Genomic DNA, 129,028 nt, shown 5'->3' with positions numbered 1-129,028 from the left:
TTCCTCTTCTTCCTCTTCTTCTTCCCTCTTTTTATAAAGCAGGCAGGTTTTGTTTTTGTTTTGTTTTGCATAACATCATCTAAATTTGTCTATCATGACCTTTCAACAAACCAATACGTGTGAGTCAAGGAATATTTTTTCATTGGTTTACATGAGACCTCCGGTAGAAAAACCAATGAAATTAACACTTAGGTGGTAGCTCTTGATAGCATTTTCTTTGTGCATAGATAATTAGGCCATTTTTTAAATTTAAAATTTTTTTCAGAATCTTCAACTATGAACTCATTTTGCCAATAATCAAATTTACTGGATTCCGCTGTGTGAATGGCACTGTTGTTTGTGTGGAGTCATAAATTCTTAGGCAGATTCAATATCTCATTTGATTTAACTACAAAAACTTCAAAATTTATTACATGTGTGAACACTGCAATCATGTAAGGCTCTTCGGGAGATAAAACATAATAAATAAAACTTAGAAGGTAGATCATAACAATAGATAAGAAGATGTGATGAAAAGAACAGAAAATGAGCAAGGGTCATTTATCATAATAAATTAATCTCCACTAAATATCCCTAAGGTGTTTGACACTGTGATAAATGCTCAAAAGAACATAAAGTCAGTGTGGTGGCTGATTTCCTGCATAACTGAATAAAGAAGATTAAAAATGATGGAGCATGTAAGAGCTTTATGTCTGAAAATGTGCTCTGAAATGCAATTCAACAGGTATTTATTGAGAGTCTTTTTGACAAGGCCTCTTTGCCAGGAACTGTGCCAGATTGATGAACAAGAAGGCTCTCTGCTCTTAGGGAGTTTGCAATCTGATAGGAACAGCAATACACAGTGAGTGAATTGGGAAAAAGTGTCCCTGGGTTCACAGTCTGGTGAACAGTGCTTGGGCAAGATTTCAGCCTCCGTCTGTGTGCATTTCACAACGTGCACACTCACATGGGGAAGCCCTAGCCATAACTGAAACAATACGTTAAAATATATAATGCATCTATAAATAAAGTCCTGAGTGTATAGAGAAGTAGGTTCAGGCAGGACATGACGTTTGAGTCTCAGATGACTGGAAAGATGTTGTTCCAGTGAGGAAAAAAAGGCCCTGCTGGGGCACATGCCTAATGCAATGGCCAAGACTCAACTAAGTACTGACAGCCCATTAGAGACACTGCTGAGAAGAGACTGGTGGAAGGCAAAAGTAACCTGGGGATTCTGAGAGCTGAAGAAGGTGGTCACAAACATCATGGAAGATCCTAAATGCCATGCAAAGAAATCAGGCACTTTGGGGCTGGTGGCTCAGTTGGTTAAGCATCTGACTTCGGCTCAGGTCATGATCTCACAGTTCAGGAGTTGGAGCCCCATGTCAGGCTCTGTGCTGACAGCTCAGAACCTGCAGCCTGCTTTGGATTCGTGTTTCCCTCTCTCTCTGCCCCTCCCCCACTAATACTCTCTCTCTCTCTCTCTCTCTCTTTCTCTCTATCTCTCTCAAAATAAGTAAACATTAAAAAAAAAGGGAAATCAGGCACTTTAGGGTAGTTAGCGGAGGCATAGAAATAAATTTTGTTCTTCAAATTTGCCTTATAAAATGTTTCATGATAGTTTTGGAAAATTCCAACACTACTTAAATTTAGAGGTAATAAATGGAAATTTTATCTTAAAACTTCACAGACTGCATACAATCTCAGTCCCCAGAAAGTAACCACAACAAATAATTTGGAGTGTAAGAGTTGTTTAGCTATTCATTAATCTCCAGGGGAGTGGTCTCCAAATTGTTCTGACCTGGTGCTTATTTAAGAAAGCACTAAGCTAGGGAGTGCTTGGGTGGCTCAGTTGGTTAAACGTCCAACTCCTTCTCAGATCATGATCTCACAGTTTGTGCGTTCAAGCCCTGCGTCAGGTTTTGTGCTAACAGTGCAGATCCTAGAGCCTGCTATGAGTTCTGTGTCTCCCTCTCTCTCTCTCCCGCTCTGCTGCTCATGCTCTGTCTCTCAAAAATAAACAAACATTAAAAAAAAACCCACTAAGATATATTGATTAATTTATTTATGAATTGAACACATGTCCTCCTATTACTGGCTAACATCCCAAGACGTCATAAACAAGGCAACATTCATCATTAAGGATGGTGATTGTAAACCCATATTTCAAGTATCTTTTTTTTTTTTTTAATTTTTTTTAATGTTTATTTATTTTTGAGACAGAGAGAGACAGAGTATGAGCAGGGAAGGGGCAGAGAGAGAGGGAGACACAGAATGTGAAGCAGGCTCCAGGCTCTGAGCTGTCAGCACAGATCCCGACGTGGGGCTCGAACTCACGAACTGTGAGATCATGACCTGAGCCAAAGTCGGACGCCTAACCGACTGAGCCACCCAGGCGTCCCTCAAGTATCTTCTTGATAGTTTCATAAACATTTGTCTGACCATCACACTAGTCAAAACTTTTTCCTGAGATATGTGAGTGAGGTGTTGTACCAAGAGGAGAAGTGTTGACTCTGCTATTTTCTTGTTTCCTTGTGCTTACAAGGAGTATCGTATTGTACTTAAGAGCACTGACCGGAGACAGGTTGCCTGCTCTGGGTTAAGAACTAGCAACTTAAACTCTTGGTGCCCCAGTCTCCTCATGTTTAAAATGGAGTAAATAAGTCCTATCTTCACTGGGTTTTTTGTGCAGGTTAAATGAATTAATAGAGACAAAGCACTTAGGATAGTGGCTGGTGTGTAGTAAATGCTATGTAAGTATTTGATATATCGTTGGCATTATATTCCAGCTGTCGTTTTTTGTTTGTTGTTGTTTTGTTCTTGTTTTTTGTTGTTTGTTTGTTTGTTTTCGTAAGAATCTTTTAAAGCCACCTTTCTACTTTGTGAGGGCAAGTTAGTTAAAACCAGATAACGTAATCTGTAAATCTACCTCACTGAACCCTCAGTGACCCTGTCTTTACTGTGGAAACTCCCCTTACCCCTTTCCCTTAAAGTGACCAGGGTACCATATGCACTGAGAGGCCATCAGACATGCATACCGAGTGAGGGTGCCGATGTCAATCCACACATGAAATGTAAGTAAATCTTAATTTTTCCTTTTTTTTTTTTTTGATAAAAAGTAAATGTGTATGTGTGTGTATTCGAATATTTTCTTCTCACACCTCAGTGGATTTCTAGGGTATTCCCTGTGATGTGCCCTCCCCACTTGGGAGGCCCATGTGCTGGAATGCACCCCTGAGAATAGAACCATGGTCTGCCGTGGAGAGCTGACAGCTGCGGAAGCAGGACCTGAGCAAGCCTGAGCTTTGGGCAGGGGAACAAACCTGGGGGCGAGAAAGGGCAGGCAGAGCAAAGGAAACCTGGCAAGAGCCCATGAGTGGGATTCCAGCTTTTTTCTTTTCTTTTTCAGTGTCCATGTTCACCTTTACTATGGGTTGGTTTTTTAAAAGGGGAAAATCCAGGGGCACCTGGGTGGCTCAGTCTGTTGAGCGTCTGACTTCTGCTCAGGTTATGATTTCATGGCTGTGGGTTTGAGCCCACGCTGGGCTCTGTGCTGACAGCTCAGAGCCTGGAGCCTGCTTCGGATTCTGTCTCCCTCTCTCTGCCCCTCCCCTCCCCTGCTCGTGCTCTGTCTCTCTCTATCAAAATAAATAGACATTAAATTTAAAAAATAATAATAAAAGGGGGGAAAGCTGTAGGGCAATGTGAATTGCCCGGCTTTCACTGCCACTGGAGTAGCTAGGTTTGAGTTGTATTTTGATAACCTCTGGAGAATATCTTCTGGAATGGAAGTTACTTCTGGAGGTGTAGATGTTCTCAGCAGATTCTCGTAAGAAGAAATTACAGGAGAGGAGGGATCTGCAAAACTCTCAAAACACTTCTCTGAATTAAAACGAGCGATGTACAATCTTTCATTTCCAAATCATTTGATGAACTGTTTGTTTCTGATAATGGATAATTTGTGGATCCCAAAGCTGTACTGTTCTTCGTAGAAGGAATTTTCAAACCAGGAGTGCAGAATGTGGGTGCCAAGGGAGAATCTGTATAGTCGCCGTCCTTTTTTTTCAACTGCTGGATTATGAGGCCAGGAGTAGCAAAGAAACGATCACTGGTCAGTGGTTCTGATTCTATGGGCTTCTCATTTTTATTCTCCTTAGGTGTAATCCTGCTCTGAGGGCTCTTCCCGGACAGGTCAGTGAGGGCAGGGGGTATCCGCTCCAACACGTTCCCATAGCACAGAGCTGTTCAGCAAGTGTGCACTGGGCACCTATCGGGGCCCAGCACTTCACCAACTGTCTGAGAGTAAGTGGTCACTTCTGCAAGGAATTTATAGTCTGACTGAGATGACCAATGCCAATATCGACTTTCAATAGGAATGGTTATTTGTGTCTATTAATATGTAAATATACATACAATTTATGAATAAATCTCCTAGCACAGAACGCTATAACTTACAGATGAAGGGACTACTCTGCCCTTTCTGAGTCTTCAGAGGGATGGCCTTCTTAAGGAAGAAGATGCTGCCTGAGACAAGTATTGAAAGAACAAACTTTTTCTGACTAGTGTTAAAAAACAAACAAAACCCCAAAACATCTTCTTTTAACCGTATATTAAAAATGCCAGAGTTTGAATAGAGCCACTGTCAACACTAGAATGTAAACCCCACGAGGATGTTTGTCTATGTTCACTGCTATGTGCCTCATACCAACGGTCATACTTGGTACACAGTGGTTCTCGTTTGTCAAACGAATTAACGAATGACTAGAGAGACACTGTCTGTGAAGTATTAGGTAGGAGACTTTGTATTGTCCCTTTGAATCACAGAACAAGTACTGTGGGAATCCCGGATGTAGTCGAGTTCAAACTCTCCTGCTCAAAAACTAAGGCTCAGGGAGTCAAGTAATCCACTCAAGGCAATCCAGGAAGCCAGGTCTAAAACAGGGGGTAAGGCTCCTATTTCCTAACTCCTTACCCAGTTGTTCTCTTCACGACCCGATGGCACTTCCCCAGAAGTACCAGATGGCCACAACTCATCTTTCACTCATCAGACCTTCTCAAGTGCCAGGAATGAATCCGATTCCAGAAGGTTAAGGGAAACAGAGACACAGGAGAGATTTTTCTCTCCAACTGCTGTATCTGTGTCTGGCTTCCCTATATTGGCTATAAACCAATAGCTTTAGTTGTTATAGGTCCTTCTCCAAGGAATGAAGAAGAAATAAAGTAACAATAAATATGCAGATATAAATTGTGTAACATAAACACATTCTCTAAGTAGTTACTTCTATTATTTCCCAAGCATGCCAACCATGTTGAGTAGCCCAATTGGTCTTCAACAGGAATTTGCCCTGAACATCTCAAGAGTTCCTTATTTTCTTATGGGTGCATTTTGAACACACAGATATTCATAAATATAACATGAATATGTATTCATACAATATATGAATGTTTATGAAATGGATGTATAATTTATAAATTATTATTTTATGAAACATAAAAGATATAGACAGATAGATAGATCCAACAACCCAGAATTTTAAGTTTTAGGAATAAAATATGACTTTCCCATAACACCGTCTAGTCTTTGCATAATGCTATTATCTCAAAGTAAACTCTGCCACCCTTTCTTTTTAAAAAAAATTGTTTTAATGTTTATTTATTTTTGAAGGACAGAGAGACAGACTGTGAGCAGGGGAGGGGCAGAGAGAGAGGGAGACATAGAGTCCGAAATGAGCTCCAGGCTCTGAGCTGTCAGCACAGAGCCTGACACAGGGCTCGAACTCACAAACTGCAAGATCATGAGCTGAGCTGAAGTCAGATGCTTAACGGACTGAGCCACTCAGGCGCCCCTGCCACCCTTTCTAAGTAGGGACTTTCCTCAACTTTACTAGGTTTTTTCCCTTTTTAAACTTAAATTCATGTCTACTAGTTTGAATTTTCAGGCCTTAGTTGTTTGTGAATTCTACCTCCTAAATATATCTCAAAACTGCCCAGTTTTGTCCATCTCTAGTCACAAGCTAGGTCAATCCACTATCACCTCTCAGTTAAGACTAATGAAATAACTTCCCAATTCTATTTCCTCCCTCCATGCTTTTCCCACATAGTAGTTAGAACCATCTCTTAAAAAAAAGAATCATATAACTCTTTTGTTTACACTCACTAATTCTTGCCACAGCTCATAAGGTAAAGACCAGAGTCTTTGGTGTGGTGAACAGGCCCTTCAGGATCTGTCTTCTGCCTTTTGCCTTCTCACCAGCTTCCTCTTGGGCATGCTCCTCCTGGATCTTTGCATTTCAGTCACTTTCTTTCAGCTCCTGAGAGCAGTCAGTGTCCTTTGCACATGTTGTTTCAACTTCCTGCAATGCTCTCTAGTATGGTGCTTTCCTCCACCCCATACACATCCTTTGCCCAGTTATTTTCTACCTATCCCTCAGAGTTCAGCTCAATCAGCACCCCTTCTAGAAAGCCTTTCTCCCTCTTTGGATAAGTCAGGTGACTTGTCATATCCTCTCTTAGCAATTCGTTTTCCTCCTTTTTAGCACTTACCTTAATTGTAATTTAAAAATTATGGTATTAGTTCTTCAACATTTGTCTAACCCAATAGAATGTAAGTTCTGTTAGAGCCAGATTATTCATCACTGTCACGACTTCGGCAGAAATAAATACCTCTGGAATGAATACAGAAAATAAGAATAATTTTTTAAACCAAAGGTGTTTATTACAAAAGGGAAAAGTCAGTCAGGAAAGCGAGTTCACAGTTTTAAGTAAACATAAATCTACACTGAGAAACAGTACTAGACACTGCCCTAAATGAAAATCCACACAGACACACACACTCGCACTTACACTGGGTACCTCTCAGAAAAAGGATAAAAGGAAAACATTTGCACCTCCCGTTAGAGAAATCTCGCTAAGCAGGAAGGAAGCAGGCAGGGTCTTAGATCAGGTGACTGGTAGTTGAGGGCTTGGCCACCAACTGAGGGAGACACAACCTCACCCTAGCTAGGCAACTGGGGCTCACCTTCTCTGGAGGGTCTTCCAAGCTGCCTCCCCATGAACTTGGCTGATGCCAGAGAAGCACCGAGACGGATAAAACTTGCTGGGACACACCAGGTTCCTGGAGCTAGAGACAGGTAGAAGCCTGAGGTTCTCTCCAGATCAGGTACCTGGGTGGGGAAGGAGTGATTTCAGCAGCTGAGCCTCACCCAGAGGCCCAGCATTCTGCCTCAGAGCAGCACTGTGCAGTGGGGAGGTGACTGTGGATGTCAAGGAAAAAGCAACACGCGGTGTCTTTGGCGGCTGTCAGTGCCTAGGGGCAGAATAAGTGAAGTGTATGACACACTCCTCCCTCAACTCCTAGCTGTTCATCAAGAAGCTGAATGGACTAGTGAGGCAGAACCTCTAGTCCCAAGATCCTCTGATACTGTTGCTTTTCTGGTACAATTGTACTCAGGCTGGTGGCTTGGGAAGACCTAATCTAATCCCATCGAAAAATATTTCAATAAGGTTATTAATTTATAGCTATGTTATAAACTATGACTCTATTGTTTGTAGGATCTTAGGGATTCTACAAAAGAAGTATATGGGTAATTATTTATTAGGAACTTGCATCAAAAAAAAATACCAACTGTCTATCTTTTTATGGTATTTGATGTCATTTTTTTTTAAACTTGTGACAGAAGAGGGGTCATCTGGTTGGGTAGATTTTTAAAAAAATTTTTTTAATGTTTATTTATTTTTGAGAGAGAAAGAGACAGAGAGAGAGAATGAGCAGGGGAGGAGCAGAGAGACAGGGAGACACAGAATCTGAAGCAGGCTCCAGGCTCCAAGCTGTCAGCACAGAGCCCTATGTGGGGCTCGAACTCACAGGCTGTGAGATCATGACCTGAGCCGAAGTCGGACACCCAACTGTCTGAGCCATCCAGGTGCCCCTGGTTGGGTAGATTTGTAACTCGACTTTTGGCTAACAGTGAATACTCATCTCGATTGTGCTAACCCACACAGCTACACGAAATAAAAGATTGGTTACAGAGAAGATTCTTGACCAAAGATAAGTGAATATTCATAGGAATGTGATGTACAGCTTGAGAACTTGTGAATTGAAAGTTAATTAAAGGATGTCCACAATAGCTGATTTACCACAGAGCATCCTGTCTTTCCCTGTGTGAACCATTTTATGCATTTCAGTGAGGGGGCAGTGGAGCTGGTGGGAGCTGAAGGGCCCTCTCTAGGGGTTCATTGCAGGAAGATGAGCAAAGAGGAAGCCTGGATCTTGGAGAAACCACAGGATGCCCCTTGGAAACTTGCAAAATGATTGGGAAGAATCTAAGTGGGGTTGGATTTTGGAGAGAGTAGGGGGGAGTGGGCGGTGGGGGAAGGCTAGGTCAAGGCATATGTAGGATTTGGGATTATGTAGTGTTTTTTTTTTTCTGTCTTATTTTTCATGTTATGCTTTACTTGATATGACCTGAAAAAGAAAAGCCAGCTAAATTTATATTCCCCAGTGACTACGGATAGGCACATAGGCACTCTATGCATGTTTACTGATTTGAAATGAATAGAACAGGGAAAGTTTCTGTCTAGAGTGTTTAAGAATATATTCAAAATAATGGCTTCTATCAATTGAACTGCACGTTGCTCATTATGCTACCTGTTTCACATTTCATCCTAACTAATCTCAGGTGAATGTTTTTAAGTTCCTGTTTTACAGGGAAGGATATCGAGGCTCAGAGAGGTTAAGTCACTCGTCTAAGTTACAGTAAGTGGCAAAGCCAAGGGTCAAATTAAGAATTGACTGATTCCACAGCCTGTGTTCCACTTTCCCATGCTGTTCTGTTTATCTGCGTTACTAAGACTACTCAGAAGTAAGATCACTTTCCCGAGTGATATTAATCAGATTTCCTGTGGAATCATTACTTATATATATTTATTCTCTAATGTGTGAACTCCTAGGGTAGAGAGAGCTGTCTAATTCATCTTTTGTCCCTACTGCTTAGCACGATGACTGGTACATAATAATAATAGCTTTCATTGAGTATTAGTGTTAAACACAGTTCAAAGTGCTTTATGTACATTAACTTAATCCTCACAATAACTTTATAAGCTATACACTATTATTATCTTCATTCTACAGATAAAGAAATGGAGCCACAAAGAGGCTAAGTAATTTGCTCAATTTATCATAGAGGCTTTTAGTGTTCACCCTTCCCTGGGTCTCCTCTCTAAGCATGTGGGAGGATGATTTTCTTACCCTCTTGGAGTTAGGTGGTCTTGTGACAATAAGCAATGAGTAGAATTGATATGCGTCACTTCTGTGCTATGAGTCACTTCTTCGCTGAAGCATTTCTTTTAATTTGAGAGAGAGAGAGAGAGAGAGAGCGCGCAAGCATGAGCAGGGGAGGAGCAGAGGGAGAGGGAGATAGAGCCTTAAGCAGGCTCCATGTCCAGTAGGGAGCCTGACTCCAGGCTTAGTCTCACAACCATGAAATCACAACCCGAGCTGAAATCAAGAGTTGGATGCTCAGCTGACTGAGCCACCCAGACACCCCTGAAGCATTGGGTTGCTGGTATGAGACCCTCCAGTACTCAAGATGCTGACATGTATATACATAGCTAAAGATGCTAGAGTCTCTATCACCCTGGATCGCTGAGTGATTATGTAGGGCACAGCTCTCTCCCTCACATGGGAAATGTAGCTTGAGTAGGAATATATCAAGGTGTTTTAAAAAAAATTTTTTTAACAAGGTGTTTTAAGTAACAGAGATTTCAGTTGTCATCTGTTACACATGGTACAGACTTAAATATATAGCCCCTCCCCCAAACTCAATTAGTTGAAAATCTAATCCCCAATGTGATGGTATTTCGAGGTGGTAGGGACTTTGGTGGTGACTAGATCATGAGGGCAGATCCCTTTCATGAGTGGTATTAGCACCCTTATAAAAGAGACCCCAGCGAGCTCCCTAGCCTCTTCTGCCGTGGATGACACAGTGAGAAGATAGCTGTTTATTAACCATGAAATGGGCTCTCACCAGATAGTGAATCTGTTAGTGCCTTGATCTCAGACTTTCCAGCTTCCAGAACTGTGGGAGAAAAATGTTTTTTATAGGCTGCCAAATCTATGGTATTTTTGTTACAGCAGCCCAAACTGACTGAGACACCATAGGACATCTAACTTATCTTGACTGTTACATGGGATCAGAACTCTGGTAAGTGATAAAGATTTAAATCCAGGCAGTTGGCTTTGAAGTCCATGCCTTAAATCACTGCCCCATACTAAGTAGTAAGTGTCAACTGAATGAATGACAACTAAGTGAATAAATAAATACAAGGCCTCTGTTATTCACTCATGCTTAGTGATCAGAATCTAGCTTTGGTGGGGGTTGAATGCTTTCCTTTTTCTAAGAGTATGCTCTCATTTCATCTTGACACATGGGACAAGTGAGATGAAGAGATCCGATCACGCCAACATTTATCTCGACCTTGTCTTTTGAAGACATTTAGCTAAGTTAGCTTTCAGATCTCATTAAAATTGAAACACTTGGTTATTTCAATTTAGTCATTTTTGACTCTGTGTATTTGAAATGACAACACTATAAATCAAATGTAACTTTAATCACAATTGGACTCTTCAATAACTAACAAAAGGCACAGTCAATTTGGTAATAAAAAGACAGTTCTCCATAGGTGCTTTTGAATTTATTTTGAAAATTGTAAATAATAAAAAAAAATCTAGCAACATTTCAGAGACTAACATGCAGGCAAAAGTAACTCATATTTCAAACTACCTATTGCTGCTTTCATTTTTACATTATCTTTATAGTTTCTTTTATGTGATTGTAATCAGATTATGTCTTTATGTATTATTTTACTTAATATTATAAATATTTTTCAAAATTTCTTAAAAAAAATTTTTTTTAACGTTTATTTATTTTTGAGAGAGACAGAGACAGAGTGCGAGTGGGGGAGGGGCAGAGAGAGAGAGAGAGGGAGACACAGAATCCTAAGCAGGCTTCAGGCTCTGGGCTGTCAGCACAGAGCAACGCGGGGCTCGAACTCACGAACCGCGAGATCTTGACCTGAGCTGAAGTCGACGCTTCTGATAGCCATCCAGGCGCCTCTATTTTTCAAAATTTCTTAAAACAAGAGTTCATACGGGGTGCCTGGGTGGCTCAGTCAGTTAAGGGGCCGACTTCAGCTCAGGTCATGATCTCACAGTTTGTGGGTTTGATCCCTGCATCAGGCCCTGTGCTGATAGCTCAAGGATTCTTTGTCTCCCTCTCTCTGCCCCACCCTCCCCAGCTCATGCTCTCTCTCTTTCAAAAATAAATAAACGTTAAGAAAAACCAACAAAACCAAGAGTGCATAGTTATGGCGTCAAAGCACCATTATTTATTTATTTATTTATTGTTTTTTTTTTTTTAAAGTTTATTTATTTATTTTGAGAGAGAGAGAGAGAGAGAGAGAGAGCGAGCTGGGGAGGGACAGAGAGAGAAGGAGAGAGGGAATCCCAAGTAGGCTCCATGCTGACAGCCCAGAGCCTGACTTGAGGCTTACAAACCGCAAGATCATTACCTGAGCTGAAATCAAGAGTTGGATGCTTAACTGACTGAGTCACCCAGATGCCCCCACCATAATTTAATTAATCAGTCTCACAGTTTGGGACATCTATGTAGACACCTTGCTTTGTTTTTTAACTTATTAAAAACAGACTGACGTGAATAGGTTTACTGTATAGTTTGTTAAAGAGCACATATGACTTTGGTGTGTGACATTGAAGAAGAGTCAACTTTATCTATTTGCAGTTTATAGGACAGGTAAAAATATCTAATTAGAATCTACTGTCTTCTACATTGACAAGTCATGGAAGGAGATATAGGGCCAGGATCAGACCCAGTTTTCTTGACATTTGATTGCATTCTGTGTTCTCATGTCTTATGGGTGACAGCATTTGTTATGTCAAAGTGTGTATTAGTCAGCTTGGGCTGCCATAACAAAATACTATTGACTGGGTGGCTTAAATAATAGGAATTAATTTTTTCACAGTTCTGGAGGCTGGAAGGTCAAAATCAGGGTGTCAGCATGGTCAGGTTCTGGTGAGGGCTTTCTTTGTAGCTTGCCTTCTTTCTGTGTCCTCAGATAGCAGAGAGAGAGAGAGAGAGAGAGAGAGAGAGACAGAGAGAGAGAGAGAGATCTCTTCATACAAGGCCACAGTTCTTTGGAATTAGGTCCTACCTTTATTACCTCATTCAACTTTAATTACTTCCTAAAGACCCTACCTAGATACAGTCACACTGGGGGGGGGGGTTAGGGCTTCAACATATTAATGTGTGTGGAGGGGGGAGGACACACAGTTCAGCTCATAGCAGTGTCACTAAAGAACCACAGTTTAATGGTCAAAGAGAATGGGACCTGATTCAATTTTAACAGGTTTCTAAAATTTACTAGTTTTCTGGGACACCCCACACACATTTTTTCTTTTCTTCTGACACTTATGTCAGGTTTACCAAGTTTTCCCTTGGGCCTTACTTAGCACCAGGGAGCCCAGATCTCTGACCCCATCCCAGTGACTAAAGTGGCATCTATTTCTGGAATAGTTGTAGTCTGCCCTTTCCCCTTGATTATTTCCCCGCTACTGCATTTGTCTTATTGTTAGCTAATTCATATTTTCTTTCCAGGAAGATATAAAGTAGAAATTAACGAAATAGACAATGATTCCAGAAGTGGTGAGCATTTGGTTTCCTTTTTTTATGTACTATCAGTTTATAGTGGTATGTCTATTTTTTACTGGAACATATTGTACTTAACAACAAAGAAACAGTGGCTGATTTTCTTCCTACAGGGGCTTAATATTTTCTCCATATAATATGTATTAGTCTGTGTCTGAGGCTTTTATCTTTTCTAACATGTAAATAACCTTAAGGACTGATTAAATTTTATCAAACGTAAAACATTCATATCCTCTGAGTAAGAAGCCAACATGAATATAATCAATTTGCTAAAAATGTGTGCACCCTGAACTAAGTTGCAAGGTCCTGAATGTACCAGATTATAATGAAAATATCTCCTTAACCATGACTGCAGTGGTTAAAATTTAATGCAACATTAACAGTGAAGTATGGCTCTTCTAATGGTCTCTGCTCCTACTTTCTAAAAGCTAAGGGAGGATTTATGCTACAAACAGGACTCTATATTCATGGAAATATGCAGCTTAGTTTTTAAATATCTCCAGTACATAAAAAGGCCATTTGCTCTGTTTTATGTTTTCATGTATTTATTAGTTTGTAATAACAACCATGACCCCTGGAGGCTGGACATTTTCTAGGAGCTAATGATCTGTCAGGGTTAAAGGCCCAAAGCTTCATGCTGAGAACATTAATCAGTCCACCAGCCCTTAACAGGCAATACCCTCTTCCATCAGTCATTGTGACTCAGGTCCTGCAAGTCAGAGCATGAGGTTTGGAAAGCCTCGACTGTGGGCTGGCTTTGCTGAATACCATAGCACACTGCTAATCATACATGTGTAAACCACTGTCAGAAAACTTGCACTGCAGGGGACATATCTTCTGTGATTGTCACTCTTCTAAAGCCTTGAACCTGTATTTCAAAAATTCAGAATATGGGACAGATCATCATTAACTACCTTTTCAAGCCAATGGTCAAGCAGCATTAAAAATACTGCAAAATGTTTTCATAGGATTGAACCCTATTTAAAAAAAGCATTTTTTGACAATTTTAAAGCTATGATGGATTTTGTAAACAGGAAAATCACAATGAGCCCAATATTCCATTGGTTTTGTTTACAACCGTATTACCATTAACTGAACCGGACGTAGGGCAGGTGATCTGCCCACGCATACCATACTCCTACATCTCTCTCCTTGGAATCTTTCAGAACACGGACACAGAAAAAGCGGGCGACTTTTCGTCTTCAGGCTGCTCTCCCTGATTCTAGCTCAACCTTCCAGGGCTTCTTTAGAGTTCTCATCCTCTACAATCTCTCTGTGGCACGTTGACCACTTCCTCCCTCTAGACACTGCATATTTATTCATTCAACAAGAATTTATTTGGCATCTACAATGCGCCACACACTAGTCTCTCCACCTGGTTTTGGTGCTATCTCTATTTCTTACTTCTTACACCTCTCTGACTCCTCTTTACCTTTCCTGTTTCTTCTCCATTCAGCCTTGGTGTTACCCAGAGTTCTCTTTTTGTCCTCCCCCCCCTTTTTTTTTTGCAGTTTTTTGAGGGACATTTAACATACCACAAAAATCACCCATTTTAAGCATACAGCTTGATACATTTGGGTAAGGGTGCACAGTTGTGCAACCACCATCACAATAAAGTTTTGGAATACTTTCATCACCCCCAAAATTTCCTTCCTGCCCCATCTCCGGCCTCAGGCAACCACTGATCTGCTTCTTGTCGCTATTGATTTGCCATTTCTAGAATTTCATATAAATGGCATTATTAAGTATGTTTTCTTTTGTGTCTGGCTTTTTTCTCTTAGCATGACGTTTTTGAGATTCATCCAAGTTATGGAATGTATCAGCAGCGGTTGGCTCCTTTTTATTGCTCAGTAATATTCCGTTGTATGGATATACCACTTTCCTTTTTATCCATCAGTCTTAAACTTTTTAATCACCTTGGCCTCAGTCTTCCAATTTGTTAAAAGGGCACAATACTGGTAACTTACTTGGAACAGAGCCTGGCACCAGTAGGTTTTCTGTCAGCTCATGTTATTACACTGAATTGCTCACTTTTGGGTGGTACGAATGCTTTAACCACACGGAGCTCAAACCAAGAACATGCAGGGCCGACCGGCGGAGTCACCACGTCCGTCCTGGCGAGGCCTGGAAGCTGGAATGGAGGACGGGGTGGAGCCGGGAAGGAGGGGCGCTCGGCGCGGGAGTAAGGGGGGGAGGGGCGGAAAGGTGGAAGAGCTGGAGCGCAGGGTGAAGAAAGAACCGGGAAGGCGCGCAAGGGAGAGCACGGCCTGGGGCGTGGCTTGGGTCGGGGGCGTGGTGCAGGACGCGGCGCGGGTACGTCTGGCCCCGCAGCTTCCGCTCAGCCCCTTTCTGGCGCTGGGGGCTGCCGGACCCCGTTTCCTACGCGGGGCACGCGGCCGGAAGGCCGGACCGCTTTTCTGTCTCGGGGCTCCTGCGGTGGAGTCCGCACCCCGAGGGTCGCTCGGGTGCGAGTGCACGCCCGTCTCTCGAGGCTGGCCGGGCCGGGTAAGCGGGGGCGGGGCCCAGCCGCCGGTGTAGCCTCAGGTTTGCCCCCTGCCCCTCGGCCTGGTAACAGGGCTGGCGAGCCCGGGCCGTGGGAGGGCCCTGAGGAGCGAAAATCGAGAACCGCCAAATTCTGCGCTTCGAATCCTCGCCCTCTGCCGGAGGGACTGTGGGAGAACGGCGCTCTGGCCAGCTCTGTGATAGGCAGTTAGCGATGAGGGGGCGTGTCTTCTATACTAAGTGTGGTGGGCGTTGAGGTTTATAGACTTCTTTCTTAAAATGTGAAGCCGGTCCCAGGCTGATTCTGTAAATGCATAGGAAGTGTTTAGATTTTAAAAACCTCCTCCCGCGTTAGGAGAACTGAGCCGGAAAATCAAGACAGCATACACACTATCACCAGGGTCCCTCTGTTACCTCAAAAGGGTCAGTTGACTTTCTGGGCTTCCCTTGTCAGCTGTAGAATGGAAGATCCCCAGGGCTTTCAGTTCTGGATTCTGTAAAAGCCTCACCATGTGTATCCTTACTGGTGGTGGCTGCTAACAGTGACCGGGGCAAAGAGAATGCAAGGTGCTCGCGACTCTGGTGGGGAGACAAGCCCTGTGCTCAGGAGCTGCCAGTCAGCAGAAACTGGGCGAGTCCATCTCAGGGTCAGGGGTAATATAGATTATAGATGTATACCATCAGGGGATCTGGGCCGACGAAGGAGGAGAGGGCTGTATTTTGAGAAGAGGGGAGAGCTCTCAGACTGGGAAGAAGGGGGTACGGTGTACAAGAGTCAGGATGGCGTGATGAGTCAGTGGGGCCACTGTCACAAGCATATAGAAGACTTCCATGACCTTTTCTGGGGTCAGGTCAAGCTCATCATCCTGAGGCTGAGTGGGTGGGTGGCTGGGGTCTCTAGCCCCAGCCAGGGGTTTTAACATGGATGAGTAATTCAAATCTGCCTCATCAGAAAGACCTGTGTGATTGTGATTTGCCTGAAGAGGAGGGGATAAGGGATAGACGATGGTTTGTGGGATTCTTTCAGGGCTGTATTTTACTGATTTGTTTTTCCAAAAGTGCCTCGCAGAGAACGCTGCACACAGTGGGTTCTCATTTGTGTTTTTAAAATCTAATTCCAAGGGGCGCCTAGGTGGCTCAGTCGGTTAGGCGTCCGACTTTGGCTCACGTCATGATCTCATCGCTTGTGACTTCGAGGCTCCCCCCACCCTGTGCTGACAGCTCAGCCTGGAGCCTGCTTCAGATTCCGTGTCTCCTTCTCTCTGTGCCCCTCCCCCATTCATGCTCTGTCTGTCTCTCTCAAAAGTAAATAAACATGAAAAAAAAATTTAAATCTAATGCCAAAATCACAGAATGCAAAGCATGGTGAACTCTCTTTCACACCTTCCCCCGCCCCCCCCATCTCCCCACCTCCCAGTCTGATAGTAACAATAGAAATCCTTCTCTTGTTCATTCCATCCTTGGTGCCTATAATTCTTTTGATGGTAGACAAAGGCTTTTTTATTCCATATTTAGGCCATTCCTGCAATATTGTCCTTAATTCTGGGCAAGAGGGACTTCCTGCAATATTGTCTTCCATACTTTGGAAGAGGGACTTAACTGCAACATGTTCAAGAGAGGATGAGCAACATGATTAGGGGCCTATAAATCATGTCATATGAGGAACAGTTGGGCATATTTGAACTGCAGGGACGTGGTACTCAGTGGGGGAGGTGACAGATGTATTTAAATAAAGTGAAAGGCTGCCAGGAGGAGAAGAACTTGTTTCATATTTCTCAAGTGAGGAGAAACCATAGGGGGCTAATTTTGTTTAGCATGACTGAGAACCTTTTAATGATCAGAACAGTCCAGAAATGGAATGGGCTGCCCCAGGAAGCCTTGATTTACAATCAGGGGAGGTGTTTACTCAGACTGGATTCCATGTGTGGCGATTATTTTAGGAGAATTGATGCAGCGGGTGAAAAATTAGGGGAAAAGCTCAGCATGAAGTCTGCTTAAGATATTCTCTCTCTCTCTCTCTCTCTCTCTCTCTCTCTGTCTCTCTCTCTGTCTCTCCCTCTTCCCTGCTTGCATGTGTGCTTTATCTCTCTGTCTCAAATTAAAAAAAAAAAGGCATATCTGACCTCAGCTGATTTACACTGAAGCTTCTTTCTTGAGAGTGGAGGGTTGGGGAGTAGGAATGTCAGGTGAGGGGACTAATAAATTGTAAATAGGGAGGTAGTAGACAAGGTGAGAAGGAGCCCAAGAAAGAGGGCAGTCCTAAAGGAAGGCTGCCCTAGCCACCTCACAGTTTGGTGTTTTGTATTCTGGGGTCATTCTGTTTAGCTTTGGAAATGTGCCATGTGGCTTAGTGAGTATATTGGTGCATAGCTTTCTCTCTCTTTCCTTCCTACTAGGTCCTTTCTGTAAAGCACACTCTATTTCCTTGTTGCTACTAACCCCGATCAGTTGGAGTGGCAGATTTAAAGATGAAATGACAAGCAGTTTAAATTAACCAGTGGAATCTAACTTGTGTTGTATTTTTATTCCTTCCCTGTTATTGTGTAGGTCAGTAGGTAGACATTTGATTCACATACCCAATGTGCTTCTCTTGCCTTGGGTTTTAGTTGGTTTTGTCAGCCTTATTTGATTTTGTTTTGATTGGAGCCCAGCTTCATTGTCTGGAGTTTATCTTCACGTAATACAATGTACTAAAGGCAAAGCTATCCTGCCTGCAACCACTGCCTGATGGTCGGCATTTCCCCTCTCAGTTTACATTACAGCCGCATCTGGCACATCACATAACATCCTTTTTTTTATTATTATTGATATGGGATGTGAAAACATTTTGAAAGTGGAAACACCATACAAGTGTAAATTACTATTATAGGTAATATGCAGGTCTTAGGAGGGGGACTTTACATAGATATTTGTTAGTACCTCATAGCAGGACATGACTTTGTTGGCTTTGTGATATGTTATTAGATGGCCACAGCTGTTATTGTAAATTGGCATCTTTAGTTTTTGGTGATTTGATGGGTCTATAGTTTTAAAATGATGTTTCTTCTAGGTGCATGATCCCCAGGTGAAGTTTCATCTTTGATCCTCTGCTTTCTTACTTAAAACATCACATACCTCTGATATACTCTATGAAACAGAAATATTCTCTTCTTTAAACTTCACTAAATTGGCAAGTTGGAAACAAACCTTTTTTTTTTTTTCTGCTTAAAAATCAAATCACAGGCTGCACTTTGTTTAGGGAGCTCATGCTTAGGAAAGTGATCATTTCTACCTAAAGTACATCAAGTCACTACCAGTTACAGCTTAATTATCTTACAGTGTTGCTAGACATATCCGGAACTACTTGTATTGAAATCAGAGTATTGTAATGTGCACTATCTGTAATATTACTAAAAGAATATTGCATAGTTACTCTGATAAAATCATCTTCATCTGACGACCTGTTATGTACTTGCTCATATAGTAGTTTAATTTTTTTCTTTTCAAGGCTTATAGCTCCCTTCTCCAATGAACCTTTTTTGAGGTATGACCAAAAATAGCACCTACTGTAGGTTTGTACGCATATGGTGATGACTTAAACGTTTATAATGCGGTGAATGGAGCTTACTTTTGTCTGTCTTAAGTATCATCAGTTGTAACCAGGTGAGCACCAGTTTGAAAACTCTGATGGCTGTAAAGGAAAATTTAGAACAAGTCGTCATCAAAGAAAGCATAAAGCTGGACAATCAAATAAGAAGTGGAAGTCTCCCTTAATCATCAGAATATACCTCAGCTATATCAGGAAAGTGAAAATATGATATTTTATTCAGAAAACTAGAATATTTTGAAAAATATCTCAAACATTTTCATGGCCTTGTCTTGCAAAAAGAATAAAACTCCTAAAAACAAAAATTCTAAACATGACAAAAAGAGTGTAGGCAATATCAAACCAACCAAAGATGACATTTATCAGTATCAAGCTTTTTCTTTCATCTTTATTCTTTTTAAGTTTGTTTTGAGAGAGAGAGAGCATGCATAGTGGGAGAGGGGCAGAGAGAGAGAGGGAGAGAGAGAGAATCCCAAGCAGGCTCCAGGCTCATTGCAGAGCTCTTGAGGGGCTTGATCCCATGACCCTGGGATTATGACCTGAGCCGAAATCAAGAGTCAGACAGTCAACCTACTGAGCCACCCAGGCACTCCAAGAAAAACACATTTAAAAAGTCTTAGGTAAGGGGCACCTGGGTGGCTCAGTTGGTTAAACATCTGACTCTCGATTTTGGCTCAGGTCATGATCTCAGGGGTTCATGGGATCAAACCCCTCATATGGCTCTGTGCTGTCAGTGGAGCCTGGTTGGGATTGTCTCTCTCCTTCTTTCTCTGCCCCTCCCCTGCTCGCACGCGCACACTCCCTCTCTCTCTCTCTCTCTCTCAATGTAAATAAAGAAACTTAAAAAAAAAGTCTTAGGCAAGACCTCTTGTCAGACATAACTTACGAGGTTTTACAGAAACCTCATCTCTCCCCAGGAAAGTAAAACAAGACACGACCAAAAGAGCTATGTAAGTATTTATATATGTTTGCCTGTCAGGATGAACACTGCAAACATCAGGTAGCCAGTACTTCTAGATAATTGCAGTGAAGCTCTTAAAACTGCTTCTTGCTGTTTTGTTGATAGGATCCTAGCAGATTCCAGAAAACAGAAAAGGGCACACAAAGGAAATCATTGTTGGCCTTGTATTAGGAGTTGCCATCCCTGAAATAAACAGCTGGCCTCAGAGCATAGAGCTTCCTTTGTCGTCCTGCCCATCTGTGCTGGAATTGAAAACATGTAACTCAGATGAATTTTGGGTGGAGAGTCTGAAAGATAAGCAGGTTTCTCAAACAGGCACATCAAGCCCTAGAAAAATAGGCAGTAGTTTTGATCACAGTCAGGAGATGTTTCTAACTCAGAGGATTTTATTTTTCCTGATTGAGGCTTTCCCCCAGTTGTCATTGTAGTCAATGCAGTTAATTTGTCTTTAGCAACTCCCAAACATTTTAGGGACAGAAGTAGGAAAGGGAATCACCATTCTGTGATTCTGCAGAAATTTAGCAAGTCTTTAGGTGGAGAAACAGTTCAAGCCACCTCACTCAGGGCAACTTAAGATCCTCTAAGAGAATCAGAAGTCATGTGGGCACCTAAGAGGGGGCCAGTCAGATGTCTTGAGTTCTTCAGCCATAGCTACCTCCTTGTTCTTCAGAAAGAAAGTAGATTTGGATGAAAGTAGATCTGTGGATTTGAGTTGGACTGGAGGAAGCAGAGCTTGGTTAAGAGGGGCTGGGTGTCTTTTCTAACCTGCTGGATGCTAGTGATGGAATACATAGGACTTCTAAAAATGTTTTGGAGACCGTGAGCCTTTTAGAAGATAATGATGAAGACTCTGGTATGATGACTGCAATCCTTAGTAATTATAGCCAGAGGGGAAAATGTGTTTGCATCAGGTTACTGATTAGATAAAATATATTCAACAAAATGGAATTAATGATTTTTCTTAAAAAGTTACCTTGATAACAAATATTCTTAGAAAGATGTTAGTGAAAATAACTAAGACAAAGAACATTTCAAGCCTAGAAATTATGCAGGAATGTGAGCAAATCCAAATTTAAAGCAGAGTTTTTTAGCTTTTATGTTTCACTGGGTTTTTTTATTAAGAAAATAAAAAATCTTGGCATGATACACGCTTGTGAATTTTAACATTTTGTTGTAAAATGAAGAAAATGGGCTGGGGAAATGTGGCAACAGTAATTTCTTGGGATTTTAATATCAAGTTACCAACAAATATAGATAAGACAATGTTAGCTGACCTCAATTTTGAATGAGAATAGAAAATACTGTTGTCCACCTTTTTAGAAAAAAAGTTTTAAAAATACATAGTTATCTCAGTGTGATCATATCTATGAAACAGCTGAATAGTAAAAAAAAAAATTGTTCATGACGGTTTACAAAGAGGGATTTTTGGCAAATGTAAAAATGACCATATTTTAATTTTTCCCCCAAAAGTTTTGATGTCTTGTAAACAACCTGTGCCTAGGTTTCCTTAACACATGAGAAATATTTATTTAAATAAAACCTAGAGTTTGATCCTTAGCTATTAAATTATAACTGTGCTTATTCTAAAACATTATCCAATTTAGACATATGAGTACTTTTGTTTAAATAGATGATTGCTTAAATTCTCGATTACATCACCTAGTCTTTTTTGCTGTGGTTTAAGCAGTAAAATTTATGTTATTCCAAATACTATTTTTTTAATTTAACTTTATTATTTATTTATTATTTAAAATAAATTTTTTTTAATGTTTATTTATTTTTGAGACAGAGACAGAGCATGAACGGGGGAGGGTCAGAGAGAGGGAGACACAGAATCTGAAATAGGCTGCAGGCTCTGAGCTGTCAGCACAGAGCCCGACACAGGGCTCGAACTCACGGACCGCGAGATCACGACCTGAGCCGAAGTCAGACGCCCAACTGACTAAGCCACCCAGGCGCCCCTTATTATTCATTTTTTTAAAATTTACATCCAAATTAGTTAGCATCTAGTACACCAATGATTTCAGGAGTAGATGCCTTAGTGTCCCTTACCTAATTTAGCCCATTCACCCTCCCACAACCCCTCCAGTAACCCTCAGTTTGTTCTCCATATTTATGAGTCTCTTCTGTTTTGTGCCCCTCCCTGTTTTTATATTATTTTTGTTTCCCTTCCCTTATGTTCGTCTGTTTTATCTCTTAAAGTCCTCATATGAGTGAAGTCATATGATTTTTGTCTTTCTCTGACTAATTTTACTTAGCATAGTACCCTCCAGTTCCTTCCACATAGTTGCAAATGGCAAGATTTCATTCTTTTTGATTGCTGAGTTATACTCCATTATATATATATATATATATATGTATATATATATATATGTGTATGTGTGTGTGTATATATACATACATACGTATGTATATATGTGTGTGTGTGTGTGTGCATTTTAGATGGGGGTACTTGGTTATGTTTGTTGGTGGATAAACATTGAACAGTAGCACTGTATATATATGTGTGTGTGTGTATACATACATATATATACATACATATATATACATACACACACACACATATATATACACACATATATATATATATATACACATATAAATTATATATATATATATATATATATATATATATATATATATATATACACACCACATCTTCTTTATCCATTCATCTGTCGACGGACATTTAGGCTCTTTCTATACTTTGGCTATTGTTGATAGTGCTGCTATAAACATGGGGGTGCATGTGTCTCTTCAAAACAGCACACCTGTATCCCTTGGATAAATGCCTAGTAGAGCAATTGCTGGGTCATAGGGTAGTTCTATTTTTAGTTTTTCGAGGAACCTTCATACTGTTTTCCAGAGTGGCTGCACCAACTTGCATTCCCAACTTCAAATACTGTTTTTAAGGCTCAAAGCTCACTGTTTGTGAATTCAGGGTCTTAAATATTATTTGTACATTGTTCCTGTGTTATAATAATATCATGCTATATAATATTTTATAGCTACTTTTGACCAATGTGAGAATAGATGTGATATCATAGTATATGGTGTAACTGTTGTTGCAAAGTTATTTGTTCTTTTAAATTGCTGTTTTTATGTTTCCCATAATATACAGTATTTTTCTCAAATTGCATTTGTAAATACTAAGCCAGTTTAGAGCTGTGCATAAATGATCCTTGTCTGAGCTTACTGAAAAACCGACTTAAGTGTTTTTAATTGTAGAATATATTACTTGCCAGATGTTTTTGGTTCTTCATATAGTTTCAAAGCAGCTCTCCTATTATGCTAAATATTAATTTCCAAAAATTTGTGAATGACTTTAGTTGTCATACCTCATTTGAAATCAAGCTTGTGAGAGGCACCTGGGTGGCTCAGTTGGTTAAACGCCTGACTTTGGCTCAAGTCATGATCTCACAGTTCGTGAGTTCGAGCCCCACATTGGGCTCTGTGCTGACAGCTCGGAGCCAGGAACCTGCTTCAGATTCTGTGTCTCCCTCTCTCTTTGCCCCTGCTCATGCCCTCCCTCCCCCCCTCTCTCCGCCCCCCCCCCAAATAAATAAATATTAAAGAAAAGTTTATGAAATCAAGCTTCTGAAAGAAATAAAGTTGGTGATCTTGCTTTTTTTACTACAGTCATTCCAAGATAGAAATGCTTAATATGTTTAGATTTCTACTTTTACACAGAAACTTTGATCCCTTTAATATATGTAAAAAGTAAAAGGTTGCGATCAGTGAAGAGCATTTTAGATGGGGGTACTTGGTTATGTTTGTTGGTGGATAAACATTGAACAATAGCACTGAGATACTTTTTCTATGCTGCATACTTAATTGACCACTGCCAAAAAAAAAAAAAAAAGTAATGCTATACTCTCCAAAGCCCCTCTTCCCTTCTTGAAGTGATTAGGTCTTATCCTTCTCTTTTAGTTTGCAGGCACGGACCATCCACTTAACTGCCACATCAGGAATCTCAAATATGCAGGGACAAGAGAAATACTTGTTTCTCATCAGGCCCTTGGACACCCTCTGGCTATATACTCAGGTGAGTGGTCATTGGGATTGCCCTGCATTCTCTGGTCTGGAGATTGGAATCAAGACTTTGAAGTTTTTCTATAATCTTTCCCAGAGACTTGCTGAACAGCCTGGCTTCAGGGACATGCTGGAGCCTCCTAGTGGTGGCCTCTGGGCATGGGAATGTTCATAACAACAGGGTTAATGGGACCTACTGAGTTCAAAGTACTTTGGCATGAGTTATTATCACTGCACAGGGGTTTAGGCACATACCTAGCATCTCATAGATTGAAACATGAAGAAGGATAATGATGTGTTCTGACCTTCCAGGGTGTGGTGGGAATGAGCAGAGAAGGGCTTTGGTGTCAATGGATAGTTTAGCTTGGAGTGTTCCACAGAAACACAAAAGCAGAATCGCTGTGCATAATGACAACCTTTGGCTGGATCAGAGTGGGACCCAGGTGAGTCAAATCTCTTGGTGATTTGAATCTGCTTTTAAGGTTTTGCTGCGCTGCACTCTGTGAATTTCAAATGGTCTCAGTCAATTTGGCTGATACATTCATTTACTTAGAGACTTTACAAATTAAGCTAGTCAATACCTACTGAATACCTACCCTATGCTGCATACTGTGTTAAGTGCTGTGGCAAATTCCGAGATGAATCTCCATTCTTGCCCTCTAGGAGCTCATAGTCTGGTGGGGGATATAAGATATGTAGACTAAGAACTGGAATAGAGGGTGGATAGTGGTAATGATTCAAGACAAATACGAATAGCATATACAGTGAGTTCAGAGGAGGGAGAGATAGTCAACAGCTGGTGAAAGATCTGGGGTAAATTTTCAGAACAAGAAGTATTTGCACTGAACTTTAAGGATTAGAGACGCAGAGGGCATGCTGGAAGAACCACAGCAGGAAAATCTGAGTGTTTATACAAAGTGAGAAGTTTGGTTTGGTTAGCAAGGGAGATTGGAAAAGATAGGTTGAAGCTAGATCCTAGAGGATCCTCATCTTCTGTTCAAGGAGTTTGGCCCTTATTCTTTAGGCAGTGAACATTGCAGAAGAGTGCAACCTCATGGATGAATGTTTTAGGAGGAGCTGGCGGTAGGAAGTAGGATGGACGGGAGAAGGAAAAGATGGAATGTGGAGAAATACGAGGCAATTTGGGGGATGGTATAGGCAGGTGGAATGGAGTCGAGTGGGTAACTTAGTTGTTCAGGAGTAGAATTAACACAACTTGGAAACATTATAAAAAGGGGCAGAGGACAGATATGAATGAAAAATGCTATGACAGTTCCAAGCATGGGTGGCAGAGGAGATTGGTGGAACCAACAGGGGGTAAAAAAGGCAAAGCATATTTGGAGGGAAATGGAAGGGGTTCAGTTTTGGACAAGAGGGGTTTGAGGTGGAGATCCCAACTTGGAGTATGGGAAGGAAATGGCTCTGGAGATACAGGATACAGTCTCATTTGCATTGAGGAGAAAACAAAGCCGCATATTTCTGTAAGATTTCAAAGGACAGATGGAGAGAGATCTGTTCTCTGTGGAGAAAGAGTGAGAAACAGTATAGAAGTGAGTCGGTGCTCAGGAGTCAGATCTGTTTGAATTTCAGCTCTGCCACATACTCTTTGTGGCTGTGGCAAGTTACTTAACCTCTCTGGGCTCAGTTTAATCATCTACAAAATGGGATAGAAAATAGCATTTTTCTCAGAGTGGATGTGAGAGTTCAGTTAGATGATGTATGTCAGATAGTTAGAATGACTCCTGGCATGTGCTCAATAAAAGCTAATTATCTTAAAAAATTTACTACCACTAATAATGGAAATGATTGTGGACAGAAACTTGGGGGCACTGACATTTTTGGGGTTTGGGGGAGGAGAAATTAGAGAAATAAGAAGTAAGAAGTAAGAAATTAGAAAAGTAAGAAAAAACAACAGAAGAGGATCAATGAACTATAGTTTTGCAGTGTTAGGAAAGAATTTTACAAGGACTTGGTGACCACTGTTAATCAGTTGAAGTGAGAAGTTAATGTGGATGAGTGTAGAGAAAATATACTATTAAATTTGGAAGGGGAATATGTTAATTTGCTAGGGCTTCCATATCAAAGTACCACAAATTGGGTGGTTTGAACAACAGATAGGTATTGTCTCACTTCTGGAGGCGAGGGGTCTGAGATCAAGGCGTTAGCAGAGTTGGTTCCTTCAGAGAGTGTGAGGGAAGAATCTGTTCCATGCCTTTCCCCTCACTTATGATGGTTTAGTGGCAATCTTGGCATTCCTTGGTATGTAGATATAGTGCCCCAATCTCTGCCTTTGTCATCACATGGCATTTTCCCTGTGTGTATGTCTGTGTCCAAATTTCCTCTTTGTAATAACACCAGTCATATTGGATTAGGGGCCCTCCCTACTCATTATGACTTCATTTTAACTAATTATATCTGCAACAACCCTATTTCCAAATAATGTCACATACTGAGGCTCTGGAGGTTAGGACCTCAACATATGAATTTTGTTGGGACAGAATTAAACTCATAACAGGGAAGGTGGACTTCGGAAGAACAGTTTAGGCAGAGATCAGATTATACATAGAGCAAGAAAGGAAGAAAGTGGAACTCTAAGATGGAAGTAAAACTGAAGAACATGGGACAAAGGGAAGTATATTGTCCATGAGGGCAAAGAAGATGTTTAAAATGAGCAGAAAGCAAGATGGATGGATGAGCCATAGTCTGTGTCTATACCTAAGTCGAGAGGATGGCCTTTGCTATACCGTTCTCCTAGGCCCCGTGTTCTTTTCTTTTGTTTTTACTTGAATTGTATGGAGAATTGGTTTATCTCTCCAGTTTGCTCATGAAAAAATAGTTGTTAAGAAATTGTTACCAAGAGAGAAAGAAAGGGAGCACATGCGGATAGCTCTGATTGATATTTTACTGTAGAAATATAATGAGGGAGAACAGAAGGGAGTCATCCTTTGCATACAACTGGAGTATATCTACTTGTAGAATTTCAGGATTTCTTAAAAAATTTTCATAAATATATATATATATATTTTTTTTTTTTACAAAAGAAGATATGTAGCTTAGAATGAAGAACATTTCCTTTGAGAAAAAGCTTTAAGGATAGTAATAAGCTTAATTAAATAGTGTTTCATATTCAGAAGGGAACAAAATTATAAATGTACATACAACTTTCTCAACCATATGTTCTTTTTAATGATATTAATATATCCCTAGAGATAATAGTAAAGCTTCTTCCTAATTAGGTAGTATTTTATTAAACTGAAAGAAATCTCATGTTAGTTTGAATACTATTTTCAAGAATTAAATAACACTTATAGTCTCAGATAAAGAGGATTTTGCTTTCTTCCATGGAAATTATTGGTGCTAGTCAAAAACCAATTTTAGAATGAGGGAAACAAGGAGGCTGCTTGCTAATTGAAGACAATTCAAATTCTCCAAGATTTTGCCAAGCATGATTATATTATTGCTAATGCTATTTATGCCAAGATAGCTATTTTAAGTAAAAATTAGGATAATTTAAACTTTATAAAAATGTAATTTCTGCAGTTGACTAATTTTTTCAGTCAAATCAGTCAAAATGATTTTCATTTATAGATTCAGCCTAAATTAACTTTAAGAGTATAGTATAGAGCAAGGTCATGAGGACAGGGACTGGAAAAAGAAAGACTAGAGTTCAAACCCTGGTTCTGTGATTAAAGGTAAAACAGGGAAAGCAAAAAGGATGTAAAATTGAAAATGATACAGATCAAAATAATTATAAGGAGGACTACATGTACCTCTATGACAATATGTTGAAAACTAAATGTACTTCTATGACAATATGTTTGATTTCCAACTCCCCCCAACCAACTATAAATCCCCCAAAGGAATAAGCTGAAGCAGAAAATATGAATGTACCAATTACTATACAACATGTCAGAAAGGTGATTATAAAGCTGTGGTTGAAGAAGACAACAGGCCTAGACAGATTCACAAAATTGTTTTTCTCATTTTTAAAGGATAATAAAAATGTTTTATAAGCTAGGTCATAGACAGTGATCATATATGAATATAGGTGCAACATTTATAAATAAAATATTAACAAATAGATTTAATAATGTATTTAGGAGTAGTAAAACAAGTACACTTTGTTTCAAAAATATAAATACTGGAAACCTATTAGCATCCATTTATCAACAAATTAAGGGAAAAAAACCCAACCTCTCCATTTGACAGACACTTGATTAAATTCAGCAACTATCCCTAAGAAAAACTATCCCCCCTACAATAAAGATCACTTACCAAAAAGAACAGCAAATATTATCCTAGATGGTAAAATAGTAAAACCATTTTAATTCAAACCAAGAACTAGACAGAAATGCCTACCCTTGTCATTATTATTTAACATTGTCTTGGAGATTTGTGCAAGTGTAACAAATAAGTAAAATAATTGGTAGAGAAAATACTGGGGAAGAGGAGAAAAACAAGCTCACTTTTTGACTATTTGACTATATACATGGAAAATCCAGGATACCGTAGTAAAACTTCTTAGAGTTAATAAGGTAATTTGGCTAGGTGTCTAGATGCAAGATAAATACATTAAAATCAGCAATTTTTATGTACTACAAAAATAAATAGCTACAAATGGAAATGTTCACAACTACTTAATAACAACAGAGCTATAAAATAGGAAGAAATTTAACAAGAACAAGACTTAATATGAAGCAAATAAATCATTAGGAGTTATATGTCTTCTAGAAGGACATAAAACAAGATATGAACAAATAAAAACACCATGTTTTCAGATGGGAAGACAATGTTAAAATTGTCAATTCTTCTAAAATTAATATGTAAAATTAATGCAGTGCTTACTAGTATCCCAGGGGCTTTGAGTGGGAAGGATTTGATAAAATGGTATTAAAGTTTGTGTAGAAGAATAAATGTCCAAAGATGGCTCAGAAAAATATGATAAAAAGATTAGTGAGAGAGGGTTTATAGGATGTCAGAGCATACTATAAATTAAGTATTACACTGGTACAAGAATAGGTAACTAGATCAGTAAAATAGAATAAAGACTCTGGAAATAAACCCTGGATTATATAAGCATCGTCTACATTAGGAAGTTGGAAGTATAGCTCAGTGGGAAAAGAATATATTCTGTAATGAATGGTCCTGGCAAAACTGGCTATCCACTTGGAAGAAAAACTTGGATCCTTATCTTATGTTTATTCCAAAAAAAATAAAGATATATATAAAGACTAAATATAAAAAAATATACAATAATGTCTTGCAAGATAATCTGAGAGACTACATTCCCACATTTTCTAAGAATTGGGAATGATGGGGAAAGACCCCTTTAACCAGAAGTTTAATCGTCTTTATATAAAAATTCATCCTTTTGTATGGCAAAGATCATCAGCAGAGTCAATAGACAGATGACTGATTTGGAAAAAAAAACTAATTGTCATGCAGGTGATAGGTATATAATTTGTAATGAAAATATACCAAGAACTCTTACAAATGGCGAGCAAAAGACAAACTACCCAGTAAAAATGGCCAAGTCTTATAAACAGGCATTTTGTGGAAGAGCAAATCTTGTTGCCAGCAAACGTGACAAGGTGCCCAAATTCATTAGAAGTTAGAGAAATGCAAATTAAAGTAATAATGAGATTAATCCTTACCTCTACCAGACCAGTGGAAAGAAGCAGTGATGCAGACTGCTGGTAGGATATAGAGAAAGAGGTATGCGCGTCCTTTGCCAAAGGAAAGGTGAACTATTTCAGTCCTTCTGAAAGTAATCTGGCAATTCCTTTTAAAAATAAAAATATATCTTTCCCGCCACTTGGCAGTCCCTCTCATGGACTTTCTTTTATACAAATAAGCCCATTCTAATTTGAAAAGATTTCTTTAAGATATTGTTAAATGAGAAAAACAAGATGCCAGGAAATGTATGATTCAGTTTTTATAAGACAAACAATGAAAAGCCTTTGCCAATATGAATATGAGTATGTGAGATTATAGTATGGAGAAGTATCCAGAAGGACATATACTAAGCTATCAGCATGAGTTTTCTGTGGTATTAGAAGGAGAACAGATAGTAAAACCAATATCATTTTTCAACAATTTCCTATACAACACATTTGCTTATTTTTTCAGATTAAAATTTTTGTCTTACTGAAAATTTTCTATTAAGGTTAGTTTTTCCATAAACATTTCTTGACAAAGACTCAATAATTAGCGTTTTCTTCCTATCTAGCTGGACTGACTGTAACTTACGTTATTAGGAATTTTCTTTTGGACCATTATTTTTAACAAGTATGATTCTCCTGGGTACCTTATCAAAGTTTTGTGAAGAAGATTCTATTTTTTACATATAATTTTCGGCTCAAATTTTGCTGTTTTCAGTATTACCTGAAAGATAGGATTCTTCTTATGATTTTTCAATCAATATAAATGTTACTGTTCAAAGCTTTTGCCATTGCAAGTTTTACTTTGTATGGATTATTTATGCAAGTCATGTTTATTATGGATTGGATGTGGTGGTGATTTTATATTTTTTGCCCAGAGAACAAAAGCAAATTCATAGAGCAGAGATGTGAGATCTGAATACACAATGTATGAAAATATCTTTGAGGTCAGCACTTGAGGTTAAAATGCTCTTCTTTGTACCTGACATAGACTAGGTGCTTGGTAGTTACTATTATATTTCTTGAAGGTATAAATCAATCCTACCTTGTTTAGCCATCTTACGCTCTGCAAGCCTTTGTGATTGGGATTTAGGGAGACAATAATCTGAAAATCCACATGTTAAGGTGAAATCTGACATTTAAGCATTGGTGGCTAATTTGAATTTTATGAACCACAGTGTGGGCTAACATGTAGTTTCCGTGAAGTGTGTCCACAGGCTGCATACTACTTTTTGACTTCTGGTGCAGCACAACTCTTGGCTGTCCTAATGTTCCTAATGCTGGAAATGTGGCCTACTAGGAAAATGTCATCCTCTGTCTGAGAAGTCCCTCCTGCCACAGAAATTTGACTGGAACCCCAGGACCAGATAAGTCAGGTATGCCTTTGTTTCAGATCGGAACGATGGAAGAGAAGTGTGCTAGAGAGGGGTCATCTAGGTGCATCTCATATGGTCTCTCATGTATTTCCCTTCATCCCCATGAACTAGCTGCATGGGATGCTGGCTCTCCAGCAGCAGGTGGCAGCATTAGCCCAAAGATTGGCCACGTTAGGGCCTGTAATACTCCCAATTCCTTCCTTATTCGTATGTGTGTGTATATGTAAGAGAAGGAACAGATTACTCCCCATCAGTTTTAGGGGGAAGAAAATGATTTTCCATATACTTAAAAATTTTAAAAAATATTTAAGCCCCTACTATGTGCCAGCCACTGTGCTGTGCATTTTATTTTTAACTGATTTTTATTTAGTTTATTTTTTTTGAGTATAGTTGACACACGATGTTACATTAGCTTCAGGTGTCCGACTCAGTGGTTTGTCGAGTTTACGCGTGGTGCCATATTCACCGCAAGTGGTGTGCTGTGCATCTTAACGGTCGTGTTGTTTAATTTTCACAACCTGTGAGGCAGGCTACTATTTCTCTCATTTCAAAGGTGAAGAAATTGACTTTTTGAGGCTAAAGGAATCTGCCTGAGGCTGTACTGTTTCTAAGAGGCAGAGCTGGGTCTGCAGTTACTAGATCTTTGACTGTTTTCCTGGAATCATACCTGTCATTCAGATCTGGAGTCGACTTTTTGTCTCAGTTCTCCTGACATTTGCCTGATTAATGTTGTTGAGAAACTTGGGCTGGATTTGGGGACAGAGAAAGCTGTCATGGCAGAGGATATTTGCCCCAGATGCTGGCCAGGTGGTGCGCCCCAAAGCTGGTGATTGAAGGAAGATGGATGCTATTATGGAGGAACACCATGCTTTCAGTCTGGAGAATGGATGTGGAGATTTGATGTGTTTTTTCTTTCTTATATAACAATTCCTATGACAAGAACAGATTACCTTTTTCCTGATTTCTTACTATTCAAAGTATTGGCATAGAAAAGAAGTTATATGAGAAGTTTAATGCTTCTTGTGATAAATGTGAGGGGCTGGCTTTTTGGTAATTAAAGCTGCAGTATGTTTGCGTGACAGATCTGTCCTTGGCTGTTTCATACTGTGTCAGACTGTATTTGATTAAAAATGGCTAATCTCATGATTTTATATAAATGGCTCAAAAATGCTAGATAGTCTGCTAAGTAAATTAGATCAGCCAGCAAAGTTCACAATTTCTTCTGGTAAGGCAGTGTTGGGTAGAGAACAGCTTCAAAACTAATTCTCCCTTGCCTGTGTGATCTTGTGTAGTAAGCAACTCATTCTTCATCTCTAAAGGAGGGGATGGACTGGATGACACCAGAAGTTTCTTCCTGCTTTGCAAGCCCGTGATTTTCTGGAGTCCCCGTGGATCTATATGTGAACAGAACTAGCCCCCTTCCAGGCAGAGGAGCTCCAGAAGTGGGCACAGAGATTAGATAAGGCCTTGTATCTTTACAGGAATGGTCCCAAGTCACTGGCAAGTTAGGAACCGACTAAAAAGGACACTATTATATCACATTTAAAGAGCATGGCTTTGGAGTCAGACAGTCCTTATCCAAATCTTGGCTCCACTGATGACTAGTTATATAATCTTAGGCAAGTCACTATAACTCCCTGAATCTCAATTTTCTTAGTAGATACCTTAGATTTGCTGTGGGTTTTAAGAGTCACGGTAAAACACGTGATAGTTGCCCAATAAATGGTAACTCTTCTCACTAGTGATTGTTATGGGTTGAATTGTGTCACCTGAAAATTTGTATGTTGAAATCCTGGCTCTCAGCACCTCCGAACGTGATCTTATTTGGAGATATGTTTTTTTCCAGAGGTAATCAAGTTAAAATGGGGCCATTAAGGTGGGACTTAATCAAATATGGTGTCCTTATAAAAAGAGGGATTTAGACACAGAGATATGCATAGAGGGGAGATGATGTGAATAGATGCAGGGAGAAGACAGCCATCTGTGCCAAGAAGAGAGCCCTGGAACAAATGCATCCCTCACGGTTCTCAGAAGAAACCAAACCTGCTGACACTTTGATCTTGGACTCCAGCCTCCAGACTGAGAGAGAACACGTTTCTGTGTTTAACCTACCCAGTCGGTGGTGCTTTATTACCACAGCCCCAGCAAACTACTACACCTGTTTTCACTCAGGTTGCTATTCTACTGCCATCTTGTTCCCCTCTGAGTGCACCTTGTGTAGCACCTATACAAGGACAAGTTGTGGCTTTATGTTCACTGCCTCAGCTGTTCCAAAGTGGTCGGCCAGCCTTTGAGATGGTATTAAAATAGATCACATTTATTGCTACCATTTCATATTCCAGGACATTGAGGCACAGGTATGTTTAATAACTCATCTCAAGGTCACACACCTATGAAGTAGTAGAGCCAAGATCTAGATGGACCCAGACATTCTGCCCCCAGAATCCTTGCCCTTAATTCTCACAGTGACATGATAACCACCATGCAGAGAAGCTTGGAGATGACGGGTTGAAAGAAGAGTAAGTCTGAGTGGCCGCCTCTTATCAGCAGGACAGAACTGACAGCTCTGTGTGTTCAGCACTGGCCTCCGTGTATCTCTCTCATCATATCACTGGAACATGCTAATCAATGGTGCCCACTGCCTGCAGATCACTGAGCCTGCTAAGAAGTTCCATTGGCCAGAGTCCAGAGCTATTGCTCTCATTTTAGGTCCTGGACCCTTCATCTTTCAGGATTTCCCCAGGCTGCCGTTGATGAATTTTTGGGCCTCTGCCCAAGGATCTGATGTAGAAAAGCACTATGGAGGGGCGGAATGCCATAGTGGTTAAGGGTGCAGGCTCTGATGTCAGATGCTTGGGTTTGGATACTGGCTCTGTTGGTAATTTAGTTAGCCTCAGATACTCACCTATGAAATGGGGATGATAGTAGTATTTATTTCATATGGTTGTCTTGATGAGGATTATTAATGCATGCTCACTTCTTAGATCAACACTTGGTGGGTACTTAATGCATGTTGGCTATTATAACATGTCCGTGGGATGGGATATAGTACTATAATGGTAACTATATAGGAGTGCATCTCTTCCAGGAAAAAGACTGAACTATACCCAGTCTGTAGTAATAAATTCATAAAATTTCAATAACCTGCCATCCATATTGCCATAGAAATACACAGCTTGATGTATATGCAAGAATTATTATTTCAGGAATTGTGCAATTCAGTAGAAAATGTTCATAGCGTATAATAAATATTTGTTGAATGAATGAATGAAATGAGAGGTGAGGCCCTGGTGCTGCAGGAGGGAGGGGAATGCAGGCTGGCCGAGAGATGCCTGGGCCACTATGACAAAAGAGTAGTAAATTATCCAGAGACCCAGCTCTAGAGGATGGGGTGAACTCTGAACCAAGACAACAGGTGGAGATGTGGATGGCAGCAGGCATCTCAGGACCCTCACTGTGGCCATCAGTGGGGGAGATGCTGGGGCCAAGGCTGGGCTGGCCTGGGATCAGGGGCAAGGAGAAGCTGCATTCCAGGTTAGGGGATTGATGGGAAATTCAGGGAGGACAGAAGCCTGTCAGACAGGCAGAAGGACTATTCTGTGGGAATTAGAGATGGCCTCTGGCTCTGTGCTCACTCACCAGATCTCTGGGAGCAGCGGGAGACTGCAGACCCTGGTGGCCACGTGAGTTAGCCTGCCTCCTGAACACTGAGGACAGGTCTTTATTACTGGCAGCTGGGAGGTGCCGGACACCTGGACTGAGAGAGAGTGCCAAGGACTGGATGCCAGCCTACATGTTGCAAGGCACGGGAATGATGCCGAAGCCCAGCGAAAATGAGCCCTCCCATTCTGAACCCGAAACTTGTGATATGACCTGGAACTTTTAAAGTGGAGTCAATTAAAGGCTTTCCAGAAGCAATGGAAAGATTTCTATTACGTTTGTCAGTAAGAAGTGTAAATTATTATAATCTTTTTGGAGAGTTATTTTGCGATATTATCACAATTTAAAGGATGTTAATTGCAGTGGTGTTTGTGACTGTACAAAGTGGAAATGATCTAAATGCCATCAACAGAAGATTGGTTAAATAAGTAATAGTACTACTGTGTATTTCAAAGATGATGAAGTAAACATACATGTACACTCATGGAAAGGTTACCACATTACATTATATTTTATGAAAAAAGCATGCTTCAGAAGAATGAATCATTAATGCCCTGTGTATATAAAAAAAGAATTATGTGCATATAATACACGTTTGAGTAATGCATGGAACATATCTGGAAGGACACAAACCAAATGAGCAGTGGCTAATTCCAGAAAGAGGGCTTGATGGGAGATGGGAGGGTGAGGAAAGGGAAGAGGGTATTTTACTTTGTACTTCATAGATTTCTGTACTATGTGCTTATATTGTTTTGTTTTACAAGTATTTATTGAGTGCTATTTTTTTAAAACAGTGTAAAAAAAGAATCTCAAAATAAAACTAAAGTTTGTTACCTTGGTATTTGAGGTTTTAGATTTTCTTGGCTGTCTTCAGCTTTGGAACAAATTGTTTTTTTTGTTTTTTTTTTAAATGATATGTGGCTTTTTAAAGACCAGAGGGGCCTGTGGAGAGGCTGGCAGTGGGGTTGGGGTCATCAGGAGGCCAGAGGGGCAGTCATAGGGGACTGCCGCGGGTGGTTGTGGGCAGGGGAGAAGCTTCCTAGGTGCGTCACTCTCTGAAAATCATTCATTAGGTACCATGCAGGCCATCAAATGGGCACTTGTTGGGCACTAGGCATTATACTCAACACCATATTGGACATGTCACTGGGCACAGCTCAGAGCACTTCAAGGGGAATTTTGCTGAGCATGACAGCTGTTTGACAGATACCACATTTGGGATGGCTGAGGTCATCTCATTGGCTTTGCCTTGGCTGTAACACATTATATACCTCCCTGGGCCCAGGGCAGTCACGAGGCACTGCGTGGAATTCTGTGTGTGCCACTCCACTGGACACTCCATAGAACTCTTACTGGACTCCGCACAGAATGTGACTTTCAGCATCATGGTTGGCATCGTGCAGAACTCTGCGAGGAACTCCCCAGGAACTCCCCACGAACTACATCTTTCTGGGCACCCCAATAATGGGTATGGATGAGCAGCTGAAGAGTTTGATTCCTGCTTTCAGAATAGAGCGTGTACTTGGAAGAGACTGAGTTATAGGCCCACCAGGGCAACCATGTCCCCTCTCCCAGGACTCTGGGAATTGACTGTGGCAAAGAGGAAAGTAGACCAGAGACTGGAGAAGGGCAAGGGAACAGGTGAGTCGACTTGCTACCTCCTTTTTGCTACCGGAAAGCCTGTGAGGGTTTGAAAGGGTCAGTTTGGTGTGTGAAACTCCAAATAAACAGAAGCCACCATCACTGATACAGATCCTTCTGAGAATAGTGCAAAGTGAAGGCACACATTTCCCGAAGAACCTGAAAGGATATTGAGACTCCAAGATAAGTCCCGTTTCCAGGCTCACTGCTGCTTGGATGGCAGACCTTTGTCTGCCTTCATAAGTCCCCGTTTTCATGTGGCCTATAGTTTCCCACATAAAAGGCAGTACAACCAAATTAAATGTCTCCTGTGACTCCCTCAGGTCCTTCACGAGAGTTTCTATACCCTCGATGCTGCTAACAAAGCCCAGTTGAGATGGGATGCTGGGTGGCTGACTAGGCATCTTCATTAGCTAAGAGATTATTCTGTATATTTTAAATTCACAGAGATTCAAAGTTGCTCCTAAGCAACCAAGAAATGACCACATGTAGAGTTATTTGAGAATGATCAAAAGACTTTTGCGTCTTCCTGATTTAGGAAGACCCACAGCAATGACGACCTTCACCCCTAGTAAATGCTCTCGGGGGCATTTTGGATAATCTTGGGCAGCTCCTTCTATCGTGATTAAGAAGCACAGATGTTTGTGCCTGGGAACTCTCATTCTCAGCGAAAGAGTGATCCTCACACCTTCATTGAAAATCTTCCCTTGAATCGAGAAGAGAATGTTGGCTCATCATGCTGCTTGACTTGATTCAGGCACCTCACTATCCCCCAAATATACTGAGGGGAAACCTCTTGATATTTCTTTCTGTCCCCAAGCTCTAGCAACCATTAGGTCTGTATCACTAGATTTGCCTGTTCTGGATGTTTCATATAAATGGAGTCATAAATATGTGACTCCTTTTGTGCCTGGCTTCTTTTCACTTAGCTTAGTGTTTTTTAGATTCATCCACATTGTACTAATAGCTTTTTAGGGACACTGTGGTGTGAAAGGAATTTAGTCTTTGGAGGCAGGTAGACGTGGGTTCTGGTTCTGGTTCTGGTTCAGGAACTTAGTAGCCATGTCCTAGGAAATTTATTTGCTCTTTCTGAGCTTTAGTCCTCATCCATAAAATGAAGATAATAACCCTTACCTCAAAGGTAGTTGTGACGATTAACAAATAATATATACAAAATTACTTGGTGGCTTAGCTGGCACATAGTAGATGCTCCCTCATTGTTAGAAAAAAAGAAATTAAGTTAAATGCATGAATATGTGGTGCAGATATGTTAATTCCTTGCCGTTGCCCCTCTTTCATGGCCTTCTTTTATGAACTTCATTACACAGTGGCAGTTTTTTTCTCTGAATTCCTACAGCCCTTCCCTTCATTTGAAAAATTTACCTTGCACTGAGCATACACTTCTCTGTCCTTTTGTTAAGTAGGTTCTTTTTTCTTTTTTTCTATGTGTGTATCTTCACCCCCATCGCCCCAACTGGACTGCATCTTTTCTGGATGTCAGAGGCTATTTTTTTTTCTGCTAGGGAACATATGTTCCAAGTTCTCTGGGCCAGTCCCACTTGGAAACATTCTGTTCCGTAGTCTTTATAAACCACTGGGCTATCACGGAACATCTCATAGTTGGCATCCAAGCCACATCTCCCAGACTGTTCTGGCATGCAGAAGCAGCACCGACTCCTTCTTCAGCCTGGGTTTGGACAACAGTATCCCTTTCAATGTTTGGTGAATGTGTCTGTTGCCCAGAAGTACCACATCCGCACCCCCACAGCCCCCATGCAGAAACGGAACTGGCAGCAGGCGAGCCCCCATCCTAATTATCTAGCTGTAATTGAAAGATGCAAGCTGGCATTCTCGGGAAGGTGCTTCTTCAAAGGCACTTGCTGCAGAAGCTGAACTCCAAATTAGAATTGATTCACATCCTCATAGATGCATCAGCTATTAGAGAGTAGGTTCTGGAATGGAGTGTGTTACCGGAGAATGAGGTCAGATGCGGGCAGGGAAAATGTCTTTCAGAGTTTCAGCATATTAGACTCAGCTGAATTTATATGTTAGGTTTTTACTACAAATAAAATATAATAACGTTCATAGTACCCATTTAATGTGTTTGACCCTGTCTTTTTTTTTTTTTTTTATAGGAAGTTAGTACTTAGAGAAGGAATAAAAACAGAAACCAAGAGTCAGAAACATTTATGAAGGTGACATATTTCTAGAGCAGTTCTTAACCATCTTTTGGGTCACAGGGCCCCTTAAGGATGTGATAAAAGCTGTAGGCCCTTTCTAACAGAAAGGCGCAGACAAAAAATTGTGCATATAATTTTGGGGAGACTTGAAGACCCCCTTGTAACTCACCTAAGGCCACCAGGTTAAGACATCTACTATAATGAGAGTCACTTGTGTTAACCACTAAGGCCACAAAGGTGAATAAGATATGGTTCCTGCCCTCAGGGGATCTGTACTCTGGTGAGGGCGATCAAACATATGTCAGCCAGTGATACCTCAGCTAGTCAGTTGGAGAAGCCTATGGATTCTTTCTGTACCGTCACTCCTTTGCTTCCTACTACCCTTACCCTTGTTCTGTCTCCCACTCCTGGGGCAGAAGCAATAGCTTACATGTTGGTGGCATGTTGTTAATTTCTCCCTCCATGTAGATGAGCAGTAATCCTCCTACATCTTATTCATCTGAATAAGAGAATTCAGATCACTCCTATCTCGAGAATCCTGCCATGGTGTTTTTCCATCCCCTCCAGGATAAAGACCCGATTCCTTATGGGAATCAGGCATCGTGGTTGGATGCCATTATACATTTCAGCTTCATGTCCTATACAGCCTGGTGTGAATCCTGTCTTTTTTTTTTTTTAATGTTCATTTATTTATTTTGAGAGAGAGAGAGCAAGCACATGCATGCACGTGAGCAGGGGAGAGGCAGAGAGAGAGGGGGAGAGAGAATCTCAAACAGGATCCACACATCAGCACAGAGCCCAGTCTCAAGAATCCGTGAGGTTGTGACGGCCAAAATCAAGAGTTGGACGCTTAACGGACTGAGCCACCCAGGCACCCCTGAATCCTGCTCTTTATCAGTACCAGACCCCTCAGTTTTCCCTAAGTGAAGCATTTTCAAGCTTCCCTGGCTGGCTTATTCTGCACCCCCATCCTGGAATACTATTTCCCTTATTATCTATCTGTTAAATCCTTCTTATCCTCAAAGAACCAGATCAAATACCTCCTCTGCAAAACTGGCCTCAATTCACAAAGTCAGAATGAATGAGGGCTTTTTTGAATGTATATTTAGCACTTATTCTATCCTACCTTCTAAGAATGTAATGTCCCATGTCTGATTTCTTCAAAAGACCATGATTTTTTGAGGCAGAGGTGGCATCAAATTTATCTCTGGGGTTTGGAGTCCCTGGCAGAAGGGTGGCGCTTGGAATCACTAAAGATAGATTTTGTTAAAAGAAGAGGTGTAGTGTGATTGAGGTAAAGGGGCATAACAAAATCCCCTGTATGAGAGTTCAAAATGGCTCAGCTCTTGAAGACAAGCTCCAGGAGAGAAGAGGATGTGATTCTGGGTCCAAGAGGTGGGGGACTCCAGAACTGATCTCATTCCCATATTGTTGCTGAGAACTCAAAAGCACTTTTGTGGTTTGAAAGCAACTCCCCAGCAGGAACCTTTGCTCAGCCACCAGTGCCCCTCCCTAAAGTTAGAACAGTGAGCCAGAGCCAAGGTGGTCTAGACTTCTAAGCTGTAAGTGCTGCTAGGGACATTACCAGAAGGATATCGTTATGGAATTTAAGTTACTGTTGTCAGAGAGTGACCTAGGGCATCCTAGTTGGACCTCAAACAGGACGGAAGTGACATCTGTATCTGCACCATCTGTATCTCCAGCATGCAGGGCCTTGACCACAGGTTGCGGGGCAACGGGGGAGGGGGGGGCATAATAAATACTCACAGAAATGAACTCCAAGGGCTTCTTAGCTGGCTCTGAATGTTGATTCTGCTATGCAAATGTTTCTTCCTGTCCTCCACCATACCAAACGCCACTGTTTTGGTCCCTCTCCAAGGTCTCTGTCTCTAAGCTCTTAATTAGAAAAGGGAAGCAGTAATTATTAAAGTTATTAAAATATGGAATATTGCAAAGGAGCGGATTAGAAGTCTTCATGCTAATCCAAACAAATCGTGCTAATATTACTTTGATTCTAGCAGACTCAAACCCACAGAGGAAGATAAAAGCTAGGGCTTGTTTTCTAAGTGGTGAGTTTAGCCTATTCGCTAAGCCGGGATTCATCGGGCATTCACTGGGAGCTGCAAAGGAGAAGCAGGAGGAGATGAAAGGAAGAAAGATGTGAACACGATAGAAAAGATGAGGTGGGTAGGGAGGAGAGCTGTGTCAAGAGAGTCAACCATGTAGCTGTGATTTATCAAGCTCTTGCCACGAGTTCTTCCCTCTGCGGGGAGCTATGGGGTGCAAGGAGTGCCTTTTCTACCCTATGGCTTCCGTGATTGCATTTATGAAGATGACTGCTCAAATCCTCTGTCCAGTCCAGACACATCTGCCAGTCTGGTTCTACTTATCAGAGAGAAAAACATACGCTTCAGCCAGCACGGTGCCCAGAGCTCCAACAGATTACATGTTGGATGTGTCTTTGGGCACCTACCTTGGCTTGTCATGCATCCCACGTGCATCTCAAATTCAACACATGCCAGGTTGAGCTGAAGACCTACTCCCTTACCTGTTCTTCCTACTAGGACTCCATCTCCGTCAGTGGAGCCACCACCGATTCAGTCCTCCAGTCGAACCTGAGAGCCCTCCTGGGTGCCCCTCCTCAGCCTTCTGCCAATGTCCTTTGGTTGTTAAGAACTGATGATTCACCCCCAAAAATGTCTCTTATACTCTTTTCTTCTTTACCTTCAGCACCGCTACTGTAGTTCGGATCTTTAGCATCTTTTTTCTGTACCGCTTCTCCAGTCTCTTCTCCTACCACTTTTTCAACCTACTATGTTTCAGGCAACCCAAACTGGAGACGCCATTCCTGTCTCCATGCCTTTGTCCATATCATTCCTCTCTTTCCTTTGACCACCTCTCAAACCCTTCCCTGTCCTCAAAGGCCCAGCCTAAAGGTCGCCTTGTCTGGCTGTCCAATGTTGGTCCTCACTGGGCTTTGGGCACTGTGCCATGAGATACTGTCACTGTGGACAGGTGTCTCCCTTGAGGGTCAGGGTCTGTGCATCTCACAGTTTCCTATCTGGGATGCCGGCAGAGTGCTTTCTTGCACTTGGTAGCACTCCGTACCCCTTTCCTGACAGAACATTAGTTCTGGAGAGTGATCAGTCCTGTAGATGCATGCTGCTATGAAAGACAAGACCACTGGTTTGAAAGCAAGAATCTTGGGAGAGGTGATTTGATGAATTATATCGTGATGTCTGAGGAAACAAGAAGCATGGTCTGAAGGGAAGGAGAGGATAATGAAGAAGTTGCATTTGAGTCTGGCAGCTGGTTAGGACTTTATCGTCTTTCATAAAAAGATCTTGGTAGTGCTAAAAAAATAATTATCATAGGACTTGGAATAAACATTTCAATTTGGAATAACTGCCACTTAATTGAATACCGTATCTGTCCAGACACTGTATTTTACCTCTTTTGTATTTCAACCTTATGAGTCTACTTATTTGGTGTATTTACTCCTATTAGTTGAAAAAATTGAGGCTCAGAGATTTTAAGTAATTCACTCTTGGTCACACAAGTATAATGGATAGAATAAGGATTTTTTAAGAGTTAGAATATATTTCTGATTCTAACACTTGTTTTTTTTTTTAAATGTTTATTTTAAGAGCAGTGGGGAAGGGTAGGGCAGAGAGAGAGAGAGAGAGAGAGAGAGAGAGAGAGAGAATTCCAAGTAGGCTTCATGCTGTCAACACAGAGCCCCATGTGGGGCTCAGTCTCATGAACTGTGAGATCATGACCTGAGCCGAAATCAAGAGTCAGAACCTTAACCGACTGAGCCACCCAGGTGCCCCTGATTCTAACACCGGATCTCCTTATACAAACCTATATTTACCCTGGAAAGTGGAAATATACTCGTGCTCCAGGATCTGTGTATGAATTAAACACATCTTCAACTTTTTCTGTCATCAGAAATATTATAGGATTATCAATTGCTGATACAGTGGACTGGGTTTGTGTCACTCTGCCCTCCTTCACTTCCCTTGCTTCTGGTTGGTACCAAAATGGGAAAGAGAATAGGTACAAAAGGAGTGGACTGAATGAGAAAAGGAAGAGAGGCAAAATGCCCAAGGAAGCCACAAATGACTAACTGTATCTCCTTCAACATGCTTTTCAAAGACAGTATTCTATTTATTCCTCATAACAATACTGCGGATATATACTAGTACTCCCATTTGCTAAGTGTGGAAGCTGAATCTCAAGAAGTTTAAAAGACTTGACTAAGTTGGAACAACTAATAAAGGGCAGAGCCAGAATTGAAACTCGGGTGTTCATTCTCCCAAGTTGACTCTTGTTCCATCAGGCCAGGTATGTCCAAACCTCAGCTCACAGTGCAGTACATGCCAACCAATTATGTTTGAATATGTGAATAGTAATAACCAATTTTTGTTGCATTCACAATGTGACAGGTGCTCTACAAAATGCTTTGCATAAATTGTCTCTTTTAATTCTTGTTGCAACCCTATGATGCCAGAACTGTTATCAGTCCTATTTTACAGAGAAAGAAACTGAGGCACAGAGAGATTTAAGTCACTTGCTTAAGTGGCAGACCCAAGATTTAAGCCTCGTTCTGATGAATGCTGAAGCTTTGCTCTTGAAAGTGGATGACACACTCTTCTGTGTCTTCTAATCATGGAGCATCTTGGCTGGGCTCCATTGGGGTACAGTCTTACATGGCAGGCCCCTTCAAAAGTCTTTTCTCCAGATTTAGAAAGGAAGTGAAAACAGCCCACTTGGAAGGTGGAAGACAAAGGTAGTTGGTGGCTGGCTTTTCTTTAGTCAGAACTGATTAATATCAACTTTTGCAAGTCTTGGGGCTACATGATGGATATTTCCCTGTATTTTCTTTGAGTTGTTCACTGAGCAGAATTCTGCGATGAGACCATATACGAGCAGTGACCCATGTGGAAACTGCAGGTTCTGTTTTCATTCTGTTCGTGGGTTTTACTAGCTCAGGAGAAATCACCATTTTAGGGTTTTTATTTCTCTGTTTTCAGAAAAATTCCTGAAAGGGAATTTGGAGACATGGTGGTAAATGTGGTGGTGACTATGCCCCAGACTCCCCAGGTCATGGGCCCTCTAGGTTTTTGCTCTCACCCCCTACCCCTACTTTCATTTTTTAGTTCTTCATGGCCCACAGCGTTTTGAACTTTGAATCTCCTTGTCTGCCTAGGTCTTACTGGATAGTTCTCTTCATTTGCCAAATTGGGCTGGGGTCCGGGATGATAACAACAAATAGTAATAAAGATAATAGCAACACAACAACTGCTCTGACCCTGACGTGTTAGGTTTCTTACCCTTAAGATTGTCTCCAACCCCGTTCCATCTCAGAAGCTATCCAATAGACTCCCCAAAATTTGCGTGCATTCCTTGGGTGGGGTGGGGGCTGTCTGTCTTATGGCCCCTGTGTTCTAAGCTGCTGTGTTTGCAGAATTGGTTTACTTTCGCCTGACTCTGGCTGCTTCTGAGACAGTAGTCATTTTACTTAATTATGTCTGGTAGCAGCACTGGTATCTGTCTTTTTATGTAAATCTGCCGGCTAAAGTAGTTAAATCAGTCAAAATTGATCTACCAAAGAGTGTCTAACCTCATGTTGCCTTTTATCTACCTGAATCTTGAGCCTGATGCTCCTGCCTTCACAATAACAAATCGTATAATTTCTTGAGGCCTTATGATATGTCAGACACTGGGCTGATCGCTTACCTATATGATCACATTTAACCCTTAAAGCGGTCTACCAAGATGAGAGTTTCAATTCCCATTTTGCAGATGAGGAAACAGCAACTGAAATCACATGGCAAGGAAGAGTAGGAACTAGTATTGGAAAGACTGCCTGAGTCTAAAGTCTTAGCCCTTGCCCGCCCCATACTGCTGTGAAGGCTGTTTGCCGTACCCTGGCTTAGCTCCTGGGGCAGGGGAGGAGTGGAGGCAGATGTTCTGTTTGATTCCATCTCTTGTTGTGTCTGAGTATTCTGATAGGTGCCAGGGCATGGTTGTCAATGGAATCTGAGGACTTTGTTCTTTAGAGAGAAAACAGAGCCCTTTGTCCCTTTCTTCTGAGTCAGTCTCCCAACCTCTTCCTGAGTTCTGTCCACCAGAAGGTGCCCTTCTAGAAGCCCACCAGTCTCTTCAGCACCCTCTCCTTAGGCATGACTGTTGCCATAGATGATTATTGTGAGGGTAATGTAACCTTCATATCATCTCCAAACCATGCTCTTAGTCTATTGGTGTATTTTACTGTATTTAGTGTATTTTATACCAATTAATACAGTCTCTACCTCATACTCTGGACAATATATGCCTAACATATCTGAAAAGGTGTATCTCAGTCAAATAGAAGTCTTTCTCAAGAAGGCCTTCTTCCACCACCCAAAATAAAGGTGAATGCTTCTCTTGCCTAGTTACTCTTGTCTAGTTAGGTGATTCATTTAACTCATATATTTATCCCAAATTGAAGTTATTGGTGTGATTCCATTTATATGAAATGTCTAGAAAAGGCAAATTTATGCAGACGGAAAATAGATTTGTGTTGGCCTGGGGCTGGGGGTGAGAACTGGGATTAACTGTAAATGGACATGCGGGATCTTATTGTGGGGATGAAAATGTTCTAAAACTGATTTATGGTGATTGTTGTACCATTCAGTAAATCTACTAAAAGTCATTGAATTGCACACTTAAAGTAGGTGAATTTTATGATATGTAAAATATACCTCAATAAAGCTGTTAGGAAAAAGAAATTACCTTGTTCAATTTGTTCACCTTATTACTTTATGGCACTCTTTAATCAGGGTATAAGCCTCTGAGGGCAGGGCCCTTGCCTGTCTTGTTCACCACTCTGTCCCCAGCAGCTAGACTAGCATCTGGCACCTAGTAAGAGCTCAGCACATATTCAGGGAATGAGTGAATAAACAAGCTAGCAATCTCTACCATATTTCTTTTTTTTTTTTAAGTTTATTTATTTATTTTGAGAGAGAGAGAGAGGAGAGAGAGAATTCCAAGCAGGCTCTGTACTCAGCATGGAACCTGATGCAGGGCTTGAACTCATGAACCATGAGATCATGACCTGAGCCAAAGTTGATGCTTAACCAACTGAGCCACCCAGGTGCCCCATCTCTACCACATTTCAAATACTCAAATACCATTGTTCAAGCCTGTGGAAGGAGATAGACTCAAAACAGAATCACCCACAAACTGTAAGTCATATGCCAAGGATAAGAAAGTGGAACTGGTAAATCCTTCATTCTCAATGGGTATGTCAGATTGTGTGCTGTTAACTCCGCATCTATTCTGTCTGCTTCTACATTATCTTCATCATTGCATCATTACTACAGAGAAGTCTGCAAGTACATTTCCCAGAATTCCTCACCATGATCATTCTGGGTTAGATTCCGTACACCCATGTGCAGATTGAAGGGTGGCAGGGTGGAAGTCATTATTCTCTGACGCAATTGTAGGCAGATGGGAAAGAGGCAAAAGTAAGGTTTACAGAAACTTCCAAGTTAGTTCTTGAGAACCACCTGCCACAGGGAGCTGAGACTGTCGTTTCTCTGCAGTTCCTGAGTTCTCTGCAGTTCCAGCACATCTGGGCATTCTCCCATGTCACTTGATTTGAGCTGTGGACGGCAGATATTGGTAGCAGCCACATCCTTGGTAACCTCTTGATTTCATGAATTGTGCAGCTGCCATCCCAATCTTTGCTCCTCAGGTCCTTTTGTTGGTTAGATGAGTCAATTCCGTATATTAAAATCTTTCCTATTTGGAAACCCTGGAGGAGTCTCTTTTTCTGGTTGAACTTTTTCTGATACAATGGGTACAGAATATAATCTTTAAAAACTCAGAAGTGGATGAAGGTGTAAGGAGAGAAGGATAGAGATTCTGGGTCCTTTTTAAGATTCCAGTTGGCCATAAGAGGCACATCCATCATTCATCCCTGGACATCTTGAATGTTGGATGAAAAAGTATCCCTTCCTCTTCCCATCATGACCTCTCTGATGTCCATCTGTCCTCTCTTTCTCCTTACCCTCTGTGGCATGGTTTTTGTGAGTGGTTTCTTTCCTTCTTCCTCTCCTCACCAACTCCCAGAAGCCATAAACATACCTTTCCTCAGACCACTGATTTATGGAACTTGGCCAGCTCTTCTGCCTTTGCAGTCTTGATAAAATCATCCAGTTGCCTGGTTACACTGAAGAAGCATAGCTGATGCCAAGCAAGATTCCCCAAAGCAGGACACATTCAGCCTACTCACCAAACTTCCCAAATCTTGTGCCAGATTCTTAAGGAGTCAAGAACTTAGATTTGCTGCCTAGAAAAAAGATACTGTACAACCTGTTCTTTTCCTTCAAACAACAACAACAACAACAACAATAACAACAACAACAACAACAACAAAATTAGGCCAAGGTCATCTTTTAATACGTATTCTGCCAGAATGTATTGTTTCAGTTTAATTCAAGCCTTAACTTTGTCATTTCCAAACGCTCAGTAGAAAGTGGTCAGGGAGGGACTGTAGGTGTTTCACTGCTTGTGTCTTGGCCTCACTCAGGTCCTCTTACCTGCAATCTAGGACCTCATAAAGCCCCTACCCATTTCTGACTAGGACATAGCTTACAGTAGTAGCCTGATACCCATCACTGGGGGGCCTGGAGTTAAGTCACACTTCCAGACTTGGTGTTTGAATGTCAAGGATAAGCTCTGCCTTTTTGAGGGGCTGCTCAGTCCTGGTACTTCCTCACTCAGTATTAGACTTTGCCAGACAGGGCATTTGCCTCAACCTCTACCCTGTAGTCACCTGGCTATCATGCCTTGTATTAGCATCTCTCTTCATGACTGGACCCAACTTAAACTCTGTCTCTGTGGTTGGGATTATATCCAGTTCAGTTTCTCCCCTCCCTGTTGGGGATGGTGATGGAGAGGTGGTGAAATCTTCTTGAACCACCCCTTCCCAAGTTACTGGCTAAAGTCCTGCCATAAATACATGGATCACCAGAATTGCCATCACCTCTATATGCATGTCCCTCAATACCAAGTTCTTTTATATCAGTCATCCATCACCCCTTGTCCTCTCTCCCCCACCATCACACCCCACCAATGGCCTTGCTTTGCCTGATTCAGTGCAGAACCTGTCAGACCCTGGGTCTTAGACCATCTGGCTCTTGCCACAATTGGCCTCTTCATTTGAACTAGCTGAGATTCAGCAAGCACTCAAAGATCCTTTCCTAGGTGCTGGAAGATAGGAAACCAGTAAGTCACAGTTCCTACCTCTAGGAGCTCACAGTATTACCCACAACAGTACTTTTCCCCGGCTGGCTGGCCCACATTACTGAGAGTCTACCATGCATTGCATCCAAGTTTCCATTCCAGTAGGGTAGAATTTCTTATAGCTGGAGGGAAGATCAAAGGAAATGAAGAACAGAATCTTTTTGTTAGTTCAGGCAAAAGCAACGGTGGGGTCTGAATTCTCCAGGTAATACTGTTTTCATTTGCCTGGGAGAGATCTATGGAGCCTTGGAATGCCTTCCTGTTCACAAAGGTAGGGGGAGTTTTCAGATCTCTGGAGAGTCTTAGTCTGATGGAAATAAAAATGCAACAATGATAATATAAGATCCATTATAGGTATACGAATAATTTAGGGAGAGCCTTGAAAGCTGAGTTTTTGAGGTTTGTTGCTTTAGGCAAAACTAGTGCCTAACCTAACAGTGATGGTAATAATAATGATAATGCTGGAGAGGAATCCAGAAGAAAAGCATTCACTATGCTACTGAGATGTGTCAGTCACTGTGGAAATGAAAACATCAAATACTAGAAGGATTCCCTGCTGCAAATCTCAAATACCCTGGGCATGGATAGGATAGTTTGTTTCTTGTGAGGGATATGGGAGATATTTTTTAACCACCTCTGGCTTCAATTTTTCTTTTTTTCTCTGAAAAGCTCTAAGCTTTTCATGCTATAAGCTGCCTTTCTTTATAGAACTATGAAAATCTCTTCCGACACAGTCAAATTTTATTGCCAAAGGCAGTGGATAAATTGGGGGTAAACACATCTCTGTATTCATTAAAACCTGCATCCATAAAACGGATTCTACTCCTTTTAACGATTTATTCCATCAGTACTGGAAATGGGTGAAAGTGTAGGGGTGTGTTTCAGGAGATGCTGTCACATGGAAATAAGGGAGGGGATATGTCCAGTCTGTGTTCTCTGGTGTTGAGCTCCCTCAGTTTCCCCATGGGGACTGGTTAGCCTGGTGATGTGTGGGATTGCCACTGGTGGGCATATGCACAAAGTGTCCTGGAAACCTCAGAAGGAAGACATACTAATTTGGGCTAATCTTCATCTCATTAAGCTTAAAAAATGGCAGAAAATACTGGGCTCAGTGGACTCATAGTTATTTTAAACCAACAGTATGTCATCAACATATCTTTGCGAACAGTGACTTTCAGTTCCACAGATCCCCACAGGACTTGCTAGGGTGGTTCATTGGTAGAAATCTTCTGATCTCCTCTCCACTCTGAATACAAGTTTCATACCTACAGTTTGTAAGCAGTTGAAGAGGAGCTTCCTCCATGGAGGGTCTTGTATGTACCTAATAACCCAAGACTGTCAATGAGCAATACAGTTTTCAGAACAGAGATGTGATGGGCTAGAACTTGCTCAGATAGTATTTTAAGGACCCGAGAAAAGGGAATCCATTCATTTATTCTAAGGAAAGCTGTTACTTTGAAAGAATAACTGATATTTTTCTAATCACATATCCTCATTGCCAAGTAGCTAGCAGAACTCCTTGGATACAACAGAGTCGTGTTCTTCAGAGAAACTCGATTGCTATTTGGAATTCTATGGTTATTCTGTCCAGTCTCTCATCATTTATTGATGAATGCTTTTGGCAGTAGGAACATTCCTTATAATGTAAGAATTTAGGTTTCAATAAAAAGAACACATATAAATCTGGAAGACTACTTGGGAGTCTTTTTCCTTGGGAAAATTTATTCACCGTGAGCCCCTGAGAAAGTGCAATTCTGTCTTGAGGAGGTCTAGAGCCAGAAAAGCTCATGGTGAAGCAGAACGGTGGCTTGGCTAACTGACCAATGTCATTTGCCTAGGAACTTCCTTTCACTGCAGACCATCTGGTAGCTGTTTAGGAATTTCAAAGCTCCAGGCTCCCTCTAGCACTGCCATGTTCATTTAGCAGTTTTGGAGTTCTCTCCACCCAGAGGGAGGACCCAGGCTGTTCTTGATCTCGTATGCACTCTGACCACCAGCTCCTGCACTGGAGTTAGCAACAATAGCAATAATGACAATGATAGTAATTGCTAACATTTATGCAGCACCTACTGTGTGTCAGATGTTGGGAGAGGTGCTTTTCAAACTTATCCCATTCAGTGCTCACAACGATAATGTGAATTAGGTATTCTGTACAAAAGGGGAAATGGAGGCACAGAGGGATAAAACAATTAACAATTAACCTTAGGATTCAAACAAATCTATGTCAACTTGAGCCTCAACCACTAAACACTATTTTCTCTAAAAGTTTGGCATGGTTTGGAAAGGCAATGTTTAAAAAGTTTATGTTTTTTTCTGTTCTAAAATTTATATTCATTATAAAAAAATTGAAAACCAGAGAAACAGAAAGTAGAGGAAAAATATGGGCTACTATAACAGAAATATCATAGACTGCATGGCTTAAACAGGAAACATTTATTTCTCACAGTTCTGGAGGCAGGAAAGTCTAAGATCAAGGCGTTTGCTGATTTAGTGTCTGGTGAGAGCCTGCTTCCTGGTTTAGAGACGGCTGTCTTCTCATTGTGTCCTCACATGACAGAAGGGGTGAGAGAGCTCTCTGGGCTCTCTCTTTCTCTTTTTTAAAAAATATTTAATTCTTTCTTTCTTTCTTTCTTTCTTTCTTTCTTTCTTTCTTTCTTTCTTTCTTTCTTTTTTTTTGAGACAGAGAAAATAAATGAGCAGGGAAGGGGCAGAGGGAGAGGGAGAGAATCTCAAGCAGGCTCCAGGCTGTCAGCATGAAGCCCAATGTGGGGCTCGAACTCATGAACTGTGAGATCGTGACCTGAGCTGAAATCAAGAGTTAGATGCTTAATTGACTGAGCCACCCAGGCGCCCAGGGCTTTCTTTCATAAGGGCACGAATCCCATTCCTGGGGACTCTGCCCTGTGACCTGGTCACCTCCCAAAGGCCCCACCTCCTAATAGCATCACCTGGGGGGTTAGGATCGCAACATATGAATTTGTGTGGGGGGACATGAACATTCAGCCCCTGACAGTGTCTCATAGTCTTACCACTCCAATAATCCATGGTTAGTATTTAGGTACATTTCTATCCAGCCTTTTCCCTACACAGAATTCTATCTCTAGTTCTCACATAGTTGTGATCATTCCTTCCTGAAGACTGTGCAGACTGCATTTTCCCATGTGATAGACAGCATAAATGTCACTTATAATGGCTACATATTATCCTACTTCATGAATACCACATGATTTTCTTGACTCTTCCCCTCCGTTCAGACATTTAGAACCCTTTCTTTCTTTTGCTTTTTATAGTATTATAGATTATTTCCTTTAGGAAAGACAGCCTTAGCTGTCTAGAGTCAAATGGGGATACCCATGGAAGGGACAAGGAGAGAAAAAGAAGCTATCTTCATGGTACTTTCCGTTTTCTTTAGGAGACAATCTCACAAGGAGTGCAGGGAAGGGCTGGGAAGCCATGAGGTGTGTGGCACCTTCATTCATTCACCTTGACCTGCTGCTCTCTAGCACTGCCTGCTTTCTCTCATTCCTCCTTAGACTTATATGTGTGAAGGTTGTATAGAGGTCCTCTAGACAATGATTTCAAGGGGCATCATGACACTGACAACAATCTCAAAAAGTCAAGTTTAATTGATTAGAAAACATTGCCACTTGGGAAGGCAGGACTGCCATGGGAGCAGTTTGGGGGAAGCTTGGGGGGAAGAGCACTGGAATGGGAGTATGACAGCTAGAGTTAAATAAGGAGACTTCTGGCACTGGTCACCAGCTATGTCATTTTTGGTAAACCAGCCTTTCTAGGCCTCAGTTTCCTCATTTAAATATGGTAGGGCAAGAGCTAATATCCCAGCACCTACCTCTTTTGGAGACTCTCCCTGTTAGGGTCACATGAAGCATACCAGAGACCTCAAGATGCCATTTGTTGTGTGGAACAGGGAGTTCTTTTAGAGCCTCCTAGAACCCACTTGTGCTTGGACTTCCTTGAATGGTGCCCCTGTTGGCTTGCTCTTAAGACTCAGAACAAAGATTGGTATGAGGTAGACATTCTAAAAAGACACTAAACCCATCCCATAGAAAAGAGGAATGTTCTAAGTGCAAACGTGTTCCAGAGTCAGTAATAGAAATCCCCATACCTCCTGTCCATCTCCCTGCTTAGGATGGGTCCTGCATGTCTATGTGTCTTCTATATCCTCCCTCAGGAATAAGAAGCTGGTCACACACAGGTCTCATTCTGCCCCTTCCATTTGGCTCCTGCTTTTGGTTTTGACATTATGACTCTATCTCCTGCAACTACCTTATAGCTTCTTTCTCTGATTTCCTGCCCTTAACAGCACATGATCATCTGGAGTTTTCAGTATTACAAGCACTTAAAAGCCCTTTTATTTATGTCAGGTGCCTGGAGCCCACAGCGTGTTAGGGAGAGCACTGGGCTGGGAGTCAGAAGATCTGTGGTCTACTCTTGGCTCTGCTGTTTAGTGGTGAGTTGCTCAACCTTTCTGGGCCTTGGTCCCCCTACATAAGACTTTAAGGAAGTAGGACTGAGTGACTGGATACCCTGGTCCCAGAATTCTGGTATTTGGTGAGCAGGGGCAAATTCTAAGCTTATTAGAGAAAGAGAGTCTTATAAGAAATCATAAGGCATGGAGAGAAGGTGAGGATGGCCCAGTGTGAGACTGTACCTCCACCACACCCCAGCCCTGGAGAAGTTTGCAGCAACATGGGAGAGTGGAGAGTCTTATATAAACCCCCCTTCATGAGCAGTCTCCTTCGTGACATCCCACACAGGGCTGTAACTCACTCAAAATTGTATTGAGGCTATAAACTGCAAAGAGCTCCTCTTGAAGAATTTATGAGGGGTCTGAAAGCTGTATATTTACTCTAGAGACATCTATTGTTTGTTTATAATGTGTGCATGTTTAATTTGCAATAAAACTGGGAGGCACTACTGTACAGCTCATCTACCCTCGAGTGCTGGCTTTGAAGAAAGAGGATGGGAGAGGGGAAATTCCGGGAAAATCGATCGCCTTGGCTTGTCAGTGGAAAGATTTTGAGTTGTTGCTTCATAGCTAAGGGACTATCCTGTTGTGCTTGTAGGACAGACCACCTTCTTTCTGGGGGTTTCTGAATGTCTGCTTATTCTTAATATTCCCTTCCTAGGCAGGTTCCACACCCCCAAATGCTCCCCTAGGTGATTCCTCCCTAGATGTGGAGTCTACAGGTAAGTGGTGGGGACTCATCACGGACCTGTGATCCGATGGATACCTCAGGCCCTCCTGGTTATCTGAGGACAGAAACAAAGAAAATAGGAGTTTGGGAGAACTGGAACCACCCTGGGAGGGGAAGAAAGCGTAGATGGGGTGCTCTGGAGGACCATATGGAGTCCAGGTCAGGGGGTGAGGGAAAGGAAAGGCAGCCCAGGGGAGGAGGGGAAGCCACGAAAATTTGCCAAGTCTCATATGCCAGGTTTGGTGCAAGTCCTTTAAATATAGGACCTCTTTTGATGTACTTAGAAACTCTGGGAGGTTGGGATTATTATTTTCATTTTAAACATGGTAAAGCTGAGGCACAGAGAGGGTCAGGTTCATATAGTTAGTAAGTGGTGGAATCAAGCTGTCTGACTCTAAAAGTCATTGCTTTGAGCAAATGTGACATATGGCCTTATTGTGATTGGTCTTGTAAGACCAGCTTCTTTGTGCACCAGGATGAGAAACTCAGCTTTCCTCCCTAGGAAGTGCTTGTGGATGCTGTATTGGAAAGCTAGACCCTTGGGAAAGGGTGTAGAATCTTCATGTCTTCTTACCAGGAATGCTTGATGTTTCTCAGATCATGGTCCTACCATAACCCTTTTATAAAAGGGCCCAGTACTCAGCTTCAGTTTTATTTGTCAAAGACCTGAAGGGGACTGTGAGCCCCTTGTGCCATGGTGTTGGGCATCAGTGTCCTACATCCAGTTATACTTCAGTGGGAAAATGTGTTTCCCACCTTAGAATATAAGCTCCATGATATCAAGGACCTACTCTACTTTTCACCCTTGGTTTCCTAGCATCTAGCACATGTGCCACATACTTACTCCAGTAATATTGCAGAAGGAAGGAAGAAAGGCTGAGGACATAGTTCTTTGGGAAGCTGCAGACTTTCTATGCCATGCGTGGCTCAGCGGTTTCTTCCTTAGGTTTCAGTGCTGGGGCTGGAGATGCCACACTTTATAAATCAATTGCCACACTGGGAATTCTTTTGATTTTTTAAAAATGTTTCTATTTATTTTTGAGACAGAGAGAGACAGAGAATGAGCAGGGGAGGGGCAGAGAGGGGGAGACCCAGAATCTGAAGCAGGCCCCAGGTTCTGAGCTGTCAGCACAGAGCCCGACGTGGGGTTTGAACTCACCGAGTGTGAGATCATGACCTGAGCTGAAGTCGGACACTCAACCGACTGAGCCACCTAGGTGCCCCCACACTGGGAATTCTTATTTAAAAATTACATTATAGACCTTCAGGCTTTCTCTGAGTCCAGCTGGAATAATCTCCTTTGTAGTAGATGGGCAGAAACTCCCAAGACACATCCCTTCCCAACAGGACCTGTGTCCTTTACTGGTTCATTCTGACAGCAAACTTGTATAGATCTCATGCTTATTGTCTCTGCACCTGGGAGGGCCTGACAAGACCAGATGCAGTTGAATTAGAACATTTGGAAGCACTGGAGTCTCCAGGAAGGAGTGGCTCTTGCTTATGGGAGTGTCCCAGGAAGACTGAGCAGAGGAGAAATTAGCCTCCTTAGTTTCTATAGGGATCCTCCTGCCTAGGGTTCAGTGGGACTGATGGGTGATGACTTATCCCACTGGCTGCCCACTGTCATGAGTCTGAATGACAGTCCTTACCAAGGAGGCATTTCCTTCCTGACTATCCACTTTCCTTATAGGTTACTCTTTCAAGCCACCAAAATTTATCTCCTTGATATATAGCAATGGTAGCATCTGCCTCAATACCCTGCAATCTCAGTAGTCTCCAACACTAACAGTGTCAAAGTTCTCTTATCTGTGTATTCTCTGCTCTGCAGCCCCAATTCCTGTGGTCACTCTGGTGACAGAAATAGCCCATGCCCACAAGGCTGATGGAGAGGATTAAGTACTCTTTTCAGTTGCCTTTGTATCATGGCTTTCCCAGATAGCCCTAGATGGTACAATAGATTGGCAAGAATGGACACAGAAATGTGCTGTGCAAATGCCTTGGAGGTTTTCCAGGGAAACAATGTCCAAAAGAAACTGCCCAGGCGAAGTACCTCGCCTCAAACTCTGAACTGGCAGTTGTTTGTCTTATGCAATGAGCTATTCACAAAAAGCTATCTGCTCTCTGAGCAAGTGTTGGTTGTCTACTTTCTCTAGCTTTGGTAGGTTGGTGACACTCTCAGCCATTTCAGTTGGTTTTTAAAAAAATTGTGGTAAAATGCACATAACATAAAATGTACTGTCTTAACCACTTTAAGTGTATAGTTCAGTACTGTTAATTACATTCACATTGTTGTGCAACCAATCTCCAGAATCTCTTTTCATCTTGCAAAACTGAAACTTTATCCCTTAAACAACTCTTGATTATCCCCCCTCCTACTTCTGACAACCACTATTTACTTTCTGTTTTATGAATTTGACTATCCTAGGTGCGTTAGGGAAGAGGAATCATACAACATTTGTCTTTGTTTGTGATTGGTTTAGCATAATGTCCTCAAGGTTCATTCATATTGTAGTATGTATCAGAATTTTACTCCTTTTTAAGGTGGAGTCATATTTCAGTGTGTGTATATGCCACATTTGTTTATTATTTCATCTGCTGATAGACATTCGGCTTGTTTCTACCTTTTGGCTATTGTGAATGACGCTACGATGAATATGGGTGTATAAATATCTCTTTGAGAACTTGCCTTCAGTTCTTTTGGGTATATACCCAGAGGTGGGATTGCTGGATTATATGGTATTTCTATTCTTAATTTTGTTTTAGGTGCCACCAGGCTGTTTTCCATAGCAGTAGCACCATGTTACATTCCCACTGACAGTTGTAAGAGTACCAATTTCTCTACATCCCCACCAACACTTATTTTTTCCTATTTCTTTAAATAGTAGTTACTCTAATGGATGTGAGGTGGTGTCTCATTGTAGTTTTGAATTACATTTCTCTAATGATTACCGATGTTGAGCACCTTTTCATTCGTCAGCCCTTGTGGTTTTGACTTCACTTATTTGGTGCCACAATCAGTAGCCCTCTCACTTAGTGATGCAGAGCCTGCCTGGTTACAGCTAGAATCAGTCTTTGCACCAGACTCATCTGCTTGTCTTTTAGTCCAGGGACCTTTAGTGCTTCTCTTTTCTGATGTCATGTAGGACCTCAGCCTGGCCCTCTTACAATGTGCCCTTTGCCTGTTAGAACAGCATGCCATCCTAGTGTGCCCAGAGGAGAGCTGGGAGAGCTCTTCTTGAATCCCGTCTGTTGCAGATCCATACTGAGGAGGAATCTTAGCTCATCCTGGTTGACTCTGAGGGAGCTGGGAACTGGGAACTGCCTTGTGATATGAATGTGTGAGAATTGGGAACCTCTCTGAAATGCGTTAGGGGCAGCAGTTGTGGTGGAGTGAATACTTTGATTATCTGCAGGTCAGCTGGAACCCTATTATCCCAGGCTGAGCTCATCTTGAAAGACTCAGTGGTGAGAATTAGAATCCCAGGGGACTGGATTCTTGTCAACACTCTATCAGGTTTTATTACTGCACATCTCACTCTACCACCAAACTCTTTCTCTCCCAGTGTCTGGATCAGCCCCTGCTTCTAGGCAGGACTGGGCATGGGCTACAGGCATGAGCCATTTTTCCATTCCAGTGGACCCCAGGTGGCTGGTGGTACTGATGCCACTCTTTTGCAGAGACTTGCTGCTCTTACCACCTCTTGTTTTGGGCTGCTGGCCCATTCATTAATTGATCAAGTAATTAAGCAAAATTTGTTGTGCATTTGCAGCATCCTCCATTCCAACACCACACACACACACACACACACACACACACACACACCAGCCTCTTCCTGTATGAAAAGTCATTACCTGTTCTCATTCCAGAGCACAGGGGTCTGGAAGAGGGCTGCATGGGGGAATGCAGCTATTCTCAGCCCTGCCTGCTTGTTAGAGTGCCCAGGAAACTGTGGGCATGCCCAACATACACCTGGTGCCAAGCCCCAGTCCCATAACTCTTGGTCTAATTGGTGATGGTTTTTATTTGGCAGTGCAAGAAGCCTGGGATATGTACTCAGGAGGACTGGTTAGGGTTAGACCGTCCATAGAGTTCTTTGACTTTAGCAAGACCCTTCTCCTCACCAGGCCTTCACTTTCAGATCTGGGAAGTGGGAAAACATCAGCCTCCTAAGAATGTTTACAGGCTTCAAGGAGGTAGTGAATGTGAAAGTTGTCTACAAACCTAAAGCTCTAGAAAGGTATTACCACTACTATTAGAGCTTGCTCTTGACCGCACACTTTCAAGGTTTTCATTATGTGCAAGAGATGATAGCCTGGAAACTGGATGACTCACCCCAGAGGATGGTGTGCTGCTAACTGTGAGCACATTTAAGAAGGAGGAGAGAGCCCACGTCCCAGGATTTTAATTAGGTAGGGACTCCACAGTCACAGAGCTATAACACTTTCCCCCTTTAAATGCAAACGACTTATTTCTAGGGGAAAAACTAAGGAGAATGTTCAGGAAAGGAATCTCTTAAGTAGAATGTGAATGAGGGAAGTGGCAGAGACCTTGGAAATGAATGAAATCCAAGGGGTTCTGTTTTTTAAAGCACACAGGACCATGACTGCATTTCGTCAACAAAATAGTGCTGCTTAAGGGCCAGGACCCCACAGGCAGGGTGAAGGCTCATGCTTTCCCTTGGGAAATGTCTGTCGGAAGTGTTCACTTTCTTCCACAGATATGTCTTCAGAAGTAAAAGAGGATTTCACAGGAAATAAAGTGTATTTCTGACAGACAGGTAAATGCCCCTCTGCGAAGGCAGTAATAACATATTTGTCAGGGAGGCCATGAATATCAAACTTATTTTTGATACAGATTCAATTGCTCCTTTAATCCCAAATAACCGCTCCATAACTTTATGAAACAGAGCAGCCTAAGTATAATTGCCAAAATGGGGAAGAGGCGAACCCACTGTTTTCTATCTTGAAAGGATTTAGTTTGCCTTTCGAAAGTGGTACATGTAAGAACAGCTCACAGCTAGTGTAAGCCCCCTCAGCTTCTCCCTGCTGCAGATCTTCTCGGAAACTGGCCATCTATCACACCCCCCAGGAGAATGGAAAGTACTTTTTTGTAATCACCACTATTCTCCCCAAAGTACACAGATTGAAACATCAAAAATTCATAGAATAATATATGTCAAAGATGGAAAAGATGCATTGGGGTCATGGATCCTGTCTCCAGTGGTCCAGACAGCAGAGGTAATGATCGTCCTTGACCCAGACAGCACCTCACACTTGCCTTAGAGTGTGTTGCACATCCATTTTTAGATGGAGGATGTTTATTCTTCCACATCTTGTCTCTGGTGTTCAAGGCTGTACTTACTCTAATAATTCCCTTTTCCTCCTCTCCAGATATTTCTTCTAGGGCTTTGAGACTCATGGATGCGCAGAAATAAGTCCATGTCAACTAGAGCCATGTGACCCATGTGTGGAGATTTAATTCATGGTCAGGGTATTGGGTGAAGGCCAACAGTAGGAAATCATTAGGAGATTCTAACAGCTGTGCCAGGGAGATCCTCATGGTCAAGATATTTGGATTAGGATAAGCAACACTGCAATTACTTTCAAATGTTCTTTGACCACTACTATATATTCCTGAAGTCTAATCTGTTGCCTTTCAGTGTGTCCTACACTCCTGCCTCAACATGGGCCTTTCTATTGATATTCTCTTCCTTGGCTATTTTTCTTGACATCTACGATGGCTTGGAGTTTCTACCAATAGCTTTACCCTACTTTGGTGTCCATGACTTGATACTCTTCTTGAGTTCCTGTTTTTGGCTTGACACTTCAGATGACTTATCTATTCACCTGAACCTGTCTCTAATCTGCACTTATTTATTTGGTATACAAATGAACAAATGAAGTAGTGACTGATTTCTACTGGAGTTATTGCTGTCGCTACTCAATTCCCTTGTTTGTTCTGTTGCCCTTCTCAGCATTCAGACTAGACCTTGGCCTTCAGGGAAAGGAGGTCATAGCTGAAATGGAAAGAAAAAAACCCACAGTGAATTATCTTGACATAAGAAGGTGGTTTGGAAAAGAGTCAAAAGACCTATACTCTGAAAACTGTAAAACGCTGATGAAAGAAATTGAAAATAGCACAAAGAAATGGAAAAACATTCCATGCTCATGGATTGGAACAACAAATATCGTTAAAATGTCTCTGCTATCCAAAGCAATCTACACATTTAATACATCCCTATCAAAAATACCACCAATATTTTTCACAGAGCTAGAATAAATCATTATAAAATCTGTATGGAACCACAAAAGACCTCAAATAGCCAAAGCAATCTTGAAAAAGAAAAGCAAAGCTGGGGGCATCAAAGTTATGGTATAACTTCAAGTTATGGGGACTTCAAGTTATGGTATAAAGCTGTAGTAATCCAAACAGCATGGTTCTGATACAAAAACAGACACATAGACCAATGGAACAGAATGGAAAACCCAGAAATAAACCCACAACTATATGGTCAATCGGTCTTTGGCAAAGCAGGAAAGAATATGCAATGGTAAAAAGACAGTCTCTTCAACAAATGGTGTTGAGAAAATTAGACAGCAACACGCAAAAGAAAGAAACTGGATCACTTTCTTATGCCATAAACAAAAATAAATTCAAAGTGGATTAAGGACCTAAATGTGAGACCTGGAACCATAAAAATTGTAGGAGAGAACACAGGCAGTAAACCTCTTTGACATCAGCCATAGCAACCTTTTTCTAGATATGTCTCCTGAGGCAAAGGAAAAATAGCAAACATTAACTATTCAGATTATATCAAAATAAAAGACTTCTACACAGCAAAGGAAATAATAAACAAAACTAAAAAGCAATCTACAGAATGGGGGAAGATATTTGCAAATGCCATATCTGATAAAGGATTAGTAACCAAAATATATAAAGAACTTATGCAACCCAACTCCCCAAAACCAAATAACAATAACAAAATGGACAAAGACACTAACAAACAGTTCTCCAAAGAAGACATCCAGATGGCCAACAGACACGTCAAAAAATGTTCATCATCACTTACCATCAAGTGAATGTAAATCAAAACTACAATAAGATATCACCTTGCACATGTCAGAATGGCTAAAATCAACAACAGAAGAAACAATAGGTGTTGTTGAGGGTGTGAAGCAAAAGGAACTCTCATGCACTTCTGGTGGGAATGCAAACTGGTGCAGCCAGTGTGGAAGACAGAATGGAGGGTCCTCAAAAAGTTAAAAATAGAACTACCCTATAATCTAGCAATCTCACTTCTGGGTATTTATCCAAAGAATACAAAAAGACTAATTCAAAGGGATACATGCATCCCTATGTTTCTAGCAGCATTATTTACAATTGCCAAACTAAGAAAGCAGCCCAAATGTCCATTGAATGATGAATGGATAAAGAAGTTGTGGCATGTATGTATGTGTACACACACACACACACACACACACACACACACACACCGGAATATTATTCAACCACAAAAATGAAAATGACATAGGTGGAGCTGGAGAGTATAATGCTAAGTCAGAGCCAGTCAGCAAAAGACAAATATATGATTTCACTTATATGTGGAATTTAAGAAACAAATGAGCAGGGGGAAAAGGAGAGAGAGAGGCAGAGAGCAATCAAGAAACAGACTATTTTTTTAAAAAATGTTTATTTTTGAGTGAGAGAGTGCACACACGTGCACACAAGCAGGGGAAGGACAAGAGAGAGAGAGAGAGAGAGAGAGAGAGAGAGAGAGAGAGAGAGACAGAGGATCTGAAGCAGGCTCCATGCTGACAGCAGAGAACCCAATGTGGAATTCCCGAACCATATGACAGGAGCTGAAGTCGGAGGCTTAACTGACTGAGCCACCCAGGTACCCTTAATTATAGAGAAAAAACTAATGGTTGCCAGAGGGGAGGTGGGTAGGGGGATGGGTGAAACAGGTGATGGGGATTAAGGAGGGCACTTGTGATGGGCACCAGGTGTTGTATGGAAGTGCTGAATTACTATATTGTACACTTGATACTAATATAACACTGTATGTTAACTAACGAATTAAAAAAAAAAAACTTAAAAAGCATCCCCTGCCCCCCCCAAGAAGAGAAATTGGATTGGAAGAATACTTGACTAGCCTGTTACCTTTTCTTCCTATTTCTACTAATAGAACAAAAGAAAAAAGAAAAAAGAAAAATCTCTCTACCTGAAGAGAGAGAAAAGTTGGGAATGAAGGAAGAGAATGTGTGCAGGTGAGGGCCATTGGGAAAAGCTCCTCAGGGTTAGCTCCAAGTTGATTATGAAGGGACAATAATCTCTAGAAGGTATGGGTGTTCTAAGAATTAATGGAATGCTAGCAGATGACAGTTTTTAGTAACTCCCATGATGCCATGGGGTGGGAATAGGAAGCTCAAATATGGGTATTAGGGGCAGAGAGGACCTTAGACAACCCTGCTGAGTTCCTGCTGCCCCAAGAAATGTGGGGGAGCAATTGTATTTTCTTATCGTTCTAAGATGGAGGTGGGAGTAGGCTGAGAGCATGTCAGAGATGCAGAAGATCCAGAAGATGCCTCTTAGTCAGGACCAGAAAAAGCACTTTTCAAACATTTGTTCTCTCATGCCTACTCACATTCACTTTGATAAAACAAGTCACATGACAGAATCCAAGTTGGGGACCGAGTGGAGGTGGGCTGGGAATATTTTTTGACTTTTTAGTGGGAGAAATTGAAATGTCACAATGAAAGGGAATGGGTCCAGGGAGGATGAAGAATTGGAGCTATTAATAGAATCTACTGGAGCAGGTAAGTGAGAAGAGGGTCAGGATGGAGCTTTGGGTAAGCCATTTTAAAGTGACTGCTATCTCAATTATGTTGGACCACTTTGAAGCCAGGCTTAGAGCTCAGTGTGGTGCAAAATGTTTCAGGAAAAGAACAGAATAGAATAACAGGATGATGATGAATGTACACAGGGCCAAGCATCTGGCTTACTCTTGCATTTCTTAATACCTCGGGATAATTGCAAGCATGATGCCCCCAGTTTAAATGTTGCATAAAAGTTGCTTAAAAAGTGAACTCATGTTTACCACCCTAGGGAATTTAAGATATTGGCTGTCATTGAGTTTTCCAAATCCATTGCTCTTGTATGGTTGAGCACGGTCAGTCATTCTACTGAAAACCACATTAAGGTACTTTTGGGTACTTAAAGATATACAGGCTATTGATATTTATATGCTATTCTATTGGTTAAATTTCTTGCTGGGAAATACCGTGTTTGGATCAACATACTAAGTAGAATCAATGTGGTGGTCAGCATAAATTGGGAGCCTGGAGTTCTGTAGTAGCCTTCTGTCAAGCCTCGTTCCTTTCATCCTTCTGTGGCCTTAGGCTCACTGCAATTTATTAGCCAGTCCTGACAGCAGGAATGAAATTTGTATTGTATTCCCCACTCTGGATGGAGCTTATTAGTTACCTATTGCAGAGCTGCTATTCCAGGGAGATTGTTTGCTGGTGAACATCTATGCCATAGCATTTCCTATCCCAGCCCTCTTAATACTTGTCTAATGAGAGCCTTTAGTTTATAGACCTTTTCACTGTCTGGGCAGTTGGGTGGCAAGTAGCAAGTAAAGGGATTTAGCAGTTGTATTTTCAAGATTTGTTTCTAAACTGCCCCACTCCATATCCCCACATCCTCTATCTTTTGCCTGTTTGTAGTCCAACCTCTTATATCCCTGCAATGTCTTTTCCTTCCACCCCATTTCTTTCAGCATTTGACCAAGCATGTCTTCTCTTGGCTCTCAGCTAGTCTTCTTCTGATTGCTTCAGGCATGGCCTGGATGGACTTGACATATTGGCATTTTTTTTTCCCAGAACGCTCACTCATGAAATACTGCATGAGCTTCTGCATATGGATGAGCCCTTGTGTATGTATATGTGTGTGTTGCTTCTCTGATTCCAGCCATGGAAAGACCATGGTCAGAAGACACTGAGGCTTCCAACTCAATCTGGAGCTCTGTTGAGCACGAGTCCAGTCAGAAAAAACAATGAAAACATCTTTAGTTCTTGTCAGTTTCTTTTTCCTGAGGAGTGGATAGACCTTTTTCTTGAGTCCTCCTGTAATTGGCTGGGGTCCTACTGTGAAAGATCTGATTGGCCACAACTTGATGCTGCTTCTACCTGTGTGTCAAGTGTCATCTACCATCAGAATTTCCTCATTTCAATTTTCTAAATTCCCCAACCACAGTCTCTTTGAATTCTAAGCTTTAGGTAATCCAGATATATCATCTAGACCAACCACTATAGCCAGGTTACTCCCCCAATGTCCAGCGAAATTAGTTCCAGCTTTATCTTTCTCTACTCTGTTTGTGTTGCTAATGTTCCTCACTCTGCCCCTCCTGGAGAGATGACACTTGGTAGAGGGATGATCAAGCTGGGACCATGACATTACCCCTTTCCTGATTTATACTCATGATTCTATCAATAACAGTAGTGCAAAGCTTGAGCAGATGCCTTTGGGAAAGAATCAGAGCTGCAGGTGGAGAGGAAATCTGAAAATAAAAGATTGCAAAATATTTTCTTAAAAACCCCAATCTACAGAGATGATCACTCTGTAACATTTACTGAAATGTCAGTGTTCTCTAAAGCTTTCAAATACCCATCCTGGTGATTAAGAAATCAATAATTAACATGCAAATCTGAAAGCTCTAGGCAAATTGAATATTAATTACTGACTTCATAAGTGGAGGCTGCTCAGCAGTATGAAAATAGTTCAGGATAATTAGGATTTAACAACCTTCAGACATAAAGAAAATAAATACAGGGTTCTTGATGAATGACTTTATTTTTATTTCATTATTGTATTGTAAACATTCTTGGGTTTTCAAAGACCAAGGAGAGACAGGGAAAGGCTGGTTTTGAATATTTAGTATATATCAGAGTGACAATTCCCTTCCCCCTCCTCCACTGAAATCCTTTGGGAATTGTCAAAGAGAAGTTAAGTTCTAAAGTCTAAGATTGCAAAGTGACCTGTGTTAGTTGGGAACCAAGACTTAAAAAATGACTGGGGTAGATGGTTAAAACATGTCACGAACTCAGATCATCTCATTGCTCCAAAATTCCTGTCCTGAATGCTTACCTGGCTGCTACTGCCTTCATTTCAAAATACTTTTCAGCTTCTGCTCTCATATTTCAGCCACTGTATTTCCGGGATCTTCTTGCTTCATCTCTCATTGGTCTGGGATCTTGCCTTTCCTGGCTCCACCTGCTCTTAGTTCCTGGCACTCACTCTTTTTTTTTTTTTTTTTTTTTTAGTGTTTATTTTTGAGAGAGACAGAGAGACAGAGTGTGAGCAAGGGAGGGGTACAGAGAGAGAAACAGAACCCAAAGCAGGCTCCAGACTCTAAGCTGTCAGCACAGAGCCTGACGCAGGGCTCAAAATCACAAACCGCGAGATCATGACCTGAGCCGAAGTTGGACGCTTGACCGATTGAGCCACCCAGGCGCCCCGGCCTGGCACTCACTCTTGATCAGTTCTTCATTTCCAGGCATCTGGCCCTCTGCATGGTTGGTATTTCCCGGCATCATTCCTGGGGCAATTTTTTTCTAAAAGTTTCTGTCTCTTTTGTGTCCAGTATTTGCTCATCATCACCACTTCAAATTTAACTTTTTAATAAAATTTTTGTTGAAAGGTCTTTCATACAAAAAAACACATAAATTTTAAGTAAGTTCAGTGAATTTAACCAAGGGAACATGCCCATGTAACCACTAACCAAATTAAGAAATAGAACATTAGCAGCACCCCTGAAGACACCCAAATCCACCTTCCAGTCATTCTTCCTACTCTCCTTAAAGATAAATATAACTTTGAATTTAACATTATATTCTTTTTTTAAAATTTTTAATCTTTATTTATTTTTGAGAGAGAGACAGAGTGTGAGCAGGAGAGGAGCAGAGAGAGAGGGAGACACAGAATCCCAAGCAGGGTCCAGGCCCTGAGCTGTCAGCACAGAGCCTGATGCGGGGCTTGAACTCACGAACCACGAAATCATGACTTGAGCCGAAGTCGGACACTCAACTGACTGAGCCACACAGGCACCCCTAATATCATAGATTCTTAAACTTGTTTTTGCTCCCTAACTGTATAAATAGAATCATCCAATATTCTTTGTGCCTTGCTTCTTTCATTCAGTTTTATGTCATGAGATTCAACAATGATGTAGCATATAGCAGGATTTCACTCATTGTCATTGCTGTATTCTGTTGTAGGATACACTGCAGTTTATTTGTCTGTTGTATTATTGATGGGCATTTAGATTGTTTCTACCTTTTGATGTGGTACAACAAGAAATATCATCCATTGACAATGGGAATACAAATGGTACAATCTCTTGAGAAGACATCTTGCCAGATTCTTGTGAAGCTGAGTATAGTGTCATCATATGGTTTGGCAATTGGCCCCTATGTATTTACCTAATGTGTGGTGTGAAAACATATGTCCACATAAAAACCACTAAGAACATATATAAAGCATATTTATTAACAAAAAAATATTCCAGGCAAAAATCTGGAAGGAACCAAGATGTCTTCTAATAGGTAAATGACCACCAAGTGAGACACAGTATGTGAAGACACTTGAGGTACAGGTGGGCTGGAGGCACAGGGTAAGGAAACACACACATTTAGACAGAGGCTAGAGAGAAAGTCAATGAAGACACTGGTTTTCTAGATGGAGTAGAGGCACACAGAATGTAGACAAGCATGAGCTGGTATAGGCCAACCAGCTAACAGGGGTTAGACACACTTGCGGGATGGAATGGAGATCAACAGAGTGAGGCGTTTGAAGTCCAGTATCATATATAAGAACAGGAAATAGGCACTGATGGAGAGATAAGTGCTACAGACACAGGGGAGAGTGACGGAAGTTGCTTAACATGGATTTTACAGACAGGAGATGGAGACTCATGTGGGTTGGGATGTGCTGCAGGAACAAAGGAAAAACAAAAAACATGGTAATGCTGCATCCTAGGAGGATGGGCGGATCTACTCCCCATCTTCCTCCCTGGGCCAGGTTGATAGGTTAAAACCTGGTGGGTGTACGTGACAGGAGTTTTCCTAAATTTTGCCATTCTTGCTCTTTTCTTCCTGTAGAGAACCTGGCCTGTCTAATAGCAATAAAGACTGAATTACTAGTGCCATGTATTATGCAGTGCATGTTATATAGAGAACCTGGCCTGTCTAATAGCAATAAGGACTGAATTACTAGTGCCATGTATTATGCAGTGCATGTTATATAGACTAGTAAAGGGTTAATAAATAAGCACAAAGAAAAAATCAGTTTTTTAATACACTAACAATGAACTATCCAAAAAAAGAAATTAAGAAAACAATTCCATTTACAATAGCATGGAAAAGAATAAAATACTTAGGAATAAACTTAACCAACGAGATGAAAGGCTCATACACTGAAAACTATACGGCATTGATGAAAGAAATTAAAGAGGATGCAAATAAGTAGGGAGACCTCTTGTGTTTATGGATCAAAAGAATTAATATTGTAAAAATGTCTATATTACCCAACATGATCTACAGATTCAATGCAATCCCTATCAAAACGCCAATGACACTTTTTACAGAAATAGAAAAAACAGTCCTAAATTAGTATGGAACTATGAAAGACCCTGAATAGCTAAACTACTTTTGAGTTAGAAGAGTAAAGCTGGAAGAATTATACTTTTTGATTTTAAAATATATTACAAAGCTACAGTAATTAAACAGTATGATACTGGCATAGACATATAGACCAATGGAACAGAATAGAGAGCATAGAAATGAACCCACACATATACAGTCCACTGATCTTCAATAAGGATGCCAATAATACACAGTAGAGAAGGGATATTCTTTTTAATAAATGGTCTTGGGAAAATTGGATATTTACAAGCCAGAGAATGAAATTGAACCCTTTTCTGGCATCATACACAAAAATCAATTCAAAATGGGTTAAAGACTTACTTGTAAGGCCTGAAACCATAAAACTTCCAGAAGGAAACATAGGGAAAAAGCTTCTTGACATTGGCCTTAGCAATGATTTCTTGTTTTTGACAGCAGAAGCACAGGCAGCAAAAACACATATAGACAAGTTGGATTACAGCAAACTAAAAAGCTTCTGCAGAACTGAGAATCAATGAAATGTAAATGTAATCTATGGAATGGGAGAAAATATTTGCAAACCATATATCTTATAAGGGGTTAATGTACAAAATATATAAAGAACTTTTGCAACTCAACAGCGGAAAAATGAATAACATGATTAAAAACAAGAGGAGCTCCTGAGTGGCTCAGTCAGTTAAGCTTCTGACTTCCGCTCAGGTCATGATCTCACAGTTTGAGTTCGTGCCCCACATTAAGCTGTCAGCGCAGAGCCTGCTTTGGATGCTCTGTCCCCTTCTCTCTCTGCCCCTCCTCTATTTGTTCTCTCTCTCTCTCTCTCTCTCTCTCTCTCTCAAAAATAAGGAAGCATTAAAAAATTTTAAAAAGCCTTGGGAAAAACACTGAATAGACATTTCCCTAAAGGAAATATACAAGTGGCCAGTAGGTATATGAAAAGGTGCTCAACATTACTATCAAGGGAATGCAAATCAAAACCACAATGAGATATCACCTCATATCTGTTAGGATGGCTATCATCAAAACCAAAAGATTACAAGTGTTGCAAGGATGTGGGGAAAAAGAAACCATTGTGCATTGTTGGTAGGAATGTAAATTGGTGCAGCTACTACTGCAAAACAATGTGGAGGTTCCTCAAAAAATTTAAAAACAGAATACCATGTTATCTAGCAATCCAACACCAAAGGAATTGCAATCAAGATCTTAAGAGGTATCTGTACTCCCATATTCACTGCAGAATTATTCATGATAGCCAAGACATGAACACAACCTAAATGTCCATCAGTGGATGAATGGATAAAGAAAATGTGGTAAAATATACAAGAGAATATTTTTCAGCCTTACAGAGAAGGAAATCTTGCTATGTGCAACAATGTGCATGAAACTAGAGGACCTTATGCTAAGTGAAATAAGCTGGACACAGGATAAAGACTATGTGATACCACTTATATGAGCAATAAAATAGTCAAACTCACAGGAGCAGAATGTAGAATGGTAGTTGCTTTGGACTCAGGACAGGGGAAACAGGAAGGTATTAGTCTAGGGCACAAAGCGGCAGTTATACAAAATGATTAAGACCTAGGGATCTCTTGTATAGGATGGTACCTAGTAGTTTACAAAACTGTATTATATAATTAAACATTTGCTAAGAGAGTAGATTTTAGGTTATGTGTTTTTATCATACAAAAAATAAAGAGGACAGTAGGCAACTTTGAAAGGTGGTGAATGTATTTGTGGCATAGATTGTGGTGATGGTTTCATTGGTGTACACACTTATTTCCAAATTTATTAATTTGTATACATTAAATATGTACAGCTTTTTGTATGTCAGTTATAACTCAATAAAGTTGTTTTTTCCCTTGCCTTCCTCCCAATCTTAGGGAGAAAGCATTCAGTCTTTTACCATCTAGTAGAAATGGTATAGTAGGTTTTTTGTAGATGTTCTTTATTAAGTTTAGGAAATTCTCCATTCCTAGAGTTTTTTTTGTTTGTTTGTTTGTTTTTGAGAGCTTGTATCATAAATAGTGATGAATTTCGTTACAAACTTTCAATTGTGATCATGTGATTTTTTCTTCTTTGGCCTCCTATAAATATGGTGGATTACATTGACTAATTTTTACATATTGACCTGCTTTGCATTCCTAGGATAAACTCTACTTGGTCATGGTGTCTACTTTTTTTTATATATTGCTGAATTTATTTCCTAATATTCTCTTAGTAATAATATTTACATCTGTATTTATGAAAGATATTGGCTTATAGTTTTCTTTTTTTGCACTGTCTTTGTCTAATTTTGATATCAGGATGATCTTGCCTTCTTAAAAGAGTTGGAAAGTATCCCCTCCTCTTCTATTACTTAGAAGGTATTATGTGGAATTGGTGTTAAAGTTTTTTCAAATATGGGGTGCCTGCGTGGCTCAGTCAGTTAAGCATCTGACTTTGGTTCAGGTCATGATCTCATCTCACAGTTCATGAGTTCAAGCCCTGCAGCGGGCTCTGTGTTAACAGCTCAGAGTTTGGAGCCTGCTTTGGATTCTGTTCTCCTCTCTATCTGTCCCTACCCTGCTTGTTTGCACTTGCATGCTCGTTCTCTCTCTCCCTGTCTCAAAAATAAATAGATAGATAGATAGATAGATAGATAGATAGATAGATAGATAAATATTTTTGGTAGAATTCTTCAGTGAAACCATCTGGGCCTGGAGGTTTATTTTCAGAGAATTTTAAAATTACCAATTCATTTTCTTTAATTGTTATAGAACTAGATGATCTACTTCATTTTGGTAGTCATCTTTTTAATGGCTACAGGATCTGTAGTGGTGTTACATTTATTTATGCTTTGTTATTTGTTTTTATGTTTTTATTTCTTGATCAGTTTGATGGGGATTTATAAATTTTATTAGCCTTGAAAGAACCAACTTTTGACTTCGTTGATCTTTTCTATTGCATGTTTATTTCTTCATTTACCATCATACTATTTTCTTCCTCTTGAGATATTTATTTTGTTTTTTCTTAACTCTTGATATGGATGCTTAGATTAATCAAATTTTCTTCTTTTTTAATATATCTGTTTTAAGGGTATAATTTCTCTCTAAGCATAATTTTAGCTGTATCCTACTGGGTTTGCTATTTCAGGTTTTTATTATCATTTAGTTCAAAATATTAAAACTTTTCATTAAGATTTCTGACAAATTAATCAATTTTTATTAGTTTAAAAATACGTAATTCTGCTTGTAGTTTTGGGAGATACTTTGCTGTGTATGGAATCTGGGCTGGCAGTTAATTTATCTCAGCACTTTGATGATTATTTCATTGTTCTCTAGCTTCCATCCTTCAGTGTACTGTTTTTGAGATTCATTCATGTTTTTTTGTATATCAGTTTATTCTTTTATTATTAATATTTTAAGTTTTTATTTGTTTATTTTGAGAGACACAGAGACAGCATGAGTGGGAGGGGCAGAGAGAGGGAGAGAGAGGATCCTAAGTAGGCTCCACACTGCCAGCGCAGAGCCTGACATGGGACTGGAACTCACAAAGCATGAGATCATGACCTGAGCTGAAATCAAGAGTTGGATGCTCAACCGACTGAGCCACCCAGGCACCCCTTTTATTATTTTTGAGTAGTATCCCATTGCATGGATATACCACAGTTTGTTTATACATTCATCCATCTATGGACAATTGTGCTGTTTCCTGCTTTTGGCTACTATGAATAAAGCTGCACAAATCTTACGATGACATGTTCCATGAAGGCAAATGATGAGCAATAGAAGGGAAAGAAAAACTAGCTGTAGCAGGGCATGGGTGAATTGGAGGATTTGGGTGTAGACCTTGTCAAAGGAGGGAGGATTTCTGGTGGGCATGGCAGACCTCACTCTGGATCTGCCTTCATTTGGGTACACAGAGCTTGCCTGAACTTTGTTGGTTGGACCCCACTATCTCTCTTACACATTTTTGCAAAACCAAATTGTGTGCAATCTCTTGAACATTCTATACTCTGTCACATCTCTCTGTTTTTTAATATCCTGTTCCATTTATTTATTTATTTTTTAACTTTTTTTTTTTTTTGAGAGCTATCTGTGTTCTTGGAACTACTTTAGGTGCTGAGTACAAAAAGAACTGAGTGTTTGGGTTTGCTGAACCACAAAATCATTGTACCCTCAACTTCCTCCACCCTGTCCTTTTCCTGACATTTCCCCCAGGGAGGATTCTCATGTGTGACTCATCGGGGCTTTGATGCAATCGGGGTTTTAATGCTGGAGCTGCAAAAGTTAACTGAGTCATCATTCGGTTAAGCGGCCGACTTCGGCTCAGGTCATTATCTCACGGTCCGTGAGTTCGAGCCCTGCGTCGGGCTCTGTGCTGACAGCTCGGAGCCTGGAGCCTGTTTCAGATTCTGTGTCTCCCTCTCTCTGACCCTCCCCCGTTCATGCTCTGTCTCTCTCTGTCTCAAAAATAAATAAACGTTAAAAAAAAAAAAAAAAGAAAAGTTAACTGAGTCATCATTAACAGAGGAAATCTCAGGAGGCCACCCTGTCTGCACAGTCAGAATGGGGGTTGGACTTTTTGGCTTTCTTTTGGCCCTATGAACAGAAGATGCAAGATCAGGGAAATAGGTGGCATCACTTTGGTTCAGCCTGGGTGTTTCTCTGAACAAGCAGGACAGACTTTGACCTGTGAGGCGAGCACAGGGTGGTGTGCTGGGTGGTGAGTCCTGCGGACTATAACCCTGTGTCTGTGCTGGCCTGCAGAGTGAGCCTGATGTTCTTCATTGAGAGAAGAAAGGAATGAAGGAAAGTAACAGCCACAAGAAGCTGGAGAACTGGTCCTTTCGGGCACCTTCTGTGTTTTAACTGTTAGTGCAACTGGGAAAGCCAGATTTTTTCGCTCTCCCCATTTAAAAGATTTTTTGGGGCACCTGGGTGGCTCAGTTGGTTAAGTGTCCAACTCTTGATGTAGGCTCTGGTCGTGATCTCACGGTTCATGAGTTCCAGCCCCATGTTGGGCTCTGCGCCGACAGCACAGAGCCTGCTTGGAATTCTCTCTCCCTTTCTCTCTACCCCTACCCCACTCATGCTTTCTCTCTCTCTCTCAAAAGAAATAAATAAACTTAAAAAAAAAAAAAAAAGATCTTTAACTGTTCGGGCACCTGGGTGGCTCAGTCAGTTGAGTGTCCGACTTCAGCTCAGGTCATGATCGTGCGGTTCCTGAGTTCGAGCCCCACATGGGGCTTGCTGCTGTCAGCGGGGAGCCCCCTTGGGATCCTCTGTCCCCGCCCTCTTCCCCCCCATCCCCTGCTCGTGCTCTCTCTCAAAAATAAATAAACATTAAAAAACAATAAAAAAAAATGGAAGGATTTTTAACTTTAAAACTTGAGGCAATCAAGCTTTGGGGGGTTGGGAGAAGGGTGTTCATGAACTCATCCAAAGCCACATGGCTAAGAAGTGGCAGTCAGGACACAAACTCAAGTCCAGATACGTGAAAGCCGGGGCTTTTTCACCATATCAAGCTGCCTAACTTACTGCTGGTTGGAGTGTATTGTGAGCTGGAAGCTGAACTGGAATTTGGCTGTATTGCCTCCTTCCTATTCCTCAGGTTGTAAAAACACATGTGAAGAAGTTGGGGAGAGCAGTATCTCCCTGCGAGTCAGTGAGCCTGCTGAGCTGGTCACTGGGGTGGAGCCAACAGCCATGCCCCACACACAGGCGTGTGCTTGGTGTCTGAAGGGGAAATGCTGCAGGAGGCGTGGGTGCTCTGCCCCCCTTTTCCTCAGTTTCCTTATCTGACCAATGACTTAGGGAGGAGACTTATCTCAGAGAGGGCCACTTTAATTATGCGTATGAACGAGACACTGCTGGAAGTGCCTGTCCCGGATTATTTATGAAGACGGAGAGGAAAGAGGCTTGGAAATAAGGGCTTGTAGAGAAAAGGAACCAGGTGACACAGAGGCAAGGGGAAAAAGAGTGATTGGAGGGGGCAAGGGTCAGAGACAGAGGCCAGGGCTGCTGTTGCTGTTGGGGTGTGGGGTGGGGGCATCGGTATGGTCAGGGGGGAAGGCAGCCAGGAGATGCCGAGTGAGCAGCATGGGCACGGGCTGCTTCCTGGCATGACTGCAAACCCGTGCGGCTGACATCTCAGCTTCGGCTGAGCAGAGACACATTTCTGTCGATGCTCACGTTCAAGTTGACCCCAGCTGATAATGGAATGGCCTTCTATCTGCTCTTATGGTTCTGGCATTAGAGAATTCTACAAGGGAAGCTAATTTCACACCTGCCTGACACATAAAACACAACTGTCTTGTGGGATTCTGTCCTTTTCAAGTGGCCTTCCACATACATCCTCTGGGACCTTCCTTTGCCCGTCATGTTTTTCCTCTTTTTTTGTTAATCTTAGCTGTTTCCTCTCTTCAGGTGTCTTCTCTCCTTACTTAACAACAACCACCTCCCCTTTCATAAGCTTGCTTAACCTCTTTCAGCCCTGATTTACTCCAATGTCAAAGTGGAGCTAGTGCCGTCTCCCTTGCAGGGCTTCGTGAAGTGGAATAAGGTGGTACTGGAATGCATGGCCAGCTCGAAGGAGGTTTCAATTGATGCGTCTGTCTTTCCTTCCTTCTTTCCTTTTCAGTCTTCCTTCTAAACCTGTGCTATTCAGAAGCATAGCCATTAGCCACAGGAGGCTACCGACACTTGAACTGTGGCTGGTCCAATCTGAGATGGGCTGCCTCTGCGAGACGCATCATGATTGCATATTTGTACCTGCAAGCCCCGTTGCTTATTCTTGAAACTCCGGCTCTGGACTCATGTTTGAATCCATCTACATCATCTTGATTCATATTGCATGGATTTCCTCCTGAGATACATCCAAAGCAGATTTTATATATGCAACATGGCATACATATGCACGTACACACACACACACCCCTATACATTTAAATAACATAATTCATATACCATATGAATAACAGATTAATAATGAATAACATATTAAATAACATAATTCATATACCATACCATATACCATATACCATAAACTCCATACCTTTAAAGTATACAATTCAGTGGTTTTTCACATACTCAGAGAGTTGTACAACCATCACAGTGATCTGACTCCAGAACATTTTCATCACCCTCAAAAGAAAACCTGTACCCATTCTAGTTGCTTCCTATCCACACCGCACCCACACCCACACCCCACCCCGCCCTGCTACCTTTCCCAGCCCCTGGCAACTATTGGTCTGCTTTCCGTCTCTCTGAATTGACATATTCTAGATATTCCATATAAATGGACTTATACAATATGTAGCCTTTTCACATGGTTTATTTTTATAATCTCTACATCTGGTGATGATCTATGCAGCCTATTTTGTGTGATGCAGTGACAAGCAAGTGCATGGAAACTTTATTTATATACATGGACCCTTGTGACCACTTTGGGAACTAGATCTTGTCTCCATTTCACAGGTGAGGCACCTAAACTGCAGAGAGGTTATAGAGCTGGCCTGTGGTCACGTAGCTCTTAAATGGAAAAGATGGGACTGACACCCAGCCTGCTTGATTTTTTTCTGATCTCCTGTGTTAAGGTACAAGGGGATCTTTTCAATCTTTTTCTCTCCTCTAAACCAAGCAGAGTATCTGACACCCATGTACATATTTGTGAAATGGATGAATGATCCAGGCAATTAATCAGCTGAGATACCAGGTGGTAAGGAGAGGTGAGTGGCCTCTGAACCCCAGGTGTTAGCTGGCCAGACCTCAAGCTGGCTGACGCTGTTGCTGACACTGAGCACAGGCCCAGCAGGCCCCACCACCTCTGCTATGGAGTACGTGCTGCCTGCATGCCCTGGGGATGCCCTGCCGTCAATCCTGCCTCTCCTCCTCCCTGGGCCATTAGTGTGCCACTGGGGTGCAGAGGCGAAACTGCTCAGGGTCCTCTTGGGGTCTTCACGCTCCAGGAAGACAACTTTATACAAATCAGGATAGATGGAAGTAGGAACCCAGTGGTGACTGGGGTTACCCAGAGTAATTTAAAGTATGAATTGATTTCTCAGCTGGAGACAGTGTCGATGTCCTGCTTCTCACTTGTGCTTCATTGTGCGTATTATCTCATGTGGAAAATTAACAGGCAAATTAACCCCTGTGCACAGCCCAGTGACTGGAGAAATAGTGTTCCTGTTTGGAATGCAAAATCTTGGGGTAGGAAGGAGGCTGACTACAAGGCCAGGGCAGGCGGCAAGACCCATATCACAGATATCTAGGAATATCTTCCAGGCTACACATGGGCACATCACCCCTAAGGGCACTGGAAAGGGAACACTATGTCACTCACTGACATCTGTGGCTGTATGGTGGCTGCAGTGTGACAGCTGAAAAAGAGAGTGAATTGCATGCAGACAAGCCAGATTATTCAGAGCCCCATCCACTAGTAGGAGTGTCCTCTTTCTCCCAGAATTCTGGAAACAGCTTATTTATTATGTTTTTGATGGTCTCTTCCCAGTTGTTTGTGGTGTCATCTTCTGGCTTCTGATCATATCACTTTATGTTTTTAATTTTTAATGTTTTTTATTTAGTTTTGAGAGAGACAGAGACAGAGCATGAGTAGCATGAGTGGCATGAGTGGAAGAAGGGCAGAGAGAGAGAGAGAGAGGGAGACACAGAATTCAAAGCAGGCTCCAGGCTCTGAGCTGTCGGCCCAGAGCCTGAGGCAGGGCTCAAACCCACGAACCATGATGTGACCTGAGCTGAAGTCGGACGCTTAACTGACTGAGCCACCCAGGCACCCCTGATCATATCACTTTCTTAAACCTCTAGTGCAAAAGAGGTTTGCATTCTGCTGGTCTGCCCTTCCTTACAAACCCCTACCTCTCCCAGTTCATCTTGTACTGTTCTTCTCTTTATTCTGGACACACTCCTTTTTCATCTTTCCTTGTTTCATTCTGTCTTAGAGTCTTTGTACACAACAATTTTCTCTGCCTTGAATACTTGTCCCTTACTGTTTCTCTGGCTAAAGTCCACCCAGTTTAAATGTCACTTCCTTGGGGAAGCATCTTCTGATTTCATGCCTCCCACCTTAAATCATTATATGGTTTCAATTGCCTATATTTCTCTAGTAATAGCATTGTCAAAACTGCAATTAAATAATTAGTCTGTAATTAGTTGCTTAATGACTGTCTTTCCTGATATACTGTTAGCTCTAAGAGATTAGACTGTTGGTCTTATTCACCTTTGTATCTCCAGTGTCAAGCACATTGCCTTGGATAGAGTAAGTACTCAAAAATGTATTGGATGAATGAATAGTGCTTTTTTTTTTTTTTTTTTTTTTGGCCTTGGCAGTTGATTCTTTCTGAGATTTAAACTTGGCATTTCCAGGAAAAACTTACTGATTACTAAGGACATTTAGTCCTGGAATCACATTATAACCTAAGGTGCCACAAGGTCTAATGTTGGTACCATGTCACATGCAAAGAAGCAAAGTTCAACACCAGAATAAAGTTTCCTTCCATTTCTAGCTCATTTTTTTTCTCTGCCCTGACCCCCTACTTCCTACATTTTATTAGGCAGATTGACTTAATGCTTTGGCTTCTTGATTGAACTGAGTGTGTAATGACAGTTCCTGTCCACCAGCACTTTGTAGATTGATTAGTTAGGAGGCTTTTTATATAGCCCAACCATGAGATTATGGTAACTTGGAAACCAATGAGGCAGACACATTTAAGATATTGTCTAGATGGTAAAAATCGATAAGAGGTCCCAAGGACATTGGGGTTGGCATCCCACATCTGTGTCAATCTAGGTGATTAGTCCAAGTTTTTCTTGGTAATTTCATCCTCCTCCTTTCTGGGGATTACTTTTAAAACAATAACGTGACTGATTCTGAGACATAAAAAGTCCAATAGGAGCTTTTGGGCAAAAAACAAATTCCCTCTTAAAGAGAGAACTGCAGAGGAAAATATCACTCCTTTGCTGGATGTGAACAAAGAACTTACTCTCTGACTGCTGTCTCTCTGACTACTTGCGTCTCTGACTATTGCTGCTACCAGAGTGGAGGGACAGCCATGGGAAGACAGGGATATAGAAAGAACTTGAGCTCTTGCTGACATCACTGACTTGCTGATTGTGGTCCTCTGAGTCCCACCCTGCCTAGAATTCTGGATACATGAGATAATAAACTTTCTCCGGTATTTAAACCATTTGGTTGGGTTTTTCAATATTTGCAGCAGAAATCATTCTGCATGATTCAGTGGGGGCAGTGGTAGCTCAATGGGCAGAGAGGTGCTTCTGACTTGCTGGAAGCTTTTTAGTAGCAGGGACTGTGGGCTGACAACCTCATGTCTCTTCGTTACCTTGTAGGGCTGGGGCTTCCAGTGTCCCACCTGACCTGTTCAGGGATGGTGCTGAGGCAGCAGGTGGGGGTCTCACTATCTCTAGTTGGGAAGGGGTGGAAAGTGGCCCAGATCAAACAGTAAATAGTGTTCTTCACTTTGGGATTTCAATCTGCATTGAAATAGGATGGTAACTACTGATTTATTATATACCATATATATATATATGTGTGTGTGTGTGTATATATATATATATATATACACACACATATATATTTACATTTATTTATTTTTGAGAAACAGAGAGAGACAGAGCACAAGTGGGGGAGGGACAGAAAGAGAAGGAGACACAGAATCTGAAGCAGGCTCCAGGCTCTGAGCCCAATGTGGGGCTCGAACTCATACTATGAGATCATGACCTGAGCCGAAGTCAGATGCTTAACTGAATGAGCCACTCAGGTGCCCCTCTTATATATGATATTTCGAGAAATCTTCCCCCAATACCATGTTACAGTAACAGTAATAGAAATCCATATGGAGGAAAAGGCAGAAAGAGTCTTCCATTATCCCACAACCAACACAAATTGTTTTCTTTGCCCATGCTTCCTTGAAATTCTTGTCCATTTTCATGCAAAAATGTACAGAATAGTGATCATAGCCCAGGCATCATTAATTTTTTTTATTGAGGTATGATATCCATGCTGCAAAGTATATCTGTGTCTGTATAGCTTGATGATTTTTCACATGTGTTCACTTTTGTAATCGTCCCCCAGTTCAACATTTAAAACACTTGACTGGGTATCATTTTGTAGTTTGCCTTTTGAATTTAATGTCATAGCAGAATCATGCTACCCTGCTGTTTATCCTAAGCATTTTTTTAGTATGCTACATGGTCTTCATACTGCTGGCTGTTAAAGGCTGTAAAAATTCAATCAGATGGCTGCACCACAGATATCTGAGCCAGCCTACATCACTGGGCATTAAAATTGTTTAAAGTTCTTCCAGATCATAAATAATGCGTCAATGATCTGTACAGTTAAGGTCAGAAATTGGCAGCCTGTAGGCTGGATACTGCCCACACACCCATTTTGTTAGGTTTGCATGGTGTTGCCATGCACAGTACTTTTAAGAGTATTTGAGTTTTGTTGCAAACTCAAAACTTGAGGGAGCTCACATGGAAATGTGGTTTTCTCACTTCCTTGAGAGAGCAGAATGTCTGATCACGCAGGTCACATTTCTAGCAGTGGCAGTGATATGGGGGTAAGAAGGAGCTGCTCTCATTGGAAGGGGCATATGCTCCCCAGTTGACCACAGTCCCTGTGACTCCCAGTTTGTCCTTCTATCAGGCCTGTTCACTAATTAACAGCATCTGTCTGGGTCCAGTAGACACTTGAATTTGCTATCCCTGGCATATGCCTTCTTTTTTCTTGATGCTTATAAAGATGTCATTTATGCACGAGGTTGCTGATAACCCCAAGGAAATCGCAAATGGAAGCATGTTCAGAAGAGCAGAGTGGAAGAGAATGTGACTGTTGTATCCAAGGTACCTAAGTGGCAATCATTGCTTGTGACTTTGCCCAGTCACGTTCTCTGCATCTTAATTTTCTCAGGCTTCAAGCGAGAACAACGACCCCCACCTCTTGGAGCAGCTGGGAAGATCTAATCGTGCCTGGCACACAGTAGGCAATTAATAAATATTGGCTAAGTAAAATAAATCTATTGAAAATTGTTTTTTATGGTTAATTTAAACAATTCTAGTTCTTGAATAGCATTCAAGAGGTCTCCAGAGATACCTATAAAGATTTAATAACAGCAACAATAGTAATGATAAGTGGATAAGATTTAATAATGTGTCTGAGTGTCTGAAGAGTGACCTTAATATTTGGATTTAATTGAGATGGTAAATTAAAGATGTTCAGTACTGTTCCTCCATACTAAGGAGGTTAAAATGGGAGAGAGTCCATCCTTCACAATTGTTATTTGAGCTGATGTGTCTGTAGGAGGATCATGAGTGCCACCTGCTCAGTTTGGCCTTTTGTAGTTGATTTTAATAAGTCTGGAGATTTGCTGGGGGGGAAACGATGGGGGGGGGTGGAGAATCTCTACTAGTATATACAAAGTCTTGACTCCAGAATTTTGAGGGCATGAAGTATTGACCTTGGTAAAATAAACCTTTCCTAGAAGATAATTTTTCTTTTTCTTAGTTCATGGTCCCACCACCTCCTGGAAAGCCAGGAACCATCCTTTTCTTCCTCTTCCACATCAAGTCCATCAGTAAGTCTGTCAATTCTCCTTTCTAAATGTCTCACCATTCAATTTACTTCCTTTCCTCTAAAAAGACACCTCCCTCACCTAAGTCACAATGCAGTCTCCACACAGCAGCCCGGGTGATCTTTTAAATATTCAACTCACAGCACATCACCCTACTTCTTAAAATTCTTCCATGACTCCTGTTTTACTTCAAATAAAATCCAAACTCCTTATCATAGCACACAAGGCTCTGCATGATCTGTCCCCGGCCTCCTGTCTAACTTCAACTCATACAGTGTACTTCCCTTGATCATTGTATTCCAGCAGCACCGATCATCTTTTACATCAAATTCTTACCTAGCTCAGAGACTTTGCATATGCTTTCTCTTTGCTTGGAATCACAGCCCCTGCTATACCTTCCCCATCTATCTTTGTAAGGTTGGCTTCTTCGGGTTTCAGGTTAAAAGTCACATTTTCCCCCCATTTAAGGAGGGCTTTCATTATCCTTTCTTTCTCCCCCCCCCTTTTTTCCCAACGTGGGGCTTGAACTCAGGACCGTGAGCTCAAGACCTGAGCTGAAATCAAGAGTTGGATGCTTAATTGGCTCAGCCACCCGGGTGCCCCATCTATTATCCTTTCTTGCAGTATACTATGCCTTCATACCCCTCCTGCACTCTCTAGTGATTTTGCTTCTCTGTCTCCCCAAACTAATTGGCTGTCTGTCTCCCCAAACTAATGTAAGTTTCATAAGACCTGAGGCCATACCACTCTCACTTACCAGTTACATGTCCAGACACTAGCACATTGCTGGGCATATAGTAAGCATCAATAAGTATTAATTGAATGAAAGAGAGAGTGGGTGGATGTAACTGTTGTGAAAATTCAGTATAGTCTCAGGAAGGTTTTTCTAGAATGTGAAGACCAGTACAAGCTTTAACTTAACCAGGTAACCAGCATGTAACATGTATTTAGTATTACCCACAGAGGAAAATGTTCCAAAGGATCTGGAAAAGTTAAGGGCCAGAGACCAAGATATTGTCAGTTTTTCTCTAGCACTGTCCAGGGGAGGTCCTGGGTTCCAGACCAATGTAAATTTTTCTCTGAAAATTAATGGCTCAGCATTTGATTTATCAATCAGTGTCTTGTAAGTTTGGTAAGCATGAATTAGAGGTCCTGATTAATTCTGAGGGAGTTGACAGATCTAATCAGTGAGGGTCTGATGCCCCTGGGTCGTGCTCAGCCTGATGACTGACCCAGTTTGGTTCTGACCCAGCTCTCACTCTGCTCTCACTCCGGATGTTTGGCTTTGGTCCTGCCTAGTCTCTCATCACTTTCTGACCTTGGCCCCTCTTCTTCTGAGCTTAACCTCTGTATACCTAGATAAAATAAACTCAATGCACACATTTCAGATTTACAAACTTTTAATCCAGGATATATCTTCATATCAATAAACTGAAATTAACTTATTTTTAGGTTTAACATCAGGGACACATTAAGACAACGTAGCTGGCAGCCTCTGCTGGTGAAGTGTGATATTATAACCCAGCTCCTATTAGATGTTAGAAGTACCCAGGTGAAAAAATAGGAAGAAAGCAAAGTTCTGGGAGATGAAGTAGGACTCTAGGACTGCTCAGATGTAGAAGAATACTGAGTTCTGAAAGAGAGAAACAAGAAAGAATTAGTCAAATGAAAAAATCTTCAAGAGAGAAGTAAATTTCTAAATGTGGGGAGTATCCTTAGGGTCAGGGCCAGCTAGTTTCTTTCCATTTATCTGGGAAATATGGAGGAAATTACTCTTCCTGACTCCATTTTCAGCTTCCTGATCTGGATTTAGTTACTATTTCAAGATCGCAGGCACCTTGTCCTGGGAGCTCTTGCTGTGATCTGATAACTTATAGCTCATGAGGATGAGAGTGCTCAGAATCCCAGACCACACTGATCTGTGTGGCACTGATGCTTACCAGCCACTTTCCCACCCATGCCTGCACTAAAGTGTAGTCTTAGGGAAAGTTGTGACGTTAAATATGTTTATTATCTGCAAACTTATTCCGTCTTGTCTGTACCATTCTCACTTCTCAGAGCTTCTGCCACTTCCTCTTCTCTTGGGCCCACTATTCTCATATTTGTAAAAAGAACAAAACAGAAATAGTGGTAGTAATAATCATTATGATGGTATCAGTCACCATTCTCTCAAGAAAAAGGAAATTACAAAGACCTGGGCTCAAACCCCAGCTTCACCACTTATGTGTGTTTCTCTCTGAGCTTCAGTTTCCCCTTAACAATATTAAAATCACAAGGTCATTGTGAGAATTCGACAGAACTATGCAGAATGCCTAATGTATTATTTGTACCCCATAAATATTCCTTCTCCCTCTTCTCAAATATATTAGCATGTTTTAAAGTCATCTGGAGAGGTGAGGATTAAAAGCAAGAAATGCTTTAATGGTGTAATTTCAGGCAGTGGGTGGTGTAGATATTTTTGGATTGCGACTCCTCCATGTGCTCCTGACATTATAATATGGAGGTGACTTCCTACTCTGCCAACATATAATAATGGCAGCTGGGCTTTGCCACTATGATTTCAGTATGATGAACATTCCCAGTCCTTGCCTCTGACCTACATAATTAATTCTGCTCAAAGACATGATGGGAAAAAGTTTCTTTGATTAAGTTTTGTTCACTTCTATTAAGTGTTTCTTGGATCCATTCCTTCCTCTCCAGCCCCATCGCCACTGTCATGGTTCAGGAACTCATCATTTCCTACGTGCGTCACTGCATTGACCTCCTAACAGGTCTCCTTGCTGCTGGGCTCTTCTTCTCCTGTCCTTCACACAGCAAGTGGAGTGGTGTTTCAAAAACATGCATAGGATCCTGTCAATCCTTAACTTTCTGGCCATGGTCATTCTCAGCCCCTGGTGGCATAACACACTGGTTTGTCACATTAGTTGCAAGGCAAATCCATCGATCCACCCACCCAAAAAGTATTTACTGAACATCTATTATGTATTGTTACTGTTGAAGGTGTTTTGGGGGGAGGGTACATCAGTGACCAAAACAGGTAAAAATTTCTGCATGTTGCCAGAAACTTGTTAGTAATGAGTTAACGTCCTAAAGATTGTGACTGATTTATCTGTTTGAATATTACTGTAGATACATATTTATTTCTACAATAACATTATCCTAAATCAATTGCATAATGCAGTGCTCCTTGGTGAGGAGCGGAAAGGGGGATTTATAGATGGTGGTTGGGGAATTGTGTATAAATCCGGGTATGCCTTTGACAGTGTGCATCTGAACAGTATCATCATTTGTCTACATAAAAACATGTTAAGTATACTACTTGTCTACAACATAGGGTACAAATCTTTTAGCCTTCATTATTTGGCCTGTGCTTACTCCATCAGCGTCATTCTCTGCTACTCCCTACCTTGCACTGTATACTCGCTGGTCCTTACGTCTTAAAACAGTTTTATATTGAGTTAACTTTCCACCAGTAGAAGAGTTTGAGTCATAGATAACTGAAATATGTAAATAATTTTCTTATAAGGCCAAAGGTTGTATCCTTATGGGAGAAGGGACTAAGTCCATATTGTAAACTAAAAATGAGGGGTGAAGGGGGAATTTGGTGGGACCCTCAGATTCCTGCTAATAGATTACACTTACAGTATTTTAGAAAGGTACATTTTTTGGCATTTGATGAAAATGGACATGGTCTTATGATAAGAAATCTGGAAACATTTATTGGTATTGGTATGTTATTATTCAATCAAAAGTATAGCAAACCTTGGATGGGGTAGTTTTGGAGGATAAGAAAGAAGTAAAACTTTGTGCAGTGATTATTCTCATTTTGTCAATGTGTGAGAGGGGAATGGACAAAAGAGAACTGGAGAAGACAATTTTTACTACCTATAATACACAAGAAAACTCTGAAGAGGTGCACATAGGAGCTAAGGCCTCGATGGATTCCTGCAATCAGTCGGAATTACTCTCATTTACAAAGTGGACTTCCAGTCAATTCCTATTGTTTTAGCCCTAACTCTGAGCCACATGCCCAATTCACCTCATGCTCAGAATAAAGATGTTCTCCTGATTCTCCCAACTTCTGATGTTGGGACTTGTTTTCCCATTCATGACCTCAAAAGTCATGCTTGACATAACTTGTGGCAGCTTGAAGAGGGAGAAAGTGTCAAAGAAGCTGCTCTTGCCTAGGTTTTTATGGAAAGGTATGAAAGGGAAAACTTTTAGGTAGCCCAGATATGGCTTATTGGAAAAGATCTGGCTTGGATCCACAGATGATGCTGATTGGATTCCCCTGTGCTGCTTTTTCCCAGGACACTCCGTATGGCTGGTTGGTAGTTCATCAGGGCACAGTCCACTAAGAGGTGTGGGAGAATTGAATAACCTCGAAGATAAGCCCCAGGATGTATTTTAGCGTGTTGAAGCAGGAAACATAAGACTCAAACCATGAGTCATTCAGGGGGAAATAAGAAGGAAGTATGGCAAATAGACCAAGAGGTGCAGAGCGTGTGAGTCTTCTGCTGTTGGGATGACCTTGGGGGATCATGCCCCAAGGTTCTCAAGGATAGGACAACTGTGCCCCTCCCACCCCTTTCTGCCTCCATAAATAGGACTCGGCAGTCCTCTCTCAAAATGGGCCCCTGTGCAGTTTTTGTGATTTTTGCAGCCAAGGCTTTGGTGTCTGGCCTCTCTCCAGCAGTGGGTGAAATGCGGTGAGGGGCCATTCTGGGGTGACCTTCGCTTTGTAATTAATCTTCCTCATTAGCAGCTCACTTGCTTCCGATGGGGCAGTGCATACTTATTTGTGGTTATATAACTGCCAAACAGGGCTGGACCAGCCATTTGTTGGCATCCTAATTGTCTCCAATCACAAGGAAATGAATTGCAGTGAGAAAAGTAATGAGAAGTGGAATACCCTGGCAGCCAGCCAAGGGATCCAAACTGTCAGCTGCACAGCCCAGGAATCTGCCATCAAAGCAGGACACTGGAGGGCAGGCTGGGGCCAGGTGCCAACCTGCTTAAGAAGGACTTTGGGGGCAAGGGGAGGGGATTAGGACCCAGGGAAAGGGACAGCTTTCAATGCCACTTTAGCAGTGATCTTGAGAGCACAGGGAAGTGAAGAGAGGGCAGGGCAGGGAACAAAGAGGAAGAGAGTTGATAAAAGGGGTCTGCATGGATTTAAATGATGAAGAAAAAAAAAATCTCAATTAAATGTTATTGTCCACCCTGCCTTGAGTTTGCTGTTGCTACTGCTGCTATGGTGATGGTGCTGCTGGTGGGGCCGACCCCACCTCTGTGCCTGTGGCTGCTGCAGCTGCTGGTGTAGTTATTTCAATGACAGGGATTCCAATAATGAGTGATAACAGGCATGGAAACCCTAGAGCTTTGAGTCAAGTTTACCTTCTTCCTATGAGTGAAATTAGGAAGAATAAAAATGTCGTAGAATGAGATCTGCTCTCTACAGAAATGTCCCATAAAATGGGAAGTTAGTAAAAGGCAGTCAGTAAAAAGGAGTGGAGTACTAAGTCTATCAAGCCTCAGTCAGACTGGAGAATCTCCCATCATTGTGTGCATTAACTTGGCTGTAGCTGAAACTTAACCGTGGGTCAATGCTTGAAGGAAATTTGCTGATAGAGAAGGCTGGTCTCAAGTGAGATTTCAGAGGGAGTTCCTTATGGCCAGATTTGTCACTGAGTGCCAGCATTGTCCAGGGGAGAAGGTCTGAAAATCTGGGAGACAGTGTTCTTGACCTAGAGAAGTGCTCCTGTTGTGGGCAGGGATATTCCACAGGCCCTCACAGTGGTTGGGCGAAAAGTTCATCAGGACTATTCAGTTTCTGTTGATGTATTGACTCGTGAAGTCATTCCATAAGTATTTATTAGGCCCCAACTGTATGACAGACACTTTGCTAGTCCCTGAGAATAAAGAAGTGAACAAAAAGACACAGCCGCTATCATCATTGAGCTTCTAGTTGAGAGTTATGCAAGAAAGTCCTGAGGACAGAGTGATCATGGTGTATTCTGGGCACTGAGAGAGGGAGAATGGCAGGGCATGGCATTGGTGAGGAAGGGCCTGGGTCAGACAGGGCATTTGCTCTGTGCTAAGGGGCTTGGACCCTATTCTGAGGGCATCTATGTCAAAACTGTTTTTGGTTGCAAGTAAAAGAAATTCAGCTTGAATAACCTGCAATCAAAAGAGAGATTTATTGATGTGGAAGCCAAGGAAGAGATGAATGCTGTAAGCTGATAGGAGGATCAGAGATGAAGTTGGACTCAGGACACTTGGGGATCAGGAGCTTGAACATGGCTAGGACTTTCCTTGCTTCTCCCATGTGCTGGATTCTGCCTCTCTTCCTACATACTTTCTCCAAATGGTGGAGAAAATAGACACCCATATCTTCTCAGTTGTGACTTATAGCCTTCACCACTGCAGGCGGACTCACTGTCCTTTCTCCTGTCCTAGGTTACGTATCCCAAGGAGGAGCCTTATGGCCTGTTTGGGTCAAGTGTCCACTTTGACCAATCAGGTGTGTCTAAAAGGTGGAATAAGTGAAAGAACTATGCAGCTGCCCTAGGAACTGTGTTAATTATATAGGGTAAGGTGAGGGTGCTAGATATCTCATGCATTCTATAGCAGTCAAAGCCTAGCAAACAACCTCTGGACTTCTAAAGCAAGTTCCCAAGCTACCAGGATTCTGGAATAGATGCAAACATTAGTGTTGGGTCACTGGGAAGTGGTTGTCACATTTGGCAAGTAATTGGTTATTATTTATGGCTTAGAGCAGTACCTGGCAGATAGTAATACTACCTAGGTGTTAGTGATTATCATCATGATGTTGATGATGATAATGATGTTGATGATGATGATGGTGATGAAGATTACGATGATGATTGCCCATCCCTTTTAGGTATATGGGCATAATTCAGTTCTAGAACCACACAGATAATGACCAGGGTTATGGTGATCCCATCAAGGCAGGGATAGCCTGAGCCACCAGCCAGTACCCTCCACATCTCCATTTCATCTCCTTATAGCTTCACTACCAGTAATAGCAATTTTGATGGATGCCAGGAATTCCATTACTAGGAAGTAATGACAAGTTTCCAGCAGGAGCCACATTTTCCTTCTGCCATTCACTGCTAACCACATGGTATATGCTCAATAAATAGGTGATAAAGGAAAGTGATAAATTAAATCTGACTAGAGACTTCTTCCCATTGTTTTTATGCCTCTGTTCAAGTAAGCTAGGGTTTTCCACCCAACTTTTTGTTACAAGCAGAATCTCCATGGATCCTCTAATAACAACCTTGACAGGCAAAGCTCCAAATAAACATTAATTAAGTCTCTTAACACCCTTGTAAATCAGAGAGCCATATGGCAATTATAAAAAAAAAAAAGAGGATAATTTTAAGGAGCAAGAAATTTTAAAATAATTGTTTATCATAACAGAAATAATTTACATATACACAAAAATGAATATTCATAACCATAGGTAAGACAGAAATGCGTGGCTAATTTCTGATGAACCAGAATCAACTAGGTTAGATTTTGATCTTCCTGGGAGCAAAGGTATATGTATTCTCTGCTTTGTAAACCAAATTCATATGCCTTGTCCTAGACCTGCACTGTCTAATAGAACTTTCTTTGGTGATAAAGATGTTCTATACCTGCACTGTTCAGCATGATAGCCATTAGTGGTTAGTGTGACCAAAGAACTAACATTTTACTTAATTTTAAAATAACTTAAAAACCACATGTGGCTAGCAGTCACTGGTTTGGACAGTGATAGTGGTTCATGGATTTGGGAACTTACTGTGATTTGGAAGGAGATATACAAAAGAGGTTAATGTAGCATTAATCAGGTCATAGTCTACATGTAGGTTGTAGAAATTGTCATGATGGGAAGATTTTCATTATTTCAATCATCACAGGCCATTCATTCATTCACTCATTCATTCAAAAACCATATATGAATACCAACTATATGCCAGGCTCTGTACTGAGTGAGAGGGCTACAAATAAAGACTAATAATTTTCCTGGCTTATAGGTGAGGTGGAGAAATGAGTAGATTAAATTACAGATAGAGAAGTTTTTGATGTGTTGCCTATTTTAGGAGCAAGCATATAAGGTGTAGAAATACAAAAGAGGGACAGCTGATTCAGCCGAGGGGATATGGATTGGGGTGGGCAGGTCATAGAATATTCCGTGAGAGGTGATGAGGATGGGGAAAGGGGCCATCTCAGGCAGAGGGGCTGGCACAGGCAAACGTACAACAGTATTAGAGAGTGTGGACCTTTGGGGAACTTCCAAATGTGTGGGATGTATAACTTAGGGGCAAAATTGTGAGTGGTCAGCTATGACCCCCAGAAGGAGGGCAGAGGCAGTACAGAGGAGTTTGATAAGGGAGATTTTACCCTAAAATTAGTGGGCAATCTTTCAAAAAGCTTTAAAGAGGGGAGTAGCAAGATCGTATTTGTGTTCTAGAAAGGCCCCTTTGGCAGCAGTGTTGAGAAACATTTAGGGGAAGTGAGATTCGAGACAGGAGCCCCTAGGAAAGACAAGCTTTTCTTCTGAGAGAGACCTTGAAGTGGTATTTAAGTAGTAAGGGTGCTGCTGGCTAGATGAAAATGTAACTACTTTTTTCTGAGAAATGGTGGGAACGTCTGGAGTGCAGGTGCTGGGTGGTCTGAATTGGCTTCAGGGAGAGCAGAGAGCCTGGCATCATACCAGGGGAACCACCTTTTGGGGAGAGAAACATGTTTCCTTGAGCATCCTGGCTGTGTGAGGGAGGGCTGCTGGTAACCTGAGCGAGGTGAGAGCTCTGAGATGAGAGAGCGGAGGCAACCGTTTTGCTGCTTACCTTCCTCATGGTCCTTTGTGCATGTGAACTTCTTTCTGGTTTGCCTACTGTATTAGTCTGCTCGGGCTGCCAGAACAAAATACCACACATTGGGTGACTTTACAACAGAAATTTATTTCTCACAGTTCCAGAGGCTGGGAAGTCAATGATCAAGTTGCTGACCAATTTGGTTCTTGGTGAGAGCTCTTGTCCTGGCTTGCAGGTGCCCGTCTTCTCACTGTGTCTTCACATGGCCTTCCTTCAGTGGAAGCACATTTTAGATCTCTCTCCTCCTTGTCTTCTTATAAGGCCACTATTCCTGTCATGAGGGCTCCACCTTCATGACCTACTGTAACCCTAGTTACCTCCCAAAGCCCCATTTCCAAATACCATCATGTTGGGAGTCAGGATTCAACCTATGAGTATTGGGGGGGCGGGCACAAATATTCAGTCCGTAACACCTGCCTTGGGCAAATGACCAGGTTTGAGGCTTTGTGTACACATCTGGAATTCCCAGAGTATATGCAGAGTTTGCCTCTACTTGGTATCTCAAGAGCATTCACAAAACTCTGGGCAGGAGCAGAGGGGCTTCTGATTCCAGATGATGCATAGTTGATAACTCTGCTCCTGAATCTCCCTGGAACCCAGACCCAGACCCTGTTTCCTAGGCTGGGCCTGGAAGAAGTTTACTTATCCCTGTTGTGGTTTGCCTTTCTTATCATACATCTCTCATTCAGAAAGCAAGAATCTGTATTTCCTGAATATACAGTTGACTGGCCAAAGAGATATGAATACAAGAAAGATTAGTAGTTGGCAGAGGTCAGCTTGGGTTGAGAATGTTAAACAATTCTGAGTTGCTTACATCTACCTGTCATTCTAAAATTGTCTCCCAGTGGTAAAGCCAGGGCCAAAAGGAAATTATAAGAAGAAATATTGGGAGTTACTATTACGACACACTTTTAACTCTTCAGCGATGAAATGAAGGTCTTAAAAGGTAGTGGGTTCATTATTGAAGGTGTGAAGGTAGAGACTTGATGATAGTTTGACAAAGATGCTATAGAGGGACAAAAGCAATGAATGAGTAATTAGATTGGGAAAGCAACAAATAGAAGAGACTGGATCAGAACATTATGTAAATTCTCTGTTGCACCATCTAAGTAAACAGACCATTACAACACCATGTTCAGTGAGGAAAGTTCGGGGTTCCTTGGAAATACATTGGAGGGGATATGTCAACTAGAGTTCAGGAAGGTTGGGAAAAACCACTCAGAGGAAGTGATGTTTAAGCAGGAACCTGAAGGATGAGTAGAACTTAGCTAGGGGAAGAGGGTTGGGATTGAGGGATACAGACCACTCCACCTAGTAATTCTTATTGAGAACAATCTGGCTCAAACTGCCAATAGTGCCAAAGAAACATTGATCTAGAGTCAATTTGGAATTCCTATCATGTGAGAGTTGGCATGCCTCTTGATACTATAAGCTATCTGAATAACTCTTTTTTTTAATCATTTTAAATATGCTCTATATTCATCAAATGTAACAATTTTTGACAGGACAAAAGACAGGAGTGTAGAAAAGAGAGTAGGGCCATTCTTTGCAATACTGAGATATTTGTAGTACTGTGTGTTCTGTGAAGGCAGCAGCACATGTGTGGAAGATGCCATAAAATGCAGCCATGGTATCCTACTGCCTGGCACCTCCTTGGGGATGATGCCATCCATGAGCCATTGTATCCATTGCCATCCCTCCAGGCTATCAGGACTCTGAAAGGCATAGGCTGAGCCTGTGCTCTTTATGGGAGAAAGGGATAGAGAATGAGGAACAGAATAACCGGAGGCATGAAAGACCTCTGGGCATTTTAGGGAAGAAATGGAATCTTGACCTGGTTTCCATGGCAAATTCCAAGAATATGCTTATGAGTTTGGATTCTCTGCCTAGAGTGATATATTCATAAGTGTACAGTGAAATGTTGAGAGAACTGAAGCTCAGGCTTATGATGAACTAACTCTAACTTTATTTGTCATAGTCTTTTATATTGCACACTTGCAGATTTTATGGTCATGTTCAACACCCTCTTCTCTGTGGTTGTTTGAAAACTTACCCTGCTTTAACATGCTGGAGAGGCAGCACAATATAACAACATTAGCTTGGAATTTAGTGACAGATTATGAATCCCAACATCCATATAATTAGCAGTGTGACCTGGGTCACTTATGTAACATCTCTGAATGTGTTTCCTCATTTGAAATTTAGGGGTGACATCTGTCTCACAGAAAATGTCTGGTACAATACCTGATATATAATAGGTGCTTGGAAGATATTACCCTTTATTCAGTGCATAGTCCTTCCTTCTTTTCTGTGCTATGTCTTAAGCCCTGTCAACGTAGTTACATTTGATGGATAGAAGTCATATTTAAAATGAGGAAGAAAAAACCCTCAGCCATATGGTTTATAGTGTCAAGAGATGTGTATGTCTTACAAGACAGGGATTCCGAGTTGACTCCAGATAGAATAGGCTGAGTGTCGGTTTGCCACACCCATTTTCTTTTAAAGATTTGTGTAAGAATGAAAGAATGGAAGACATATTAAACAATCACATTCTTGACCAACCCTGAAAGTTGTCAGTTACACAAATATTTCATTTTGAGTAATTTTGATTTAAAAAATATCATGGTCTAGGTTTATTTTTTTTCCCATATATAATCAGAGCTACCTCAATAAAGTGTTGTTTTTGAGCTGGAAAAAATCTTAATGATGATTTGTAATAAATGCAAATGACAGTGCCATGGACTGTTATCAGGGATGTTAGGTGCCCCATAAACTGGTCTGATAAAGACAGCCAGACTCACTCTGATAAGTGAGTGGGAGTGGCTTGTGCAAGATGTGGTAACAGGGTTAGTGACAGGGACATTGTATCTATCTGCTCAAGGCTCACTCTCCATATGGCACTTGGAGGTCACCTGACTCTCCCTTGACCAATTGGCAACAATAGGACATGCAGAGAGACTAGATCCTCTGGCCTCTCACCTTCTGCCCCCATGCTTTCCTGTTGTGGCCTAGATTCACCTGTGCAGTGCAGCTAGAGTGACAGTTTATGCATTGACCATATCTACCAACCTACCACATTTATCTCTCACTACTGGGAAAGGGTCTGGCACAGACCAAAATCAAAGCAAAGGAAAGGAAGGTCTTGGTGGGGCTCACACATAGCTGGGTCAAGCTAGCTGCACAGTGGGGTTGGGGGGAAGCATGTGTAACTCAGAACAATAGATGGTCTCTTGAAACAGACTCAGCCAGGAGATAATTGAGGGTCCATACGGCAGCTGCTGAGACTTGTCACTCGGTAGCACTGTGGTTACCTTGACAAAACATTGCTGATTGGAAATTAAAATGCATGGGATTGTGCAGGGAATGTTTTCAAGAAGAAACAGAATCAACTTAGTGGCACCACTGAGGCTCTTACAGAGATGCACCAGATGCAAGGATTTTTCAGGAAAACCACAAAGCTCTCTTCTTTCCCGAAGTAGAAGGTTTAGTGCTTAGGTTGGTTAGAATAAAGCTATTTTAGGTGACATTGTCAAAGCCTGAGCAAGGAGGTGTCAGAGAACTGTGTCAGAACTGATGCAGACCCAGCCCTTGGCCAAGCCCTTTGATTCTGTCTGAATCTGTTTTTCTGGCCTTCTGGTGGAGGTGGGCTCTTCAAGTTGTCCTGCTGTTTTAAAGCAAATATCTGCAGTGCTCTGGGGCCGAGGAGACTTGTGTGTCCAGTTAGTCACCACTTTTTTCTAACCTGCTATGATGGATTAGATCAGTAATTCCCAACCTGTGGACAAACATAAGACCTGACCTGCTGGGGCCCTCATCTCCTGAGTAGGAGACTCAGCCAGATTCCCTTGTCCTGAGCTCAGATTTCTTCTGAGCCGAGAGAATGAGAAACAGAATAATGGGAGGCATGAAAGACCTCTGGGCATTTTGGGGAAGAAATGGAATCTTGACCTGGTTTCCATGGCAAATTCCAAAAATATGCTTTTGAGTTTGGATTCTCTGCCTAGAGTCATACATTCAGAAGTGTCCAGTGAAAAAAAGTTTGTGTCAAATGTGCTGTGAAGGCAAATATATACATTATATATGTATGTTATATGTATATGTTATACATATGTTGTATGTATAACATGTAGTTAATATATCAGATTTCCGTCATTAAATTGTGTGTGTGTGTGTGTGTGTGTGTGTGTGTACATTCCATCTAATATATAGCCCCCAAAGATGACCATATCCTAATCCCTAGAAGCTGTGAATGTGTTACTTTCCATAGCAAAAAGCCTTTGCAGGTATGATTAATTTAAGGGTCTTGAGCTAAGGAGAGTATCTTGGATTACCTGGGTGGGCCCAATATAATCATGAAGCCCTTATAAGAGGGATGTAGGAGGAGTCAGAGTCAGAAAAAGGAGATGTGGTGATGGAGTCAGAGGTGGGAATGTTGCACTTTGAAGATGGAGAAAGGGAATATGACTCAGGAATGTAGGTAGCCTCTAGAAGCTGGAAAGGGCAAGGGAATGAATTCTTTTCTGAAGCCTCCAGAAGGAAACAGCCCTAATACCATCTTGATTTTAGGCTTCTGTCCTCTATACCTATTAAAAATAAAATTTTGTTGTTTTAAGCACTAAGTTTGTTGGCAATTTGTTATAGCAGCAATAAGAAACTGATACTACATGTATATGTACATACATGTAGGTATACATATATATACACACATACATATACTCTATAAAATTCAAGGATTATAAAACTTAAACATATTTGAACATATTATATGAAGTGAAAATAACAATAACTTACATTCAGAGTATTGCTTGTGACTCAAGATTGTGGTCTCTGGAACCAGGTCTGCCACAGTCTTGCATTACAACTTGGGCAAGTCACAGAGCTTCTTTGCATCTAGGTTTCCTCATCTCTAAAATGGGGATGTGATCCTACCTCATAGGGTTGAAGTGAGGAAGATAGCTATATAAAATCAAGTTCTTAGCAGAGTACCTGGCACAGAGTAAACACCATATTAAATAACAGATTTAATATGATTTTTCAGAAGAAGAAACTGAGGTTGACTTTCCTGTGGCCATGCTACTCTGAAGTGCCACAGGTAGGGTTAGAGCTTAGCCAGCTCCAGCTGCAGTATGGTTTCCACACCATACTTTCTCATCAACAGAGGGAAAGTAGCTGTAATGAACTGAATTTTTGTGTTGCCTCAAAGTTCATATGTTGAAGCCCCAACCCCAAGTGTAGCTTTAGTTAGAAATGTGCCTCCAAGGTTATTTAAGGTTAAAATGAGGTCATAAGGGTAGGACCCTGATCAGATAAGATTAGTGTCCATAGGACTTGTTCCCCTTGATCCTCCCCCCCTCCCTGGGGGACACACACATTGCAGAAAAAGTCACGTGAGGATACAGCAAGGAGGTGGCCACCTACAAGCCAGGAAAAGAGCCCTCACCGGATCTTGCCAGCACCTGGATCTTGGAGTTTACAGTCTCCAGAACTGTGAGAAATAAATCTTGTTTAAGCCACTTAGTTAGTGGTATTTTGTTATGACAGCCTAAGGAGACTAATATATTATTCTTCTCCAGGCCCCAATCCTCTTTCCACAGCTGTACAATCCTGTTAACTATTTGATATACAACCCTCCAGACAGACAGACAGACACACACACACACACAACAACAACAACAACATGTAATAATTGTAAAAATAAAATGCCATCATCTAATATATATGGTTTTGTAACTCGGTTATTCAGTTAATATACCATGAACATTTAAAAAAATTATTTCAATTGTGAGATAATACATATTTATTTCTTTGTTAAAAGTTAGAATATTATGGGTAAAACTAAAGTCTCCTTGGGCCACCATTTCTAATCTTCTCTCCCATGCCTCAAGATAACTACTGTTTGAGTTTAGTGCATATCCTTCCAGATCTTTCTTTAAATACCTTTATACACATGTACCTGTACCCAAAGCAAGTGTATAGTTTGTTGTTTGTGTCCGTGTTCTTACATAAATTGTGTCATACTGTGAGGACTGTTCTGAAAGTTGGCATTGTATTTCTGAGATCTTTATATCCTTATGAACATAAATTTGGTTTACACCTTTTAACTGCTGAATTGTACTTTGTCAAGTGAATGTATTACATTATATTTGCCCATTCAGTTATTGGTGGATCTTTAGGTCATTTTCATTTCCTTGCTTTTATAATGCTTCCATTAGTTTTGTTATTTGGTCTTTCTGAATACACACATGTGAACATGGTTTTCTGCGGTATAGACCTAGAAGAGGAAATGCTGGGTCATAGGACATGCACATTTACAGTTTTAATAGACTCCGCCAAAGATATTTTCAAAGTGATTGTCCTCATCTGTATTTGTTCTAAGAGTGTATGAGAGTACTCTTTTCTCTATAGTATCACCAACTCTTGATTTTGTCAATGTTTTAATTTTTTCAGATATAATGAGTGCAAATTGGATCTTCTTGTTTTAGTTTGCTTTTGGAAAAGTTAATTAGATGGTTGAGCAACTTTACAAACTGACTATCTGAATGATCTCTCTTATGAATTGCCTGTTCATATTCTCCTCCCACTTTTTATTGTACTGTTTACCATTTTCTTATGATTTGTAGGAGTCCTCGTGGATATCTTTCTGTTCTAATACATGTGGGTCTAGTTTATTACTATTTTCTAAATAGTTATGTAGGGGCGCCTGGGTGGCTCAGTTGGTTAAGCGTCCGACTTCGGCTCAGGTCACGATCTCGTGGTCCGTGAGTTCGAGCCCCGCATCGGGCTCTGTGCTGACAGCTCAGAGCCTGGAGCCTGTTTCAGATTCTGTGTCTCCCTCTCTCTGACCCTCCCCTGTTCATGCTCTGTCTCTCCCTGTCTCAAAAATAAATAAAACGTTAAAAAAAATTAAAAAAAATAAATAGTTATGTAGTATTCAGCCATTTATTTAGGGGTTAGAAACCAACTGAGGCCAAATGTGGCCTTCTATCTATTTTTCTAAATAGAGTTTTGTTTGGTTTTTTGTTTTCTGAGACATAGCCAGGTCCATTATTTTACATATGGTCTATGGCTGATTTAGTGTTACAGCAACAGCACTGAGTAGTTGTCACATAGGTTGGATGGCTGAAACTATCTGCTCTTGGGCTCTTTACAGAAGTTTGTCCTGATATAGATAAATCATAATTTACTTAACCATGTCTCTTTTGATGAATATATAGGTTTCCCATTTTCCACTATTACAAATAAACAGTTGTGTAATTCATATCATCACACACATATATCTTTCGCTGCAGTTGTGAGCATTTCCTTGGGCTGGATTCCTGCAAATGGAATTGCTGGCTTATCAGACATCTGTGTTTAGTGAAATTTGCTTATTTGAACAGTAGTATGTCTGAATTGGAGAATATTTTAAAGAAGGGTTATTTCCTGGGAATAATGATAGTTTCCCATTATTTAGGAGTACCAGACACTGTACTAGGTGCTTAATACATATTATCTCATTTAATTTTTGTAGTGACCCTGAAATTAGTATTAATAACTGCCTTTTACATAATGAAGAAATAGAGGCTCAGTAAAATTAAGGAGTTTGTTCAAAGCCACAGAACTGGTGCATGGTGGAACCAGGATTTGAACCCACTTTTCTGTAGAAGTATTTTCTACCACTAGATGATAATTCTCAAGTGGAAAACTAGGTGATGAACACTATTGACATAACATAGTATTACAAGTAGAAATTTTACATATTTGTTCTTCAAATGAACAGGTAACAACATTTGTAGTTACTGCAGTACATTTCTGTAGACAGATGGGTTAAATTAAAGTAATTTTATAGACTCTTAAAAACTGTTGGCTTTCATAAGCAAACTAAACATTTCCTTTGCAATCTTATTTGTATTTCTATAAATAAAGACACAGCTGTGATGTAGGGTAAAAAATACTGAATTTAGAAATCTGAATTTGGAAAAACCATGGTTTCTGCCTCCCAAGGTTGCTGTGTGACTGTGGGCAAATTTTCTACCCTCTCTGTGTCTCAGTTCACAGAATTGTAAGAAATTAGTGTGAATAGTGGTAAAGTATTTGACACAGTGTCTGACATGTAATAAGTATACAATTTATGATGGCCCTCATCCCCTGAGGATATTTCCAGAAGGAGGATTCAATCTAATAAACCCACGGTACACTTCAATGAGTTTGTTTCAAGGCTCAAGCCCTGCCCTGCTCTGAAATACTAATGCCAAACCTTTGGCATAAGAATAACCAAGAGATACCAGACACCATGCATTGCCAAGAATGTACCTAATGCCTACAGTACAAAAAAGAGAGGCCAAGTTGTGACATTTTCTGGCATTTAAATATTGCTATACTTGGTCCATACTCTTGTACATTCTGAGACCCTTAATACTAACAGGTAACATTTATTCAACACTTACTATATACCTGAGGCTGTGCCAATTATCTCCTTTAATTCTCACCTCATTGCTGGTAGACTGGTGCTCCTTTTATTCCTGTAAGGAGTCCACTAGATGAGGAAATGGAGACCTAGACAGATAGGTTCCAAAGCGGTATGTCCTGAGTAGATAAGAAAGCTAGAATTTGAATCTACATCTAACACTTAAGCCTGTGCATTTAACCACCATACTATACTCTCCCCCCCGCCACCCCTACTCCCCCGCCCCCGTCAGGAAGACTTCAAGAGGAGGATTCCTTAAGGAAACTGTGTGTGTGCTTATTTCAGCTGCAGGCTTTGGGTTGGGAGGATCTGTCCTTCTCGGCCTGTAGTGCATTAGACTTAAGCATGCTAAATGGTCATCTATTAACATCTGGAGGGTAGGATTGCCTTTCTTGACTGTCTGGCACCAGGAATCAACACGTCTGCCTTAGACATATTGATTTCTTTGCCATCTCAGGGAAGCCTCCCCATGCATTAGAAAGTGAGGTCTGACAGCTGACCATTTTGCTTTTATCACTGCTTTTCTCCTATCAACAAAGTCTCTTTCACCCCAAATTGCCGCCTAGCATCCATGTCAGAACCAGATCAATTTGTCTGTGCCACTCTGTTGGGATTGCTGTCGGTTTTTTTTTTTTTTTTTTTTTTGGTTTTAGCTGCCTCGTAGACCATCTTGTTCGCAATATAAGCTCCAAATGGCCTGGAACTCGTCTTTTATGGCCTCTGCCAGATTAAACATTTAGAACATAATATACCCAGCTTCAAAAACAATTGTGCAGCCTTCCAGCCAAGCAGCATATTGATTTTAATTTAGGCAATTGCACACATTTTCAGGTCTTAGGAGGAACTCTGGGACGTCAGCCTGCCAGTGGCTTGTGGCCCTTTTCCCTCCCTACCACCACTTCTTCACCTGGGTTAAAGGAGCCTAGAGATTATAGGGTGAAAAACATAGGCCACCATCGGTGCATTGTGTTTTATCTTTTGGAACTGGGACCATCTCAACCTCAGTTCTAAAACCGATATGAAGTAGAAAAGCAGCAAGGTGATGTAGGAATAGTGTGGACACGATTGGGTTCAGATCCCTGCCTTACTATGGAATGGCACATGACCTTGGGAAAGTCATTTCACCTTCTGGACCTCAGGCTCTCACCAGTAAAATGGGGCAATGAGGACACTTACTTTACAAAGCAGATATAAGGATAACTGTCAAGTACTAGAAGATCTTCAGTAAATACCACATTTTTTTTGTTGAGTGACTAACCATGGCAGAATATTTTAATGCCCAGGAAGGGTTTCTTCTCACCCAAAGGAGGCATCAGTTCAACAACCACTGCCTAGAGACCATGAAGCCTAGTTCATTTTGCATTTTGATTAAAATCGTGGTATCCTCTATATAAGGCTGATGGTACATAACTTCATTAATTAGCTAATTTCAGAAACTCAATAATCAACACTAGACCCCGAGTGCAGCTTCTGTTTATTCATTCAACATACATTTGCACAGTTCTTGCCTTGTGCCAGGTGTGTGCTAGGTGCTGCTCCATAATTGTGAATACGTGAAGAGTGTTTGCCTTTAAGGAACTCACTATTTCGGGTGGAAGATGGACACACTTAATGGTTATTTGAATGCAATGCTGGAGGAGATGTTCCCAAAGAAACATCTGCTAAGGCTGGGGAAGGCCATTCTAGGTCTTACTTTCCAGTCTCTGGGTTTTATCACAGTAGCAGAGCTGCTAGGAACCGAAACTCAAATACAATGGCTTAAACACATTATCAGGTTATTTTCTGACTTTAAAAGAAGTCTGGAAGTCAGTGGCTAGGGCTGGGGAGCCCCAGTGGTCACATCAACATGCCAGTAGGAAGAAGAGAAAGGGTGTGGGGATAAAAGAAGTTCACTCAGCTGAGTTAGCCTTTTTTAAAGTGGCTTCCCAGAAGCCCTGGCCACCTCCCTCTTGTTGAGACCCCTGGAGTCAGTTAGCTGGGCACTTGGCTGCCCCAACAGAGCAGAAGGGAGAGTGGTTACTGCACAGACAACTAGTTATTGCAACATCCACCTAGTAGAATGTTGTAAGTAAAGATGGATGAGGGTTTATTTATCATCAGGCTGAACCAATGATGAAGTTTGTTGGTACAAGGTGGGATAGTATGGCTTTCATGCCACGATTGATGTTGATGAGTGAGGGACCAAGGGGGTGAAGGATAGAGACGAGTGGCGTAACTGAGCTGACTGGAGGCCGAGTCAGGAGGAAATGGATTCCTTGGGGGCAAGCTTTGGGAACAGAGTACGTGGACAGCCATGTCTTCTGCAGTTGGAGTAGCCGCCTTTCTCATCTTCAACTGAGATGAGAAAGTTAGAGAAAACAGGAGCCACCTGGTATTCTGGGGCTATTTCTTTGGCTACGTTGCTCCTACCTGAATCTATATGGCCGCAGTCAGAGGAGTTTTGCAACTTCAGCAAACTGCCCGAGAGGCCCCAGACCACTGCAGGGAGGTTCGGCTCTTGGAAATGAGCCTGGAAGTTATGGTCTCAGCCTCTTGCATTCTTAAATTGACCTGTCATGATGGTATGAAGCAATTGTGTCTTTCAGGTCAGAATGACTTTCCATTTAAAAAAGCTCTAACTCTGGTTGCAGAGAAATTAAATTAGAATAATGAATAGAGTTTGATAAGTGAAAATCTAACTTCACCTGCTTATAGAGAAATAGCTGAATGTCAGCCAAAAATGAATGTTTTAGTACCTTGGAGAGTTTGATAAATGACAGGTACTGATAACCCATTTTGTGGAGAGGTACTCAGAGTTATGGGGAGGGATAGGCAGTGGGGCCTCTTGTAACATTCATCCTCACCTCCCCCTCCCCATTATGCTCCCACAAAGCTGTTGGCCACACTGTCATTGTGGAAGTAGCACATGCAGCTGCCTGTCTTCCATCCCCACTGGGTACTCACAGACACCCTAAACCCAACCTGTCTGAATCTGACCATCATCCCTCCCCCTTTAATTCTGTTTTCCATCCAAATTAGGACTCTGGGTGGCATTCTGACTCCACACTATCTGCCCAATTCTAATCAATCACAATGTCCCACTAATTCAAATGCCAGAATTTTTCTCAAGTCCCTTTTCTCCTTTTCACCCTTGGAACAATGGCCCTGATTCAGACTTTTCTTTTTCCTGTTCTATAGCCCTTCTTCCACTGGTTATTCCTGCCCTCAAATCTCCTCCATCACTTCTGTCTCTGTATGCATGTGATGTTCCCACTTTCTGATATAGAATAATTCACTGGCTCCCTTTGTTACAGGATAGTATCCAGTCTCTTTAAGCATGGCTTACTCCAATAATCTGTCACAAAAGGTGGTGGAACGTGGCAGTTAAGAGTATATACTTTGGGAGGAGTTAAGATGGTGGAGCAGCATGGAGACCCTGAACTTGTCTCATCCCTGAAATGTAGCTAGATCACCAAACCATTTTGAATAGCTAGGAAATTGATCTGCGGATTGACACAACAATATCCATAACTTGAGCCACAGAACTCAGCAGGTTCGCAGAGAGGTGAACTGGAGGAGAGAAAAGCTATGGAGGGTAGGGAGCTGTTTTTGCAGAGAGAGGACAGAGAAAGAGAAAGGGGGAGAATGCGGTGTGTTGGGATTGTGCAAAAAAAGCACTCCCCCAAAAGTAACTGAAGAGAAAGAAAGAGTGAAAACACTTGCAGGGGACTGAACAAGAAATCTGTTCCCCAAAACAGTTGATGGGAAGAAAGGAGAGCGTTTCAATACCATTAGTATTCTATAAATAGTAGAGCACAGAGTCTGAAGTTCTAGAACTCAGTGCCTGGCAGAGCTCTGATGAGGAAATAGGGCAAAGCCCCAGGAGCAGGCAGCAGAGTCTGAGGGGTCCATGTGCCACACGGGGAAAAGTAGTTCCCCTGCATGGAGACCATTTGGTAGAGGCCATACGCCCCTCCCCTCCCCCACAGGCAAAGGTCCCAGAGGACCCCGGAGAGCAGCCACATTTGCTGGTAATGGGACAAAGATGCTAGAGTGTGGTGAAACCTGGAACAGGCAGTGTGTTGTGATTTGCCATAATCTCTGAACCTCTGACACTGTGCAATAACATGAGCATTTTCTGTGGCAATCTGGCACCCAGCCATTGCTCAGCGAGACCTTCCCTCAGGGTGTCAGTGGGGGTCCAAGCCACAGGGGTTTCTGAAGTGTTGTTGTGTGTTTAAACACAACTCTCTCTGAGATAAAACTCTGGAGAGAGGTGCCTCCTGGCAGGCAGACAGCTTGGACATGGACAGGGTAGAGGTAGAGAGTGGACAGAGGCCTGAGACAAAGGAGGGGCACTTGACCACAGGTTAGTGAGAGCAAAGTTCCTGTGCCAGAGTCTAGGGAGCTGGGTAAACCCATTTTCACCTCTCCTGCACATGTGCATGTATGCGCAGATGCATGTACACCACACTGATCCACCCCATTAAGCTAAGCAGCGCCATCTAGTGGATAAAGGAGCCATTACACCAAGCCCTGCCCAACTGAACCCTCCAAGCACATCCCCTAGAAGACCAGCACAAGTTACTTCACCTGCTTAGTGTACAGACTAAAGAGTGCTTCATAGTTTCAGTTCTAAGGGAAACTGGATGTAACTTCATTCCGGTTTCATTCTGTTTGCTGGTTCATTTATTTGTTCACTTTCTTTGCTTCTGTTTTTGCTTAAATTGTTTTCTTTTTTCTTTCTTTTCTTCCTCTTTCTCGGATACAGAAAGGGAAAATTTTTTATTTTCTTTTTTTACTTTATATTTTATTTAAAAAAATTTTTATTCTATTTAATTTTCTTTATTTCATTTTATTCTATTTTTTCTATGTTTTTTAATTTTTACATTTAAAATTTTTTTCTCACCTTTTTTTCCTTTTCTTTTCTTTCCCTTTTTTCTCTATTCTATTAAGCTTCCTTCAAGAAGCAAACCAAAACACACCTAGGATCTGGCTTTCTTTATTTGATTTCCTGTTTTGCTGTTAACTTTTTAATTATTTTTTATTTTATTAATTATTTTCTTCCTCCAAAATGGCTAAATGAAGAAATTCACCCCAAAAGAAAGAACAGGAAGAAATGACAGCTGGGGCTGTCATTAATCAACACAGATATAAGCAGGATGTCTGAACTAGAATTTAGAATCATGATAATAAGAATACTAGCTGGGGTTGAAGAAAGCATAGATCACTTTATGCAGAGATAAAAGAAATAAAATCTAGTCAGGACAAAATTAAAAATGCTATAACCAAGATGTAATCTCGAATGGATGCCACAACAGCAAAGATGGACAAAGCAGTGCAGTGATTCAGCAACACAGAATATAAAATTATGGAGAATAATGAAGCAGAAAAAAGAGGGAAAAGAGGGAAATGAAGGCAAAAGATCACAATACAAGATGTAGAGAACTCAGTGACTTATTAAAAAGGAATAACATCCAAATTATAAGAGGACCAAAAGATGAAGAGAGAAAAAGGGGCAGAAGGTTTATGTGACCAAATTATAGCAGAAAACTTTCCGAATCTGGGGAAGGACACAGACATCCAAATCCAAGAGGCACAGAGAACCACTGAATTCAACAAAAACTGACCATCACCAACACATATCATAGTCAAATTCACAAAGTACACAGACAAGGAAAGAATTATGAAAGCAGCAAAGGAAAAAAAGTCCTTAACCTATAAGGGAAGACAGATCAGGTTCATGGTAGACCTATCCACAGAAACTTGGCAGGCCAGAAAGGAGAGACAGGACATATTCAACATGCTGAGTCAGAAGAATATGCAGCCAAAAATTCTTTATCCAGCAAGGTTTTCATTCAAAATAGAAGGAGAAATAAAGAGTTTCCTAGACTAACAAAAACTGAAGTAGTTCATGGTTACTACACCAGCCCAGCAATAAATTTTAAGGGGGACTCTTTGAGTAGAGAAAAGACAAAACAAAACAAAAAAGACCAAAAGCAACAAAGCCTAGAAAGAACCCAAGAACATCACCAGAAACACCAACTCTACAGGCAACAAAATGGCACTAAATTCATATCTCTGAGTACTCACTCTAAATATCAAAGAACTAAAAACGCTTCAATCAAAGACATAGGGCATCAGAATGGATAAGAAAACAAGACCCATCTATATGCTGCTTATAAGAGACTCATTTTAGACCTAAAGTCACTTGCAGATTGAAAGTAAGGGGATGGAGAACCATCTATTATGCTAATGGTCATCAAAAGAAAGCTGGAGTAGCCATACTTATAACAGACAAACTAGATTTTAAAATAGAGACTGTAACAGAAGATGGCGAAGAGCATTATATCATAATTAAGAGGTCTATCCACCAAGAAGATCTAACAATTGTAAATATTTGTGTCCCCAACGTGAGGGAACCCAAATATATAAATGAATTAATCACAAAGAAACTCATTGATAATAATACCATAATAGTAGGGGACTTCAACACCCCACTTATAGCAATGGACAGATCACGTAAGCAGAAAATCAACAAGGCAACAATGGCTTTGAATGACACACTGGACCAGATTAGACTTAGCATGTATTCAGAACATTTCATCCTAAAGCAGCAGAATACACATTCTTCTCAAGTGCACATGGAACATTCTCCAGAATAGATTATATAGTGGGTGACAAATCAGCCCTCAACAAGTACAGAAAGATCTAGATCATACCTTGCATATTTTCAGACCACATGCTATGAAGCTCAAATCACAAGAAAAAATTTGCAAAGACCATGAAAATTTGGAGATTAAAGAAAATTCTACTAAAGAATGAATGGGTCAGGGCGCCTGGGTGGCGCAGTCGGTTAAGCGTCCGACTTCAGCCAGGTCACGATCTCGCGGTCCGTGAGTTCGAGCCCCACGTCAGGCTCTGGGCTGATGGCTCGGAGCCTGGAGCCTGTTTCCGATTCTGTGTCTCCCTCTCTCTCTGCCCCTCCCCCGTTCATGCTCTGTCTCTCTCTCTGTCCCAAAAATAAATAAAAAAAAAAACGTGGAAAAAGAATGAATGGGTCGACCAAGAAATTAAAGAGGAAATTAAAAAGTACATGAAAGCCAATGAAAATGAAAGCATAACAGGCCAAAACTTCTGGGATGCAGCAAAGGCAATCATAAGAGGGATGTATATACCAATCCAGGCCTTCCTAAAGAAGGAAGAAAGGTCTCAAATACACAACCTAACCTTACACATAAAAGAGCTGCAAAAAGAACAGCAAATAAAGCCCCCAAACCAGCAGAAGACAGGAAATAATAAAGATTAGAGCAGAAATAAATGATATAGAAATAAAAAAAAAAAAAACAGTAGAACAGATCAACGAAACCAGGAGCTGTTTCCTTGAAAGAATGAACAAAATTGATAGACCCCTAGCCAGAATGATTAAAAAGAAAAAGGAAAGGACACAAACAAATAAAATCACGAATGAAAGAGGAGGGATCACAAACAACATCACAAAAAATACAAACAATAATGAGAGAATATTATGAGTAATTGTATGCCAACAAATTGGGCCATCTGGAAGAAATGGACAAATTCCTAGAAACATATAAACTACCAAAACTGAAACAGGAAGAAACAGAAAACTTGAACAGACCCATAACCAGTAAAGAAGTTGAATCAGTAATCAAAAATCTCCCAACAAACAAGAGTCCAGTGCTGGATGGCTTTCCAGGGGGAATTCTACCAAACATTTAAAGAAGAGTTAACACCTATTCTTTTGAAGCTATTCAAAAAAAATGGGAATGAAAGGAAAACTTTCAAACTCATTCTACGATGCTAGCATCACCTTGATTCCAAAACCAGACAAAGACCCTACTAAAAAGGAGAACTACAGACCAATTTCCCTGATGAACATGGATGCAAAAATTCTCAACAAGATACTAGCAAACCAGATCCAAAATACACTGAAAGAATTATTCACCATGATCAAGTGGGATTTATTCCTGGGATGCAGGGCTTGTTCAATATCCACAAATCAATCAATGTGATGCATCACATTAATAAGAGGATAAGAACCACATGATCCTCTCAATAGATGCAGAAAAAATATTTGACAAAACACAGCATCTTTCTTGATAAAAACCCTCAAGAAAGTAGGGATAGAAGGATCATACCTTAAGATCATAAAGGCCATATATGAAAGACCCACCGCTAATATCTTCAATGGGGAAAAACTAAGAGCTTTCTCCCTAAGGTCAGGAACATGATAAGGATATCCACTCTCGTCACTGTTATTCAGTATAGTGTTGGAAGTCCTAACCTCAGCAGTCAGACAACACAAAGAAATGAAAGGCGTCTACATTGGCAAGGAGGAAGTCAAACTTTCACTCTTCACAGATGACATGAAAAACCCAAAAGACTCCACCAAAAAACTGCTAGAACTGAAACATGAATTCATTAGTCGTAGGATATAAAATCAATGTAGAGAAGTCAGTTGCATTTCTATAAGCCAATAATGAAGCAGCAGAAAGAGAAATCAAAGAATTGACCCCTTTTACAATTGCACCCCAAACCATAAAATACCTAGGAATAAACCTAACCGAAGAGGTGAAAAATCTATACACTGAAAACTATAGAAAGCTTATGAAAGAAATTTAAGAAGCCACACAAAAAAAATGGAAAAACATCCCATACTCATGGATTGGATGAGCAAATATTGTTAAAATGTTGATTCTACCCAAAGCAATCTAGATATTCAATGCAATCCCTATCAGAATAACACCAGCATTCTTCACAGAGCTAGAACAAACAATTCTAAAATTTGTATGGAACCACAAAAGACCCTGAATAGCCAAAGCAATCCTGAAAAAGAAAACCAAAGGTGGAGGCATCACATTTCCAGACTTCAAGCTGTATCACAAAGCTGTAATCATCAAGACAGTATGTTAGTGGCACAAAAACAGACACTCAGATCAATGGAACAGAATAGAGATCCCAGAAATGGATTCCAAACGTATGGCCAACTAATCTTTGACAAAGCAGGAAAGAATACCCAATGGAAAAAAGACAGTCTCTTTAGCAAATGGTTTTGGGAAAACTGGACAGCGACATACAGAAGAATTAGCCTGGACTACTTTCTTATACCATGCACAAAAATAAACTCAAAATTGTTGAAAGACCTAAATGTAAGACAGGAAGTCATCAAGATCCTAGAGGAGAAAACAGGCAACAACTTCTTTAACCTTGGCCGCAGTAACTTCTTGCTTGTCTCTGGAGGTAAGGGAAACAAAAGCAAAAATGAACTATTGGGACCTCATTAAGATAAAAAGCTTCTGCACAGTGAATGAAACAATCAATGAAATGAAAAGGCAACCAGCAGAATGGGAGAAGATATTTGCAAATGACATATCAGATAAAGGGTTAGTATCCAAAATCTGTACAGAACTTATCAAACTCAACACCAAAAAACAATAATCCATTGAAGAAATGGGCAGAGGACATGAATAGACACTTTTCCAAAGAAGACATCCAGATGGATAACAGACACATGAAAAGATGCTCAACATCATTCATCATCAGGGAAATACAAATCAAAACCACAATGAGATACAACCTCACACCTGTCAGACTGGCTAAAATGAACAACTGAGGCAATGACAGATGTTGGCAAACATGCAGAGAAAGAGTAACCCTTTGTACTACTGGTGGGAATGCAAACTGGTGCAGCCACTCTGGAAAACAGTGTGGAGTTTCCTTAAAAAATTAAAAATAGAACTACCCTATGACTCAGTAATTTCACTAGTAGGTATTTATCCAAAGGACACAGGAGTGCTGATTCGAAGGGGCACATGAACCCCAATGTTTATAGCAATACTATATATACATATGTATACATACATATGTATATATGTATGTATATATGTATATATATACATATATACATATATACATATATACATATATATGTGTATATATATATATATATATATATATATATATACATACATATATACACACACACACAAAGGAATATTACTCGGTGATCAAGAAGAATGAAATTTTCCCATTTACAACAGTGTGGATGGAACTAGAGTGTATTATGCTAAAGGAAATAAGTCAGTCAGAGAAAGACAAGTATCATTTGATTTCACTCATATGTTGAACTTAAGATACAAAACACATGAATATAAGGGAAGGGAAGCAAAAATAATATAAAAACAGAGAGGGAGACAAACCATAAGAGACTCTTAAATACAGAGAATAAACTGAGGGTTGCTAGGGGGGTGGTGTTGGGGAGGGGGATGGGCTAAGTGGGTGAGGGGCATTAAGGAGGACACTTGTTGGGATGAGTACTGGGTGTTCACTAAATTCTATTCCTGAAATCATTATTACACTATATGTTAACTAACTTGAATTTAAATTAAAAAAAAAAAAAAGAGTATATCCTTTGGAGCCAGCCTACTTTGGTATAAATCCTGGCTCTGCCACTTGCCGTGTGATTTGGGGTGGTTGCTTTTACTGCCTGTGACCTGGTTTCCTCATCTATAACATGGGGGTGATAATCTTATCTCTTTAGGTTGCCATGAGAATTAAATGGGTAAATAAATAAATACATACATAAAATAAATCCACACACATACATTTACACTTAGAATGTGTCCGCTACATAGTAAGCACTGTGTAAGCATTTGCTATTGTGATTCCTTTCCCCACACACTGCTTCACAACACCTGGTGGCTTTCTTCACTCAATGTACTTTCCTCTCTGTCAGGCTAGCTATCCCTAAATTTTGTTCAAGTAGCCTTTGTTCACATTGACTCCTCTGCCTCAGAAGTCTTCCTATCCTCCACCTGGCCAACTCCCATTCATCCTTTGCGACTTAGTTCAGGAACTGCCGCATGGTCACCCATGACACTTTGGGCACATTCTTGGCTTCCCATTTCCCCTTTGTCTACAACAATCTATTCATCAGCCTATTTTCCCCACTAGCTTATGGAGAGGAGAGGTTTTATCTTATTCATTTTTTAGAATTTCCTGCCTGTAGATCAGTGATTGGTATTTAGAAGAAATGCAGTAAAAGTTTGTGGACTAGAAGATATTATACTACTAATAGAAGCCCCACTGCCAGAGCTGTCTTTCTAAACATAGGCCTGATGATAACTTTACTCTAAAATGTTTATGCGGAAGCAATGAGGACTATATTGAGAATAAGCCACAAGTCTTGTGGCCCATTTCTTACTTGCAGGGCCAGGGAGAACTGTCTGGCTGGAGAGCTATCCTCCTGGAAAGGCTGTTTGACCCATTTGAGGATGAAGAAACAAAGTTCTCCATGGATGGATGACCATCCAGCTTTGTTAGCCACTTCCTGAGGAACTACTGCCTTAGCTCCTCTTTGCAGCACACCAGGTCTGCTTGCTCAATCCCATCTGCTTATTGGGGGCCTCTTGGTGGAGCAACAGGACCTACTATATCTTGCACACGTTATCTGCTCTAAGGAGCGTAGGTGCTGGTACTCCGGTGGCCAGAGGAGCTGTGGGCTTCTCTCTGTTAGGTGCCAAAAATTATCTCAGGTGACAGATTTGGCAGTCATAGTCCCATAAAGCCATTAAAAACCTGAGAGAACAACCCCTGCTGTAGGACAGTGACTCCCTGCTCTGGATGTACATTAGAATCAGCTGGGCAGCATCTGAACCTAACCATGTCTGGGCAATACCCTTGATAATTGAATCAGAATGCCTGATGAGGTGACCCAGGTGTCAGTAATTTTTAAAACTTCCCAGATAATTCCACTGTACAGTAAGGTGGAGAACGGCTGCTGTTGGGTGGGAATGGGGCAGGACTAGGTGAGGAGAAAGAATGTCTCATTAATCTGTCTGTTTTCTAGGCCGGGTATGCTTCCTTATTAAAAAAAATGGTCACAGATTAAGTTACTCCTCCCCTACCTCCCCACTACTGTATCATACACTAGGGAATAAAATAAGCACTTCTATGTATCTTGGAGCTTATAGTCAAGCAGGAGAGATAGACCATGAACATGAAATTATAAATTATGAAAAGTTCTATGGAGGAAAAGAAGAGGGTGCCACATGGAAAGTGACTTATTTTGTATTGGTTTATGATGAATAAGCTGACACCTACTGAATAAGAAGGGGCCAGTCATTTGACGTGATGGGGAGAGCTGAGGGAACAACATGTGCTAAGACTCCAGAGCAGTAAAATGGTGTTTCTACTCCAGTTTTCTATCTTCCACAAACATGTTCTGTGGCAGGCAGAATATAGGGATGACAGGCATGGACCCTACATTTGAGGAGCTCATAATTCAGTGGAGAGACAATGTGAAAAGAAATAGATAGTAATAAGCAGAATTTAGCAGGACTCCCAGGGGGCACAAATTTAATTCTGCCCAATGCGTGAAATGGTATATACGTATAGGGGTGATCAGAGGTCTCAGCAAGAAGTCAGGCTTTGAATGATCATGTAGAACCACTTCCGTTGTCAATGCTGTGTTTGACATCTGTGGAAAGAATTCTCCAGAGAGGGGAGAAAGTGCCACAGGCACCAAGAAGCACATGTATAAAGGCATGGAGGTACCAGAGTGTTGAGAATGCGTGGTGTGTCTGGGGATGGGATACATGCTGTGATGGGGGTGTGGCTGGAGATGGGTGGAACTGGTGAATAAATGACAATAGGGGCTGTCTCTGAATTGCTTTCCAATAAGGGGAACTAGGATGAACGAATCTTTGATCCCAGGAAAGGCTGCAGTTCTCATAGACCTGGATAAACTCTCTTCTCTCCTCAGAGTTATCTGTGCCTTAATTCAGTTTCCTGTGGAATGGGGGCTCCCAGAGTCTCAAGGTGTTAGGCAGCTGGCACCTCCCAGCAGTCCTCTGTACACCTGGTACCTCAGCCTGTATCCCTTGGTGCCTGAAGTCCTAAATGTTTATTTTTCCCTCTTCTTAGAGCAAAGCCACTTCCACATTTGGTCCCTACAAATGGAAAACAACAAAGGGTAGAGCCCTCTGATGACCCACTTCACACACAGCTGTGCTGCAGCCTAAACATTTCTTTTTTGCAGGATGCCTAGAGGACAGGAGCCTGGGCACACCTGCTGATCCCTTTGCCCACAAGTTCCAGGTGCACCACGTGATTCTTGATGTTGTTTGTGCCAAGCTCTTTTCACCATAAGTGGGATGCTTCCCATAAGTGGGAAGGTGAAGGTGAGGCTGTATGGTACCGTAGGGCTAAGTTTAGAAGGGTCTTGTGGGCCAGGGAGCTTGAACTTCATCCTTGGGATTGAGGAGCTAGGGGAGGATTTTCAGCCTGAGAGGGCTATGATTATATCTGTGTTTCTGAAAGATGTCTCTGTTGGCTAATGTGTGGGATGTACTATAGAGGAGTGATACTAGATGATGGGATCCACAGGAATATTAGCTCCCTGAGGATTCTCTTTTGTTCATTACTTTTCCCTAGGGTCTAGAACAGGGCCAGGCACATAGTTGGTAGTCAGTAGATACCTGATGAATGAATGAGACCAGTCAGGAAGCTATTGTTATGGATCAATCGCACTTAAACTTGGTCAGTGGGGAGCAATTAGAGATATTGAAGCAGCCTGGAGGGAGAGTTTAGGATTGGGGGGGCACAGCTGGAACAGCAAGGAATAGCAACTTAATTGGTTTTACTCCTTTAGCCTAGCACTAAGATTTCAGCAGCCAGGTTACAATGGTAAGGACTATTTGATTTGAGATACTGTAATCACCATCCTGGGGTGTGGGCTCCAACCTTGAGGAGTTGTGGGCTCCATGAAAAGCATCTTCTTCCCAGAAGTCTGGCCTAGGTACCACCTTGTTCTTTGTGACTTCATAACATCAGGGCTTTCTGGTACAGCAGATGGAATTGTTATTGAATTTTCCATAGTGCATGATAGAAGACCTATAAAGTTTCTATCTCTGATATGTTTTTCTATTTAAAATTGAAAAGGATACTGTTAAAATAATGTCCCTCCTGGATGCTTCTAAAACTCAACCTCTCATCCTGCATGGGCATCCTGCATGGGTAACCTTTGATAACCCATGCAAAAGAATCCCCAAATCTAGTCTGTACATTGACAAACTATTGTCTACTCTCTAGCTTTTATTCATCTGTTTGGTTTTTTTAAATGTTTTTCAAGGTAATTTGGGCTGGTCATTACTATTGTGGCCTAGAGCATAAGTTCCATCTTAGTGGATCAGGCACATTCTTAGTTGCAAGTAACAGAAATCAGTTTTGGTTAACTTAAGCAGATTTTATGCTAACTGTATATTTATATATGTTATACTTATATATAACATAAAATTTGGAGTTTGATGTAAATGGTCTAAATGCTCCAATCAAAAGACATAGGGTGGCAGACTGGATTAAGAAAAAAAACAAAGCCCATATATTTGCTGCCTACAAAAGGCCCACCTCAGACCCAAAGGCACATACAGACTGAAAGTGAAGGGATGAAGAAACATTTACCATGCAAATGAAAGCAAAAAAAAAAAAAAAAAAAGTCAAGGTAGCAATACTTATATCAGACAAAATAGAATTTAAAACAGACTAACAAGGGATGCTTGGGTGGCTCAGTCGGTTAAGCATCTGACTTCAGCTCAGGTCATGATCTCATGGTTCGTGGGTTCAAGCCCTGTGTTGGGCTTTGTGCTGACAGCTCAGAGTCTGGAGCCTGATTCAGATTCTCTCTCTCTCTCTCTCTCTTTCTCTTTCTGTCTCTCTGTGCCCCTGTGCTGCTCATGCTCTTTCTCTCAAAAATAAATAAGCATTAAAAAAATTTTTTTTAAACAAAGACTAACAAGAGACAAAGAAGGGCATTATATAATGATAAAGGGATCAATCCATTAAGAAGATGTAACAGTTGTTAATATCTACACATCTAACACTGGAATACATAAAGTAACTATCAACAAACATAGAGAAATTGACATAATACAATAATAATAGGGGACTTTAATACCCCCACTTACATCAATGAATAGATCACACAATTAGAAAATCAACAAGGAAATACTGTATTTAAATGACATATTAGACCAGATGGACATAACCGATACATACAGAACATCCCATCTAAAAACAATAGAATACATATTCTTTTAAAGTGAACATGGAAAACATTCTCTAGAATAGATCACAAGTTAGGCCACAAAAAAAACCTCAATAAATTTAAGAAGATTGAGATCATAGCATGTATATTTCCTGAACACAATTGTATGAAGCTAGAAATTAATCACATGAAAAAAAACTGGAAAAAACACAAACATATGGAGGCTAAACAACATGATACTAAACAACCAATGAGTCAATGAAACAATCAAGGAAGAAATTTTAAAAAAAATACATGACAACAAATGAAAGTAAAAACACAACAGTCCAAAATCTTTGGGTTGCAGTGAAAGCAGTTCTAAGAGGGAAATATATAGCTATACAGGCCTACCTCAAGAAACTAGAAAAAACTCAAATAAACAATCTAATCTTACACCTAAAGGAGCTAGAAAAAGGTGAATAAACAAAGCCCAAGGTGAGTGGAAGGAAGAAAATAATAAATATCAGAGGAGAAATAAATGACAAAGACTAAAAAATAATAAAAAAAATCAATGAAACCAAGAGCTGGTTTTTTGAAGAGAAATAAAACAGGTAAGTTCTTAGCCAGACTCATCAAGAAAAAAAAGCACCCAAATAAGTAAAATCATAAATGAGAGAGGAGAAGTAACAACTGAAACCACAGAAATACAAAGGATTGTAAGAGAATACTATGAAAATTTATATGTCAACAAATTGGACAACTTAGAAGAAGTGGATAAATTCCTAGAAACATACTATCATCCAAAACTGAATCAGGAAGAAATAGAAAATCTGAACATACTGGTTGCTAGCAATGAAATTGAACTGATAATTTAAAAACTACCAAAAAATAAAACTCCAGGACCAAATGGATTCACAAGTAAATTCTACCAAATGTTTAAAGAAGAGATAATATCCATTCTCCTCAAACTATACCCCTACCCCCCCCCCCCAAAAAAAAAAAAAAAAAACAGAAGAGGAAGGAATGCTTCCAAATACATTCTACAAGGTCAGCATTATCCTAATACCAAAGCCAGGCAAAGACACCACAAAAAAAGCATACTGTAGGCCAATGTTCCTGATGAACACTGTTGCAAAAATCCTTAATAAAATATTAGCAAACTGCATTCAATAATACACTAAAAGGATCATTCACCAGGATCAAATGGGACTTATTCCAGGAGTGCAAGGGTGGTTCAATATTCACAAATCAGTCGATGTGATCAACAAAAGCAAAGTTAAAAATCATCATTTCAATAGATGCAGAAAAAGCATTTGGCAAAATTCAACATCTACTTATGATAAAAACTCTCAACCCATTGGTTTAGAGGGAACATATCTTAACATCATAAAGGTTATCTATGTTACTCACAGATAACATCTTAGTCAATGGTGAAAAACTTAGAGCTTTCCCCCTAAGATCAGGAACAGGATGTCCACTCTTGCCACCTTTATTCAGCATGGTCCTAGAAGTCCTAGCCACAGCAATCAGACAAGAAAAATAAATTAGAGGCATCTATATTGGTAAAGAAGAAGTTAAACTGTCACTATTTGCAGATGACATGATACTATACATAGAAAACTCTGAAGACTCCACCAAAAGCTACTAGAAGTAATAAATGAATTCAGTAAAATTGCAGGATACAAAATTAATGCCCAGAAATTGGTAGCATTTCTGTACACTAATAATGCAGTAGCAGAAAGAGAAATTAAGAAAACAACTCCACTTAAAATTGCACCAAAAAGAATAAAATACCTAGGAAGAAACTTAACTGTAGAAGTGAAAGTCCTGTACTCTGAAAACTATAAAACATTGATGAAAGAAATTGAAGATGACACAAATAGAAAGATATTTCATGCTCATGGATTGGAAGAACAAATATTGTTGAAATGTCCACAGTACTGAAGCAATCCACAGATTTAACGCAATTCCTGTCAAAATAAAAACAACATTTTCCACAAAACTAAAATAACCCTAAAATTTGTGTGTAATCACAAAAGACCCTGAATAGCAAAAGCGATCTTGAGAAAGAAAAACAAAGCTGGAGGTATCACAATTCCAGATCTCAAGATACACTACAAAGCTGTAGTAATAAAAAAAAGTATGGTACTGGCACAAAAATAGACATACAGATCAATAGAACAGAATATAGAACCCAGAAATAAACCCACAAATATATAGTCAATTAATCTTTGACAAAGCAGGGAAGAATATACAATAGAGAAAAGATAGTCTCTTCAATAAATGATGCTCAGAAAACTTGTCAACTACATGCAAAAGAATGAAACTGGACCACTTTCTCACACCATACACAAAGATAAATTCAAAATGTATTTAAGACCTAAATGTGAGACCTGAAACCATAAAAATCCTAGAAGAGAACAAAGGCAGTAATTTCTCTGACATTGGCCATAGCAACATTTTTCTAGATATGTCTCCTAAGACAAGGAAAACAAAAGCAAAAATAAACTATTGGGACTATATCAAAATAAAAAGGTTTATACAGTAAAGGAAACCATCAAAAGGCAAACTATCAAGTAGGAGAAGGTATTTGCAAATGATATATTTAATATCCAAAAACTACAAAGAACTTACTTAATTCATCACCAAAAAACCCTAAACAATCCACTTCAAAAATGAACAAGGGACTCAAATAGACATTTTCCCAAAGAATATATCCAAATGGCCGACAAGACACATGAAAAGATGCTCAACATCACTCATTATGAGGGAAATGCAAATAAAAACCACCATGAGATCTCTCCTGTCAGAATGGTTAAAATAAAAAACATAAGAAATAACAGGTGTTGGCAAGGATATAGAGAAAAAGGAACCCTCCTACACTGTGGGTGCAAATGCGACCTGGTGCAGCCATTGTGGAAAACAATATAGAGGTTCCTCAAAAATTAAAAATAGAAATATCATATGATCCAGTAATTCTACTACTGGATATTTACCCAAAGAACATGAAAAACACTAATTTGAAAAGATATACGCACCCCTATGTTTATTGCAACATTATTTACAATAGCCAAGATATGAAGGCAACCTAAGTGTCCATTGAAAGGCAAATAGATAAGAAAGATACGGTATAAAATTTTTTTAATTGGAATTTTAACTATTTTAAATGTACAGTTCAGTGGTATTAAATACATTCACAATCTTGTACAACCATCACCAGTATTTCCAAAATGTTTTTATTACCTCGAACAGGAACTCTATGCCCATTAACAATAACTTTCCATTCTCCTCTTCCTCCATTCTCCCCTTCAGGTCTCCAGAGGTAACCTGAATCTTTCTATTTCTATGAATTTACCTATCATAAATATTTCATATAAGTGGAATTATACAATATTTGTCTTTTTGTGTCTGGCTTACTTCACTTAGCATGACATCTTCAAGGTTCATCCATGTTGTAGCACATATCAGCACTTCATTCCTTTTAATGGCTGAATAATATACCATTGTATGGATATACCACATTTTGTTTATCCAAAGAAAGGATTTTTAAAAAAGGATTTTGAATAGATTCTGTAGAACAAAGCCTGGAGCCTATGTAACCAGTGTGGGGCTTTACCTCAGAATATCTGCCTCTCTACTGTGTGATCTTGGGTAAATCACTTTGACCTCTCTCCCTCACCTGTAAATAGGGGTAAAGAATCTTGTGCAGGTTGTTTAATCATTTGAGATAATTCATGTAAATCACTCAGCATAAATTTTGACACTTAAATAATAAAGTACTCATGAATGTTAACTATTATTATGGCTTATAAAAATTATTGTTTATGCTTCTTCATCCTAACACAAAATCAGATGGTCAGAACTTTTTCTAAAACATCTATTCCTAAGGAGAGAAATAAAACTAAGTTGCTTTTTTATACATGTTTTCAATTGATTGTTTTTTGGGGTTCGAACTTCTGAGGAAAGGAAAAATACTCCCCTCCTGACCAAGAGACAAACTACCCTTGTCAGTTCAGCCTGATATCCTTTTTAGATGGGGGCATCTCTGGGGCTTTACTTTCCAAGTACAAGCCTGCTCTGTGGAAGCACAAAAGGGCCAGATGGCTAAAGGCGTGTCAGAATAAAGGGAATAAGATATAGTTCCTGTTGACTCTAAGTGGACTCCCCTGCAATGGGGAGTCCAATTATAGGCTGGCAGCAGGTTATGGTTCTTAGAAAGTGGATGGATCTGGATTCAAATACCAGCTCTGTTGTTTACAGATCAAGTTTTCCACTTTGCAGGGCTAAGAGAGGTTATCTGTGTGAGCTACTTCCTAGGGATACTGTTGGCAGAGGCACTAGAGTGGAGCCCCCAAAAGAAGCTGGAACATCAGATTGAGGTGTCCTGTTGCTTATCATTCTCTCTGGCCTCTATCTGCACCGGCCACCCTGGACATCTTGGCAGTGGGGAGCCTTTGGTGTGGTCTTTTGGTATCACCCTGAGCAAGGAAGGAGCATGACAATTTTCCATCCATTATTGGTTGAGATCCAGTTATTCAGAGTAGAACTTTCAGCCAGCTTGGGCTATCTTGAGATGTAGCTCTGCTCTCTTATTCCCAAAAGCATTTTTATTTAGTTGTGAAATTGATTTTATTTTATTTTTTGGTGTAAACCTTGTTATAACAAAATGATCTTCATCTACAATTCGGATGCTGTGAGAAATCAAATTTATATGCTGCATTTCCACTTTGCTCATGCCACTGACCAGCAAGGCCATGGGAATGAGGGCAGAACAAGTGCAAACTATTTTCTGAAACCTATCATGGACACTCCTAATAGGGGCTTATAGGACTTCATTATAATAATGACTATGAAAATGAAGGTCTCACACAATACAGGTCATTTAACTCCATTACTTAATGTATTCTTTTGTGTCTGGCATGTGACAGAAGACTAGCCTCCATTTTACAGTTGGGAAACTGGAGCTCAGACATCGATTGCTAACAGATGGCCTAGTTGGGGTCGGTAGCCACTCATCTGACTTCTCTTCCAGTGGTCTATTTATTTCTCCCACTATGAGCTGGGCAATGTGGAAACTCCAGATTTTATTGACTTGGTGGTTTGTGATATGGTTCATTTGACCGCCCTCTGCCTGGAAAGGGGGCAAATCTGTGATCTCTCTGTCTTTCCAAATTTCCAAAGAGGAAGCATCTCTCAGCCAGAGCAGGAGCCTGAGCCTGGTTTGTAGACAGTGGGGCATATAGGTGCCTCATTGCTGTGTGCCCTGGGGCAGCAATAAATTGCTATTTGCTGATCTCCAAGCCTCTGGCAGAGATAGGGAGGGAGGGCTGGGAAAGTGACATTTCTGTAAATAACCACACCTGGTTCTAAGAGCAGAAGGATTGGCATGTCCCTGTAGCCTCATCAATTACCATCAACCTTTTGCAGAGGGAGTCCAGGGAGAGAATCTCTTCACACTCTTGTGATTATTTATAGCCACCTCATCCTGTCCGCACTCTGGGGGGAGCATGGTTTGCTTGGCAGCGGCCTCCTTCCAGATGTGTTTATACTCTTCCAGGCCCGGTGGAAAGCATCCTTCAGCCCCTCCAGTCCAGGGAGCAAAAGGGATGCCTGGCATTAGGACATAAAGAAGTTGTGAAAGGGAAGACATGAGCAGGAAGCCTGAATTTCTCAGTTAGATTCATGTATCTCCCAGCGAGCACTGATTGAATAGCCACTTTGCTGCTAAAGAAGGCAATTCAGGCAATTTATGGTTAAATAAACTTGCTTTGCAAGCAGGTAGACCTGGATTTAAATCCCAGCTCTGCCATTTACAAGCTGTGCAGTTTTGGTGAAGCTTCTCCCTCCATTTCCTCATCTGTAAAATAGGATAATAATAGCTCCTCTCAGGGTCATTGTGAGTATTTGAATGCAGAGGGGTAAGCAGGGACTGACACAGCAGATGATAGGTATAAGGTGCCTCTTCTTTAATTTTACATATGGAAGCTTCACGAATTTGCATGTCACCCTTGTGCAAGGGCCATGCTAATCTTCTCTGTGTCATTCCAATTTTAGTACATGTGCTGCTGAAGCCAGCACTGGTGCCTATTCTTGTAAGAGACTACTAGTTACTGTGTGTGTGTGTGTGTGTGTGTGTGTGTGTGTGTGTGTGCATGATTTTGATAGAAACAGACCTCAAGAAACAGAGACAATGGTGAAAAAGTAATGATTAAAACCCAGAGAAGGAAAGAGCTCTATGGTCAGGTCTGGCCCGAGGGAACTTCATGGTGGGAGAAGGACTGAACTCCCCGAGGGTCCTAGGTATGTTACTGGAGCAGCAGTGTGCCCACCGCATGACTGTGGCCTAGGCAGAATGACTTAGGGCAGCTTTTAGGAAAAGGTGGTGTAGTCTGGGAAGGTGGCCTGGGCCCAGGGTGCAGTAGCCTCTCCAGATGGAGAGTTTTCTGGGCATACATACTCGTGTGGAGCATTTGTGAAACAGCTAATCCAGCCCCAGTGAAAAAGAGGCTGCCTAAAGTGACAAAAAGAAAGGATACATTTTGAGTGACTTATCTGCAGTTAATGGATTTTCCTGCTCAGTTCTCTACTTTCAAAAGGTCTACCTTCACCAATATATAGTAATTACCCAATCTATGAACTTCTTGCATTAAACAGTTTTTATAACAAATTGAAAAATTCACAAAATTAGGCAGAATAGTACAGTGAACCCTCATGAACCTATTACCCAGACACAAAATAAACTCACAGCCACTTTTGTTTCATCTGTACCCCTCCCTCCCCCTGACAGAGTGTTTAACACACATCCCCCAAATAATGTCATCTGTAAATACTTCTGTATGCTTTTGTGAATGATGAGAGCTTTCTAAAAGAACAGTATTAACACTATCACATTGAAAAATTAATAAGTCCTTAATATCATTGAATATCCAGTATTCAAATTTCCACAATTGTCTGTTTTTTCCAGTTGAATTAGGATTTAAATAAGATTCATACATTGCAAGTGGTTGATATTTCTCTTTATCTCTGCAATTTATAGATTCCCCTGCCTTTCTTTTTATTCCCTTTTATGTCATTTGTTGAAGAGACCAGGTCATTTCTTGTTTTCTAGATAGGACTGCATATCTCTGGTAACATTTACCTTGCTCCTTTGTCCCCTATATTTCCCATAAAATGGCAGCTAGGCCTGGTGACTTGGTCCGATTCAGATTTCTTTCTCTCTTTGCAAGACTGCATTGTAAGTATTGTCATGTGCTTCTGTCAGCCAGCACACATGACCGGTTGTCTCTTTTTTGTGATGTAACAGCCATTAATAATCATTGTTCAGATTCATGACTTCATTTGGGGATTTGCAAAATGGCGGCATTCTAATTCTGTCATTCCTTCATCATTTATTACATGGACTATTTCGATAGAGAGAACTCTTTCCTCATTAACTATTTAGATAACTTATGACATAGCTTAATCAGGAAAAATAGGTTGAATGTTTGATTTTTTCCCTCTACTTACCTGCATTCAGAATAGCGGGTTGGTTCCCTTAAATACTCCAGAGGTAACCACTGAGATTTTTTGTTTTATGCTATTATTAGGAAGGAACTTATGAATTTAAACATATTCCATGTGTTTAAATCCGTTGTAGTTGTTCTCTTTTGTGCTGATTTTTTTTTTTTTTCTGGCCAGTGAATGTGAACCTCTTTCTTGAATTGCGTCCTGAATTCTGACATGACCATGTCCCCAGTCATCATTTTCTGGAAACAAAAGGTGTCCAAGCTTGGAAAAGGAAATCCCTCTTAAAGAGAAAATATATTATAAGTTTATACTGATACTTTCAACCCAAATTTAAGATTACAGCGCTTTGCTTAACCCTTCAATTTTATTTTGAATCTTTTCCTCTTATGCTAAAAGTCTTCGTTCTTTTTTTTTAAATTTTTTTAAAATGTTTATTTATTTTTGAGACAGAGACAGAGCATGAACGGGGGAGGGTCAGAGAGAGAGAGGGAGACACAGAATCTGAAACAGGCTCCAGGCTCTGAGCTGTCAGCACAGAGCCCGACGCGGGGCTTGAACTCACCAACCACTAGATCATGACCTGAGCCGAAGTCGGACGCTTAACCGACTGAACCACCCAGGCGCCCCTAAAAGTCTTGGTTCTTAATGACAATAGTGTAATTGCTTATTTGCTTTACCTTATTATATAGATTTTAGAAAAATCATGCCAAAATAGGATTAGTGAAAATAGTTATTATGAACTTTTGTATTTTCAAACCATTTAAAATAATATACCTCTGCATATAGGCTATAATCTCAATGCACAGTTAGATCCATTTATTTTATTTTGCTTTTGTTTTAGGAATTGTTTTTTCATCCTGATTTAACATAATTTGTAGTCACCTAAAACATTTTTGTGGCTCATTTTCCTAGAAGTAGGTCTCTTGGGTCAAATAAAAAAAAAAAACACTACACTTGTGGTGAGCATCGTGTGATATATAGAATTGTCAATTTCACTCTCTTTTTCACCTGAAACTAATATAACATTGTATGTCAACTATACACTTCAATAAAAAATTATAAAAAATTAAAAAACAAGGTATTATTCACAGAAGTCCAACTTCCATCCCAAACTCCCTTTTTCCTTCTTTCCCTTTAGCCAAGATTTTATTTACTTTATGGTTTATACTTCTGTAATTATCTACATAAGTAAATCCATATCTGATTCGTGTGTGTGTGTGTGTGTGTGTGTGTGTGTGTGTACAGAACTATATTCTGGAGCTTATGCTATAGTTATATACAAAGATAGTCTGCATTGGTTTCTCTAGATGCATAGTATTTCACTATTTGGATGTACTGTAGTTTCTCCAGTAGACTCCTATTGATGAACATTTGGGGTTTTTGCTATTACAAAATAAGTGTCCATATTTTTGTGTTTCTGTCAGTGTTTCTTTAGGACAGATGCCTAGAAGTAAGCTTCCTGGGTCAAAGGGTCAGAATGCATATGTTATTTTGTTAAAAATTGCCAAATTCCCCTCTGTAGGATTTGTACCAGCAATGATGAGAGTGCATGTTTTCTCAAAGCCTGGCCAAATGAATACTCATCAATCTTGGATTTTTTGCCACTGTGATAGGTGAAAAATGGTATACTATTGTGTTTTTAATTTACCATTTTCTTATTATGTGCACAATCAAGATCTTTTCATGTAGATAAAGGCATTTGTATTTAGTTTTCTATGAATTGTCTGTATAGATTCCTAGCATTTTTTCTCTGTAGCATTATTAGTCTTCCATTCTTTCTTTTTTTTAAGTTTATTTATTTTGAGACAGAGAGAGAAGAGAATGTGTGAGTGAGAGGGGAAGGGGCAGAGAGAGAGAGAGAAGGAGAGAAATAATCCCAAGCAGGCTCAATGCTGTCAGTGCAGAGCCCAACATGGAGCTCAATCTCATGACTGTGACATCATGACCTGAGCAGAAATGTAGAGTCAGACGCTTAACTGGCACCTCTCATTCTTTCTTTTTCAAGGCTCTTTATATATGGTAAATATTAAACTTTTATTTATGATAAAAGTTGAAAAATTGAAAAAGTTGAAGTGTGTTATTTGTTTCTTTACTTTCCTTATGGTGTTTTTATGCCATGTAAGTTAAATTTTTTTTTCTTATTTTATGTAATAAATTCCTTAATCTTTTCCCTTATGGCTTCTAAACGTTGAGTCAGAGGTAGGAAAGTGCCCCTCACTCTTGGATTATAGAATATTTTTTTCTATACTTGTATGGACTCATTTAATATGTTTAATTTTCTAATCCACTTGGAATTTATCTTGGTACATGGTTTGGGCAATGAATACAATTTTATCTTTTCTATGGCTATTCAGTTAGCTCCATGCCTTTGATTTAAAAAAAAAAAAGTCATCATTTTCCCCAATAACTTGAGATTCTTCCTTTATAATATACTAAATTTCCAAATGCAATTGGATCTATTTCTGGATTTTCTATTTTGTTCCACTGGGTCATGCATGTTGCACCACCACATTTTTAATTAGAGATATTAGAGTATGTTTCAATGTCTCACAATGTTATCCCTTTCCCATTTCTCTCTCTCTTTTCAGGCTTTCCCCTCTTGGCTATTCTTGCTTGTCTGTTCTTCCAAATGAATTTTATAAAAAAATGATCTAGTTCCAGAAAGAAACTTACTCATATTTTTGTTGGATTATATTAGATTTATGAACTATATGACATGTTATGAACTTATTTTGACCTAAAATTTCTGATATTGAGTCTTCCTGTCTAGGAATGTGTTATATCTTTTCATTTATGCAAGGTTGTTTTTGTGCATTTTTGAATTATTCTATACTTATTCTTCCTATAGGTCCTGGACATTTCTTGCTAAATTTACACCTGGGTATTTAATTTTATTTAGTTTTCACAAAGGTGGTTTTCTCGTCCAATATAAACTGATTTTTATTTGTATATAGGGGAAGATCTGATTTTTGTATATTGATTTTATAACCTACTGTACTAAATTATTTTGTTTGTAGTTGTTTTCTAGTACTGTAGTAATCTGGATTTTTCTAGATACACACTTATATAATTCTTAGCTCTATTAAGCTCTATTAATATGATGGATAATATTAATGAATTTTAGAATATTGAATCTATTCTACTTGGTCATGATGAATGTTTTAATGTCCTGTTGGATTCTGTTTGCTAATTATTGATATTTATAAGATAAATTGGTCTGTAATTTTCTTTTGTTGATGCAATCATTTTCAGGTTTAGATAGATGTTATACTCACTTCATATAATAATTTTTAAATACAGAATTTCCCTGAGAAACAGCCTGGACCTGGGACATTTTTGTGAGAAATTTTTTCTGCTTCCTCTATTTCTTCTGTGGTATTTTATATGTTTAGACTTTCTGTCTCCACTGGGATTGATTTTGACAAGTTGTATTTGCTAGAAAATTATCCATTTCATCTACTTTTCCAAAATTTATTTGCGAAGAATTGTACAAAGTCAACTCTTATCATTAAAAAAGTGCTTAGTTTGGTTATTTCCTCCTTGTCATTTCTAATTTTATGTATATAAAACCCCCCTTTTTTTCCCAGTTACATCAGCTAACAGTCTATTTTATTATGTTCTTTTTTTCAAATAATTAACTTTTAGATGTATTTATTAGTTCTCTTTTTTTTTTCTGTTTTTAACTCATATCTTTGTTAAGGTATAACTAACTTACTGTGAAATTCATTATGGGTACAGTTTGATGGTTTTGACAAATTATATGTGGAACAAAACACTAATTAAGACAGAAAACAATTCTATCACTCTAAAAAGTTTCTTCTCCCTCCTCTCCAGACAACCTCCTACTGTATCCCAGAGGTAACAGTGTTCTAATATCTACCACCATAGTTTAGTTTTTCCAGTTTTCAAATATATTATAAATTGATTCTACATTATATGCTATTTTGTGTCTGGCTTCTTGTACTTAATTTATGTTTTAAGATTTACACATGTTCTTGAATGTATCAGTAATATGTTCTTTTTAATTTATGGGTGGCATTACATATTAGATATACCACAATTTATGCATTCATTTGTTGATGAATTTAGTTTATTCCATTTTGGGGGTATAAGAATAAAAATGCTATTCAAAATTAAACTACTGGGACTACACCAAAATAAAAAGCTTTTTCATGGTGAAAGAAACCATCAACAAAACAAAAAGCAACTGATTGAATAGGAGAAGATACTTGTAAATGATACATCTGATAAAGGGTTAATATCAAAAATATGTAAAGAACTTATACAGCTCAACCCCAAAACAAAATCCAATTAAAAATCCAATTTTAATCCAATTAAAAATGGGCAGAACACATGAATAGACATTTCCCCAAAGAAGACATACAGATGGCCAACACACACATGAAAAGATGCTCAACATCACTAATCATCAAGGAAATGCAAATCCACACCATAGTATCACCTCACACCTGTCAGAATGGATAAAATAAAAAACACAAGAAATAAATGTTGTGGAGAACATGGAGTAAAAGGAACCCTTGTGCACTTGGGAATGCAAGCTTGTGCAGCCACTGTGGAAAACAGTATGGAGGTTTCTCAAAAAATTAAAAATAGAATTACCATATGATCCACTACTTCCACTACTGGATATTTGCCCAAAGAAAACAAAAACACTAATTCAAAAAGGTATATGGACCCCTATGTTTATTGGCACATTATTTATAGTAGCCCAGATATGGAAGCAACTCGAGTGTCCATCCATAGATGAATGGATAAAGAAGGTGTGGTATATATATATATATATATATATATATATATATATATATATAAATTACTCAGCCATAAAAATATGAAGTCTTGCCATTTGCAACAACATGGATGGATGTAGAGGGTATAATGCTAAGTGAAATAAGTCAGTCAGAGAAGGACAAGTGCCATATGATTTTACTCATATGTGGAATTTAAGAAACAAAATAAATGAACACAGAAAAAAGAGACAAACAAAAGCACAGATTCTTTTTTTTATAATTTAACTTTATTTTTTATTTTTTAAAATTTGCATTCAAATTCGTTAGTATATAGTGAAGCAATCATTTCAGGAGTAGATTCCTTAATGACCCTTACCCATTTAGCCCATCCTCCCTCCCACAACCCCTCCAGCAACCCTCTGTTTGTTCTCCATATTTTTGAGTCTCTTTTGAAAAACAGATTCTTCACTGTAGGGAACAAAATGGTAGTTGCCAAAGGGGAGGTGGGTGGAGCATAAATGATATAGGTGAAGGTGATTAAGAGCACACTTACCGTGATGAGCACTGAGGAATTGTTGAATCATTATATTATACAGCTGAAACTAATATAACACTATAAGCTAATTATACTTGAATTAAAAAATAAAAGAAAAAAGAAAAAAAAGCCGCTATAAATATTTTTGCACAAGTCTTTTTGTGAATACATGTTTTCATTCTACTTGAGTGTATACCTAAAAGTGGAACAGTTTGCTCATAAGGTAGGAGTGTGCTAGCTGTTATAAAAAACAGTTCCACTTGTTATTTATCTAAAGGAAATGAAAACACTAACTCAACAAGATATCTGCATGCCAGTGTTCATTGCAGCATAATTATTTACAATAGCCAAGACATGGAAGCAACCTAAATGTCCATCGATGGATGAATAATGGGTGAATGGATAAAGAAAATGTGACACACACACACACACACACACACACACACACACACACTGGAATATTATTCTATTATTCAGCCATGAAAAGAAGGAAATCTTTCCATTTGTGACAACATGAATGGAACTTGAGGGCATTATGCTAAGTAGAGTAAGCCAGCCAGAGAAAGACAAATACCATATGATCTCACACGTGGAATCTTAAAAAGAAACACAAGGAACTCATACATACAGAGAATAGATTGACCAGGGGATGCTTTGAGGTGGTGAAATGAGTGAAGATGGTCAAAAGGTACACATTTTCAGTTATAAAATAAGTAAGTCCTGGGGATGTAATATACATGCTGTATACAAATATAATGGTACATATCAATTATGTCTCAATAAAATTTTTAAAAATAATAAAAAAGTTAAAAAAACAAGAAATTATTTTTCAAAAGTGTTTGTACCATTAACAAACTACCAACAATGTATGAATGTTCCAGTTGCTCTATATTCTCACTGACAACTGGTATCATCAGTCTTAAATTTTAGCCATTCTAATGGATGTGGAGTGATATTTCATTTCGGTTTTAATTTTAATTTCTCTGATGACTAATGATGTTAAACATCCTTTCATGTGCTTATTAGCCATTTATATATCTTCTTTTGTGAAGTTCTTCTTGAAGCATTTGCCCTTTTTAAATAGTTGTAGTTTTATTAGTGATTTTAGTTCTTTTTAAAAAAATGTTTATTTATTTTTGAGAGAGAGTTAGAGAGTGAGCAGGGGAGGGGCAGAAAGAGAGGGAGACAGAGAATTCCAAGCAGGCTTTGTACTGTCAGCAGGAAGCCCAATGTGGGGCTCTAACTCATGAGCCATGAGATCATAACCTGAGCTGAAATCAAGAGTCAGACACTTAACCAACTAAGCCACCCAGGTGCCCCAATTTGTAGTTCTTTATATATTTCTTATACAACTTCTTTGTCAGGTATATGTTTTGCGGATATTTTCTTTTGGTCTGTGACTTGCCTTCCCCCCCAACCCCTCTTAATTGTATCTTTTGATATGTGGATGTTGTTAATTTTGGTGAAGCCCAATTTATCATTTTTTCCTTTTATATTTAGCATATTTTGTGTTCTCTTTGGAAACGTTTTCCCTATCCCTAGGTCATAAGGATATTCTCCTATATTTTCTTCTAGTTTTATTGTTTTAGCACTTTCCTATCTTGAATTAATCCTTGTATATGGTCTGAGGTTTTTGATTTTGATTTTTAACATGGATATCCAGTTGTCGGATTCATTGAAAAGGCTTTTCTTTCTTCATTGAATGGCCTTAACATCTTTGTGAAAAATCAATTGACTGTATACACATGGGTCTGCGTCTGTTTTCTCTAGACATCTATTTGTCTACACTTACACCAATACTACACTGCATTGATTACTGTAACTTTATAGTAAATTTTGAAATCAGGCAATATAAGTCCTATGACTTTTTAAAAAGATTTAACAAGATTGTTGTGGCTATTTCAGGCCCTTTGCCTTTCCATTTACATTTTAGAATCAGCTTGTCAATTTCTATAAAAAAAGCCTTCTGGGATTTTGGGGGGATTTGTGTGAGTTTGATAGCACCGCCACAACAAAATACCACAGACTGGGTGGCTTAAACAGCAGAAATGTATATTCACACAGTTCTGGAAGCTAGAAGTCCAAGGTCAAGGTGCCAGCAGGTTTAGTTTCTCCTTGGCTTGCAGATGGCTGCCTCCATGCTGTGTCTTCACATGGTCTTTCCTCTGTGTGGGGGCATCCTCAGTGTCTCTGTGTGCTCGTCATTTCCTCTTTGTAAAGGACACCAGTCGGATCGCATCAGGCATCACCCTAATGGCTTTATTTTAACTCAGTCACCTCTTTAAAGACCCTGTCTCCAGATGCAGTCACTTTCTGAGGTACGGGGGGGTCAGGGTTTCAACACATGAATTGGGGGGCACACAATTTAGTTCATAACAGGATTATGTTGGACCTATAGATCAACCTTAAGATAAATGACGTCTTAACAGTATTGAGGCTTCATACAACATGAACATGTTATATCTCTCCATATATCTGAGTCTTCTTTAATTTCCCAGAGATGTTTTATAATTTTCAGTATAGAGGGCTTGCATATATTTTGTTCAATTTACTCTTAAACTTTTTCTGGTTTTTGATACTTTTGTAAATGGTATTTTTAATTTATTTTCCAATTGTTTGTGGCTAGTATATAGACATGCGGTTACTATTTGTATATTGATCTTGTATTCTGAAAGGTTGTTAAATTCTCTTATTAATTGGTAGATTTGGGGGTAAGTATTTTACGTGTGTAATAATTTACTTACACCTTTCCAAGCTTTATGCTTTTTTTCTTCCTTTACTGCATTGGCTGGGACCAAACCTCAGTACAATGCAGAATAGTAGACATCCTTGACTTATGCCTGTTCTTAGAAGAAAAGTGTTGCCTTTCTGCCTGTGGAAGCCACCGAGTAAGCATCGTGAAAGTCTCCCCTCTTACCGCCATCATGTCTAAGTCTGAGTCTCCCAAAGAGCCTGAACAGCTGCTGAAGCTTTTCATCGGAGGTTTGAGCTTTGAAACAACCAATGAGAGTCTGAGGAGCCATTTTGAGCAGTGGGGAATGCTTACGGACTGTGTGGTAATGAGAGATCCAAACACCAAGTTCTCTAGAGGCTTTGGGTTTGTCACGTATGCATGCCACTGTGGAAGAGGTGGACGCAGCCACGAATGCAAGGCCACACAAGGTGGATGGAAGAGTTGTAGAACCAAAGAGGGCTGTCTTGAGAGAAGATTCTCAAAGACCTGGTGCCCACTTAACTGTGAAAAAGATTTTTGTCAGTAGCATTAAAGAAGACACTGAAAAACATCACCTAAAAGATTATTTTGAACAGTATGGGAAAACTGAAGTGATTGAAATCATGACTGACCGAGGCAGTGGCAAAAAGAGAGGCTTTGCTTTTGTAACATTTGGCAACCATGACTCTGTAGACAAGATTGTCATTAAAAAATACCATACTGTGAATGGCCACAACAGTCAAGTAAGGAAAGCTTTATCTAAGCAAGAGATGGCTGGTGCTTCTTCCAGCCAAAGAGGTTGAAGTGGTTCTGGGAACTTCAGCAGTGGTTGTGGAGGTGGTTTTGGTGGGAATGACAACTTTGGCCATGGAGGAAACTTCAGTGGGTGAGGTGGCTTTGGTGGCAGTCAAGGTGGTGGTGGATATGGTGGCAGTGGGGATGGCTATAACGGATTTGGTAATGATGGTGGTTATGGAGGAGGCGGCCCTGGTTACTCTGGAGGAAGCAGAGGCTATCAAAGTGGTGGACAGGGTTATGGAAACCAGGGCAGTGGCTATGGCGGGAGTGGCAGCTATGACAGCTATAACAATGGAGGAGGTGGAGGCAGCTTTGGCAGCGGTAGTGGAAGCAACTTTGGAGGTGGTGGAAGCTGTAATGATTTTGGCAATTACAACAATCAATTTTCAAATTTTGGACCCATGAAAGGAGGAAATTTTGGAGGCACAAGCACTGGCCCCTATGGTGGTGGAGGCCAATACTTTGCCAAACTATGAAACCAAGGTGGCTGTGGCAGTTCCAGCAGCAGCAGTAGCTATGGCAGTGGCGTAAGGTTTTAATTACTGCCAGGAAACAAAGCTTAGCAGGAGGGGAGAGCCAGAGAAGTGACAGGGAAGCTATAGGTTACAACAGATTTGTGAACTCAGCCAAACACAGTGGTGGCAGGGCCTAGCTGTTACAAAGAAGACATATTTTAGACAATACTCATGTGTATGGGCAAAAAACTCGAGGACTGTATTTGTGACTAATTGTATAGCAGGTTATTTTAGTTTCTGTTCTGTGGAAAGTGTAAAGCATTCCAACAAAGGGTTTTACTGTAGATTTTTTTTTTTGCACCCATGCTGTTGATTGCTAAATGTAATAGTCTGATCATGATGCTGAATAAATGTGTCTTTTTTTAAATGTGCCGTGTAAAGTTAGTCTATTCTGAAGCTATCTTGGTAAACTACCCCAACAGTGTGAAGTTAGAATTTCTTCAGGGTGATGCCAGATTCCATCTGAAATGTATTTGCAACCTGCTTGGGCACAGAAGCCATTGTCTCCACAAACATTTGGTGTGGTTGAACTGACAGTTAACATGTTGTGACCTGGAGTTCACCGTTAAAAGGGTCACCCATGGGGCGCCTGGGTGGCTCAGTCGGTTAAGCGGCCGACTTCGGCTCAGGTCACGATCTCGCGGTCCGTGAGTTCGAGCCCCGCGTCGGGCTCTGTGCTGACAGCTCAGAGCCTGGAGCCTGTTTCAGATTCTGTGTCTCCCTCTCTCTGACCCTCCCCTGTTCATGCTCTGTCTCTCTCTGTCTCAAAAATAAATAAAAAC

General features: G+C 40.5%; 1 non-coding gene and 1 pseudogene across 1 annotated transcript; one reads left to right on the top strand and one right to left on the bottom strand.

Moving 5' to 3' along the window:
- Positions 1-61,232: 61,232 nt before the first annotated feature.
- LOC102962352 lies at positions 61,233-128,715 on the top strand (annotated as a pseudogene).
- On the bottom strand, positions 117,403-117,509 carry LOC122231547. The gene has a single exon (XR_006208818.1). It is a non-coding gene; the product is annotated as a U6 spliceosomal RNA (small nuclear RNA).
- Positions 128,716-129,028: the final 313 nt, after the last annotated feature.

Source organism: Panthera tigris, chromosome D1 (genome assembly GCF_018350195.1).
Source record: "Panthera tigris isolate Pti1 chromosome D1, P.tigris_Pti1_mat1.1, whole genome shotgun sequence".
Taxonomy (NCBI): Eukaryota; Metazoa; Chordata; class Mammalia; order Carnivora; family Felidae; genus Panthera; species Panthera tigris.
This window is presented reverse-complemented; position numbering and strand designations above follow the sequence as displayed.